The 144,179-nt window shown below is 44.9% G+C and overlaps 2 protein-coding genes across 4 annotated transcripts; one reads left to right on the top strand and one right to left on the bottom strand.

Moving 5' to 3' along the window:
• The first annotated feature begins 47,373 nt into the window (after positions 1 to 47,373).
• NHSL2 (NHS like 2) lies at positions 47,374 to 116,928 on the top strand. Of its 3 annotated transcripts, XM_019428720.2 has the most exons (8): positions 47,374 to 49,049; positions 103,264 to 103,419; positions 106,283 to 106,410; positions 106,714 to 106,909; positions 108,727 to 108,858; positions 110,051 to 112,375; positions 113,869 to 114,001; positions 114,844 to 116,928. In XM_019428720.2, exons 1-8 carry the CDS (start codon positions 49,007 to 49,009, stop codon positions 115,166 to 115,168), a joined length of 3,438 nt encoding a protein of 1,145 aa, XP_019284265.2. In that variant the 5' UTR covers positions 47,374 to 49,006; the 3' UTR covers positions 115,169 to 116,928. The 3 variants fall into 3 exon arrangements, with proteins under 3 accessions (XP_019284265.2, XP_019284267.2, XP_053747461.1); XM_019428722.2 differs by lacking the exons at positions 106,283 to 106,410; positions 106,714 to 106,909 and having other exon boundaries at positions 48,121 to 49,049; XM_053891486.1 differs by lacking the exons at positions 103,264 to 103,419; positions 106,283 to 106,410; positions 106,714 to 106,909 and having other exon boundaries at positions 48,130 to 49,049.
• On the bottom strand, positions 98,355 to 103,144 carry RTL5 (retrotransposon Gag like 5). The gene is made up of 2 exons (XM_019428724.2): positions 99,406 to 103,144; positions 98,355 to 98,952 (listed from the first exon to the last, which is right to left on the bottom strand). Exon 1 carries the CDS (start codon positions 103,128 to 103,130, stop codon positions 101,058 to 101,060), a length of 2,073 nt encoding a protein of 690 aa, XP_019284269.2. The 5' UTR covers positions 103,131 to 103,144; the 3' UTR covers positions 98,355 to 98,952; positions 99,406 to 101,057.
• Positions 116,929 to 144,179: the final 27,251 nt, after the last annotated feature.

Below are 144,179 nucleotides of genomic sequence, written 5' to 3'. Positions count from 1 at the left end.
TTCTTTCAGTACCATTTGTTGAAAGGGCTATCCTTCCTGTATTGAATTACTTTTGCACCTTTGTCAAAATCAGTTGGGTGTATTTTGTGGGTCTGTTTCTGGGTTCTTTATTTTGTGCCATTGGTCTGTATACTGACCTCATAAATGAATTGGGGGAGTGTTCCCTCCTTTTCTATTTTCTGTAAAAAACTGTGTAAAATTGGTGTTAATTTTTCTTTAAATGTTTGGTAGAATTCTCCAATGAAACCACCTTGGCCTGGAGATTTCTTTTTTGGAAGCTTTTCAAATTTTGAATTCAATTTTTTAAATCATAGGACTATTCAGACAATCCATTTCTTGATTGAGCTTTGGTAATTTGTGGTTTTGAAGTATTGGTCCATTTCTTCTAAGCTGTTGAATTTGAGTGTTAAGTTGTTCATAATATTTGCTTATTCTATCTTTAATGGTTTCAGGATCTGTGCTGATATCCCTGTTTTATTCCTTATATTGATGATCTGTGTCTTCTCTCTTTTTCACCTTTGTTTATCTTGCTAGAGGTTTATTAATTTTGTTGATTTTTTTTGAGCCAGCTTTTGTTTCATTGTTTTTGCTCAGTTGCTTTTTCATTTTCAATTTCATTGATTTCTGCTCTTATCTTTATTCTTTCCTTAAATCTTCTTGCTTTGGGTCGATTTTTCTTTTCTACTTTCTTGGGGAAGGAACTTCCAAATTATGGATCTAAGGCCTTTCCCCTTTACTGATATAAGCGTTTAGTGCCATAAATTTCCCTCTAAGTACTGTTTTAGATCCAACAAATTTGGTATGTTGTATTTTAATTTTTACCAAGTTCAGTGTATTTAAATTTTTTCTTTGAGGCGTCCTCTTTGACCCATGATTATTTAGAAGTGTGTTGTTTAATTTCTACATGCTTGGAGATGTTCCTGTTGTCTTTTTAAAATTGATTTTAATTTTGATTCCATTATAGTCAGAGAATGCACTCAATGTGACTTCAAATATTTTTATTTATTTATTCATTAATTCATTCATTCTGTTTTGTTTTGTTTTTGTTTTTGTTTTGAATTAGCAATTAGTAGAAGTTTATTGTGCACACACCAGAAAGACAGTTTGCAAACCAGGAGCATTCAAACCAAAATCATTCATTAAGTTTTGAAAGAGAGACAGAGAGCACAAGCAGAGGATGGGCAAAAGGAGAGGGAGAGATAGAATCTTAAGCAGGCTCCACATCCAGCACAGAGCCCGACATGGGGCTCAATCTCACGACTGTGAGATCATGACCTGATCCGAAATCAAGAGTCAGACACTTAACTGACTGAGCCACCCAGGTTCCCCTCAGATATTTTTAATGTATTGAGGTTTGTTTATATTCTAGGATACACTTCATCTTAATGGGTGTTCCATGAATGCTTGAGAAAAATGTGTACTCTGTTCTTATTGGGTGGAGTGTTTTATGTATGTAAGTTAGATCCTATGAGTTGACTGTGTTGTTGAGTTCTTCTGTGTAGTAGGTCTATCAATTATTGCAAGTGGAATTTGTAAGTCCCCAGTTATAATTGTGGATCCACCTATATCTGCTTTCAGCTCTGGTAGCTTTTGCTTCTTGTATTTTGCAGCTCTATTATTTTTTATATACACATTTAGGATTGCTGACTTCCTGGTGGATGTATCCTTTCATCCTTTCATTTTTCTTTGTAATTTTCTTAATTCTAAAGTCTCCTTTATCTGATATCAATACAGTCTCTGTTGCTTTCTAAAATTAATGTTTGCATGACATATCTTTTATCATCTTCTTCCTTTCAGCCTACGTATATTGTTACATTTGATGTGAGTCTCTTGTGGACAAGATGTAGTTGGGTTATGTTTTTTAGTCCACTCTGGTAATCTGTATCTTTCAGTTTTAATATATAGACCATTTGCATTTACTGTAATTATTGATATGTTAGTGCTTAAGTTTGCCACTTTATTTTTTGTTTTCTGCTTTCCTTTTCCTGTCTTCATGTGGGTTACTTGAACACTTTTCAGAATTCTATTCTGATGTATCTGTAGTGTCTTTGAGTATGTCTCTTTGTATAACTTTGCTGTAGGGAATTATATTATATTATATTATATTATATTATATTATATTATATTATAAACAGTTGCTGGTGTTGTCACTTCACCAGTTCAAGTGAAGTATAGAAATATTACTTCCCTTTATGACTTTTTAATCTACCCCCATTTATAATTGTCTTAAATATTTCTTCTACATATATTTAGAACTACATTAGACAGTATTATAGTTTTTTTCTTCAACCATGAAACATAATCTAGAAAATTTAAGAGAAGAAAACCCTACTGTATTTATTCATATTCCTGCATACCATGTGCTTTCTTCCTTCCTGATGTTCCAAAATTCCTTCTTCAATCATTTCCTATGTTTAGAGAGCTTCCGTTAGCTATTCTCCCAGAGTACGTCTCCTGATGACAAATTCTCTTAGCTTTCCTTCCTCTGAGAATGTCTTGATTTCCCCTTCATTCCTGAAAGATATTTTCATTGGATGTAGGATTCAAAGTTGACAGCACTTTTCTTTCAGTACTTAAAAAATGTGCTACTTTTTTTTCTGGATTCCATGATTTCTGATGAAAAATTTGCTCAGTTGAAATGTTTGTCCACTATGGATAATGGATTGTTTTCTCTGATTACTTTGTCTTTGTATTTAAATTTTCAGAAGTTTTTAAATAACTTTTCTTGGTGTGAATTTCTTTGGGTGTATGCTATTTGGGTTTGCTTACTTTCTTGAATCTGTAGGCTTATGTCTTTTACCAAATTTAGGGAGCTTTCACTTTTATTTCTAGTCTCACTTTATTTCTTGTCTCCTTCTGGGGCTCTGATGATATAAATCTTAGATCTTTTGTTATTGTCCCACAGTTCTCTGATGCTCTGTTCATGTGTTTTCAGTCTATTTTCTCTCTGCTATTCAGAATCTATAATTTCTATGTTCCACCTTCAAGTTCACTGATCCTTTCCTTTGTCATAGTCTTTCTTCTGTTGAGCCTATTCAGTGGGTTTTTGTTATTGTATTTTCAGTTCTATAATTTCTATTGGGTTCTTTTTTATCTTCTATTACTTTGGTTGAGATTTTCTATTTTTATTTTTCAAAAGTATTTGTTAAAGCTTTTTATGATGGTTGCTTTAAAATTCTTATTCATTAATGCCAACATCTGACATATGCCAGAAGACATCGGCATATGTCTTTTATCATTCATGTTGTGATTTTCCTGGTTCTTGATATGATGAGTGATTTTTTGTGTGTATACTGGACCTTTTAGATATTATGTTAGAAGAATCTGGATCATATTTTAATCTTCTATTTTAGCAGAGAATCATTCTGTATAGATTTCATAGGTAGGTCCTGACCTACTTCTGTGGGCTGTGGTTCCAACGACAATTTTGTTTTCAGAGCCCATGCAGTGCTATTCTGGCCTACTTTTCTCATCCTACTGGTGCTTTCCACAGGAACAGAGTGCACTTCTGTAGGACTGATACTACTAGGTGGTGGTGGGAGACACCAGACCTGTGAATAAGGAAAGCTTTTCCAGGACAGATGCCTGTGGAGCTCCTACTTGATTCCTAGTGGTCTAGTGGTGGCAGATGGTGATTCCCCAGGCTTCTTGCTCTTGGTAAACAGTGAGAGATATAAGGCTACAAAGCAGAGAGTGGCTCACCCAGCCAACTCTCTTGGAAACCCAGTGTCAACAGGGGTCCCACTCAACCTCTGCTAGTGCCACCAGTGAAGGAAAGGTCTGCCTAGGCCACTTTCTATCGCTGGGTGGAGGGCTGGGAGATGCCAGACCTGGGTTGCCTCTGCCACTGGGTAAAAGATTGAGAAAGGCTGATCAATCGTTTTAACACAGAATCCAAAGCACCAGGAAGCTCAAAGAATCCCAGTTTTCTTTGGCAGCATAGGACTCATATTTCTAGGTGCAGGGTATGAGAGTGGGGCTTGGGAGCCTGGGATCTAATTGCACTTTTTGTCCTTGGACAAGTCACTTCACCTGAGTCTCAAGTGCCTCCTCTATAAAATGAGGTGAAAGTGGTACTTCCTTCCCCAGGGTTGTATGAATGTCATAAATGATTTATGGTCAGGAGAAACATGATATACCACCAGTCTCATGCCTGTTGCAGCAGATTCTCAACAAAGGAGTGTGTATAAAAGGATGAGGCAGGGGCAGCCTGAGACCCTTTGTTGCCATGAATTTTCAAAATTATAAAGTCTTTAAAACATTTAGCAAAGTAGAGAGAAAAATGTCAAATCTTAACATTTTGCCACCTTTGCTTCAGATCTTTGCTAAGAAATAACTTATCATGATCTAGCTGTGAGTTCTACCCCATCCTAGCCTATAAAAAGCCAGTGTATGTTTCTAATTCCCATGCATGTATTTATACTTTCACCACATATGTATGCATCCATAAACAATACATATTATTTTTGCATGTTTTTAAACTTTATATAATTGGCATCATACTGTGCATACATATTCTTCTGTAGCTTTCTTTTTTAAAAATTTATCCATGATGATACATGAGTTATAATTAATTCATTTTTATTGCTGTATACTATTCCACATAATGGCTGTACCACAATTCAGTTATCCATTCTCCAGTTGTTAGACATTTACATTTCTTCTCATTTTTCACTGTTTATAAACAATGCCACTATGAAATATCTTTTGAACCATTCAAAAAAGCCTACTACTTCGAGTTCAGTCAAGTTCAGTGGCAGGTACACTTCCAATCAATAATCCCCATGTGGTGTCTGTTGGAAATCTCAGAAACATTGGTTAACCACAGTCTGGGCCTTTTAGGTTAGATGGTTGCTGGTTGCATCAGGTCAGCTGGGTGCCATGTGAAGTTGTTGTGGGTATTCAGGACTCAGTCAGAAACCCACCCACCCTCACATTTTGGACTCACCCATGCATCTTCTGCATCCATTCTCAATTCTTCAGTCTCATCTCATCATGGCCCTATTAAAATTCCTCCTGTACCTGTCACTTTCATGCCCTTCAGAGTACAATGCACAGAGTACCATCCCCTTCAGAGTACAATGCACACTCAGTGTCCCTCCCTCTGCCAGTTTTCATGTGTTAGCCTGCAGTCCTATGGTTCCAGGGAAGAGAAAGAACCCTAATGTTTATTGAGCTTCTGCTTTGTACACTAACACCAAGTTAAGTGCTTTTAGATTACCTACCCAACCTTCCAAGCAGTTGTTACCATTCCCGTTACATAGATGAGGAAACTGCAACCCAAAATGGGTTAAGAAAGTGTAGCGTTCATACCTAGGGGCATTGTGGGCACTATAGGAAGGGAGTGGGGGCGGGGCAGAGCTCTGCTGTGCCCATGGGCAGCCTCTGATGGAGGAATTAAGCTTACTACTCTTTGGAGCTTTTGTTGACCATCCTCAAACAGGATTCTTCCTTTTAAGGGATGTGCCCTAATCTTTCCTTGAGAAGGTATCCCAAGGACTCAGAGCTATATAGGAACACAGATCATATCTATGCAGTTCCACATTTTATTGAACATACCCACTAATTCTCACACACTCATACTCTCTTACTAATCCAGACTAACAAAGGGCCCAAACACATATTAACTGACTGCAGCATGTCACTTGGTCTAGAGGTACCTTGTTTACCTCCTCATATCTACTCTGTAATGAAGTATTTTTATTTCCATTTTTTTTGTGGTTTGGATATTGAACCTCAGGGATGTTAAGTCACTTGCCCAGGGTCCCAGAGCTAAGTTGTGCTGAAGGCAGTATTCTAAACCAGAGTGAGGTAGACTGGCCCCTGGACCACTCCAAACCCAAACTGAAGTTCAAGTGTCATTCTCCTTGGTCAGATGGACTCAATTCTTTTAGTCCCTGAGCACCTGGAGTGTGTCAGACTCTACACCAAGCACTCAGTGCCAAATGAGACTGACTTCACATAGCTACCACTTCGGGGAAACTAGGACTACTCAGGTGCCACCCAACTTGCCTCTAGTCCCATAAAGGGACAGTCATTATCTATACTGGGTGGATGCTTCATAACCCCCTTTTTATCTCGCTAGCCAGTCATCATTTATTTAACAAGCATTTGAGTGTTTCCTATGTGTCACACCTGCACTAGGAGCTGGTGATTCAAGGATAAGGTAGACCCATTCCCTGTCCTTGGGGAACACACAGCATAGCAGCAGAAACAGACATATAAACATATCATTATAATCCAATGGGTAAACAATAATGACGGAACCTTGGACTAGATGCCGCGAGAATCTAGAGGAGGAAATCCCCAGCTCTGCTTGCATGAAGCTTCATGGGGATATGAAGTTTTGGTTGGATCTTAAAGGATGGGTAACCATTTTCTAGGTAGGCTGTGGGTAGTGTTCCACACAGAGGGTGGAATAAAGGCAAATGTGGAGGAGTGTTTTGGAAATAATAAGTAGCTGAATGTAAATCAGGGATTTAAACTGAAAAATGCTGACAAGGCCCAAGAAGTTAACATACGTGAGTGAAGCAGGTCATGTACAAACAAAGACAAGCATGGGCATGATAAGTGGCCCCCCATGCCTGAAGCACCACAAGGAGAAGTGGGGACTGTGGAAAATTGGACAGTTTGCACCTTGTCTAAGGGGACAGCTGCTTCTAAGCTTTTGTGTTCATTCTCATCTGGAATTCCTGACCCAGGTTGCCACATTTTCCAGTTTTTTGAGATGCCAGAAATTCAGATTTTGTTTTAATATTAAATAGTGTCACTTTTCAACATTGGTGATTATTTTGCATTTGTAAGCTACACCATCAAAACATGCCTACTCTTTAGTGGCCTCTGATATGACTGTAATGTGAAGGGAGCAGGAAAGAAAAGCCAAGGTCAGATGCCCTGCCCTGCCCTTCCACAAATAGCCCGACTCCTGGGTGATGCAGAAATATATCCACCGGACTTTCAAAACCATCTTTAAAACAGAAGACAGCACAAATAAGATCCAAGAAGTTGGAGAAGAAGAAAATCGGGGCTGGATTTCACATCCCCTCCCTTTTTCCCTTTCTGGGTTGAAATATTTAGTGTCTGGCTTATTTACTCATCTGATTCTGGCCCACAGCTATTGATACTCAGCAGGCTAGGGGTGGGGATGGGATGAAAAACAGGAGTACAAGAAGGACAAGGCGAGGATGGTCTCTCAGAAGCTGCCCACGCAGGATGCTGCTTGCCTTCTCTTTCCCCCTCTCCCTTCAGTTCTGGGCTTCCCTACAAGGCCTGCCAGCTCTGACAGAAACAGCTGCCACAGATCCCAAGTGCTTTCTTTCAGGTAAGAGGGAGTAGACTGGCCCTGGGTGGTGACTGGAGGACTCTGGAGGCCCTGCTGGAGACAAAGGCCTTGGAGGCATCGTGGATGAAGCCACGCCCTCGGCCCCTGTCACGTGCATTCTACTCACCCTTCTGTGATTCCTAATCTCTGTGATTTCAGCAGAAAAACAGCTAGAGTGTGTTCAAATCACACCATCTGGCAGAGCAAGCTAGTCTCTGAAACAAAAGCCTGAAGCTTTGCTTCCAGGGCTCCAAGCTTGTGTGGTGATGCAGTGGCAGGCAGCCCTCACTGCTGCTTCTGTGGGAAGTTGGTGGTTGCAGGTCACCCCCCCAAGAGAGGTCTAGGAGAGGACTGTCACCAGCTGACTTCCCGGCCTCACTGTTTCTCCATGCCCTCACTTTTCCTCTCATCAACTTCCTGAGAGCAGGACTCAACTGCTCTGTTTTCTTTGTGTGTGTGTGTTGGTCCTCACTCCTGACCCCCTTTTCAGGCCAGTAAGGGCCTGAAGTGTTAGGGCCAGTCTGGGGTGGGGTGTCCTGGAGTGGGGAAGGGGGTTAGGGACTGGACCACACCTATTTGTAAGCAGTAATGGTAGGAGTCAGTGGGGAGGACCTAAGTGGCAGAATCTTGGGAAGAGGCTGAAATTCAAAGCTGAGCAGAGTGTCCGACCCAGAAGACAATCCCTGAGCTAATAGAAGGAGCTGCGAGAACATGAAGAGTGAACAGGGAGCCTTGGGCCTAGCTTGAAGGTATGGACCTATTGTGGATCTGGTACACTGTAGGTGCTTCATTGAGTAAGCAAATGGATGAATGGACAAAGCAGCTGCAGACATGTACTTCAGGGCTCTCACAGACCCAGGCCAGATAGCTCCTGTTCAGAACTCTTTGGTTACCCTCTCCACTCATACATCTGTTCTGTGCCAGGCCTGGGATAGGTATGCAGAGTGGTGGGGCAGAGGAGAGAGGAGAGTTGGGATCAGTGTTGCCACTGGGGTGCCCACAGTTGACTTGGAGGAGATGGGCATGCACACGCAACAGAAACACATGTTTCCAGTACTTCTCAACCCCAGCAAACCTAAATACCCCTTTCTAAATGGCCAGTTCACTGTCACTTCATTTACTATCCTAAAATGAATTTTCCAGAAACTGTAACCCTCCTACACACATGAAGACCCCTGAAGACATCATTTGAGGCCTGTGCAAATCCAACCAGGTCACATTTTGTGTGTGAATATCAATCATGTACCAAATGTTGCTAATGGTATTAATATATGCCATTTATTAAGAATGACCTATACTATAAGGTAGTTGGCTATGTATTATTTGTAATCTTTGTGCTAACTTAGTGAAGCAGACAATATTACTGCCTCATTTTACATCTGAGGAAACTGGGCAATGAAAAGTTTCCTTATGAAATTGCCCAAGGTCACCCAGTAAATGGCAAAGCTGGGGTTTTACCTACACACTATGGCCTCAGGCCTATACTCTTTCCGTTAGACTTTGCTCCCTTAGAAATGACTTCTTAAATGCCCCTGTGAACACTTTACTCTGCTTGTTCCTTTTCTCAGAGGCTGGCATGCATCAGACTCCCTGAGGCTCCCTCTTTACCAGTGTGGTCTCTGTCCCTCTTGGGCCACACACAGTTCATTATTTTGATTTGCTCTCCATCTCACCTGGGGCCTGTATCAGCCCTTGTCCTTTCCCACTCCAGGCAAATGGAACTCCAAGTTTTGGGTAAGATCTTTCCTAGAAAGGAGTAGAGATTCTGCAAGTACAAAATAAACTGAGCAAACTGTGAAGAAACCAGGTTAGTCTTACACTTGAAGTTGAGTGCATGTATTTGTTCTGAAAACACTTATTGAGCCCTCCTTTGTATCACACACTCTTTGTGTGGTGACGGGGATACAGCAATGAATGAGGCTGAGCACCTGTCCTTAAGGAGCTACCAGGTTAATTGGGAGGAATGCAGGGAGTCAGTTCCAGAGACGTATGGCCGATACTGTGGTCATGGAAGAGAAATGCTGGAGCTGAGGGGACACAAGTCAATCTTAGCCTCAACAGACTGGAACTCCAAGCAGGGCTTCTGGAACAGTGAGGGAAACTAGTGTAAATCAGGAATCCAAAGAAATGGAAGCAGGTGTTCAGGGCAAACATGGTAGCAATGGAGGACATTGTGCCTTTTTGGATTCTCACATGATTGGGGCTCATCTGACACAACTAGAGACCAGACTTTAGGATGGCAGAGTGAATTCAGATTCCTCCTAGTTTTGGAACTCTTCCCCAGTTGAGTGGAAGAGAAGGTGCTCCTCCCTAAACAAGAACTCAAGCTCCTGTAAGCATGAGCATCAACCAGTATCTCTGTCAGGGTGTCTCTCCCATTCACCCCTTGACATTGTTTGGGCCCCCAAGAACTTTAGAGATTTCACAAGGAGAGTGGCTCTTGGAAATTTCCTAAATGGTGTGACCTTGGCTGTAGAGCATTCTGGAAGCTCCCATGTGGGGTATGGGGCCATCAGGGTCCAAGCTGCCACTGGGCAGAAGGGCCAGGGACAACTAAGACCCAGCAACCTTCCCAGTTTCTAGCACATATTAGGTGCTAAAACCGAAGAACAGTGGGGCGCCTGGGTGGCTCAGTCAGTTGAGAACCTGACTCTGGATTTCGGCTCAGGTCATGATCTCACCATCATGAGATCAAGCCCCATGTCAGGCTCTGTGCTGGGTGTGGAGCTTGCTTGGGATTCTCTCTCTCCCTCTCTCTCTCTCTCTGCCCCTCCCCACTCAAAAAAAAAAAAGAAAAAATTGAAGAATAGTTCAGCTAGAGCATGAGAAGCAGTCTGAGTACACTGTCTAAGGGGCATGGGGAAAACTCAAGGCAAATCTTGTACAGATGGCACTTACCTGGGAAATGCAGGGAGCAGGGTACAATAGTAGTCCTTGGCATTCAGTGGGACTCTAGCTGCCCATCTCACAGGCCTACGAAAGCCAGGGAATCTATGCAGAGATCCAACATTAAGGGAAGGGAGGGGCTGGCAGGAGCCAGAACTGCCAGCTGTCACCCCAGCAGCCAGCTGAGGCTCAGAACTGGGTACTAGGTCTCTTGTGCAGTGGAACTGTTGGAGAGACCAAAGACAGTGGCCCCATGCACAATGGATGGTCAGGAAAACCAGCCCCTCATGGTGAGGTGCAGGGGCAATGAAGGGTGGAAAGCCCCCATGGCCTCTGGGGCCCAGCTCACTCCCAGCCTCAGATGCAATGCCCAGGGCAGCACACGCTATCTGCAGTGTCCTCTCATACCACTTGCTGAGGAGGGAACCCCTAGTGCCCTATCAGGCTGAGTTCATGTGGATTCTAGAGCTAGGCCAGGTTGAGTGGGCAGAATATCTTTGATCATCCTTGCTGACTGAGACAGTCCTGGGATAGGTACCAAGATATAAATAGCTCTCCCTTCACTCAGGGGTTTAAGATGACCATGTGTGTCTGTTTATATTGTGTACAGACCACAATTTGCACTTGTGCAGACCTGGCAAAAATGAAAGTCTGCTAAAAACTGCTTTAGTTTTTTTGATACGACTCAGAACTTACTAATGTTAAAGGCCTGAGTGGGAGCTCTCCCAGTTTTCTTAAGGCCCCTCCATTGGCAGGTATAAGCACCTAAACAGAGCTGCAGATCCCCCCTCCCCAGTTTAGGGAGACAGTTTCACCTTCACAGCCAGTGAAAATCAAGGCTGCCTCATGGAAACAGAGGGGCTCACCCCCATTGGTCCTTGGATGTTGCTAAGCACTTTCATTGGTCCGTTTTCCCTGACTCCCTGGTCCCTGCATTCCTAACCTTTTAAGGTTTGGAGTTTCTTTGCTCCTAGGCCGGCCTACAGCCCCATCTGATAGGTAAAAGACAGAGCCTTTTAGACAACACCAGGTAGCCTATCTTCCTGGAAAAGTATTGAATGGCACTAGACCCTAAAAAGCCATCCCTGACATTCTTACAGCAATAAGGCAACTCCACATCCCTAGAAGAGGGATTTGACCAGGCCAAGTGTTGGAAATGGCCGAAAGCTTGTGCTTCCCAACTGCTACATCTTTAAACAAAGAGAAAAATACTCCTGTGCCTCCTGAAGGCTGAAGTTAGAACAAACTAATCAGAATGATCACGATGCACTTGGCCAATATAAAAGTGAGCTGGCAGTGCTCATTATCCCTAAGGAATCTGGACCATTTCCTCTTCTTCCTGTGGTTACAAATGCAGAAAGCTTATTAAAGTTGAGAGTCTGGTGACACTGATAAATGGGCCATGCCATCTGGATTCTGGCTCCCGAATCCTGGTCTTAAGATTAAGCTCTCTTCTCTGGGGACATTTCAAGGATGGGCACTGCAGAGGATGTTCAGGAGTCACCTTTGTCCTGTGTTTCTGCTTCTCAGTGTCTTTACATTGCTGGCAAAGCCCCTATTGTCGCTCAGAGCAAAATTCAGATGTAACAAATAAATGAGTTCCCCTGTGTCAGGCACTGGGTTAGTTTCCGTTGCACATCTTTTTTTATTTTTCATTTAAGCCCCAAAACAATGTTACAAATTTGGTATTGTTATTATTATTATCATCAGGATTGTACAGATGGGAAGATTGAGGTTCAGAGAGGTTAAGTGACTTCTCCAAAGTCACACAGCTAATAAGAGGCAGCGTGGGAATTAAAACTCCAGGTTTGTTGAAATCAAAATGCAGTGTGATGTGCACACACTGTAGTAGCTATTGTTCACCTTGAAGGTGGGTGAAGTTGAAATGTGGCTGCACCTTTAGTTCCCTCCCCCTTACACACACACACACACACACCCCTCACTTAATCAACTTTTCTCCCATCAACCTGAAACCATATCTAGAAGCCTAGTTGTCCTCATGCTTCCCTCAAGGGGTCTCCACAATTGTGCTTCCCTGACTTGTGTTTGAGTCTTTACTTCTCAGTAGGTGTTGGCAGGCCGAGCAGGGAGAGAAAGGAGCTGGCATTTGTGTTTCTGAGTTTTGCAGAGACATTGCTCAAGTAAACTGTTCCACTGAAGCCATCAACATTGGAGATGATTCACTGTTTTCCCATTCTTGGGACCTCTGAATTTTCACTGGAGACAATGGCAATGGCTATGAAACAAAGTGTTCTAATGGTGGAATTTTAGGCAACAGCCACTGAATGACAGAGGAGACACTTTGGGATCTTTCTCTTGCTCTCCAGATCCTCTTTGCCTATATTGAGCTTAGTCCTGACTGCAAGGTTTTGTTTTTATTTTTTTTAACTCAGTAATTGTTTCCCTAAATTGGGTTCCATGGAGTTCCAAGTGTTTGAGGATGAGAACCATTATTAGATTTCTCCCAACCACTGTGAGGTTCAGGGTGCTGGGCTGGGTATGGAGAAGGTGTGCCTCGAGTCTTCATGCAACATGGCACCTGAGGCCAGTTCCTAGTGCTAACAGCCCTTGGGTTGCCCAGTTAGTTCAGATGAGGAAAACATGTCTAAATAGGACAAAGGGGGCAAGAAGAGAAGTCAAGAGTTTTAAGAGGAAAGCGTTGTTGATTCTGCTGTGCAAAAGAACGCACCCCGAAAGCTCCAGGATCCAGTCTGGCAGCAGCCAGAGCCTTCTTTGTAGGGCCTCCATCCTGAAACAAACTAGTTTCAGAGCTGTCCATCTAAGACCTGGTTGTCCAGACTGGGTCAGTACCATTAATACTTCATTGCCCTTAACTGTGCTCTTCACACATCATGATGATGATGATGATGATGATGATGATGATAGGCAACATTTATTGAGTGCCTACTATATGGCAAACACTAAGCTAAACACTGTATGTGAATTAACTCACTCAATCCTCACAACTCGATAAGGCAGATACTGTTTTCTCCCCACATAGTACAGCTGAGGAAGTGGAGGCACAAAGAGATTAAGTGACTTTCCCTCACTTGGGTTCAAGGAAAGGTAGTTCATAGGGTGGGATGCGATCCAGAGTAGGAGTAGTCAGGGGTTGCCCTGAGAAAGAAACAAAGGATCTGTCCACCTGGGGAGAAAAGCGCACATGAGAAGCAGATGCAGGTAAGTCTGTTGCTGAGAGGGGCAGAGTGACAGAGTTCTCATCTGATGGCCACTACATTCTCAGAATTAGGAGGCTGTATTCTCTTGCTTGCGAAGGAGAGACATGATCACACCGGGGTCTTGGGGAGATTGCTAATGTTCTATCCCTACTGTTTACAATGCAGATATTCTGGCAGAGACAAAAAACTCACTGGGGATGGTGTTTGGGCAGCCTTTCATTTCTCCTTCAGAACGACAGGAGAAATGTCATCAGCATTTCCTTTAGGCAACACCAGAGGGTGCAGCAGCTTGTTTCTGGCCTCTAGCTTCCTGGAATTTACTTGACCTTTGTCAGGAGAATAGAAAACCGTGTACCATCCTGGGGTAGTTGAGATGTTCCTGATAATAGGATGGCGTCCTTGCACATAGAATAATATTCAAAATCCACCCTCGAACTAATTTTTGTCCATTGGCTCAATGGACCTTCCTGCCTGTGGTCCAGGGCAAGGAGGTCTGGCAGGGGCTGCAAAGCAGGGATGGCAGCCAAGATGGTGGCGGTTCCCTCAGCAGGCTGCAGAATGATGGGAGACTATGAAGAACCCGGTTGTCCGGAATGCTGACCTGGGGGTTGGGGCCACTTGCTTTTGGTTCTGCAAGTTGTGCACTGTACCAGAGTGCCCTGTGAGTGGGGACTAAAATCCAGCCCCAGCTCCAATAGCCAAGCCCTACATCCTTGGGCCACCTTTTCCTACCTCTTCCAAAGGCATTGCAGCTCTCCAAAGTGTCCATCCAGTAAGAGGAAGAGCCTTTCTCAAATTTGTGCAAAGGCGCCTCATGAGCTAGCAGTGAGACTCCTCCTCTCTTCCTTATTCTCTCTTGTGTCCATTTGGCTTTCAAAAACACCCTCCCCATACCTGTCCCTACTCATACAGATTTTCAGTTACTTAGGGATGTTTCCTATCCAAGCCTCCTGACTATTTACTCCTCCTGTAGCTTCACTTCTTTATAGCTACATCACCCTTTCTTCTGTGAATGCCTCAGTCCCAGTCCCCAGCTCCTACCATAGGCAGCAGTATGAAGTCACTAGAAACACCGTGAGTGTCTGCTTTAGCACATCTGAAAGCTGGTCACTTGAACAATCAAGATGAAGGAGAGCTGGGCACACTCAGGGCTCCTCTCTTCCACCCCAAGCCATTCACCTCTCCCTTTCACTCGCTCAACACAGAGTTAGTGAGTATCTCCTATATGCCAGACACTGTTCTAGGGGCTAGCGACACAGCAGTGAACAAAAGAGACCCAAATAAATCCCCCTGGAGCTTACATTCTGGTTCTAGTGAGATTACATTCCCTTCAATTTCAGGTCCTTCTCTATTGTTCTGATGCCCTGAAAGCCCTCCTCCTCCACCTCCACTCCTGGCCCTGTGGCGAAGGCTAGACCTGCCACTTTGGCTGTGGCACTTGGACACGCTGCAAGGATGAGCTGTTTGTCATGTGGGGAACATATGTGTAAGTTTCACTCTCCAAGTGCCTTTGCATCCGGGCCTGGAAAAATCTCCAAATCATTGTTCTCCACCTTGGGTCACTTTCGTGCACTGTTTATTTATTGTTTTCTTGACTGAAAGCCAGTGAAGCTGGATACGGGCAAGAGTGGCACTGAGCCCAGGCTCTGTGATGTGGCATTTAGTAGGAACTGTAGGGTCATTTTTCCTGTTATTTTTCTTGATTGTGGCTGTGATGTCCTTCAGTGTGAGTCTGTGGGCTTCTAGTTGCTAGATGTGGTAATGGCCAGCTCTCTCTTTCATCCCTCCTCTTTCCCTTTTTCCTCTTTTTCTTAGAAAAAAAAATTTTTAAAAAGTCAGAGAATATGCAGCAAATGCTCATGTACCCTCCACCCAAAATGAACAAATGTTAACATCTGCCTTATATTTGCCCAAGATTCTTTTTCTCACAAAATAACACATTAGATAGAATACTATTGAAATCCCTCAATATGCTGTCCTCCCCAGTCCCGTCCTTCATTATCTTGACTGTAAGACATAGCCAGACCATGTTTATGTGTCTGTACAAGGTGTACACTATTGGTTTTGGACATTTAAAATCTGTCCTAAGTGGGATTTTAAATAGTCCATGTGAGGTAGCTGTTTGAAATTTGCTTTTTTCATTCAGCACTATATTTTTGGTCTCTATTCCTTTCATACATACAGGTGTAAGCTGTTCATTGTAATGGCTACTTAGTAAACCATCACATGAATAATAAAATCTCTTTTTCTAAATCCTCTGCTGATAGAAACTTAGGTTTCTTTCTTTCTTTCTTTCTTTCTTTCTTTCTTTCTTTCTTTCTTTCTTTCTTGTTTCTTTCTTGTTTCTTTCTTTCACCATTACCAACTATGCTGCAGTGAACATTCTTGTGCATATTTCCCCATGTACATGTAGAAATATTGTATGTACCTAGAAGTCAGATGGCTGGGGTGAGGGGTATGTGTAGATGTCACAAAACTGCTCCTTAAGATGGCTGTGCCAAATTACACTTCCACCAGTAATATAGAAGAGACCCTATTTCCCTACATCATCATCAACGTTTCACACCTTGCCCTCCCTCTCTGTCCTTGCAGTGACCACAAGTCCCAGACACTGTTATGCCACGTGGTCATCTCCTACATTACCCTCCCCCTTGCTTGCTTCTGCATCAGTGCCAGGTCGATCTTAGTTAAGATTTTCTTCTCCATAACATGTTCCTGATCTATTCCTCCAGCTGGAATTGAAGGCCCTCCACAGCATGGGTCCAAGCAACCTTTCCAGCATCACCTCCTACCACCTGATTCTAGCAAAATTTTCTACTTTCAGGCCTCCAACCACACATCCCAATCTGTTACCTGCACACCTTTGGTCGTACTTCCATTCCATACACTTAGCTAGAGTGTTTGTGTCCCCCTTGGAAAACCTCATTTACTCCTCAAAACTTGCCTCAATGACATCCTCTCTGGAAGCCTTCCCAGATACCTCCAGGCAAAGCCCCCTCTTGGTTTCTACTGAACTTGATACAGTATTTATCTCAGCAGCTTGGGAAAAAATCAGACATAAAGCTTCTTTACTGTCTATTTTGGAAAGTAAGTTTGGCCAACATAGATCTTGTTTTCTCTTGTTGCTTAAAATTCCTTCAACAAATTAAAGAAACATGTACTGCATGCCCACTCTGGCTTGGTGGCACTCTCAGTGTGATGGGACAAGGAACAACATGAAAGCGTGTTAACCTCTGAGAAAGTTGGCCCCTTGGGATTCTAAGGCATGCCTGACTGAATGCCCAATTTCCAGTTTTTGTCCCCAGTGCCTGGCACGGGGTAGGGATGACAGCGAGCTTTCTTGTGCGAAAAGTCAAGCACTGAAAGGCTTGGACAATTGTGGGGAGAGAAGCATGTTTCAGTTAGGCCACAGAGATGCTGGGAGGCCTCCAAGCCAACTGTGCTAGGAGTTGTTTGGGTGGCCATAAGACTTCTGGAACAAGGCTAGGGGTCTCAACTGAAGAAGGTGGGCTTGGGGGTGTGAGAAGGGATGGGACAGGTATCTAGCTACTCTCTGATCCTCCCTAACCCTTCCCCTCATGGTCTACCTTCCCCTATGTCACTCTTCCCTTCCTCCAGGAGCACAGGACATTCTCACCTGCTTCTGCAACTTGGGCTGATGGCCCTGGTGGTTTCCAAACTTGTCACTTTCCAGTGTGTGAAAAGGGAAGGCCCCTTCCAGGTTGCAAATGGAAAAGGCAGATATGTGGTGGTCTCCCCATAGCCACCTATCTCTCTGGGCTTTCATTTCACACTGCTCAGATGACAGAGCTGAGAACAGGTTGCCTGTTCACTCCTCCCAGGCCCTCTGCAAACACTTCATTCCTGGGCTGCTAACCAAAAAGGAGAATTTTATTTCTTATTAACACCTGTTGAAGGTGCCACTGTGGTCTGGCCCTCCTGTCCTCTGTAGGAGGAAGCTTGATTTCTATTTGTAAAAGGCAGCAGGGATCTGATGTGAGCCTTTCCTGTGAGGAAACATTTCCTGCCATTGCCCAGTCAGATTGGCACCTTATTTAAACAACCATAACAATATGTCCCAAATTGGGGAAGGGAAGTGTAAAACAATACCCCTCCATGTTGAAAAGAATATAATGGCCAGGATTGAATGTAAGCTCTGCCTCATTTGGATTTGTGTTCAGCAAACTGGGAATTAGGAACCCGTTCCTTAGTCTAATCAGTCACTTCTCCCTATACACCCCATTTCTTCTGAGTTGAGGACCCATCCCCTTTCTTTTTTTTTCTTTTTTCTTTTTACATGTTTATTTATTTTTGAGAGACAGAGCGCGAGCAGGAGAGAGGCAGAGAGAGATGGAGACACAAAATCTGAAGCAGGCTTCAGCACAGAGCCTGACAGAGGGCTCGAACCCACGAACTGTGAGATCATGACCTGAGCTAAAGTCAGAAACTTGACCAACTGAGCCACCCAGGTGCCCCTAGTTTTTTATTTCTAAAGTTTATTTATTTATTTTGAGAGAGAGAGAAAGCAGGAGTGGGGGAGGGACAGAGCGAGAGGGAGAGGGACAGAGAATCCCAAGCAGGCTCCACTGGCCAACGTGAAGCCTGACAAGCATGGAGCCTGATGCAAGGCTAGAACTCACGAACCATGAGATCATGACCTGAGCGGAAGTCAAATGCTTAAACGACTGAGCCACCCAGGAACCCCAGGACCCATCCCCTTTCATCACTGGATTTTTATGAGAACCTCTGACCAGTTTTCCTGTCTCCATTCTCTCCCCCTCCAATCTTCTCAATTCTGGAGATAGAGCCCTCAGTGGCTCTTTATTAGCATTGTCACAATTTCCCAAAACGTGGAACACCTGCCGCTGGCATTAAGTGAAATGAAAGTTTTGTTTTATTCAAGTGCTTATGTATTTATTTTTTCTACATAGTAGAGGACAGTATAACCAGCATATATAATCCATGATTTCACAGAGGTATTGTTGCTTAGGATGAAGCTGAAGTTCAGAATCACAGATTGGCAGAGCTGAAAAGGGCCTTAGAGATTATCTCACTCACTCACGTCTCTTTGCCTTCATTTCCAATTCTTATACCTGCCCAGACTACATCTCTGCCTATTGAACTCTTACTCAACCTTTAAAGCCCATCTCAAAAGCTGCTTCTTTCACAAGTTACATATTATCTCCCCCAGTGGACTGAGAACTCTTTGTTATAAGCTCCTCATTTGGGGGTCCACTCCTCTACTCCCATCTCATGCCCAGCAGATAATAGGTCTCAAGGAATGTTTGTGGGAGAAATGAATAGTCCCGCCACCTACAGAAACACAGTATAGGTATGCTCCCAGGTAAGTCCCTTGAAGGCTGCTTGGGACCAGGGACTCCACCTGAGGACTTGGTCGTCATGAAGAGAGCCTCACAGACTCTTCAGCAAGGCCTCACTGAGTACCTTCTTATGCTGGGCCAGGTCTGCTCTAGGTGCCTGGGATATATCACCATAGCCCTCTTTCCAAGAAGATGCTGCAACACATTCTCTGCCATAGTCCTCTCTCTACGGGAAGCCAGCCAAGCCCTCCTGCCTGCGTATGCCAGTGACAGGTTCCAGTACCATTTCGATAGGTTGTTCTAAATTGATTGCTTTTAAATAAGCTTTAGAAGACCTCCACCCCATCTCCCCACTGCAATAAACAGCACGTTTCAAACTCTTTCTTCCCTGAGCCACTTTTGCAGTTGTCTGAGCTGATCTACATTCTGTGATTCCTAATAGCTTCCCTCTCAGAGAATGACATGTTCTTCTGCACTCCTCTTTTTTTAAGCAGAATTGGTTTTTCTGATTATACAAGTAAAACGTGTATCTTTTTGCTTATTGGTAAAGAGCTTATTACTTACAGCTCTTTATGTAATAAAGTTTTTTTGCCTTTTTTTGCCTTTTTTTTTGCCCTGTGCTGCAAATATCTTTTTAATTTCCTGGCTTTCTATTTTGTCTTTGATTTCTGGTTTATTTGTGCTCTGGGATGTGCTGACATTTTTTTTAATGATGCTGTCAAATATGTTGCCGTTTTTCTTTGTGTTTTTTCATGCTGAGAAAGTCCTCCCTCCTTCCAGATCAGTTGAATACTCATCTATATTCTCCCCTAGTGGTGAGGGGGACATTTACAGACCTTGCCCCATTCTACTTCCGGGCTTCCCTCTTCCAGCATCCTCCTTCGGGTAACACAACCTTTCTTCAGTGGAGGCCAAAGCAATCAATTAGGCTGAGGCTTTAAAAATGCTAATGAGGGCAGCCCTTCCCCTGTCTGTACCCGGCACTCTTTCAGCCCCTTTGAGAAAGCGCAGCTCGGTGTGGATTCCTCCCACCGAGGTTCTATCTCCTGCTTCCGGAGCTCCTTCTTAGCGGGGAGAGGAAGGAAAAGAGAAGTGAAAAGTAACTTCAGGTCCTGGAGGGCTACCTTGCTGTGTCACTCCATCTCCAGTGTATACTTTTTACCTCTCCTCAGCAACTGCATTTTCAATTAGGCCCAAATCCAGAACTTCCGTTAATGGAAAGTCCCTGAGTATCTAAACACCCAGGCCTGAGCGAAGTCACGCGGCCAGCAGCTAGAGCCCCCCAGCAACCGGCAGGCCAGGCTCCAGCGTCTTTGCTGGAGAAAGCCGGGCACAGTTGCCATGGGAACTCGAGCGCTAAATTGCTCTGCGTGTTCAGAAGCCGAAGACCTCAGCTTTGACGCATGTAGTTCAGCAATTGATTGACCTCCAATTAGGTTTTTGTTGTTTTCTGGAGGCATCTTCTCCTTGCGTCTTGCCCATCCATCCCTTCTGAGGATGGCATTGGAGAGAGCCTTGCATTTAGCTCAATTTTTGTAAAATATTATTCATCCTTTGATTTATTCTGAAAAGGATTTAAGGTACCTTATGAAGTTACACCCGATCCTTGAAGAGAGCCTAAATTACATTTATGAGAGAAATATGAGGCAAGGGGCAAGCAAGGGGAACTGGTGACGAAGTCGTGACAGAAAGTGAATGTCAGGATGTCTTTTCTTGATAAACAGCAGTCCCAAAATTTGGCTTTAAGCTTTCATGGCAGATAACAGAAAGGGGAGGCATGATCAGTTATGGCATTCACAGATAAAAGCAAATCAGTTGTTTATTAAAAGCACAGGTGTTCCTAACCTTGAGACTAAAAAATCTGCTTTTCTCTTTTCTTGGAGGCTCTAAATTTCTTATCTTTTCATTCCTATCACCCAGCATATTGAACAAATGGAGACATATTCTAACCTCAGTAGATGGTCTTTTTTCTTCTTTTTCCACCTTTGCTATTATCATTGTTAAAGAAATAATACACATTTTTTGTAGTCACTGGATAAATAGTGGAAATAGCCTAAGTAACTGTGGAATAATACTATGCAGGCCGAAAGAAATGTGGTGGCTCTTTGTGTTAAATAGAAAGTGTACAGTGCCAAAAAAAAAAGAATGTGTCTAATAGTATGCCACCATCTAATTTCTTGTATATGCACAGAACTTCTGGCAGGATGCCCAAGAAGCTGGCTAGGGATCAAGGAGACTCACTTCTCTCTGAATTCTCTTTGTAGTCACTGAATATTTATGTTGTGTGTAAGTGCATTAACTACTCAAATATTTTTAAATGAGTAATACACATACACACAAGAGTGGTTAACAGGTGGGGAAATGAGGAATTTAACTGTACAAAATATAGAAAAGAAAAAAACCTTTGCAGAATTTTTACAACCCGGATCTTACTACTGTTAATCTTTTTTTTTTTTTTTTTTTTTTTTTTTTTTTTTTTTTTTTTTTTTTTTTAAAGCAGACTTTCCCCTGTGTAAATCGGTACAACCTTTCTGCAGGGCACTTTGGAAGTCTGTTTCAAAAGCCTTAAGAATATGCATACCCTTTAACCTGGCAATTCTACTTTTAGAAATGCATGCTGAGGAGATAATCAAAGGAGTGCCCAACAATGCATGTATGAAGATGTACAACCAAATGTTGGTTATGATGTGGAAAGAACGGGAAAAACATTCTAACTGCCCTACAGTAAGGGACTGGTTAGGTGAATCATGGAGCGTCCCTATAGTGGAGCAGTGCACAGCCCCTGGAAATGAAGATCTCTATTTACCAACAGGACTCCCAGACTGCATGAAGCCTCACCAATATACTCTTTCAGCACCCTGTACCTTCTTTCCTTGCAGTTATTATGGTTTAATTATATTTGCTTGTGTGTGCTTACTTAGAATTAACATCTTCCACCCAGTACCCCACACACACTAGACTCTGGCATGTCCATAACGATAAGAACTATGCCTTCTCTACTCCTTATGGTATCCCAAGTACCTTGCAAGGTTCTTGGCACATAATAGACACTCAATAAATACTTTTTGACTAATTTATTGAGTGAATAAATAAATGAAACATCAAGGCAATTTTCCTGCCATCCATCTCAAACATCCCTCAGTCTTCAGATGGGCTGTCAGTGCTACCTGCAAATGCCTTTACTTTTCTCTAGTCTCTATGGCAGCTGCTTCACGTGTTCCCTGGATCCTCATGCCCCAACTGCATATAATTTCCTACTTCTAGGCAATGATCTCATCTTCTACCTCCCAGAAAAAATTGGAGCCAGCAAGTGGGACCTCCTCCCATACCCTCCCTATCTTTTGGAGCCTTATTCTGTGAACTTCAGAAACCGGGAGGCCAGTGGTAACCCAGGCTAGTACATGTTTGGATAGACTGATAGGAGGCAAAGAGCAGGTATCCCACCCACTTCTTTCTCTAGAACTCTCTCCAGCAATCCCCCCTTCTTTTTGCCAGTAGGGCTCTTGAAAGAGTAAACTATTTTCTGCTTCACAATAATGCTGTCCTTATTTGCACTCAAAGTCACAGTTAAATGTACTGCTCTGCACACTATTATCTATCCATGTGAGGTCCTTTAAATTATTTTTTTTGTCTTACTTTATTTTTCCTTTTCATCTTTAATCCCCACTCCCATCCTTTCTCTGGTGGGCTGGAATGTGTCTTGGAAATACAGGTATCTTTGAAAATATATTTATGTATGCTTTTAATTTACATAAATGCTGTTGATTCATAGATGATATTCTATTTCTTCTTTCCCCTCAATACTCTGTTTTTGAGGTCTATTTGTGCTGCTATGTGCACATCTAGTTTATCACTCCTAACAACTGCACACGCCTACCACATTTTACCTCTCTGTTCCTCAAAGACCGGGCATCTTGGTCCCATCCACTCCCCATGACCACAAATAATGTTGCAGTAAACCTTCTCTAACTTGCCCCTACAAACTTGGGCAAGAATTTCTCTAAACCAGCAGTTCTTCAAGTATGGTCCACAGACCTCTAGGAATTACTGAGACCCTTTCAGGCGGTGCGCAAGGTCAGAGCCATTTTCAGGGTAACACTGAGACATCATTTGCCTTTTTCACGAGGTTGATGTTTGCATCCAGGGCAAAACGGTCGGCACCTTTGTGAATAAAAGTGGTGGCACCATCCTGTACTGCTGGTCATTGTATACTTCACCACCACACACTCCCGGGGGGAAAGACCAGTCTTACCTTAAGAATGGCCTTGATAACTCAGTTAAAAAAAGTGTTAATTTTGGGGGCACTTGGGTGGCTCAGTCAGTTAAGTGTCCGACTTCAGCTCAGGTCATGATCTCACAGTCCGTGAGTTCGAGCTCCACATCGGGCTCTGTGCTGACAGCTCAGAACCTGGAGCCTGCTTCGGATTCTGTGTCTTCCTCTGGCCATTCTACCTTTAGAAATGTCTTCCTCTCTCTGTGTCTTCCTCTCTCTCTTCCCCTCCCCTGCTCATGCTCTGTCTCTCTTTGTCTCAAATAAAAATGAAAACATTAAAAAATTTTTAAAGTGTTAATTTTAAATTTTTTTTAACGTTTATTTATTTTTGAGACAGAGAGAGACAGAGCATGAACAGGGGAGGGGCAGAGAGAGAGGGAGACACAGAATCTGAAATGGGCTCCAGGCTCTGAGCTGTCAGCACAGAGCCTGACGCGGGGCTCGAACTCACGGACCGTGAGATCATGACCTGAGCCGAAGTCGGACGCTTAACCGACCGAGCCACCCAGGCGCCCCTAAAGTGTTAATTTTAAAAAATCTTGACCTTTGAATGAAAATTTTATTTAATAATCTGTGCAATGGAACGAGAACACCTAGAGCACTTGTGCTGTGTGCTGAAGACTGAGGGTTTTCTGGAGGAAAGGCACTTGCGTGATTGCTGGAGACCTCCTTTTCCATGGAACATCCATTGTATTTGAAGGAATGACTGACGAACTATGGTTATTCAGACTTGAGAAGTTGGCAGACACTTTCTCAAAAGTGAACGGAGTGATCCCATAGCTTCAAGGAAAATAGCTCACAGTGTTTGTTGCCAAAGATAAAATTTGAACTTTCAAGTGAAAATCCGAATTTCATTTTTAAAATTTTTTTTCTCTTTTAATGTTTATTTATTTTTGAGAGAGAGAGAGAGAGAGAGAGAGCACGAGCGGGTGAGGGGCAGAGAGAGAGAGAGGGAGACACAGAATCTGAAGCAAGCTCCAGGCTCCGAGCTGTCAGCACAGAGCCCAATGCAGGGCTCAAACCCACGGACCACGAGATCGTGACCTGAGCCGAAGTCAGACGCTTAACCAACTGAGCCACCCAGGCACCCTTACGCCCCTTCTCCTGACACTCAGGTCCTTCACAGTCTGCTTTCCACTACCTCATTTCCTACCTCACCATACTAGATCATTCTTTTCCCCCAAACACCAGGTACCCTCATATCTTTATGCTCTTGTTTTAAATGTCCTCTGCCTAGAATGTCCTCTCTCCAACCCTTATTTTACTGGCAAATATTGCTTCCTTCTTTAAGGACTGGCTCAGTAGTGCCCTTTCTTGATGCCCTTCTCTTCCTCCGGCAGAAGGAATTCAACTCCAGTTGCTGGCAACTGGTAATTAGTGGGTGACTGGAGAATAAAACTGAAATTGCATCAAATGAGGGCTGTGTTGAGGTGACAGAATTGGAACTGGTCCTTAAAGGGAATAATCTTAACAGTAGCTAACATTTATTAAGCACTTACTATGCACCAGCCCTTGCCCTATGCACTTTATACACATTCCCATTTCACCCCTCCAGCAACCCCAAATTAGAGTTACCCTCACTTTAATGATGAAGAAACTGATGCCTGGAGAAACACATCAGTGGCTGGTCTTTACTGAATGGCAGCTTGTTGATCTACCGGAGACCATTTTCTTGTCAAAGTGTCAGAGTAGGGGTAGCGTGTAGAATCACTTACAATTGTGTGTCTTGTTTATACAGGAGGGAATGGAGTGCGTTTGACATCAGAAGTGTGAGGCCATGTGGTGAAGTGCAAAGACCAGTGTGAAGTCTAACACCACTCCGTCTAGCTGTGTGACCTGAAGCCTGATCGTTAACTTCTCTGAGCTTCAGTTTCCTAACATGTGAAATGGGGATAATAAAAGCTCCCTTGAAAGTTTGTGGTACAGATGAGCTATGGGGAATACAAAAGAACCTAGCACAGCATTAGGTTCACAGAGGGGCTCCATCAATATTGATTCACTTTACTCCCTCCCCAGTGCCCAGGGAAAGAAGTATACTGTGGCGAAACTCACATTACATTTGGAGTCAGGGGAACTGTGCTCTGACTCTGGCACCACCAAGGCTGTGCAGCCTTCAGCCTGTCCCTTTCCCTCTCTGGGCTATAGTTTCTTGTATTTGTAACACAAGGGAGTTTTGTTTTACAGCAGGTGGATGTTTCCATTTTATTTTCCCAGACACTCAAAAAAGAAAGAGGGGAACAAAACACCAGAAAAGAGCCAGGGGAAAGGGTGAGGTCATGCCAAGCTGGGGTGCTATGTTTTGTGGAAGTTAGCTGTTTCTGGCAACAGGAAATATTTCCTGAAGACACAGGCTTTGGACCCTGGTAACCTGGAAGGGAGCTCAGGGCTCCTCATCAACATACACAAACCCAGCTTCCCCTCCACAGCCCCCCCTTTCTGAGAGCTGCCCCCACAGGCTTGGGCCTCTCTGCTGAGGCAGGCCTTGAGCTGATTCAGGCGCCCAACTGCCTGTTGCCATGGCAACGTTCCAGCGTGCTTTGCATATGACAGGGATGCGAGGCTTTGCTAACAAAGTACTCTGTAAAGGACTTCATGTCTTTGGCAGGCACAATTCTGCCTTCTTTTTCACACGAATAACTTTGGGGGTTGTGAGGGATTTGGCAAGTCACTTCCCCTGTCTTGGCCTGTGCCCCTGGGCTTTCCTTGAAGGCACAAGTTGGCAGCTTTTATTTTTCTATTTCCAAATATACCATCACCACCTCCTCCTGTCCACTCCCCCTCCAAAGGAAAGAATGGTTTTTCCCTTACTTAGAGCTCTGGTGAACTCAGCATGTTTAGGAAAACGGGATGAATGAACTGTTTTAATCACTTACATACCCTTGGCTGATTGCTGGGTCAAATAGTCTTCAATCCCCTTTTCTTTGCTCACGATGCCCAGTGATTTTCAGGATTGGAATAGGAAGACCTGTATGGTCCTAGTGAATGAGTCCCTGGAGCAGGAAACATAATTAGAATTTAAAGTAGAATGGGAAGGAAGCCAGGCAGACCTGGGTGAATCCTGCTTTCGTCACTTACAAGCTGTGTGATCTTGGACAAGTTCTTTAACCTCAGTTGGCCTCAGTTTCCTCACATGTGTAATGGGGATGATAATAGTGGCCTTACAAGGGCATTATTGTAGGGTTATTACAAGGTTTAAATATATATTTTCCTTGCCTGCTCTTGCTGTTTCCATTGCCCTGATCCTGATCTGTCATCTCTTGCCTGGACAAATACAATAGCCTCCAGACCTCCTCATTTCTTCTCAAATCCCCTCCAGTACATTGTTCACGTAGTAGACGTGGTGATCTTTAAAATTTTTAAATGATATCCTATCACTGTGTTGCTTAAAACTCTTTAGTGGTTGGGGCACCTGAGTGGCTCAGTCGGTTGAGCATCCGACTCTTGATTTCGGCTCAGGTCATGGTCCCAGTGTCGTGGGATTAAGCCCCGCATCGGGCTCTGTGCTGTGTGGAGCCTGCTTGGGATTCTCTCTATATATATCCCTCTGCCCCTCTCTCCTGCTCACTCTCTCTCTCTCTCTTTCTAAACTAAATTTTTTTTAAACTCTCTAGTGGTTTTCCATTGCACTTCAAATAAAATTTACCACTTTCCTCCTTACCTCCTCCACCGTAGTCATACTGGCCTTTCCATTTCTCAAAATCATCTCTTCTCATCTCGTGGACTTGGCACTTCCTGTTTTCTCTGCTGGCTCCTTGTCATCTTCAGTTCGTAGCTCAGAGTGACCTTCTCTGACCACTTATCCAAACCTGCTCCCCACACTCATCCCCGTCACTCACTGTCATAGCACCATGTTGATTTCCTTCATAGCACTGCTACCAAGCTAGCCCTACATTGGTTATTTATGCCTTTAGTTATTGTGTATCTCCTCTGACTGGCTTGTAAACTACTTGTGTCTGTCTTGTCCATCTCTCTATCTCCCGGTGCCCAGCATAAGACCTAGATACAACGGACTCAGTGAAATCTATTGAGTGAGTAAATGACTAAGGCATGCAGAGCCCTAGAAGCCAGGCCTGAGAGGCAGTAGAGCACAACACATGTTTATCCCCTTCTTTTGTCCTTCTTCCATCAGCTAGCTGTAAGATCTATGGCCTCCAAAATGAGTGCCTAATCTATTGGGGTACAGGGTGATAGTGTTAGAATTCCTAATAACATTTATTTTATCACATATTTGTTTATGTTTTATAATTTATAAAATCAATTAGCACAGTATTACATGCATATCGTTTGTTTATACATAAATATGCACATATTGAAGTATAGGGTCAAAAGTACTTGGAGGGGCACCTGGGTGGTTCAGTTGATTAAATGTCTGACTCTTCATTACGTCTCAGGTCATGATCTCATCGTTCATGGGATCAAGCCCCACATCAGGCTCCACGTTCTCAGCACAGCGCCTGCTTGGGATTTTCTCTCTCCCTCTCTCTCTGTCCCTCCACTTCCCCTCAAAATAAATAAATAAATAAACTTTATTTAAAAAATACTTGGAGACCACAACCAACAGGAAGCACGGTGGCAAGCCCTTGGCAGTCTATGGACTACAGATGGGTTAGGCTGGACCAGTATAGAAGTTTCCCAGATTGAAGGATGAATGCCTTGGGGGCCTGGGGGGATGTAGCACACATGCTCCAGTTCTCTGACACTCCCTGTGGCTTTCCCCCGCCCAGCCTACTTCCCAAAGTTCCCCACCCTTCCCTACCTTTGGAGGCATGTTCATTTCCAACCCTGGCTAGGGTTTCCTTTGAAAGTCTCTTAGAGACACTTCCACTCTGAAATTTGGTGTTAGTCTATCCCCAGGGGCAACTATATAAGAAAAACCGAGGCCTGAGAGCCCCCTGAAGGCAGCAGCTGGGGTCTCTCATTCTTGTGTCCTCTGTGACCAGAACAACACCTAGAACAGAATGGGTGTTCAAATTACTTGAGAATAGCCTTGTTGACTAATATCAATGCATAGAACAACTCTTCGAGTGTCTGAGCTGAGAGGACCCTCAAGGAGCAATTAGGTACATATATTTTACTGCCCAGGTGGAATCTAAATGGGGCTCAGAAAGGCCCAGAGCCTGCCCAAGGTCATGAAGCATCCAGCCAGCATTCTGTCCCCTGTGCTGGCCTCTCTGCTTATCTTCTGGGATGTATGCTTGTTTATGATCCAAGTCTTGGCTGGTTCTACCCTCTTGGCCTCGGCCTGCTACTCATCAGCACAGGCTCTCAGAAGGCACTCTGGCTTTCTTACTGGGACAGGGGCCAAAGAAGAAAACATGCCTCAAATCACAATTCTGTAACCTACTGCCTTCCCTAAACCTACTTTCTGTACACCTGCACCCCCTTCCCTTGGATGTCAGTGGCATCACCACCCTTCTCATGGGTCCTTGGGACCAAAGTACAAAATGTGCAACTCACCTTGAGTGAAGCTCAGGCTTTATTTTTTAAATAAACTTTTTATGGGAAATTAACACACACACACACACACACCCCCAAAAAAGCACAAATCAAAAAGTGCACACATTAGTGAATGATCACAAAGTGAACACACCCATGTACCCATTACCCATGTCAAGAAGTTGAGCCCGACCAGAACTACCAAAGCCCTCCTTCCTCAAAGCAACTTTTTGTCATTGTTGCAGATCTCCTCACGATAGCCTGTGAGCAAAGGATAAGTAATTCAATCCACTTTACAGATAGCAAATTATTTTTCTTAAATTCATTTAATTCAGCTTTGAATACAGAAGGAAGTACACTAGTTATTATAAGGAGAGTCTAGTATTAATTAGAATAAATATATGACTTTTAAACTTAAAAAGATCATCTGTGTATATCTGAAATTCCCTGTCTTACCACTACTTCGTGTACCATTAGCAAGATGTGTACCATACTTTGGGGAACGTTGTATTGTACTGTGGGAATAAACACAAGGAGAAGTTGGTTGACATTTGGGAAGACCATAAAATGCTTGAAACAGGACAGGAGGAATAGGCAATGGTCCTGGAAGTCATGAAAAGGATGTGGCCATGGGGATGTAAGTGTGCCCCTGGCTGCAAAGCTAAGAGAAGGCTTCATGGAGAAGGAGGCTGGGTCTTGAGAGATGAGTATGACTTTTAACAAGCAGAGATGGAGGTGGGAAGAAAAGTATTCCAAGCAGGGTCACCTGGGTGGCTCAGTCAGTTGAGTGTCTGACTACTAATAATAATTATTATTTGGCTCAGGTCATGATCTCACAGTTCGTGGGTTCAGGCCCCACGTCAGGCTCTGTGCTGACAGCTCAGAGCCTGGAGCCTACTTTGGATTCTGTGTCTCCCTCTGTCTCTGCCCCTGCCCTGCTCATGCCCTGTCTCTCTCTCTCTCAAAAATAAACAAAAACATTAAAAAATTTTATAAAAAGAAAATTCCAAGCAGATGGAATAGAAGACAGCACATTGGAGGGCTTGGAAGAGAAGTTGATGTTCCAAGCCTGAGGGAGCTGTGGCTGATGTGAAGGTGGAAAGTGTCCCCAGGACAGGGCACTGAGTGAACTGCCAAGGACTGGCTTCTGGTAGGCTAGGGCCCTCTGGAGTCAGAGTCAGGGCTGTGTATTTGAATTCACTTCTCCTTATGGAACTTGTACCTGGAGCTTCCCCATACCAGGACAGAGTGTGTGCAGATCATGGAAGACAGGGCCAGCAGGGTGAAGAAGAGCCAGACTTGGAGTCAGCCTAACTTGGGCTGTAGTCCTGACCATGTCACTCACTGGCACCACCTTCTTCCCTAATCTCGATTTTCTCATCTAGGGAATGAGGACCAATAACCTGCCCCTCACAGGTGGTTGTGAGAAGAGAAAGCATGAGTAAAGTGACCAACTGGCTCTCTTCCCAGCTCTTGGGCTCTATCCGGGGGAAAGTCTGGAGATGGTACCACCTGCCTCGTTCCCTTTCCACCCCCTCCTCCAGCCCTGAGTACAGCTGGACGTGGCTGATGAGGTGACAACAATGAGCCTTAAACTCTTTCACTTTGGAGAAATGGAGCCCATAGTTGCTGATTTCTGGCCTCAGACTTCTCTGTCCCCTCCTCTGGTGTGTCTAAAAGACACCAAGTCAGGTGAGGAGCCTGGTCCTCTCTCCTTGATAGACATGGCTGCTTCTGGCCTGGCTCAGCCTGCACATGTGCCAGAAAGAAGCCCTTTCCCCACCCCCTAAAGTCCACATGAAGACACCACAGGGAGTCTAGCCCCCTCCTAAAGCCACTGCAACCACCCCCCACCTGCCCTGCAACCTGCACAGTGCTCAGCACAAAGGAGCTGAGTTCCTAGCACCTTTCCATGGGCAGTGATCTTGCATCAGTATACCCATTAGAACAGGTGCCACCCGCACCACACACAACCTGGTTGTCCACCCTGGTAAGTAAGAAGGGATGAGAATATTTTGAAAAGTCTCTCGAGTTGCTGGGAGCAGGAGGACCAAGTTTTAGAGGAGTTGTCAGGGAGCAAAGGAGAGGTAGGAGGAAGGAGAGGAGGGAAGGTCTGTGTGGACAGGGTAGCTTAGCCCATACTGATTTGTCAGCAAACACTGAGGCATCCTCTGTGCCAGGCCCTGCACAGGGCAGACTCAAGGGTCCAAAATCTGACACATCCCTCAAGGAACTCACAAGCTGCCAAGAGCAGAGAAGGTTCATGAGCCCATGGAAGATTTCTAACAATCCCAGGGCAGCTATGTTTAGGGACAAATTGAGTGGCTCAGACAGCCAAGACTAAAGGTACTCAGAGGAAAGAGTGAGCCCTGCAGACTGGAAGTGGATGGGGAGAAGGCTTTAATGAGGTGGTGGGGTTTGAGCTGAAGTTTGAAGAGCTGTATGGTTTGGGAGCAGCACAGAGGAGAGACAGTGAGAAAGGGATGAGAAACACTTTTTAGCAAGTGCCTACTATATGCCTGGTGCCCCTAACAGAAGTCTCTAGTTAGATGTTTCCATCCCCTATCATACAGATGAGGAAAACTGAAGCTGGGGAGGTTAAGAGACTTTGCAAGACCACACAGAGGTAGAAATGGCAGAGTGAGGATTTAAATTCAGATTTCTCTGACTCCAAAGCCTTTCTTGGGCTGCTTTGCCATTAAGTGATAAATCACAAGGACAAGGTAAAGAATAGAATGAGCAATCCCATAGATCGAATGGGCAGATGGGTGGGTTTATTTCAGGACATAAAGAGAAAAGGTGAAGAGGTCACATGGGGCCAGTTCTGGGTATAGGCTAGAGAGCATGACTTTGACACTTGAGACAGCAGATCATTGAGAAGTTCCAAACAATGGAATGATAGGATTTGGTTTACATTTGTAAAGGCTCACTCCGGCTGCTGTGTGAAGAATAAATTATAGGACATAGGGATGCAAACAGGGAGCCCGGTGAAGAGGATGTTCACTGCAGTGTTCCAGGGGGAGAGATAATGGTGGCTGGGACCAAGCTGAGGGAAGTAGAGGTGACACTGAAAAGTGCTTGGATATGAAGGGGCCCCTGAGTGGCTCAGTCAGTTAAGTGTCCAACTCTTGATTTCAGCTCAGGTCATGATCTCATGGTTCATGGGATCGAGCCCTGCATCAGGCTCTGTGCTGACAGTGTGGAGCCTGCTTGGGACTCTCTCTCTCCCTCTCTCTCTGCCCGTCCCCTGCTTGCACTTGCCGTCTCTCTCTCTCAAATAAATTTTTTAAAAAGTGCTTGTATATGAAACAGTTCTGAGGAACAACTTACAGGACTCAGTAAATGGATGGGAAGGAAGGAAGTGTTAAAGATGCCTAAAAATATTTCCCATCCACTTGAGATGATAAAGAGGGATAAGGTGGAGAAAGTACCGAATTTGGAGATAGATAGACAGGGTCCCAAATCCTGTCTACCTCATGTACTAGTTGGGTTCATTTAGCCAGGAAGGAGTGTGTGACCCCCAGCGGCAAAAAGAGCAGAAAGGCCCAGTGAGAAAAGATGTGAAATCATCTCTTACTGGTTGTGGCCCCAGGGACACTGGCGACTGGGTGAGGGAAGCTCTGGGGGGTTGGGAATGAGAAGGGGCTGGGTCTTCACTGGGGCTAACAGAGAAGAGGAGGTGAGAACCTGGGACCCGGGGTGTAGAGTCTCTTTATGAGAAGTTCAGATGAGAAGAGGAGAGAGAAATGATGGGGCAGAGGGGATGCGGAGAGAAAGGAGGTGTTCTCTGTCCACTGTTCTCTTCTGTTGGTTTTTCTCTGGGAGCAACTTTAGGACACATCTAGGCCCAGTGGAAGGAGCCAGTGGGGACCTTGGCCACACTGCCTCCCCTGTCATAGCCTCCATTTAGGTACCTATAAAGTGGATAGAACTAAGATTATCTACCTGACAGGGTTGTGTGAGAAGATCTGCAATGATGGCTAAAAATTGCTTCAAGGAGAGCTTCTGTAGTCCTGCTCAGGCTCAACATCTCGGCCTGGGGAGCAGGTACATGGATGTGTTCCATTTATGATGATTCACTCATTCCTCAGCCCCACCCTCCATCCCCTTACTCTCTAAACACTCCCAAACATGCCTTTTCCTATTTGAGCTTCCTCTGCTGGTCCCTGGGAATATAATCTGGGGTCCCAAATGCACAACCCAGTGGAGTTCAATTCTGGCTTGACTTCCAGTGTGTCCCATGCATTTTAGAACCATCTCAGGATCTCATGGTTCTGTCTCTTCCAGCCTCTCTTCTGTCCATTTTTTTCAACCTTGAACCTACCAAGACTCGTATCTAGGACCCACCACAGGTAGGTAAGAGGGCAGGGACCAAATGTTCCCCAAACCTCACCTTCAGGGGTTTTTCCATGTTCATAAATCTTCAAGATTTTTACCATATTCATACATCCATTTTCCCAAGATGCTTCCCTCTCAGTCTTTTACACTTGCTCTGAGACCTCTGTTTCCCCAACCCTCTTTTCTGGTCTCTGGGTGGTCTCCTTGGAGGCCTCCTGCCACATTCTTCAGTGAGCTGCAAAGCACAAGCAAGGATCATACCATCCTGTGACTTTTCTGTATAATTATCTGTCTCCCAACTAATCTGGGGGAGCCTCTAAGTCAGTGTCTGCCTCCCTCTGTAGCCTCAGTCTGGTGCAGAGGTGAGCCTTAGGTGATGTATGTGGAATTGTTGAAGAAAACTGAGGAGACCCTTGACGGTTGGGGGCCTGGTAGGAGAGGCTCCTATCCTAGCAGGGGTAGTATTCCAAATATTTAACAGTATGCCCTTTCTCTTTGTGGGTCTGGCCAACTCGTCTTCATTTTCTATGACCCAGTCCAAGTGTCCCCTCCTCTGGGAGGGTATCTCCAACTTTTCCACTGAAGAAGTTTCTCTTTGGTGCTCCCACAACATGTGGACCCTTTCCCTGGTGTAGCAGTGATCCCCTTGTACTGTTATGGTCTGTGGATGTGTCGGTCACCCCTCCTAGATGGTGACTTACTATATCCGTGTCCCCGGCACCTAGTACAAGGTGATTGGGTAGGTGAGTGGGTGGATGAATGGATGGATGGATCCCATTTTAGACCTCTTGTCCCAAAGTTAGGAAGCTCTGCTTTCTGGATGGGACAGTGCTCCAAGTCTGCCAGACTGAGGATCTAGCCAGGCCTGCACCCACTGTGCTCTGTGGCCATGACTATGATAGATGGGTCCCCCGGTCTGTGAGCCTGAGTCTGATGACATCAGGTTGGACAGGACCACAAGTCCACTAAGTAAAGTCAGTCAAGGCTGTCTAGCTGTGACACAGTTGATTCCAGGAGCCGTGGCCCTTCCTCACTGCCAGGCTGTTAAGGCTGGAATGAGCTGCTGAGCCAGCACAACCTGCCCTGTGTCACTTATCCCACAGGGCTGCAGCACTTGCAGTGAGCAGCTGCCTGCTTGTGAGGAGGGGGTGGGAGGGAGAAGGAAGAGCAAGAGTGTGCGGGATTTACAGTGGGATTCATGGAAGGAGCCCTCTTATTGGCTGCTGAGGGTCCCAGTTCCAGGTGGTGAATCTCTGGGCTGCCAGCTCAGCCCTCCCCCTGGGAAGGCAAAGCAGGCAAGGGAGGGGAGGGTGGAGCGAGGCTTCAGGTGTGTCTGCAAAGAGGCAGGTACGCCTGTTGGCCACATTGGGTATATGAGAGGCATCTCGCTCTGCTAGCTCCAAGCCTGCAGCCTGGCAGCCTCGTGCTCTGCCAAAATTTCTCCAAGGTCTCCGTCAGGACTAGAGCCCAGGGTCCATTGGCAGCTGTCACTTACAGAACTGGATCCATCCCCCAGTGGAGCAGGGAGCTTTATCACTTAGAATTCCTGGGTAGCACATTCCTCCACTGGTCCCTGTCACACTCCTGGATTGTTATTGGCCCCTCGCTCCTGCAAGCTTCTGCAGACTGAGCGAGGATCGGCAGCAGAAATGACAGCGCTGAGAGCAGAGGCAGCCAGGGACGGTGAGGGCGGGCGAGTCAGGTACTTGAGGGTGCCTGTGCTGGTCCCGTCTGCAGAGGCAGATGAGGCGGGGACTGCGCTCAGGGCTCGCTAGGGTTCTCCTGGAACCTGGGCTGCTCAAGCTGAGTAGAGCACTAAGCAAGGGGGAGGGGGAGGGAGAGAGACAGAGACAGAGACAGAGGAAGTGGGGGAGGAGGGAGGGCGAGAGAGAGGCTGAGAGAAGCTCCTAGCAGGCTCTAGTCCAAGTGAGAGGGTCAGGTCTGGACAATTGTGTGCCAGGGGCACAAGTGGGATTTGGATGAGCCATGTGTGTGAGAAGCAAAGCTGAGGTGATGTAAGCACCTGGGGAGGAGCACAGGCAGAGGAGGAAGAGGAGGAGGGGGAGGAGGAGGAGGAGGAGGAGGCGGCGGCGGCGGCAGCCACGGGGCGGCTGCCAGTCCAGAACAGAATGATGGGCAACTCTCAACACAAGCAACCGAGGAGTAAGAGCCAAAGCAGGATGCATTCAGCAACAGGTACTCTCTTCCCTTCCCTCCCTTTTCTGGGGCTTCTACAGCAAGGGCTCCCCAGCTGCAGCCAAGCGGGGCCCCTGACCCTTGGCGTGACTTGCAGGGGCTGGCAGGGGGCGGGGAGAGAGCCCGAGGGAGATGTGGGTGTACTCCCAGCTCCGCTGCTCCCGCGCCAGCCCGAATTGCATAAGTCAGAGCTCCCTGAGCCGACAAGGGCCAGCCTCTTTGCCAACAACCCCATGTAGCCTCTGGAAGGTGGCTGGAGCGTCAGGGAAGTGAGCAACGTGCCTTGGACTGAAGTTTATTGCTAGGATTGTGCTTTCTGTCTGGATCCAATAGGCAAAGACCTGCAACCATGCATGGCTTATCCTTTATGAGACTCCTTTGTTATTCAAACCTTCATCTCCCCCCCCCCCCCCACCTAGCACTGTACACCTACACCTCTCCTGGCTTTACCTCATATGCTGCATGCACGGAATGATCCAGATGAATCTGTTTCTTGCTGTGTAATGCCCTGCCCCCACCTCCTGCCCCAGCCCCGGAGGAGGAGAGCTTTCCTCATTGCATGGGTGAGAGGAGCATGTGTCAGTCTTGAGCTTGTGGCCTTCCCACCCTGGGCGTGCCCCGTTTCATCCCTGGGCACTCTCCAGACATAGACTTGAGGGTGCTGGCATACTTCCTCCCAACGGCCTCTTCCCGGGTGCCAACAGTATGGAAATCAGGGAGACAGAATCTGGAGACAACTTTTCCTAGCTCGCCTTTCCAAGCAGTGCAAGAGTAATGTGGATGAAACTTCTCTTGCCCATTCACCCCCCTCCCCCCACCAACTGTTTTCCCTCCTGCCTAATCCTTGGCCACTTGGGAAGCACCTTCCACTGCTATCTCAGATCAGGCCACATGCAGTAGGACCAGGGGTACCTTCCCTGCCCTCCTCCTTCCATCTTGACGGTGCCCCCTTTCTCCCTTCTCAGTGCTCCTCCTCACAGAAGAAGCCCATGGTTTTCTCTGTACCCATTCAAAAGGCCCACATCCACCATTCGGGCCAGTGGGAAGGAAAGGAAAGTTATTACCAAGTGTAACTCAAGTTTACAGTAAGAAAGCAGCACACAGATTGGTGTCTTGCCGAAAGCCTACCTTGTTCAGGACCAGAGAGTTGCCTCTGCCTTTTCCTGGGAACTCAGCTGGCCTAGTGGTTAAGGGGAGTCATTCAGGGCCAGCCAGTCCTAAAGGTGGCCCTAGAATGGGGGTCTCACAGGGTGTAGGGGCAAGGGAAACTACAGAAAAGCAACTTGGGATGTGCTGACAGGCAGGGTAACTGCCACTGGGGTCCACCTGTCAGAGCTGGGCCTGATTTGACCTCCTAAGGGGGCTTAATTTGAGCACCTGTGGGGCACTGAGCCAGCAGCAAAGGTTCTGGGCATTGAGTTTTCTTTGGAATCTTCTGGGGACATACTCTTCTAAGGCCACTATTAAGTGAATGGCCCAGCCACCACCTCATAGCATCCTCCTTCTCTGCCACACAACTGGAGGCTCACGGCCCACTGGTGTTAAATGGAGATACTGTGCAGCCCAGTACAGGAGCTTGAGGATAACTTTCCACATAACTGCTGGTGCTACAGCTTGGGACAGTTACTGGCTGCTATTTCATTTCTTAGAAATGGCTCTGTGTCTTCAGTGCCAGCTCCAATCCAGGGTCATCCTGGAAGCAGTAGCTGCTGCACCAGCTTCTGGCAGCATGAGGAGGTAGCCTCGTGAGCACTTCTCCCTCCCTCTCCTATTTTACCTCCTGGCCCTCGCCATTCCCCAGCACTGCACCAGCACACTCACCATCCCTAGGCAGTCCCAGAAGCCTTGGTTGAACACTCAGTCCCACTGAGCTAACTAGAGAAGGAACTGGTTAACCTCTCAGCCCCAGGCTGCCCGTTGACTGGTCAAGGAGAAGAGATAAGCACAGGAAACAGTCAGCTAATGGTCTCAGGGAGGAGGTGAGGCCTGATCACAGGAGGGAGGTCTGTCCTAAGGTCACCAGGAAAAGCTCATAGAGGAAGAAAGCACCTCTTCCATTGCCCACCCTTACATGCAAATGTCCTTTCTTCAGAGCTCTGACTCGGGCCTGCAACTGCTCTTACTCTACACCCTCTCCCCTGGAAGTCAAGACCACACTTGGAGACCACTTCCATGGGCTTAGCCTCCACATCTCTATTCCCAGCTCAAACTAACAGTCAACTGCTCCATCTCCACCCAAATGTCCCACAAGGACCTCACAATCAGCTAAGCACATCTTGCACTGCCCTCCACCAGTGCAAAGAGGCTCCCCTTTCTCTCATCCATTTTCTCTTGGTGATACCACCATCTCTCCAGTAACCCAAACTACAAAGTAGTCACCCTTTGCTCCTTTTTTTCTCTCCCTCACACTTAAAATTTTCATCCATCCATCCATCCATTCATTCCAAAAGTATTTATTGTTGAGTCTTCCTCTGAGACCTGGCAGTCCCTCCTCTTAGCCCACTGTCACTGTGAGTCCAGACCTTTGTTACCTCTGATCTGTTCCAGAACTGGGCTCCCTGCCTCCACCTTTGCCCTTCTCTTGGCCATGCCTAGCACAGCCAGCCACCAGAGTGATCTGCCCCTGAACTCTCTTACTATGAACCCAAGGCTTGCTCATTTGGGGCAGAGAGATCAGGTTTGCCCCCAGTGTGTGCCCTGGTTGTCCCAGGAGGCCCAGGGGATCACTTGTATGTGATATAGACAAAACTTTTTTTTGTTTTTACCTTTCAGAGTTCTGTATATATTTTAATGTGTATCAGAAAAAATATAACTAGCAAATCTAAACCATGGTTTCTCATATATTTTTTATTAGGGCAAGATTAAGTGTTTTAAAGGGAGGAGTCTTATTAAATAAAATAACTAAGTAAATAGTAGTACAGGTGGTGCATGGAAATGGAAAAAAAGTTGAAAATGTGAGACACAATTGCCTGAGGTTTGGGAAGCACCAGTTTCTAAGGGTAAAGTATATGTTCCGTAGCATTTCATGGACACTTTCCATGATTAGACCCACCTACCTCTCCAGCCTTACCTCCTGTCACTTCCTTTCGAATTTGATGATCTAGCCATCTTGAATGATTTGTGGTTTTCCAAATACACCATGCCCATTCAACACTTCCATGCTCTCACAAATGCACTTTCTTTTGCCTGGAACACTCCCACTGCCCCCTCTAACCACCCCCTCCCATCTTCTGTTGGCAATTTCCTATTTATCCTTCAAAAGCCTGACTGGCTGTCTCCTCTTCTCTGAAGGCTTCCCCGACAGATCTCCTTCCTCCATACAAAATTAATTAACAGAATTCATCCTTCCCTCCTCTGTACTAATTTGGTACTGTGTACATATGCTGGTGTGGTCTTTTCAATGTACTTTTCATCTATCTTTTTTTAATTAAGATTTTATTTATTTTTAAGTTTATTTACTTTGAGAGAGAGATAGAACACAAGCAGGGGACGGGGCAGAGAGAAAGAGAGACAGAATCCCAAGCAGGCCTCGTGCTATCAGTGCATAGCCCAATATGGTGCTTGAACCCATGAACCATGAGATCATGACCTGAGCCGAGATCAAGAGTCAGACACTTAACCAATTGAGCCACCTAGGTGCCCCAAGATATTATTGTTTTAAGAGCAGTTTTAGGTTCACAAAATTGAGGATAAGGTATAGAGATTTCCTGTATACCCCCCAGCCCCACACATGCACAACCTCCCCCATGATCAACATCCCCCACCAAAGTGGGACATTTGTTGCAATTGATAAAACCTATACTAACACATCGTTATCGCCGAAAGTTCATAGTTTACATTACAGTTCATTCTTGGTGTTGCATATTCTATGGGTTTGGACAAATGTATGATGGTATGTACCCATCATTATAGTATCGTACAGAGTATTTTTACTGCTCTAAACATCTTCTGTGTTCCACGTACTCATCCCTCCTTTACCCATCCCCAAACCCCAGCAGCCACTGCTCTTTTTACTGTCTTCCATGGTTTTGCTTTTTCCACAATGTCATATAGAGTTGGAATCATATGGTATGTAGCCTTTTCAGATTGGCTTCTTTCAAGCATTGCCATTTTGAGGGGGGAGGGGCAGGGGAAGAGAGAGAATCTCAAGCAGGTTCCATGCCCAGTGCGGAGCCCAATGTGGGGCTCAATCTCACAACCATGAGCTCATGACCTGAGCCAAAATCAAGAATCAGACACTTAACCACTTAACCTGAGACACCCAGGCACCCCTCAAGCATTGCCTCAAGGTTGTTGTTACATGCTTATCTCCTCTAGTAAAATGTGAGCTTTTCGATGAAAAAGGCTAACACTTGTTTACCAAAAGGTGGGAAAGAGCCATTGAGCAGACCTTGGAAGGCTTGAATTCTTTTTTCTTTTCCCTTTTTTATTATATGAAATTTATTGTCAAATTAGTTTCCATACAACACCCAGTGCTCATCCCAAAAGATGCCCTCTTCAGTGCCCATCACCTATCCTCCCCTCCCTCCCACCCCCCATCAACCCTCAGTTTGTTCTCAGTTTTTAAGAGTCTCTTATGCTTTGGCTCTCTCCCACTCTAACCTCTTTTTTTTTTTTCCTTCCCCTCCCCCATGGGTTTCTGTTAAGTTTCTCAGGATCCACATAAGAGTGAAAACATACGGTATCTGTCTTTCTCTGTATGCCTCATTTCACTTACCATAACACTCTCCAGTTCGATCCACGTTGCTACAAAGGGCCATATTTCATTCTTTCTCATTGCCACGTAGTACTCCATTGTGTATATAAACCACAATTTCTTTATCCATTCATCAGTTGATGGACATTTAGGCTTTTTCCACAATTTGGCTATTGTTGAGAGTGCTGCTATAAACATTGGGGTACAAGTGCCCCTATGCATCAGTACTCCTGTATCAGAAGGCTTGAATTCTGATATCTCTTGCCTGTGAACCAGCAGGGTGATCTTAGGCAACTCATTCGCCTCTGCTACCTTCATCCTTCAGCTATAAAAAGCCATGAATTCTTAAAAGACATCCTTAGCGCACACACACACACACACACACACCCTGCCGCCCCCCAAGCGTGGTTGGGAAGATGTAGTATGAGATAGCTAGGAAAACTTTTAGAAAGTTGAACTTGCTTTTCAAATGAAAGAAGTGTGATTATGATTGCAGATGGGGGAACATCATGGGTCTTGCCCTAAGAATGGAACCAGTAGTGAGTCTGGTATGTTCAGGGGACCATGGGGAGCAGCCAGGCTGAGCCACTTCCAGCAACCAATGCAGCTGCAAAGCAGGTAAGAGTGCAGGTGGGGGTAGCACTAGGATGGATGTTCACAGCATGTAGAAGCCATAGGCTGCTTTGACACTGGGAAACCTTGCCTGCCAGGCTCATGAGTTGGAATTAATTTGCCACTACCTTTCATATCCCCTTCCACCTCTTGAGTAAATTGTAGCCCTGTTGCCCTATGAATCTGGAGGGGGTGGGTGGCAATGTATGCTAGTGCCACCTGAAGTACACAGCATGTGCATAGCTGTGCATACATGAACGACCTGTTTGAACATAGAAGGGAAAATGTATGCTAGCACTTTTCATCCACAACTTTACTTAACCCTCCAGGCAGGAATTGTTGATGCCATTTGACAGATGAGAAAACTGAGTCTCAGGAAGAGCGCTGCCCAAAGGTCTGATGACAAGGAAGTTGCAGAGCCAGGAGTGGAGTCCAAGTCTGTCTGACTGTCAGGCTTGTTCCTATCGCACCATGTGATGTGCTTCTCAGCATCTTTGCAACCATGGCAGGAGTTACTAACCTCGGAGACTGGGTGCAGTGAAAGGAGGGGTTCTGTGGCTTTGTTCTGGTAAGGCTAGCAAATCTCTATAGTAACAAGGACTGCAATTCCTAGCCCAGTAGAAGCCCCACCATATGTCTGTGCGATGGCACGTTTGTGTTGTTGGAATAATTGAACTCATTGGAGGCTCTGTGTTGTGTCCAGAAACTGGAGCTGAGGATTCCTGAGCTAGCAAGAAAGTGGGGGCATACTTCAATTTAAGCCTAAACCAGGTGTTGAGAGGGGCTTTAGATGCAGAAAGAACTGGTACTGTGCTGCTTTCTGACCACCCCCAACCCAAGCAGCCATCCCTGTGCTGTGAGCAAGGTGACCTGTGCTTAAAGATGAAAATGAGTCCACTGTTCTCTGTACCTGAACAAAATGAGGAAATAATCTCATTGCATTTGTGAGGCGTTATTGTAGTTGACCTGGCCCTTTCATATTCATAAGCTTATTGAATTCCCACAATCTTTGGAGAGCCTAGGTGGCTCAGTGAGTTAAGCATCCAACTTTGGCTCAGGTCATGATCTTACAGTTCATAGGTTCAAGCCCCATGTTGGGCTCCGTGCTGATAGCTCAGAGCCTGGCATTTGCTTCGGATTCTGTGTCTCCTCTCTCTCTGCCCCTCCTCCACTTGCTTTCTCTCTCTCTCTCTCTCAAAAATAAATAACTTTTAAAAAATTCCCACAATTGGGGCACCTGGGTGGCTCAGTTGGTTGAGCGTCCGACTTCGGCTCAGGTCATGATCTCACAGTTTGTGGGTTCAAGCCCCGCATCAGGCTCTGTGCTGGCTGCTTGCTCAGAGCCTGGAGCCTGCTTCAGATTCTGTCTCCTTCTCTCTCTGCCCCTCCCCTGCTCACACTTTGTCTCACTCTGTTTCTCAAAAATAAATAAATGTAAAAAACATTTTTTTTAATTCCCACAATCTTTGATTTCAGCATGATGGATGCTAAAGTGGGAGAGGCTTATGAGGGATTCAGGTGGCCCCTATCCCCCTTAGGGGCCTTCTTCCCAAAGACATATTTCCTAACCTGACTTAATGAGCCCATTGGAAGGTGGTATGGAAGAAGTTGAAACTCTAGGCCACCAAACAAAGTATTTCCTGGTTTTCCTCACCTCCCACAACTGATAGGAATGTTGGAGGTAGAGGCACGGGCCCTGGGGCTGGAGGTCAATCATGATAGTCACACATTTCCTGGCCTAGAAATGGAAGGAAGCAAAAAGTGGGTATAAAAAAGTTACAATGGCCCACCTAATGTCAAATAACAGGGAAATGGCTAAGTAAATCCAATGCATACCATCTCACTGAAGTATGATAGAGCCGTAAAGAGCTAATTATTGGGTCGGCTGGGAAACATTGTCAATGTTGATAATGAGTATGCCATATAAAAGGCACAATACAAAATTGTATCTATGCTGAGCTTTACATACCCTGTAAAAAGTATGTCTGCACAGGAGCAAGGACTAGAGGGGAATTGTGGAAAAAGCAAAACTTGATTTATTGTGAGTGGCAGGCTTGTTGGTGAATTATTCTTTCCCTTAGATTTCCATTAATGTTGTTATAATGTCATTTATGCAAAGAAAAAATAAAAACCATTAACATATAGAACAATTGCACTGGCAAATCATTCTGTCAAGCTGAGAAACAAAGCATATCATTTCTCTGAGCCAGCAAACACACTTGAAAGACATCAGTGCAAGAGGAAATGCCTCTTTTTATGGGAAGCAGCCACGGGGAATAGGGAAATGTGTGATTTAGTGTGAAAAGCCCCAGGTTTGAATCCAAGCCCTGAGCCTTACTTTGAGTCTTCAGGGGAAGTTATTTCACCCCTTAATGTATCTGTGGTTTCTTCATCTGGAATGTGAGGATACTAATAACAGCTGCCACCACCTCACAAAGCTGTAGTACAGAACAAATGATGTAGGATGTCTCACAGGGCTTTGTGAGGTGGGAAATGCTGCACAGTGTAAAGCCTTATCCTGGTATATATACAAATATTTTGAGACAAAAGCACTAGATACTGTTTGCCACTGTCCCACCTCTGTTGGCAACAAAGCTAGGTTGGCCTGTGCTGCTAGGTGGCTTCTCAGGTGGCATCCACCTTGTCTTCTCTGAGTGCTGGGTGCTGCTGACATTTGATTAAGCAAGTAAAGCTTTCCGGTTTTAGCCATGGTTGGGGAATAATTGGGAAATATCGTGGGCTTGTCTCCTCCTCTAAAATGCTTAAACTTCATGGAGAGAAGATTAGAATAATTGATAAAGAACATGGTCAAGACCCCTTCAGCTGCTCGGATTCTCAGCCACACTTGGCCATGTCCTAGCCGTACGCCTTCAGGCAAGTGACCTAAGCTCTCAGAGTGTCCAGTACTTCCTTGGTCTGGAGGACTTTGTAGTACCTACCTTAGTGTGGCGGTGAGGATGAAATGAGGTGCCGGCATGCAGTGAGTAAGGAGCATGGGTGCGCTGCCTTTATTACTGCTTAGAACTGTCAGAATAGGAAGGATCCCTAGGTATCACCTAATCCAGGGCTTCTCAACGAGTGCTAAGAGGGGTGTGGAGGGAGTCTTGGGGGGCACAGTGTGTATATATTATTATTTTTGTATGTCAGCATTGAAAAATCTTCTGTGAGACAGGGCGCCTGGATGGCTCTCAGCCCGTTAAGCATCCGACTCTTGATCTCAGCTTAGGTCTTGATCTCAGGGTTATGAGTTCAAGCCTCACATTGGGCTCCATGCTGGGCACGGAGCCTACTTAAAAATAATCTGTGGGAAAAACCGACTTTTTGTCTAGCATGGTGCAACCCAGGTGCTTTTTTTTAAATATGAAATTTATTGTCAAATTGGTTTCCATACAACACCCAGTGCTCATCCCAACAGGTGCCCTCCTCAATGCCCATCAACCCTCAGTTTATTTTCAGTTTTTAAGAGTCTCTTATGGTTTGCTTCACTCCCTCTCTAACTTTTTGTCCCCTTCCCCTCCCCCATGGTCTTCTGTTAAGTTTCTCAGGATCCACATAAGAGTGAAAACATATGGTATCTGTATTTCTCTGTATGGCTTATTTCACTTAACATAGCACTCTCCAGTTCCATCCACGTTGCTACAAAGGGCCATATTTCATTCTTTCTCATTGCCACGTAGTATTCCATTGTATATATAAACCACAATTTCTTTATCCATTCATCAGTTGATGGACATTTAGGCTCTTTCCATAATTTGGCTACTGTTGAGAGTGCTGCTATAAACATTGGGGTACAAGTGTCCCTATGCATCAGCACTCCTGTATCCCTTGGCTAAATTCCTAACAGTGCTATTGCTGGGTCATAGGGTAGGTCTATTTTTAATTTTTTGAGGAATTTCCACACTGTTTTCCAGAGCGGCTGCACCAGTTTGCATTCCCACCAAGAGTGCAAGAGGCTTCCCGTTTCTCCACATCCTCTCCAGCATCTATAGTCTTCTTGATTTGTTCATTTTGGCCACTCTGACTGGCGTGAGGTGGTATCTGAGTGTGGTTTTGATTTGTATTTCCCTGATGAGGAGCGACGTTCAGCATCTTTTCATGTGCCTTTTGGCCATCTGGATGTCTTCTTTAGAGAAGTGTCTATTCATGTTTTCTGCCCATTTCTTCACTGGATTATTTGTTTTTCGGGTGTGGAGTTTGGTGAGTTCTTTATAGATTCTGGATACTAGCCCTTTGTCCGATATGTCACTTGCAAATATCTTTCCCCATTCCATTTGTTGCCTTTTAGTTTTGTTGATTGTTTCCTTTGCAGTGCAGAAGCTTCTTATCTTGATGAGGTACCAATAGTTCATCTTTGCTTTTAATTCCCTTGCCTTTGGAGATGTGTCAAGTAAGAAATTGCTGCGGCTGAGGTCAGTGAGGTTTTTTCCTGCTGTCTCCTCTAGGGTTTTGATGGTTTCCTGCCTCACATTCAGGTCATTTATCCATTTTGAGTTTATTTTTGTGAATGGTGTAAGAAAATACAACCCAAGTATTTTAATAAAAGTGAGATACATGTTTGGAAACCACCCGTCTCCCACAAAACTTTCATTGTATAGACCCACAGAAGTAAGGTGATGTGCCCAAGGTTACCCAGCTACAGAGATTAACATTGGCCACAGTCCATCTGCTCTCCCCCTACTGCACTGCAGTCACCGCTGCCCACCACTCTCCAGTCACCACACTGTCCCTATGCCCTCTGGGATTTCCTCATCAGCATGGAGATGCCCTGTGCCACATGGCCATATCCATATGACCATTATCAAGCTGGGAGAAACCAGACAAGGCTCTGACATTGAGAATAGGCAAAAACGATGTTTGAGATAACAAGGAAAGATGTCCCTGGTAGGAGGTCCTGTACACTGACAGGTCAGCTCCACATTACCTCCAGGCAGTACTTCCAAACAATCTGAGCTAATGTGGCCTCCTAAGTGCCCTCTGCATCCCTGTGGAGTAAATGGTCTTTGATGAAACTTTCATCTCTCTCAATAGCAGATTTTCTATTTAAAAAGTCAATCTCCTGTCAAATTCTCCAGGAGCACAGATGGAGGGGTGTGGGAACCTGGGAGCTGGATAAAGCTCTCAATTTCTCCTTGTCATGTGGGTGGAGTGTGTTCTTTGAGTCTGCTTTCTGGTGTTGGGAATGGTGGCATAGAGACACCTCTATGAATTCCTCTTGTGAAGTTTAGACCTGGGGGTCGGGCAGGTGCTGTGTAGGCCCCTTAGGCTTGCCTCAGAGAAGATGTGCCCCTCTCCTGTGCCACATAGGAGACAAAAGACACATACCATCTCTAGCATACTGCTCCTTTGAAATATTCTGACCCATCCAGCATCCTGGGGTCTTGCTCCTGCTTCAGGGACCTGACTTCTGGAATTTCTGGCTTCTGTGACTTAGCTCCTCACACTTCTGCCCTGGCTTTCATTGCTGAACACTGATGCCTCCACCCTCAGCCTTTCCATACTCTTGACTACCTTCATCCCTGCACCATGACTATCTTGCTGGACATGTGCCCCAGCCTTTGGTTCTGTCACCAGCTCCCTCCTACTCTCTGGTTGCTGCAGGGCCTGGCTTGGGGTACAGGAGCTGTCTTCTCAGAATAAAAAGCAAAAGTGGAAAACTTGAGTTCTCTTTTGGTGGCCACAGAGCCCAACCAACACCACTGGTTTTTAGGATGAAGACAGCCTCCATCCCTACCATCGCCAGGCCTCCAACCACCCAAACGTGAGATCTGTGTTATGGAAACTGACACACACCAACCATTTCCCCACCCAGGGACAATAGTTTGCCCTGACTCACACCCAAAGACCTGAAAAACCTGAGTTGAGGGAACAAAAGGCAAATATCAGCCAAGGAGACAAGACTAATTTGTAGATTCTTCCCATCCCAAACACCATGGCTCTGGTCATGCATGATGGTGGCTTCCTACCACAGCAACAGCAAGCAACTCCTGACCAGAGAGGCCCAGATGAGAAGTGACTGCTGAGGTTGATGACACATTCAGCCCTGTGTGAGGTGAGCCAAGGATGGTAACTGATGGGAGATCAAGCTGAGGATAAAACCAGTAACATTTCTGAAGGGATGCCCTCCTGAGCCTCAGGTAGAGGTCCAGCAGGTCTGGGAGGGATAGTAGAAGACACAGGCCAGCCCCAGCATATCTTCTTCCGAGCCAAGCAGCATTCTAAGTGCTTTGCAGATATTAACACATTTGATCCACACAACAACCTTAGAGTATAGGTAATTTTATTAAGCCTCATAAAGGAGATATATAGATTAGAAATGGCAAATTATATAACAAACATATTGATTAGACATTGAGGCTCAGAGGAGTTAAGTAACTTGTCCAAGGGCACACAGGTGAGACTGGGATTTGAGTCCAGGCAGTAGGGCTTCCAGATCTGTCTTCTTAGCCACTATGCTAATCTGTCAACATGAGGGAGCTAAGACAGTCAGGCTACTGTTGCCCTCCACCGGGCTAAGACTGGACTTCAGTCTCTGCTTAGAATTAGTGTGATGGTTAGCAACCTGGAGAGACTGTAAACACTATCAATGCCTGGGATCCATGACAGAAATTCTGGTTCAGTTGGTCTGAGATGAAGTCCAGCCTGTGGGGAATGTGGAGATCAGGGTGAGCAGCAGTTTGGGGGAAGCTCCTTGACTTGAAAACACACAGCATCTCTCCCATCCTGACAAACATCAACCTCCCAGCTCTTCCTCACCCTCTAGCTATGGCCCTATCTCTTTCCTAACTACAACCAGACTTCCTGAGAGGTGTCTCCACTCCCCTTCCATTTCCCTCCTTAACCTGCTGTGGGTAGGCTTCCAGGAAGCCAGCCTTGCAAGGTTACCCTTTTAGTGTTGACACAGTGAACATTCACTGGTTAGGCCTCAGCCTACTTAAATCCTTGAATGTAGTTGGTGACATCAATGGTCCTTGCTTCTAGAAACTAACCTTCTCCCAACTCTGGGGGCACAATGCGTTCTCCTTGTCTGGGAGTTTCACCCATCATTTTATTTTTTAAAAAACTTTTATATTTATTTTTGAGAGAGAGAGGGTGAGGGAAGGGCAGAGAGAGAGGGAGACACAGAATCTGAAGCAGGCTCCAGCCTCCAAGCTGTCAGCACAGAGCCCAATGCAGGGCTTGAACCCACGAACTGTGAGATCATGACCTGAGCCAAAGTTGGACACTTAACTGACTGAGCCACCCAGGCACCCCTCACCAATCTTTTTAGATGGCTTTTTGTACCAAGCCATACACATTTAAATTCTGAAGATGGGGCCTCTAGAGACCCTCAGCCCTGCCCCTGTCCCTTCCTTTAGGGAGTTGAGAGTCTAGTCAGTACCAGAGGTACTCAGTACCCTTAAGGTAACAAGGTGGTTCCCCCAGGAGAAGCCCTAACTCCTTTCCTCAAGCTACTTCCCTGTCTCTCTGCATCTCTGGCAAAAATGAGAAAATGAACAAAGCTCCTGCTAATTCTCTTTCTACCCTGTGAGCAAGAACCCAGGACGGGTTCCCTTCCAAGACAGTTGATTATGAGACAAGGTGTGGTTTGTCTGCCTGTGCTCATTTTGACAGTATGGTCATGGAATCCCTTTGTAATGAGCTTCTGGCACAGGTGAGTTTTTCCTGGATTCTTGTCCTTCTGAACACACAAAAACAACTTTGAACAAGATATGTTTTAAATGTTTTAAAACCAATGATTCTCTCATGCTTTCTGTCCTGGGAAATAGACTTTGCTAGAATCTGCAATATGCTAACAGTGTGGAGGTAGGAGAAGCGGTGAAGAAGGCCAGCAGGGTTCTCCACGTGATGCCATGGAGAGCAAGGTTGGACTCTGAATCTCACTATTCTCTGGTTGTTGGACCCTGGCAAAGCCTCTTTCCCTCTCTGAGCCTTAGCTTTCTCCCCTCTTATTGGGATTCATCATCATTAGCTCCTGTGCCAGTAGTGAGGATGTTGGGAGATGACCTCTACGTGCTGTAGGCATGATCCTCTGCCAGAGTAGGCACTCGCTAAAAGTTGGGGAAACTGAATTGAATTGCATTCAACCATGGTGCACAAGCTTGTTCTGGGCCAGAGAGAAAGTGTGTGTGTGCGAGAGAGACCTGCAAAAAACAAGGCCTATCTCTGTGCAAGTCTCTCCTCTGGGAAGGAAGGGGCCCACACAGTGACAATAGACCAGGGGCGCTGACTCAGACAGCCAGTTCCTGCTCATTTCCTCTCACTGCAGGACAGCGGCTGGGCCGAACAGGAGGTCAGCCTTCTGTGGGGCTCTGACTCGGGCCTTTGGCTGGGAACCTTCCCTAGAGAAAGACAAGACCAACTCACAGACAGCTCCCCTCACCCGTCTGCTGTGGCGGGGCCCTCTGGACCAGTGTGGCTGTGGGTAGGCACTGGGGGCAGAAGGAAGTGGGAAAGTGGAGAAAGGAACCTTGCTTGTTGAATCCAGCCTTTCTTTCCCTGGGCTGTGTAGCCCAGGAACAACTTCGCAGGCAACAGACCATGTAACTGATGGGGCCAAACTGATCCAGCTAGGGTGCAGGGAAACGGGGTTCAGAAAGAGTCCCTGGGTACCCACTGAGGAGCCTGGGGACACGGCTCTGATCAGCGTGGAGCCTTTTGGCTTCCTGCCCCCAGCGTGGACCCACAACACACTTCTCCCTTGCATGAGGATTTGCTGGATGTGGAGTCTTGGTTATCCATACCACTAGGATGGAGAGAGCCGAGTCTGTCACCCTCTTCTGGAGCCGGGGAGGTGAGTCGTCTTGGGGAGGAGGGTCGCATGCTCAGCGGAGGGGAGAAGGGAAGGAATTGGGGCCCGTTGTTGAGGAGGAGGGGCTTCCTGCACTCAGAGCTATCCTGAGGCAGGCTGGGCCATCTTGGAGTAATGTGGGTTCCCTTAGTACTACCAGTATGCAAGGAGGGGCAGGATGAATTCAAATTTGGGTGGCTCTGGAGGAGGAGAGGGTGGATGTGATCACATCCCAACCCTGATAAAGGAATAATAACAGTGACCGACAAGTCATTAGTGTGTATATAAGAAGTACTGTATCCCTTATTTTCTATAAATCGACTAACATACTTTCTGCTCATTTGGATGGTGGCAAATGCCATCTCAGTCAATCTTGGGGCTTTATCCACTTCCTGGACTCCTGCTGAAATGCTGATTTTTTTTTTTTTTCAATACCAAAGCATGGGGGCAGGGAGGAGCAGGAAAGGGATGCTTCTCACTGGTCATCTGTTCACACATGCTACTAGCAAAGGACCGAGTGCCTTCTAATTTCAGTTCCAGCCAGATCTCCTGGAGGTAGGGTGGAATACAGTTCAGAGTCCTGAGGCACACCAGTTCTCCTCTCTGGCTTGGGTGAAGAGGATGAGCTGGGACAAGGGAGGTGACACTGCAGTTGTCTGCCCTTGAAAATTGTACTGGAAGCTATAGACGGCTGCAGAGGTAGCTGGCAGGACACACTGTGAGTCCCTGTTGTGTCTCTGGGATTCTAGTTGGTCCTTTGTGGCAGGAATATACTCAAGAAGAGTTTGTGAGCTAAGGTAGTTTGACAGGCACAACAATAGGACTGAGAACAAAATACTGTGAGAACCACATGCTGTTTGGCATGGAGAAGAATCACAAGACAGTGGTCTTTGGTCTTCAGGCCTTTGAAGGGATGTCACAGGGTGAAGAGAGTAGATGGGTCAAAGGGGGCTCAGGTGGCACAGCTGAAGCCTGGGGATAAAGAAGGATTTTCAAACAGATTCTCCATGGGCTGTCTTGAAAAGGAGTGAGGGGTCTGGGTGTCTTTGGACAGGTTGCCTTTCTATTTTTAATGTTTATTTATTTGGGGGGATGGAGGGGCAGAGAGAGGGAGAGAGAGAATCCCAAGCAGTCCCCAAGCCATCAGCATGAGCCCAATGTGGGGGTCTCAAACTCACGAACCTGAGTCGAAATCAAGAGTCGGATGCTTAACCGACTGAGCTACCCAGGCAAGGTTGCCTTTCTCACAGTCATCAGGCCAGCCCTTGGGAAGACAAGGGCAAGTGAGAACTGGCTTTCCTCTTCTGCAGCAGAGGGGCGGGGAGGGGGCGGGGGGGGGGGGGGGAGGGGGGAAGCTCCGCCCTGCCCCCCCCCCATGCAGGCCAGGCCCCACCCTGCAGTGGACTCTCTTCCCCCAACCTCTACAGCTACCTCCCTGGCACCCTGACTCTCTCCCTCCCACTGGGCTCCCTGCTTCCACTCTTGCCCCCCTCCAGCCAATGTCCACTCTGCAATCAGAGCACAACTTTACAGAACAGACCCGGCTGCTCAAAATCCTCCCATGGCTGCCCACTGTCCATTGGTGAAAGTCAAGATAGATGTATTTCTCTTCTTTTTTGCTTCCTTGCTACTCTCTAAAAACAGAGCAGAGATAAGATCGTTTCTCACTCCCCAACACAGATCTGACATGTCATAAATTTATACCCTAGACAACTGGAAAAGGCTATATTTAACCTTCTGCCTTGTAGCTTTTAATGGAGGGACTTGCTTCAGGCACTGCCTTCTAACACCGCAGGAGACCAGAACCTTTTCTTTGTTCTCTGCAGGCCAAAGACAGCCTCTGCCTTCAGCTGGGTGATGCAGGCTGCTTGGCCAGCCACCCGCCCCAGAACACCCACCACTCCCCCTCTCCAGGTGAAGGAGGTTCCCATCCCAACCCCTGGAGGGTGCCCCCTCAGCTTTCATATCTGCAAATATTTGAAAGACTCCTTATGAACCCCATAGCTGGAGAAGTGGAATAGCCGGTGAGCACAAGAATATAACAGAGGACAAGGCCAAGATGTGTGAGCAGGGCTAGGGGAGAGAGCCAGGAGAGAAGCAAATGTACTTTCAGGGCTCTAGTTGTGGCTGTAGGAGAGGGAGAGGAAGGTATGCTAAGTAATGTGTCAGTCCCTGTAAGCAAAGCTTTGCACGTCTTGCCTCATGTGATCCTCACACCAAACCTAGGAGGTAGGTACTATTATTGCCCACATCATACTTCACTGAGGAGACTGGGGGTCAGATCAGTTCAGTGACTCACCCAACATCATACACAACTTGAAAGCAACAGAACTGGAGCTCCGGGGGGCGGCGGCGGTGGAGGGGGGGTGGCGCCTGTGTGGCTCAGTCGGTTAAGCGTCCAACTTGGGCTCAGGTCATGATCTCACAGTTCATGGGTTTGAGCCCCATATTGGACTCTGTGCTGACAGTGCAAAGCCTGCTTCGGAGTCCCTCTCTCCCTTGCTCTCTGCCCCACCCCACTCATACTTGCTCGCGCTCTCGCTCTCTCAAAGTAAATAAATAAACTTAAAAAAAAAAGAAAGAAAGAAAGCGACAGAACCAAGATTGAGTCCAGGCCTGTCAAACTCCAAAGCCCAGTTGCTTTACACAGTCCCAAGATCTCCCTGGCTGAGTTGGCCCTGCCTTTTGGAGCAATTCTGATGTGCTAATCTCCATGACTTCCTTGACTGTCTTTTACAAATGCTTGAGACCCCTGCAGGCTCTTTCCATATTGCCCACCACCCAGGCACCCAGGCCCACCTCAAGCTCTGCCCTTAGCTGTGGAGCCCAACCCCACGGATGATGTTTTTCGATGGTTCCCCTGAGCTCTGTCCTGATGGGCCAACTTCTTCCCACCTCTGCTTCCATACACTGTTCTCTTCTGCCTTGCAGATAGCAGCTACTGGACAGTCACCTTAAACAATGAGCCATACTATCCTTTTCACTGTGTCTTCACCTGGACACCAGGCTCCTGCCGCTCTCTCAGCCTCACCCTCACCGCTTTGTCCTCCACAGTGTGGGGAATGAGAGTCACCACAGGCACTGGTTTGGAAACCTTCACTGGGCCAAAAAAGGGGCAGCTACAGCAAAATGACTGCCCCAGAGCTAATGGACAAAGCAATAGAATGGTAATAACAACCACATTTGTAGGGCACTTTATTGTTTACCAACTGGTTCCACAGTCAGCAGAGTAGTAGGGAAGGGAACTCCAAGGTGATCTTAATGGAACACAGCACAGCTTTATGGAACATTGAATTACATGGGGAGAAAATGATTCTTTCTCCCTTCTCTTTATGGCTTTCTGATTACATCAAAGAGAAGGTCTCAGTGTGGTGCTATTCTTCAGCCTCTGTAATGCTTGCTAATCTTCTTTTGGAACAGAGCTAGAGTGGGCCTCAGGCTCAAAGACACTGAGAAACAATGATATCTACATAAGATTTAATTACTCAGTTGTGTTTCCATTGTGTTTATTTTTACAGCTACTTTCTCTTTGTGGCAAGTGAAACTCCTTTTGTTTTGGTTTTCGGTTGCCAAATAAAATTTCTTTTAATATAAACTTATCTAAGCAAAAAACGTTATTTCGAGAAGAAAGATTAAATGAATAGGAAATAGAACCAGTGGTGCCCAGATATGGCAAAGCTCACCCAAGTGGTACCTAAATGGCTGAAGCCTGGGCAACATTGGAATTGTCGGCATTGAGTTGACACGGGAATGCCATGGCATTTGATCAGGACTAAGTTCCTTGGCATGGCCTATAAGGCCCTGCATAGTCTACTCCTACTAGTGCCCTAGACTTCATTGTCCTTTACTCTCCTCCCTCCCCCACACTATACTCTTCCATGCCTGCTAGCCTTTGAGCATGCTGTGCCCTCTGCAATATCTCTCGCACATGTCTTGTGTACCCATCTCACACAAATTTATTCTTCAAGACTCAGTTTAAATGGCACCTCCTCAGGGCACCTGGGTGGCTTAGTTGGTTGAGCATCTGACTCTTGATTTCAGCTCGGGTCATGATCTCACAGGTCATGAGATTAAGCCCCGCATCAGGCTCTGGGCTGACAGTGCACAGCCAGCTTGGGATTCTCTCTCCCTCTCTCTACCCACCCCCAAAACCCCCACTTGCATGTGCACACTCTCTCTCTCAAAAATAAATACACTTAAAAAAAATAAATGGTACCTCCTTTAGGAACCTGTCCTTCAGCTAAGCACTAGGTTCATTTATTTCTCTATTATAATGTCTCTCCCATGGCTATAATTATTTGCTTATAGGCCAATATCTTCTACCATATTGATTCCAAATGCATTTTATAAGAAAAACTTACAGAGAGAGAAAGAGAAAGGGTAGGAGAGGGAATAAAAATGTAACTCTGAGTGAGGCCCATGCACAGTGATTGGGCCCTGGGGACTGTCACAGCTCCTGGAATCACTTGGAATTGAGGCTTTCCAGATGCCAGATCAGAGCTTACACAGGCCACAAAGCCTATCTGGGGACTGCTGCTGGGGGGCTGTTGCAGGTCACCTGTATTGGGGTGCCTTTGGGATCAACACCTAGGATCTAAAGGAAGGAGGTAGTACTGATTCAAGGGGGAAGTTGGCTGTGACACTGTTTTAATGAAAACCTCAGCTGACCCTACAAGAAATTCTGGAAGTGGGTTGGCCCTTCAGAGTTGTTCTGAGTCAGGGTGAGGGGACCAGGTATAAATACCGTGGCACATGCACCAGTCATTAGACACGGGCTGCCTCCAGGGAGGGAGCGTGGCCTTGAGCAAAGCAACCCCTTCCTCTTGGGAGGTGGCTGGGCAAGGCCCAAAAAGGACTGTCAGCCAGCAGCACTTGGTCCTGGGGGTACCTGGAGGGGCATCACCGTGTCTACCACAGGAGCATCGTCAGCATCCCTGCCCTGAGGCTTCAGTGCTGGGGAGGCATGGAGAAGAGAACAGTGACTTGGAGGGCAGAGTGTGGCTGTCAAGAGTTAGTGACTGGAAGAGCCTGGTAAACATTTGTCAAAAGAATAAATGGCTGAGTAGGATGTTCTAAGCACTGTGTTTAGAGGTGAGGAGGACACAGAGATGAACAAGTCACAGGGAACTTCTGGTATAATTGGCATAACAGATACGTAAAGGCACTATTCCAAAACAAGGTGGTAAGTGCTACAATGTGTACTAAACCACTTTGTTCTTCCTTCTCTTGGAGGCCTTACCATAGGAACCTTCTTGCAACCCTCTAAGGCCAGAATTACTGTCCTCACTCTGCACATGTGAAAACTGAGATCCAGGGATTTTTCTTTAGAGGTCATTGCCGGTCCGAGCCCCCAAGCCAGGCTGGTGCCCTGAACAGTCAGGCTTCATAGCTCATGCCCTCTCCCCTACACTGCCCAGCCCTCTCAAAGCCATGTGCAGCCCTTTGCACTTTGCAAAGTGCTTACCACATCTGTTTCATCTTGTCATAGCCCTGTGAGGGAGTACAATTAGGGTGTCAGAAGAAAATAGCTTTTTACCTTTATTTTCTTAACCCACCTGGTATGCTTTCAGAAATAGATATATTCTGATCATATTTATAACAGTGACATTCTTTTTTATCCTGGATTTCTTTTTTCCTACACATTCTCAACCACCTGTGAAAATCTCTCATTACACTCATCTGTTCTTCCATATCTTGCCTCAAAAGTGAGAAAATTGTGATCAAAATCCAGTTCCTTCTGAGCTGTGAGAGGGGAAATGTTTTTTTTCCTCTTTTCATTTCAGCCTCATTCAAAAAGGCAAAACTTTATTGATTCGAAACATTAAAATATATGAAGCCAAGAATATCTCTGATTTTATGTGTGATTAATAATCCAGGAGAGATTGGGGAGGCGGGGTTATATAGGCTGAACAACAGGCCACTTAGAGACAATTAAAAATCTCCTTTGAGGAGCTGGGTCTTGAGTGGGGCAGCTGCTTCTTGCCCCACCCTGTACCCTCTCCCCACTTTTGTGCCCACCTTCCTCCTCAAACTCCAGGCCCAGTCTCTTCCTTCTCTTTATTCCCGCCTAAAAGATTTCCCGTCAAATGTCAGTGTTGGCACGTTTTGAGGCTGTACAAAAAGAATTCTAGCAAATCTCCCAACGAGTTCCATTGCGGTCTGTCTAGTCCCAGAGGTCACCCAGAGCAAAGCTTTTCTCTAGAGTTTCCCTGGCAGAAACTATCACACTGTAGAAAACCAACAATTGCTCTGTGTTCCAGAGGAGCAAAGTCTCCATATGTTCCCTGCTAGAATAAAGATGTACACACCCTCTGTCCATGCTTAGCATGACTTCATTTGCTAACACTAACACAGGACTATAATTCAAATTTCCTCTCTCTTTATAACTACCAAAATACCATGCTGCCCTCATGGATTAAACAAGGGAATCCTCATTTCTACTCATTTCCTTGACTCCCCTGTAGAGAGCTTGCAATAAGCAATGGGGGCCAAAGTGGGGTGCAGGGGTCAGCTTTATGCTTTAAAGATTAGCAAGGTAAATAAGTTGCCTTTATTAAGGTGTAATGTTCAAAGAGTTAAAACCATGACTGTAATTGAAATATAGAGTGATCACATATCAAAGATTCATTTAACTCACTGCTGAGGGAGCCAGCATTGTGGTAAAGCAGATTTTTAAAAAGATAACAAGAGTTTGGCAGTTTCTCAAGAGGTTAAACATAGAATTGTCACATGACCCAGCAATTCCACTTCTAGGTGTAGATCCAAAAGAATTGAAAACAAGGACCCAAACAGATACTTGTACATGAATGTTCATAGCAGCATTGTTCACGATAGCCAAAAGACCAAAACAACCCAAGTGTCCATCCATGGATGAATGAATAAACAAAATGTGGTATATCCATAAAATAGAATATTATTCAGCCATGAAAGGGAGTGAAGTTCTAATCCATGCAACACTATGGATAAACCTTGAAGACATTATGCTAAGTGAAATAAACCAGACACAAAAGAACAAATACTGCATGATTCCACTACTATGAAATATCTAGAATAGGCAAATTCTACAGAAAGTAGGAAGTTACCAAGGGCTAGGAGGACAGGAGGAAGGGAAAATTAGTGCTTCATGTTTCTATTTGGGGTAATGACAAATTTTGGAAATGGATACAGTGTGGATATAGTTAATACCACTGAATTGTACACTTAAAATGGCTAAAATGGTGAGTTTTATGTTATGTCTATCTTACCACAATAAAAAATAGTTTGAAAAAAGACATGAGAGACCAAAAGAGGTGAGAGACTTTGAAAGAATGATGGAATAATATCAAAAAGTTAGATACAAAACTGGGTATGTCTAGAGGATAATAAAACTGTAACCTTTAGTGCTATCTTTCCTACTGGACAGAAATAACTTTCATTTCTACCAGACAAGAATCATTCACAACTTGCCAATGTTCTACAAGTTAACTTTTAATTTTACAGAGTGAACCTTAATCAATAATGAATAGTTGGGGCATCTGGGTGGCTCAGTCAGTTGAGCATCCAACTCTTGATTGAGCCCCGCATTGGGCTCTGCGCTGACAGTTTGGAGCCTGCTTGAAATTCTCTCTCCCTCTCTCTCTGTCCCCCCACCCCGCTTATATTCTCTCTCTCTCTCTGTCTCCATCTCTGTCTCTGTCTGTCTGTCTCTCTCTCTCTCTCTCTGTCAATAAATAAATAAATAAACTTTTTAAAAAATAGTGAATAGTCAAGCAACCTCACTGACGATACTCTCATATGTTCTTGAAAGAGTGCTCAGCAATCTATTTTGCCTTGCTGTCAAGTTTTAGATCATTTTTTAACACCTCAAATAATACATGACAAACCACACTCCCATGTGAGTCTCCATGAAAGAACCTTAACTTTAACTTCTCATGTGGCATTTACATCTTGGTGGCATCTTCTGTGTGGCAGCAAGCAAGTGTAGTCCTGGGTCACTTGTCAGTCCCACATTAGTCCGTAATTGCACATCACCGCCAGACCAATCCTTCAAAGCACTACTTTCATTGTGTTCCTCCCACACACAGAATTGAAATGACTCCTGATCTAGCCCACACTTCTCAGACTGGCTCACAAAAGCCTCTGGAATCTAGCCTGGATAGAGATTTGCAAAGGAGACTTCTCATCACACTCAGCCCCACCAGGTTGTTCTGTCCCAACTCCTTGCTGTGACTCAGACCTTTGTTCAAGCACATACTCCATCTTTTTGTACCTGGCCCATCTCTTATTCTATTGGGCCTATGGCAGTTTCCCAAATTTCAATCATCCATGTACCACTGTCACAAATGCTGTTTACTGTCTGTACTATTTCCTATTTTAAAAAAATATACTCTTTCAAAAAAGGTTTTACTTGCCCAAAGCTGCAGGTTTGATGTGCTATTTAATTTTAAAAAATTTTTAAATGTTTTTATTTATTTTTGAGACACAGAGAGACAGAGCATGAGCAGGGGAGGGGCAGAGAGAGAGGGAGACACAGAATCTGAAGCAGGCTCCAGGCTCTGAGCTGTCAGCACAGAGCCCGACGTGGGGCTTGAACTCACAGACTGTAAGATCATGACCTGAGCTGAAGTCGGACACTCAACTGAGTGTCCACCCAGGTGCCTCCTTTTTTAATTTTTTTAATGTTTATTCATTTTTGAGAGAGAGAGAGCATGAGTGGAGTTGATGCAGAGAGTGAGGGAGACACAGAATCCAAAGCAGGCTCCAGGTTCTGAGTTGTCAGCACAGAGCCCGACACAGGGCTCGAACTCACGGACCAAACCGCGAGATCATAACCTGAGCCAAAGTCAGACATCCAACCGACTTAGCCACCCAGGTGCCCCTGATGTGCTATTTAAAGAAAAACTTTTATTGGGCTCCTAAGTGGCTCAGTTGGTTAAGCATCTGACTCTTTGTTTTTAAGTTCATTTATTTATTTTGAGAGAGAGAGATCTTGAGCAGGGGAGGGGCAGAGAGAGAGGGGGCAGAGAGAATCCCAAGCAGGCTTCACAGCCTGACACGGGGCTCGACCTCACAAACCATGAAACCATGACCTAAGCTAAAACCAAAGTCGGACGCTCAATCAACTGAGCCAGGCATCCCTAAGCATCTGACTTTTGATCTCAGCTCAGGTCTCAATCTCCAGGTCATGAGTTCAGGCCCCATGTTGTGCTCTGTGCTGGGCATGAAGCCTACTTTTAAAAAAAATTAAAGAAAAAAAGTTTATCTGTGTATCACCTGAAATCACAATTATTTCCTGCTTGATTTTGTCCTAATTGGTATGTTTGGCCTTACTTGAAGACTGTAAGCTCCTTGAAGACAGGTACCATGGCTTTGGCATCTCTGGCATGCACCACTGACCTAAGCAGTTGACATGTCCCCACCACGTACCCTTTGCTTGATTCAGTGTCCCATCTTCTTTGGTAAGCTTCTCATCAAAACACTGATGGCTTTCCTTTTGTCCCTTTAGTGTGCACAGAAACATTGAAAATGTACTCCCAGTCCTCCAGGGACTTATACTCTGATTGGGGGAACAAAAGCAGGCATTCTTGGTGAGGCAGGCAAACCTAACTCCCTTTAGGCCACTTTCTACGTATGTTACCTTGGACAAGAAGCCTCCCTACCCCTTAGTTTCCTCACCAATGAAATGACAATAATAATGATAGTACCTGCTTTGCCTACCTCATAAAACAGAGAGGAGGCTCCATTGAAACGATAGTTGTGGGGGCGCCTGGGTGGCTCAGTCGGTTAAGCGACCGACTTCGGCTCAGGTCATGATCTCGCGGTCAGTGAGTTCAAGCCCCGCGTCGGGCTCTGTGCTGACAGCTCAGAGCCTGGAGCCTGTTTCAGATTCTGTGTCTCCCTCTCTCTGACCCTCCCCTGTTCATGCTCTGTCTCTCTCTGTCTCAAAAATAAATAAACGTTAAAAAAATTTTTTAAAAAAGAAACGATAGTTGTGTGTTTTCTAAACAAGAAAATGATATCCACATTTTAGCCAAATGATTCCATGAATATTAAATAATACAAGATGGCCAAATAAAGAATGTCACAAGGCAGTTTCCCAAGCTCCAAATTAGTCCCTGTGGCACTCACTAACGGGTGGCAGGATTCCAGAAAGCTTGCTTGAGATGGGTCATGAAGCATAATTGGAAGTTCTGTAAAGGCTGGGAGTGAGAAGGGGTGGCCTATCTAGATGTGGAGCATGAGGGAAGCCAACTGAATAAGGGAAGAAAGATGGGTACCTGCTTGGAGCTGGTGAGGAGGCTAACTGAGCTGCACAGAAGGAAGTGTGAAATGGCAGTGGGGAAATGCAAGGCACACCCAGAAAGTGGAGGCCGCCAGTGCTTGGCTCAGGCTGGCTGAGAGAAGTCACTGGCTCTTGAATGGAAGAGCATGTGAGGAAACCAAGCTTTAAGGGCAGATTCCTCTAAGATCGCACTTCTTGTCTTCCTCATAATTTATTTATCATTTATATGTTTGTCTTGCAAAATAAAATACAGACTCATTATACCAAAAAAAATCAAAAGTAAGCCAACAAGTATTTAGAGTCAAAAATGAAAGTCCACCTCTAACTCGCCCCTCCCCATCCCCAGCCAATTCCGGTGTCCTTCAAGGACTTCACCTGTTATCAGCATGTTGTGACTCATTCCAGATCTTTTTCTATTAATACGCCTACTTTGTGTGTGTGTGTCTATGTGTGTATATATACATATCTTTTTACATAAATGAGATTCTATTATACATTTTGTACAGAGCTTTGATGGTTTTTCTTTTTAACTTAATCTGCCCATGGACATCTTTCTATGGCAGGATATCTCCTTTTGAAAGGCTGTATAGCATTCCTTAGTAAGAATATACCATGATTTAGTTAATCAATCCCCTATTGATGAGGACTTCTGCAATTAATTTTGCTCTTTCTTGTTTACTTTTATGTCTTTAAAGTAATAAATGCATGTAGCAAGGGATATGAAATAGTATAAGAGAGTGTTTAGTGAAAAAAGTAATTCTCCTGCCTGTCCCTAACTCCCCACCCCACTTTAACAGCTCCCCCCTCTCAAGAGGCATCCACAGTTACCAGTTTCCTGTGTGTCTTTCCAGAAATCATCTGTGCGTATGCAAGTGTGTGTGTGTGTGTGTGTGTGTGTGTGTGTGTGTGAAAGTATGTGCATGTATGTGGAGACGGAGGGAGAGGCAGAGAAAGAGAGAACATTTCATATAAGCACATATAGTATCTACATGATTCTTCCTTTTTATGTTTATTCATTTATTTTTGAGAGAGAGAGGGGGGACAAGTGGGGGAGGGCCAGAGACAGAGGGAGAGAGAGAGAGACTCCCAAGCGGGCTCCATGCCATCAGCACAGAGCCTGATGTGGGACTCAATCCCACTAACCGTGAGATCATGATCTGAGCCAAAATCGAGTCGACACTTGACTGAGACACCCAGGTGCCCCTCTACATGATTCTTCTTAATGGCTGCAGAGTATTGTGTGTGGCCAAGATGCAATATATCTAACCTACCTTCTATTGAAAGGGGTTATTGCCTGTAGGTAGTCATTACATGTAGTACTACAGTGCATATCTTTGTTCATGTATCTTCTTGTGCACTCTATCTCTAGTGTGAATTCTTAGAAGTGGCACTGATGGGTAAAAAGGAATGTGCATTTAAACTTTTGACAGATAAAGCCAGATTGCCCTCCAAGGAAGTTGTTCCACTTGACCCTCCTACTAACCATGTATGAGAGTGCCTGCTGCTCCATACGCTCTCTCCCTATCATGGTATGTAATAAAGTCTTTCATCCGACTGGGGAACAAGATGGAAACTTGAGGTGGTTGTGTGGGAATGTAGTTAAGGAAGGCAGAGATTGCCCAGTTGTTCCCCACAAGTATGGTTGAGACTCTCATAACAGCCCGATAGTGGATGTAACTTCACAAACATTGTGTCCCCAAGACCTTAGGTATCTAGTGGCACCCAGGAATTACTCATGATCCACAAACCCACAGAGTGCAGGTCCTCTACTGCCAAGGAGTTTCTTTTGTTTCTTGCCATCCTCTTCCAGCTTCACACAGAACCTCTTCTGGACCTCCTTATGTGCATCACCATCCAGGACTGGGAAGCCTGGATGGTATTTTGCTGGAGACTGGGCCTCCAATGAAATATATTTTCACTCATTGTCCCCACATTCACATGCACACACCAAGAGGATCAAATATAGAAATAAAGACCCAGGGTCAGAAGTGCAAGCCCAGGCCTTGTGATGAGCAGCTCCTGTGTGGTCTGGGTTCCAAGAAACTGTAGGTTAGTTGGCCTTTTTCCAGTTGCAAGAACAAGGAGGTGGTTAAGTTTCCTTGGGTGGCAGGGCATGAGAGTAAGGATTCATAAGTAAGTGAAAGACAGGAAATCATCTCTGGAAGCCACTAACTTTCACAACTGATGCCTCAGGAATGCTGGACAAGACAAGCAAATTGTCTGCCAATTCTTTTTTTAAGGTTTATTTATTTTTGATAGAGAAGGAGGGAGGGAGGGAGTGCATGCGTGGTAGCAGGGGAGGGGCAGAGAAAGGGAGACAGAGGATCCAAAGCCATCCAAAGCGGGCTCTGTGCTGACAGCAGAGAGCCCGATGTGGGGGTTGAACTCACAAGCTGTGAGATCATGACCTGAGCCAAGGCCAGATGCTTAACCGACTGAACCAACCAGGCGCCCCATGTCTGCCACTTCTACCACTCAACTTCTCTCTGTCACAACCTCCCCTGATGTCCCTATGGCCTTCCTTGGCCCACTCGCCATGGCTTCTGCCTACTGCTATCTCCCTACATATCTCCTGGCTTCTGGGCCACAGCACTGCATGTGCTCCTCCATATGTAATATGTCACATCACGTTCCCCAGGAAAGGACTCTCATTGGGTCAGTTGGTTACTCTGAAGTCTGGAACATCCCTGTAAGTCTGGGCCCTCACTACAGAACATTCATAGGCCACTAGGCATTCTCAGACCCAGCCGAAGATGGCTACCATTGACTCAGGCACAGGCCCCCTAGTCCATTCAGTTGTGATCAAAAGCACAGTGCCTGGCACAGAATAGTCACTCAACATAAGATTTATTGAATGAGTAAGTAGTAATCCAGAATCAAGGAGTCACTTCTGTTCACTTTGCTCGCAAGGGGGCTGTGGGTAAGGCAGACACACAGAGCCCTGTAGGAGTCCTTTCTAATATATTAGGCTAAAACCAATTTTAGCAAATTAATTACCTGGGTTTATGATATACTTCTGTCTCTAAATGTAGAGGGGCAACATGTATGGAGAAGAGTGCAGGCTTTATCAACAGACAGACCTAAGTTCAAATGCTGATGGTCACTAACTATGCAGCTTTGGACAGGTTTCTTGTCCTCTCCATGTCCTTACCAGTAAAACAGGTTTTTTAATATCTACCTTGTGGTATTGTTGGGAAAACTAGTGTAGACAGAGAATGGAAAGTGCCCACTACAGTGCCTAGTTACATAAAGGTGTTCGAGAGGTAGTAACTCTTGTGATTATTAAAGTCATTTTTTCTTTAAGTTAAACCTTCTGGCTTTATCCACTAAGCTCCCAGTAAATGAGAGCATGCTTGCATTTCTAGAGATGAATCTGAATTTCTCAAGTCAAATGCCACCAGTTACCTCAAACACTTCCTGCTATTGATGTTCATTACCAAAGGGGAAAAAGCCTTTTCTTTCTTTTCTTTCTGCTGATCATTTAGCTTTAAGACAAGGCAAGCCATCTCATTGGTTTGCCAACATTCCTTTCAAATACTTACAAATTCTGTCTCTCTCTGATAGTTACCCAACCTGAGTTCTAATTTCTTCCCTGGACTATTTCCCTATTTTTATTGGAATCAATTGCTAGAAAAAGCACCTTCCCTGCAGATGTGGGACTCTGGCCAGGACCCCATGTGGCAGTAGTGAGGGTATCTCTGTCTAACACACAGGAGGTTACAAGTCACCTCCCAGGGAAGGGTCTGCTTAACACTGCTTCCTTCCAGAGTCTATGGTATTCTCTAGGGTGGGTGTTCCACAGGTTATTCATCTCTCTGTTGATAGGTGTTGAGATTTAGTTGTCAAAATTTGTTCCTTCACTCAACAAATAAGTGTCCACTACCAGCCAGGCCTGAGGCCAGGCCTAGGGATACAGAGGTGAGCAAAAAAGACAAGGTTTCCAGCTTTACCCTATTACTAACAGTGTAGCAATGAGTATTCTTGTTTCATATGTCTGTGTGTACGTGTATAACTATTCCCCTAGTAAAGCTTTATGAAAGTGCAGTCACTGAGCAAATGGTGTATGAACAGTTACTTTGGATAAATACCAGAATACGACCCTTGAAAAGGCTTAAAAATTTACACTTCCACCTTTTATCTCGACGACTATATTCCTAGGTACATATCCTAGAGAAACTCTCATACAGGTGAACAATGGCACGTATATCATGAATGTTCAGAGCACTAAAGGTGAGAAACAGCAGGAGAATAAATAAACAAAATTATTGTACATCCGAACAATGGAATACTACGCAGCATGAAAATGCCTGAACCAGAGCTACCTGTATCTATGTGAATATTTCTCAGAAACCCAATGGTGAGCAAAGAAAGCACACCACAGAAGGATATGTACAGTTCTATAGAATTTATACAAAGTTTAAGAATATGCAAAATAGTTCCATATATTGTATATTTTTATGAGCATATACATAGTGCATTTAAAACATGCATGGGAGGGGTGCCTGGATGGCTCAGTCAGTTGAGCATCTGACTTTGGCTCAGGTCATGATCTCTCAGTTTGTGAGTTCGAGCCCTGCGTCGGGCTCTATGCTGACAGCTCAGAGCCTGGAGCCTGCTTCGGATTCTGTGTCTCCCTCTCTCTTTGCCCCTCTCTAGCTCATGCTCTATCTCTCTGTCTCTCAAAAATAAATAAACATTACAAAATTTAAAAAAACATGCATGAGAATCATAGATACCTGATTCAGGAGGATGGCTATCTCTTTGGGGAAAGAGAATGTGGCTGAGGAGTACACAAGGGGCCTCAACTGAACCTGTAATATTTTATTTCTTTAAGAAAAACATTCTGGGGCAAGTGTAGGGAAATGTTTTCATGCCTAATACTTTTCTGTATGCTTGAAATAGTCCTCCATCAAAAAAAAGAAGAAAAGAAAAGCAGTGCAGAGGTTCCTGCTGCTCTTTTTTTGCAGATGAGGAAACTGAGGCTCAAACGGGTTTGCAGCCCAGCCCCTCTTGGAGCCCACCCTTTTGTCCAGGGGCACCCAGTACATTGGAGAGACCTATCACCTCTGTGGGAAGAGACCTTGCATCCTGATTCACTGAGAAGCCCCTTCTTTCCCAGATTCCAGTACAAATCCTTGGATTCATGATTCTTGGCTTCCAGGCCCAAGAAGATGACCACTTAATTTTTGCTACTGTCACCCTAATGCTAGTGCCTGCCTGGCTGTCTGGGGATTCTGGGTATACTTGAACCAAGTTTGATGAGTGCATGGGGCAAATGTCAGATCTAGTTCTGATTTGGCAACAGCCTTTATCATGAACCCACCATTGCAACACAAAGCAGCAGCATTACAAAGCTTTTTCTGGAACCACGATGTCTCTGGCCAGCATTGCCTTGATTAAGTGACACAATGGGACCATCAGGCCTTATCAGCAGCTCTTGGTCTAAAACAGAAACTAGGAGGGGTAGGAAGGGCTGTCCTCAGTGCTTGGGCCTGTTGCCCGGGCCCCTGTTGCCATGGTCCCCAAGCACTTTTGCTTATTATTATTTCTTTCAATCATTTATGGCAGCCATTAGTAAGCAGGATGGAGGAACTCTTTGAGGCAGACCAGGAAGAAAGTGGTTAACAGAAAAGATAAGAGAGACTAGGGAAGTCATTAAAGAAACAAGAAGTGTGGGTGGAAAGGATTTGGTGCCCTTTCTACCAAACAGGAGGCCCAGAAAACAGGTTTGTTTGTTTTTTTTTTAAAGAATCTTCTTGAGATGTCATAGACTGAGGGGGCTGGGTAAGAATTAGCTAAGAAGTACCCATTATGTACCTGCCATATGTTACAAGTACAGTAACTCTGTCCTGGATTTTCCAGAAAAGTCCTAGTTTCAAGTATTTGGTTGTGTTTGTTAGACTAAGATTCCTGCTTTGAGATTCAGAAAATAAGGTCACTGTGGTTATAGTAGGTAGCTCTAGAAGTCATCCAGGAAAGGGTGCCTTAGAATTCACTCTGCCCTCACTAGTTGGCAGGGAACCCCCACAGGGCCTGCCCCCCAGGTCCCAAAGGCTTAAGCAAACTGGCCCCTTAATTAAACAGCCAAGAAACATCCAAGTGCCTCTGGATTCTGTGCCCCTCAACACCCCTGTAGCTCTCCAGGGATGGTGTATCAAAATATCCATAGGTTTTGACCCTCACTGACTGGAGTTTCAACATGCTGTGCATTAAGTCTGTCAACTTGGGCAATGCTCTGAGCCTCAATTTCCTCATGTGTAAATTGAGAACAATAATACTCATGATACAGGGTTATTCCAAGCATCCAATGAAGGATTTATCTTTAAAGCTCCTACAAATATTAGTTGTTAAAATTCATTCCTTTGGGGCGCCTGGGTGGATCAGTTGGTTGAGCGTCCAACTCTTGATATTGGCTCAGGTCATGGTCTCAAGGTCATGGGATCGAGCCCTATCTTGAGCTCTGTGCTGAATGTGGAGCCTGTTTGGATTCTCTCTCTCCCTCTCTCTCTCAAAATAAGTAAATACACATTTTAAAAAAATAAATAAAATAAAATAAAATAAAATTCATCCCTTCATTCAACAAATAGGTGTCCACTACATGCCAGGCATTAGGCCAGGCCTGGGGATTCAGAGGTAAGCAAAACAGTCAAGGTTCCTGCTAGCATGTAGCGTTCAGCCCAGGGGGCTGAGCAAACATTAGCCAAAGAATCACCAATCCAAGATTCACACAGAGGAGAGAAGAGGTAGAGTTGCTCTTTTTATAAAGTTGACTCTGGCTGTTGTATAGAGTGAGAGACTGGCAGATGGAGCTGGAGACCCTTTAGGGGGCTTCTGCCTGAGATGGTAACCTGGCCTAGAGTGATGGGAGTGCTGGTGAGAAATGGTCAGATTCTGGATCTATTTTGGAGGCAGAAGCAATGGAACTTGATGACAGACTGATGTTTGGGAGCAAGGAGGAAGCAAGTATCTTAGCTAATTGTGTGCCCAGGGTTTAGGCCCCTGGAGCCATAAAGACAGTTCCAAGGCTGCTGAAGGATGCTGTGTGGAGGCTCTGCCCTTACTGAGCAGTGCAACTGAGAAACACAAACATTGAAATTCTTCAATCTAGGTGATCTCCTCAGTATATGTTCTTTAAGCTGTATTCACTTCAAACCTTTGGCTCAGTATTTCTTGTTCTGAGAGGCTAGAAAAGAGACGGAAAGCAGATGGGGAGACGGGAAGGGACAAAGACAAGGCTGGATTTTGTAACAATCTTTGACCACACTTTATAGTTTTCAAAGGAATTGCACACCAAGAATTTGTTGTCCTATTTTGCAAATTCAGGACCAGAGCCATGTCCTGACTCCCATTCCAGTGTTTCGGCTACTTACTGCATTGCCAGATCCTTCACATTTTGAGGGGGGTAGCAGTAAGTGTCTCCATGGAAAAGAAGTTCTAATAGACATTCCAGGCCCTTATTTATTGAAGTGATTTATTCCATTTTCATTGAGAACGATGGTTAAAAGAAAATTTGGTACTTTCCCACACTACTTGTCCCCTACACACATCAACAGGGCTTTCATTTCTCCAACCTAACAGGCCCACCCTTCAGAAGGTATTGACAATCAAGTGAGATCTCTTGTCTTTTTTCCTCTCTCAATTAAACTCTAAGGACTGAGGTTCCCATCTGCCTTGGAGTAAACAAATCTTTTGTTATATCTGTTTCCCAGAAGCTGGAGAGCTTTTTTCCTCTCTCCAACCTCTATAGTTCTCTTTTCAAACACTTGACCCTCTTAGTGATTTTTAACTGCAGATGGCAAATTAAATTGGTTTCTCAAACTTGGATCTAACCTTCTCTCCAAAACCCACTGTATGACCCTGCCTCCATCCATCCCTGAACGAGGAAAGAAAAAAATCACATGCACATTTTCCTAAATGATTACTTTTCTCTTTCTCAGCAGTCTTACCTTAACACGAATGCAGCAGAATTGCTAGGGAGAAATGGTAGGGCATATTTCCACCTGGTAGGTTTTTCTCTCTGTAGTGGATAATGGTGTCTGTGGTTGGGTATCATCTAGCATGGCATTCTTCCACTGTGGGAAGACAGAGGTAGCAGGAGATGCCAAAGCCTCAGAAGTACAGAAGTACAGAAGTAGAATGGCTCTCCATTCACAGATTTTTGTGGCCTTTGCAGATGACAGAAAAGAGAAAGTGAAGATGGGACTGAGAAAGAAGAAGGTGAGAGGGGTGTTTGCAAGTAGAAGTAAAAGTATGAGAAGAATAATAGAAGCTCTGATATTTTATGGAAAACTATTCATACTTTTAGGGGTGCCTGGGTGGCTTAGTCAGTTAAGTGTCTGACTTCAGCTCAGGTCATGATCTTACAGTTGGAGAGTTTGAGCCCCACATTGGGCTCTCTGCTGTCGGCATGGAGCCTGCTTTAGATCCTCTGCCCCCTCTGTCTCCTCTGTCCTCCTCTTTCCTTCCTTCTCTCTGCCCTTCCTCTGCTCATTTTTTCTGTCTCAAAATAAATAAATAAACTTTAAAAAAGAATAGAAAACTATTCATACTTTTATACTATTATATAAACAATTATAATAAACTATATTCTAATATATAAAATATAAGTAAAACAGTGCCTGGCTGGCTCAGTCGGTGGAGCATGCAACTCTTGATCTCAGGGTTGTGGTTTCGAATCCCACACTGGGCAGAGAGATTACTTAAAAGTAAAATCTTTAGGGGCATCTGGGTGGCTTAGTCAGTTAAGCATCCAGCTCTTGGTTTCACCTTAGGTCATGATCTCACAGTTTGTGAATTTGGGCCCCATGTGCTGTCAGCACGGAGGCTGCTTGAGATTTTCTGTCTCCCTCTCTCTCTCTGCCCCTTCCCCAGTTGTGCTGCCTCTGTCTCTCTCAAAATAAATAAATAAACTTAAAAAAAACATTAAAAATAAAATATTAAAATAAAATAAATATAATAAAGTTTTATTTTTGTAAAAATAACACATTTGTTGTTAAAACTTCAAATAGTACTGAAGGATTTAAAGTGGAAAGTACAGGCCAGACTCCTTTCCTTTCCTTCTCAAAGCCCTCCTCCTAAGAGGCCATCAATGGTAATAGTTACTTGTATGTATGCAGACTTGCTCTGTGCATATATAAAGACATGTGTGCTTTCTTTTTAAATTTTATTTATTTATTTTATTTTAAGTAGGCTCCACACCCAATGTGGGGCTTGATCTCACGACCCTGAGATCAAGAGTCACATGCTCTACTAACTGAGCCAGCCAGGCACCCCATGTGTGCTTTCTGTATGCACAAATGAGATCATACTGTACATGCTGGCCATTCCTTGTTCCTTTTTTTCCTTAAACTTAACAATAACACTCTGAAGTTTTCCACTTCTGCTCATAGAGATCTACTTCATTCTTCGTAATGGCTACATGGCATCCCATTGTATGGGTGCCCTGTAGTATATGAAACCTGTCCCCTGTTGGTGGACTTTTAAGTGAAATAGAAAGTCCAGCACAACACTATCCAATAGAAATAGAAATAGAATGTGAACCACAAATGTGAGCCACCAATGAGATATTGAATTTTCTAGCAGTAGCCACATTCGCCCATATGGTTTTGAAATGCCACCTTTATTATACATTACACATGTATAGGACACTTACATTATACATTTAGAAATGGCCATATATACATGAATTTGGGAGTATTTTATTTCTTTCCCCAATTTGCCAATTTTGACACCAGTATCCCCCACTGCCAGTAGTCACATGTAAAAAGTCAAAAGAAAGAGATGAAATTAATTTTAATAACATATTGCATTTAATCCAATATACCAAAAATTCTGTTTCGACATGAAGTCAATATTAAAAATTATCAATGAGACATGTTACATTTCTTTGTTTCATATTAAGTATTGAAAATCTGGCGTGCATTTTTTTAAGTGTTTGTTTCTTGTTGCGAGAGAGAGAGCAGGGGAGGTCCAGAAAGAGAGGGAGACAGATGATCTGAAGCAGGCTCCACGCTGACAGCACAGAGCCCAATGCAGGGACTTGAACTCATTAACCTTAAGCTGAAGTCAGACGATTAACCGACTGAACCACCCAGGTGCTGCTAGTATATGCTTTATGCTTAGAGCACATTTCAATTCAGACTAGCCAATTTCCACGTGACTGGTGGCTACTGTACTGGACAGTGGAGGTCTAGCAGGCAGAAGTCCAAAAGTGTCACCACCTCTGTGGTGGCTGGGGATGGACAAAAGCTGAGGACAAAAACCTCAACTTCATTACTCAGGGCAACTCCTAGGGCCTCTTAGGGCCTTGGTGTGTGGACCCCTGTAAATTCACTTCACACTGGCCTGGTACGTGGCAGAATAGCCGACACAAGTACAAAAGGCCCTACTGCTCTACCCATCATAGGCTTCAGCTCTGCTGGCCACAGAGATAAGGAAAGGGCCCTGAGTGCTTAGGAGGTGATTATCTGGAGCCTGTTGCAGGTTCCCCTTTCTCTGCCTCCAGTGGTGCCTCTGTTCACAGCTTCTCAGTGTGCTCAAGACCCAATGCCCCATTTCCTTTTTTCAAAAGCACAGTGGTGTGGCAATGACACTCTGAGGAAAGCCCTGGTGCTGGGGTTGGGGAGGGTGTGGTGGGAGGAACCCACATCGTGGCTTACTCAACTGTGAGATCTTAACCAGTGGCCCCAGAGCTGCCATGGTCTCTGGTGGCAGTGGTGGCAGCATGGCAGTGCAGCCTAGAGCATGGAATGCTGAGCATGGGCACAACTGCATACTACGAGGGGGTTCACTTCGGGGTTTGAGTGAGGTTGGGGGTTAGCACCTGAATGGGTGCTGGCAGCGTGGGAGGAGGCAGGTGGCTGGAGAGCACTAGGAACAGGGAAGCCATCTCTGGCCTGGCCTGAGCCAGGGCAGGTTTGGGAAGCATTTGGACTCCACAGCAGTCTTGAGGGCTCACCCTAGGTTGGCAGGAAGCTGAGAAATGTGATTATCCCCTGAAGGGCAGCATGCTGTCCCTGGGCAAAGGTGGTGGCCCCATGCCCACCATCTGACTGATTTCCAAACTAGCCCTACCCCAGCCTACCATTCTCCTACCCATGAACCCAAGAACCAAACCCATGGCAGTGGGCTGGACCAAAGGCTCAGAGTGGACTCAGGTCCACTGGGAAGGAGCTCCTCTTTACCGGCCCACCCCCAGTTTCCCTTTGGTTGTGTAGGGGTGGAGCACCAACATTTCTCTTTCATTCCTACCACTGCCTCCTCCAGGCCTGTGGCCTGGAAACCCTTAGCAGTTATCAGACTCCTGAAACACCAGGCAAAACCCAGCTGCTTTCTGCCTGGTTGTGTAAGCTGGAGCCTCCCAGTGAGTGGAGCCTGGGCCAGAGGCAAAGGACTAGAAAGACAGAGCAGCTTTACAGCAAATCAACATCCCATATGCATATGGTGGCCTCACCCCAGCTTCTACTGCTCTACCCCTTTCCCCCAGCTGGCCAAAAGGTGAAAGCACTCTGATTAGGACTGTTCCTTGAATGTTGTTAGCTCAGCACTCAGTGCAGAGCCTGACACATATGTGGGATCTACCCAAAAGAGTTCTCTTGGATGGATGGATGGATGGATGGATGGATGGGCAGGCAGATGAGAGGATGGGTGGATGAATGGATTGGCATGTTCTATATATTGTCTTTGCTGTACCATGTACTCCCAGTGCTCCAAAACTCAAATTTGTTATATCATCACTTCAGTGCCTTCTTATTCCAGGCTCCTAGACTCCCACTAATCTCCACTAAGAAAAGGTGATGAGTATAACCAGCTGGGGGATTCCTGAGCATAGGCTGGGAGAGTGGTCTCACAGCCTTGCCTCTCCTCACATTATGGCTTTTAGGGTCTTCTGGGCTGAATCCATGGATCAAGAGCATGGCAGTTGGGTTCAAGTCTCAGAGTCCTGCTATTTCCTATCTATGTCATTTCACCTGTCCAAGATTTAGTACTCTGTTCTGTAAGCTGCAGCTAAAAATGTCATCTGGGATTGTAGTAAGGAATAAATGCAAAAAAAAAAAAGTATTAGGTTAAACACTATGAAGTTGCCCTGAAACAACTGAATATCAGCAATTTTATATGGTTCAACCTAATACATAAAGTGCTTTATAAAGTATGAAGCACTATAGTAAGTAGTCCTATATAAGTATTCATTATTTTTAAGAGATATAATTTGAAAGTCAGAATATTATTTTAGCAATAAGTGACTAATCCCTTTCATCAAAATACAGGTCAAACTAACAGAAGCAGCTGGTTCTCCACCAGTCACAGCTGCAGGCATTTCCTGGAGCAGTTTGGCCTGGGGAATGGGGACCAGGTATTTTTAAGAGACTAGACTGGTTCGTGGAAAGCAAAGGAGGTGAGGAGCAGGATGACTTGTGGCAGCTCCTACCTGGAAATGATTTGCCCACAAGAGCACAGTAGGAGTTGGCACCTTCTCCTGACCTGCATGGGAGTGCCCACTCTCCAGCTCAAGTTCTAAGGCAGAGATGGCCTGGGGTAAGTCTTCCTTCCCATGGACAGAGCCACCAGGCACTTGGAGGAAACTGAAAACAGCTGCCTGTCACCTTTTTTCTTCCTAGTGGCAGCTGTTAAGCCCAACTCCTCTTGACCCAGAAAAGATTCATATCTGACAAAGCTCCAATTTGGAACTGATAGCCACAGTGGCCCAGAGGAGGGGGGACCCCTCTCACCATCCTATATATCTGCTACTCAACCCCAGCCCTAGTTGCACAGGTCACTGGGACTGCAGGCCAGAGAGGGATGGGAGGAGTCAAAAGAAATGGCCATTGGGGCACCTGGGTGGCGCAGTCGGTTAAGCGTCCGACTTCAGCCAGGTCACGATCTCGCGGTCCGTGAGTTCGAGCCCCGCGTCAGGCTCTGGGCTGATGGCTCGGAGCCTGGAGCCTGTTTCTGATTCTGTGTCTCCCTCTCTCTCTGCCCCTCCCCCGTTCATGCTCTGTCTCTCTCTGTCCCAAAAATAAATAAAAACGTTGAAAAAAAAAAAAAAAAAAAGAAATGGCCATTGATGGGCCATGCCTTGGATAGTGGCATCCCAGGCCAACAAAGAATGGTGAAACACTAAGTAAACATTTATAGAGTCCCTACTCGGTGTTTCCTACTGAGGGCATGATTGCCATTTTGTGCGAGACAATTCTTCATTGTATAAGACTGTCCCACACATTGCAGGATGTTTAGCAGCAAGGTAAGAGTAGGGTGCATCCTGTCAGCTTGAGAGCTGAATGAGTCCTGGCTGTTAAGGCTCCATAACTATGTGTTGGCTTGACAGCCATGAGCTACCCCATGAGTCTGGTGCCTGGGTAATCCTGGATGGGCCAGTAGACTCATGTATAGTTACGTGGACAGGGTCTGGGACCTGAGAAAAGAAAAGCCAGGGAAGACATCCCCCAGGAGCTGACCAAATGGGGTTTCTGCCCCTGGTGGGCAGTGAGCCACTCTGCTCAGGGCCCCAAGCCCTGGCCAGCCTGGACCAGAGAGTCCACATGGAGAGTGGGGCCAACTCAGCCCAGTGCCCAAGTGTCACTTTCCCAGTGTCAACCAGGATGCCTGAAAGTTGTTCAGGGAAAGGCAAATCTCCAAATTGAGCTATAGTGTAGGCTCCCCATAGCACAAAGATGCTTGACTAGGAATCTGTGTACTTGGATAGGGAAAAAATGACAACTATATCTTCGTTAATTTCACCTTTCCTTCCATTATGAATGCAGGCAGCACACCACAGTAGTATTACCAGTACCTGTGACTTTGTTTCCAATTGGAATCACAGAAAGTTTTGTATTTAATTACCATTGCTGCAGATATCTTAAAGTGTCATTACACTCATGACTACTTCAAAAGTATGGTAGTTACTGGACCCACCACTAGATCATGTTACTTATGTGCTAATAATGAAACATATATTACAGTATTATCAATTTTAAAACATATATTAATAACTGTCTTTAAGTACAATTGACTTTCTTTGTAACCGTATGTGTCTTATTTTATGCTTACAAAAACTTTCCAAGAAGGGGTCCATAGGTCTCCTCAGACTCCCAAAGGATTCCAAGCTATAAATATGTTAAGAACTCTTGGATTAGAGTTGGCACGAAATCAGTCTGATTGGGGTCAACAGGGAAGGCCTGGAATGCAAAAAGAGGCAGCATGGACTTGTGCTCATAGGCATGAAGGGAATGCGAAAGGTTTCTAAGCAGGAGGCTGCCCAAGTGATGCTGAGGTTTCCAGCCAGGGATTCTAGAGGTGGCAGTGGCATTAATAGAAATAGAGAAATCAGGAGGAAAGGCTGATTAGGGTAGTGGGAGAGGGTTCTTCTTTAAACATATTAAAAGGGGGCATCTGGGTGGCTCAGTCGGTTGAACATCTGACTCTTGATTTCTGCTCAGGTCATGATCTCACCGTTCATGGGTTCAATCCCCGTATTGGGCTCTGCCCTGGCAGCCTGCTTGGGATTCTGTGTGTGTCTCTCTCTGCCCCTCTCCCACTTGCACACTCCATTTCTCTCTCAAAATAAATAAACTTTAAAAAAAATAATAAACATTAAAATTAAGACTAAAAAAAGATGGACATCCAGGTGAAGTTGTCCACCCGCCTCTGGAAAATGCAAGAGGGCAGACTGGGAGAGTGGCCATGGCAACAGGAAAAACGTGGGGGTTATCTTTCAAGATGATCTTGGAAGCATTTGGAGTGATTGCGGTCACCAAGGGAGAAAGGGCAGTGAGAGAAGAGAGGCCAAGGCAAGGGGCTGCCATAGGCTGACTTCTCCAGGAAACAGAATCTGAGACAGAGATTTGCATGCAGGTTTGTTGGGGACTGCCTTCTAGAACAGCACCTATGAGGGAGTAATGGAAGCAGGGTTGGTCAAAGTCAAGAGTTGAACTGAAATACACTTGCAGTGAAGACTTCAACAGATGCCACGGGGAGCTCTGAGTTGGGATGGTCTTTAAGATGGCTCCATCTGGGTCTAGGCAGCTGGGCCTTTCTCCTCCCAACATTCTCCACCCTCCCCATCTATTGACTAGTCTTTGGATGCAAGCTGCCCTCCAGGGAAGGGGTATTACCTTGGAGGGGACCCAACTGTGAGCCATTAGCCAACACCTCTGGCAGCTGGGGGAATGAGTGCCTTGGTCCTGAATAGGGGTGTCAGGCAGCTCAAAGTCTGTTGTTCCAGCCCTGCAGAAAGTACAACTGGCTGCCCCCTGTTGCAGGCCTCTGAGAAAACCCACAGCCTGTTATAGGAGTCCCAGGGACAGGGAGTCAGGGCCTAAAAGGAATTTGAGTCCTTGATGCCTGAAATTCAGAGTTCTCAGTATCTCCTCCACTATTTTCCATTTGGGACTAAGCTGGGTGGGATAGGGTGCAGGTGGGGGGTTGGAGGGAGCTGAGCCATTGCCATCCTCTGCAGTTTGTTTTTAAGAGGTTAGCAAACTAAGCAAACCAAACACTACAGAAACAGGTTCTGTGGCCTCTCCATCCCTTCCTTCCTTCGGGGGGCGACCCACATCTCAAAGAAGGGATGTCACCACAATTGAGTTTGGAGCACTGCTCACAGGGCCTGCAGGCTCCCCAGGAAATGATACTGATAGAGCTGCCAAGTAAAAGGAGGTTGGGCTTCATTTTGAAAGAGAGAAATGTAAAAATTTGACTTTTTATTTTGACTTTCATGTCCTTATACCAAAAAAGCAAACAAAATAAAGCTACTGAACTGATCAGGCATAAACCCACCCCAAACTGTGAAATTGAGTGAAGCTGTAGGAAACTTGAACCTTGAAAAATTCCTTCCTTCCTTCGTTTATTCCACAAAAAAATAACAAGCTCTGGGTTTGCAAAAATGATAGGCCAAAAAGACCAAGTGTGGCCTGAAGGCCAGTTGTTGTTGTTATTTTTCTAAATAGTTTTTAAAAATAATTTAAGTTAGTTGCCAATTCACTTTAAAAAAAAATCTGAAGGTCTGACCACAATGGACACGGCAGCTAATATTGAGGAGTGCTGCCCCCTTGTGGGTGGGCATGGGCTCCCCAGTTCACCTCAGGCTTCATTCAGCCTGCCTCTCCTTAGTCTGGGCCTTGTCATGTCAGGGTTCATGAGGGCAAGACTCAGCGAAGCTGTATGCTGGGGCTGAGTTGATGGACGATGTTATGGCTCTACTTACAGGACTGCCTCCTCTGCCTTTCACTACTCACCATCAAGTATGGGACTTGGACCCCCCCCCCCCCCCCGCCCAAGCAAGACATTGCAGACCCATGTGTACCAACAGACAAAAAAGACAGAGCTGTGAGGCCTTGGGAGAAGGATCAACAAATATGGTCAAGAGAAGTTGGGAAAAGTACAGAGATTCTAGGAGGGCAGAGAGACTTCTCTTGGGTGGAAGAAGGCAGGGGTGGAGGAAGAGACATGTCAGCGCAAAGGAATAATAGGGGCCAAAGAATGGTGCTTCTAAAGGAAATGAGTGACATATGTGAAGCAGAGAGGGGTGGAGGCCAGATTGAAGAGGACTTTTCAGCCAAGCTGAGGAAGTATCATTTTATCCTAGAGGTTTTGAGGCAGAGGCATGAGCTGATTTGACTTGTATGACTACATGATGACTCTGGTGGCCCTGTGGAGAGCAAGATCTGAGGCAGGAAAGGCAGGCAGGAGGTTCTCAAAACTGTTTAGGTGAGAAATAATGGGGCTTTGATTTTGGGAGGTGCCAGTGAGTGGAGGAAGGGATGGATTCAAGAGGTATGCAGGAGGTCATATTGACAGGTCCTGTGATTCTTCACAATGGGTGGGAACAGCTGCACACCATGACACACTGGTGAGCTCTGTGATCCTGGTCACAGAAGTAGCTGCCCTTTGTTCAGGGTTCTGTGACATTTGCACTTGCCCATCCATTAGCACACTCTAATCTCCCAAAGACAGCCAACCTACTGTCTGTCCACAAGGCAACTGGCTACTTTGGGGGTTTGGGGGAGCTCTCATAATTATTTTTTTCTCCCCAAATTTAATTAATTAATGTATTTGCTTTTAAAGTGTATTTATTTTGAAGGAGGGAGAGAGAGAGAGGGAGGGAGAGAGAGAATCCCAAGAAGGCTCTGTGCTGTCAGTGCTGAGCCTTACGTGGGGCTCAAACTCACAAACCCAAACTCATGAACTGTGAGATCATGACCTGAGTTGAAATCAAGAGTCAGACACTTAACCAACTGAGCCACCCAAGAGCCCCATTCCAATATTTTATTTAAATTCAAGTTAACATACAGTGTAGTATTGTTTTCAGGAGAATTTAGTGATTCATCACTTACATACAACCCCCAGTGCTCATCACAAGTGCCCTCCTTAATATCCATCACCCATTTAACCCATCCCCCCACCCACCTCCCCTCCAGCAACCCTCAGTTTGTTTTGTATAGTTAAGATTCTCTTATGGTTTGCCTCCTTTTCTGTTTAATCTTGTTTTATTTTTTCTTCCCATCCCCTATGTTCATCTGTTTTGCTTCTTAAATTCCACATATAAGTGAAATCATTTATTTGTTGTTCTCTGACTTACTTCACTCAGCATAATACACCCTAGTTCCATCCACATCATTGCAAATGGCAAGATTCTTTATGATGGGTGAATAATACGCCATTGTATATATATACCACATCTTCTTTCTCCATTCATCAATCAATGGACATTTTGGCTCTTTCCATATTTTAGCTATTGTTGATAATGCTGCTATCAACATTGGGGTGCATGTGCCCTTTCAAATCAGTATTTTTATATCCTTTGGGTAAATACTTAGTAGTGCAATTGCTGGGTTGTAGGGTAGTTCTCTTTTTAACTTTTTGAGGAACCTCCATACTGTTTTCCTGAGTGGCTGCTCCACCAACAGTGCAAGAGGGTTCCCCTTTCTCCACATCCTTGCCAACATCTGTTTTTTTCCTGAGTTGTTATTTTTAGCAATTCTTGATAGATGTGAGGTGGTATCTCATTGTGGTTTTGGTTTGTATTTCCCTGATGATGAGTGATGTTGAGCATTTGTTCATGTGTCTGTTGGCCATCTGGATGTCTTCTTTGGAGAAACGTCTGTTCATGTCTTCTGCCCATTTCTTAACTGGATTGTTTGTTCTGGGGGTGTTGAGTTTGATAAGTTCTTTATAGATTTTGGATACTAGCCCTTTATCCAATATGCCATTTGCAAATTATCTTCTCCCATTCTGTAGGTTAAGGCAATTGGCTTCTTGAGAAGCTCCCTAGCTTCCCTCCTGACACCCTGGCACAGTACAACCATCCTGAATTTAGCTATAAGTACAGCAAGGCTTCAGGCAGTACTCACTATGTGCCAGGCAGAGGGCTTTTCCCACAAAGTCACTCACTGGATTGTCAAATTTTCTTGGGAAATAGACACCACATTTACACCTTTTTATAAATGAGGACACTGAGGCTCATCAAGGCAACATGACTTTCCCAGGGTCACACCGGGATTTGACTTCTGATTTATGCTGGCTCCCCTACAATACATTGCTCCACAGTGTGCATTCAAACAGGATCTTAATTGAGAATGTCTAGGGCTCTATCCTTCCATGTACTCTTTCAGATGGCTGACTTGGGCTTCCCCAGGAAGAACTGAAGCCATTCAGGTGGACTCTCTGCTGGGGTTAACTACCCAGGTCGCCCCACTTCTTCATTCTTATTTGTTAAAAACCCCACAGAGGGGTACCTGTGTGGTTCAGTGGGTTAGGTGTCTGACTTTGGCTCAGGTCATGATCTCATGGCTTGTGAGTTCGGACCCTGTATCAGGCTCTGTGCTGACTCAGAGCCTGGAGCCTGCTTCAGAATCTGTCTGCCTCTCTCTCTGTCCCCCTCTCAAAAATAAACATTAAAAAATTAAATTAATTAATTAATTAAAACCCCACAGATTTAGAGAAGTACCTCAGAAAGCAAAGCAGAGTTTACCTCAGTGAAAAAGTCATTCCACCCCAGTGGGACATTTAACTGAAACCCACAGGATTGAGTGTTCCCTAGAGGATGCTGGGAACAGAGAGGCAAAATGCCTTCCTCTGGCCCCAGTGTATTACTCCACCAGCTTCTCGCTATTGAGAGTGTGGTCTGAGAACCAGCAGTAACAGCAGCACCTGGAAGCTATATCACAGCACATGCCCCTCTCCTCACCCACTGATTCGAACCTGCATTTTAACAAGATCCCCAGGGGATTCATTGGCACAAAAAGATTGAGAAGCACTGGCTTGGAAGGCAGCCTCTGAGACTGCTCCGGCTCCTCACCAGACTCCCTGAGGCACTCCCAGTGGGTACTCAGTAATGTCTGTTGAATGAGTAGATCTGTTAAGGAATCTAGTCACATCCAGCTGGCTTAGGCGCAGATAGAATCATTTATGAGGCACGTTGCACAGCTCTGCCCCCTCCTGTCACCCACTCCTGCAAGCTGCCCAACGCAGAGGTCCAGCCCTGGGACTCTCTCCTGGCCTATGCTCCCATGAGGGAGGCCCAGGAACAGAGACTTTATATAGGCCTTAGACTTTGGACAGGATGTTGAAGCAGTCATATCCCTTCCTTGTTCCCTCAATCCTCTAACCCCCAAGGAGGAACTTCTGAGATACCCATGCTCTGTTTGTTGTTCACCTCACTGAGGGCATGGCCTCTTCAGCACATGTGGCCACCACAATCTCTGTGCCACTTCTCAAATGGCCCCCTGGAAACCTAAGTCCCTTCCGAGGTGCGGAAGGGGCTGCAGGTGCTGGCTACCAAGCCCTTGCTGAGTGTGGAACCAAAATAAACCCATGTTGATATGGAAACGGGTCGAATTATTTTAAGAAAAAAAATTGCTCCTTCATTAAGTCATGTTGTTATGGCAACCAGAATTAGGAAAGTAACTTGGCCGAGGAGGTTATGTGCAATGTTTGGGGACTGAGAGCTTTCAGAATAGTGGAAAACAATTTGTGAGCTCACTCCTCACCCTTGGCTCTGCCAAGGAGAAGGAGAGGGGGGATAAGGGCCAGCTAAGGATCAGCCCATCCCACCTGGGTGGGCCTGTGCAGAGTGGCTGGGGGTGGCCATCAGGGGACCTGCCTGTGGTGATGCAGACCAAGGTCATGATTGATATGTGGGAAAGGAAGCTAACCAGGAAGAGGACGTCCTGACCAGAGATCTACCACTGAGTATGCAAGTGAGCCTCCCACTCAGCCACAAGAGGAGTGCACCAACTTCTTGGCAGTAGGAGAAGGTGGGAGAATTGAAGAAAAATAACAATAGCTGCTCTTGACTGGCACTGTGTGCCAGGCACTGTGCACAGTTCTTGACACACTCACGTTCAATCCTCAAAGCAGCCCTGCCGGATGTTATTATCTCAATTTTATAAGTAGGGAGACTGAGTCTTATGTCAGTGGGGTGACTTGTCCAAGGTCACACAGTAGATACGGACTTGGGATTGGAATCTTATGCTCTACTTGTGGTCTCTGCTGCAAAGTCAAGGGACCATTAAGCTGCAACACAAAGCCAGGACCTCACTCATGCACTTATTTACTCACTTAATTAAAATTCCTTTACTGAGTGCCTACTCTGTGCCAGGCCCTGAGGAAAGCATGGCCATATTACACTTGCTTTTTGCTTTTTATCCCCCTCTTTTTTTATGAGTGCAAGGACCACACCCTATTCTGATTATCTAGCGACAGTATAAATCATTCATTTCTGCAACATTTTTTCTAGTTTTATTGAGGAATAATTGACATACCACACTATGTAAGTTATTTGTTTTGTGGGTGTTTTGTTTTTATTTTAGAGAGAGAGAGCACAAGTAGGGGAGAGGGACAGAGGGAGAGAGAGAGAGAGAGAAAGAGAGAGAGAGAGAGGGAGAGAATCCCAAGCAGGCTCCACGTGGCACGGAGCCCGATATGGGCTTGATCCCACAACCCTGGGATCATGACCTGAGCCAAAATCAAGAGTCAGATGCTCAACCGACTGAGCCACCCCGACACCCCATTTACTGTATAAGTTTAAGGCATACAACATGATGGTTTGAGTTACATATATTGTGAAATGATTACCACAGTATGTTGAGCTAACATCCATCTTCTCATATACATACAATAAAAAGAAAAGAAAGAAGAAAAGAAGAAAGGGGAAAAATATCTTCTTGTGATGTGAACTCTTAGGATTTACTCTTTACAACTGTCCTCTAGATCACAGAGCAGCGGTAGCCATAGTCACCATGTTGTACGTTCCATACCTAGTACTGACTTGTGTAAATAAGTTTGTGCCTTTTGAGCACCTTCCTCCAATTTCCACCCTCTATCCCCACCTCTGGTAACAACTCTCATCTCTGTTTCTATGAGTTTATTTTTGTTTTTGTTATTAGATTCTACATATAAGTGGTCTTTCTCTGTCTCACATATTTCACTTAGCATAATACACTCAAAGTCCATCCGTTTTGTAACAAAAGGTAGGATTTCATTGGGGTTTTTTTCCTATGGCTGAATAATATTCCATCATGTATGTATCTCACAACTTCCTTACCCATGCATCCACTGATGGGCACTTAGGTTGTTTCCATGTCTCAGCTGCTGTAAATAATGCTGCTATGAACGGGGGGGGGGGTGCAGATATCTCTTTGCTTAAATGTTTTTGTTTCCCTTGGATATATTCCCAGAAGTGGAATTGCTGAATCATATGGTAGTTCTATTTTTAATTTTTTGAGGATCCTCCATACTTGCTTTTTGCCTTCAAGGAGTCCAAGCAGGAGTGGAAGAGAAGCCTTGCAATAAGGTGCACACCAACCCAGGCAAGATGCCCAGCAGCGGGGGAGCCCAAGTGCCCCAGATAGAATGAGCAACAAATCCGCCACTCCTCAGAGGGACTCTGCTCTCCCTTCCAGTTTCTCTCTTCCTTTCAGATATTCTGAAGGGCTACTCAAACTCAGGAAATGCTGGCCTTTGGAGTGGGAAACAGAGAGGTTGAGGGGCTTAAAACAACAACAGAGAAAAGGGGCAAAAGCAGTGGATACTCTAAGAGTAAGGAAGGGAGAGGAAGAAGAGAAACCAGCCTCAGTCAGGTTTTCTGCTTCCTGCCCTACAAATCTGGGAAATGCATCGTGAACCTTGGAAGTTGCAGAGTTTAGGAGGCTGCTGTGAGGTGTCTTGGGCCTACTGGAAAAAGCAGGCTATGTCCCGTGATGCCGGACCATTGTTCCCCAAGTTCTTGGCTTTTCTTTCTTTTTTTCTTTTCTTTTCTTTTCTTTTTATAATTTTTATTTATTTATTGGGAGAGCATGAGTGGGGAGGGGCAGAGAGAGGGGAACAGAGGATCTGAAGGGGGCTCTGCACTGACAGGCTGACAGCAGTGAGCCCAATGTGGGGCTCGAACTCACGAACTGTGAGGTCATGACCCGAGCCGAAGTTGGACGCTTAACCAACTGAGCTACCCAGGGGCCCCTAGGTTTTTCTTAATACATAGCAAAATCTGTTGCTTCTTTTGAAATTGCCGGTTAGTATTAAATAAATAGCCCTGACGTGGACGGAACTGGAGAGTGTTATGCTAAGTGAAATAAGCCATACAGACAAAGACAGATACCATATGTTTTTACTCTTATGTGGATCCTGAGAAACTTAACAGGAACCCATGGGGGAGGGGAAGGAAAAAAAAAAGAGAGAGAGGTTAGAGTGGGAGAGAGCCAAAGCATAAGAGACTCTTAAAAAATGAGAACAAACTGAGGGCTGATGGGGGGTGGGTGATGGGTATTGAAGAGGGCATCTTTTGGGATGAGCACTGGGTGTTGTATGGAAACCAAGTTGACAATAAATTTCATATATTTAAAAAAAATAAAAATAAAAAAATAAATAGCGCTGAAGCCCTTTGCCCTCTTTTTAATCTAGACCCGAATAGGCTACTGTTGTGAGATTATTGCCACCCTGTTGTATGCCAGTTTGCTTGTGTTAGGCAGCTGTCAGCATGGCTGAGGCCTAGCTGAATAAGAAGGGCCTAATAAAGAGAACTCACCGACCTGAAAGATCACCAACCCAGGACCCAGCAGGGTGCACCCTCACCCCAGCACACTCACCAAGGAGCACAAATGGGATCCAGTCCATCTGCACTCAGGAGACCCAGTGAGGACTCTCCACGCTTCATACACATATCAGGTCTTGTGCAGTTTTGAGTAAGGGAGTAAAATTTGCTGTCACTTGAACATCTCCATTCCCATTTAATCAACAGTGTAAGGTAGATGCTATTTTTTCCACTTTCTAGAAGATTAAAAAAAAAAAACAGAGGCTCTCAGCGGGTTAGTGACATGCCCATCCATGGCCACAGAGGTCAGTCAATTATGTAACTCTGATTTCGGCTCAGATCATGATCTCATGGTTTGTGAATTCGAACGCTACATCGGCTCTGCCCTGGCAGTGCAGAGCTTGCTTGGGATTCTCTCTCTTCTCCCTCTCTGCCCCTACCCAACTCGTGCTCTCTCTCACTCTCTCTCTCTCTCTCTCTCAAAATAAATAAATAAACTTAGAAAAGAAAAGAAAAGAAAAGAAAAGAAAAGAAAAGAAAAGAAAAGAAAGGAAAAGAAAGGAAAAGAAAAGAAAAGAACCACAGACTTTCTCAACCCTCACTGCTTTCTGGGCCAGAAGTAGCACCCAGAAAACAGCCATATGACTCTGTCGACTGCCTTGGCAGTCCAAGCACTATTTATATTGAGTCCAGTGTTAGCAATCCCACTGCCCACTGGAATCACTGAGGTTATGTGATTAAAAAATCATATCTGGAACAAACAGAGGGCTACTGGAGGGGTTGTGGGAGGGGGAATGGGCTAAATGGGTAAGGGCATTAAGGAATCTACTCCTGAAATCATTGTTGCACTATATGCTAACTAACTTGGTGTAAATCAAAAAAATAAATTAAATTAAAATTAAAAAAAGAAGTGACAAAAGTCATATCTGTTTCTTCAGGCTGGGCTGAGAAATTAACTGTCAGAGAGAACAGAATTTAAGAGTAGGGCTATTGCTTATTAGCTGTGTGGCCTGGACAGTTTCCAGGGCACTCAATCTCATTTTTAAGATGAACGTTTGTTGTAGGAATTAGAGATAATGTATGTACAGGGCTTACCTAATGCGTGACCTATATAGTATGGATTCAGTAAAAGGTTTTAAAGAGAGGGCCAGAGGCTAGATCGTGGTCAAGACTTTGCATTTTAGTGTAGTGTGATGAGAAGCAATGGAGGGATATGCTGGGGAGCAATGGGATATGATATGCTTTTTTCTTTAACAGCAGCTTTATTGAGATATAATTGCTGTACAATTCACCCATTTAAAGCATACAGTTCAATGGTTCTTAGTATATTCCCAGATATGTGCAACCATCACCACTATCTAATTTCAGAACATTTGCATTATCCTTCCCAACCCACAGCCACTGGTAACCACTAATCTACTCTCTGTCTCTATGGATTTGCTTATTCTGGACATATCATATCAATAGAATCATACAATGTGTGATATTATATATTTTGTGTCTGGGTTCTTTTCACTGAGTATAATGTTTTCAAGGTTCATCCATGTTGCAGGATGTAGCAGAGCTTCATTCTTTTTTACTGCCAAATGATGTTCCATTGTGCACATATACCACATTTTGTTTATCCATTCATCCATTGATGGACACTTGGGTTGTTTCCATATTTTGGCTATTATGCCTAATATATTGCTGTAAGCATTCATGTACGAGTTTTTGTGTGGACAAAGGTTTTCAGTTTTCAGTTTTCTTGGGTCATGTAGTAACTCTATGTTTCATTAGTGGAGGAGATGCAGCCTGTTTTTCACAGTGGCTACATCATTTGACATTCCCTCCAGCAGAGTATGAGGGTTGCAATTACTCCACATCTGATTCTAGCCATCCTAGTTGGGTGAAATGTGGGATCTCATTGTGTTTTTGGCTTGCATTTCCCAGGTGACTAAAGATGTTAAGCATTTGGGGTGCCTGAGTGGCTCAGTTGGTTAAGCATCCAACTCTTGATTTCGGTTCAGGTGGAGGTCTCATGGGTTCATGAGATTGAGGACCTTGTCACCTTGAGCTCTACACTGACAGTGCAGAGCCTGCTTGAGATTCTCTCTTTCTCTCTCTCTGCCTCTCCCCTCCCACTCTTTCTTTCTCAAAATAAATAAACATTAAAAAAAGATGTCAAGCATCTTTTCACGTGTTCATTGGCGATTTGCATATGTTCATTGAAGAAATGTCTATTCAGATCTTTCACCCATTTTTTAAATTGGGTTTTCCTTTTATTATTGAGTTGTAAAACCTCTTTACATATTCTAGATACAAGTTCCTTATCAGGTGTATGATGGGCAAATATTTTCTCCAATTCTGTGGGTTTTCTTTTCACTTTGTTTATGGTGTCATTTGGAGCACAAAAGTTTTCAATTTAGGGGCACCTAGGTGGTTCAGTCAGTTAAGCAACTGACTCTTGGTTTCAGCTCAGGTCATGGTCTTACTGTTCATGAGTTTGAGCCCTGCATCAGGCTCTGTGCTGATGGTGTAGAGCCTGCTTAGGATTCTCTCTCTCCTTCTCTCTCTGCCCCTCCCATGCTTAAGCTCTCTCTCTCTCTCTCAAAATAAATATTTTTTAAAAAGTTTTTAATTAAATGAAGCCCAGTTTATCTATTTCTTCTGTTGCTCGTGCCTCTGGTGTCATATCTGAGAATCTGTTGCCTCATCCCTGACTTTTGAGAATGATTCCTCTGGCCAATGTTCTGGGAATGGATGGGAGGCAGGGCTGCGAAGTACTGAGCCAGAGGAAGCAATGACAGTGGCAGTAATGGGTGCTCTGTGCACAGCTTGCTGAGTCCACCAAGTACCAAATGCAGAACTTCAGCCTCCTGATTGAGGGCTGGCCTCTGAACTGCAAAGTAGCCCAGACACAGGCACAAACACTGACATGCTGTCCTTGTTTTCTTGCTTTTCTTTTATGAAAATCCCACTTCCTGCTTTTCTCCTGGTTTGAACCTGGTGAGGCAACTCAGATACCTGGAAAGACAGGCTCAGGGCCAGGTCAGGAGGTGATCTGGATGGTCTTGGGTGGCTGGGGAGGAGTCCCTATCACACTTACTCAGTGTGGGACCTGAGAAAAAGCTCTTTCTCTTTCTAGGCCTCAGCTCTATTATTTGAGGGGGTTGGATTAGTGTCCTTGGTTGCCTACAGGTTTCTGAGTGTTCACTTCCCCATTCTCAGAGAGTAACTTAATGTGCCTGGCAGAAAATATTTATTGTGGGACTGAGAAAGAGTTTAAGCAAACCACAAAGCAATATTACAATATGATCCCACATTCGTTTGGCATAGGAGAGTTTTTGGAAAGATACATCCAAGGTAGCAGCACTGCTTGTCTCTGATGTGTAGGATTGTGTGTTATTTTCTTCTTTCAGTTTGTCTGTATGTTCTGGTTTTTCACTGTGATATACATTTTTTGCTTTTGTAATAAGAAACAGAAAGCATAAGAGAAAGAAATTAAAGTTGACTGTGTAAAGTTTATTTATTTATTTTGAGAGAGACAGAAACAGCACAAGTGGGGCAGGAACAGAGGAAGCAGGAGAGGATCCCAGGTGGGCTTCATGGTGTCAGTGCAGAGCCCGACACAGGGCTGGAACCCACAAACCATGAGATCATGACCCAAGCTGAAACCAAGAGCTGGACACCTAACCGACTGAGTCACCCATGCACCCCAAGTTGACTTTTGTTTTTTTAAAGAGAGAGGTTGCCTGGAAGTCATCAGCAAGAAAAAGGAATGGGAAAGATAGAAGCCCACCACATCTGTGCCAGAGATGATGGGAATGTGAAGCAATGCACCTTCTAAACTGCAGAGCGCCCTCTCTGCCAGGGGAGGTTGGGTGTCCCAGAAAGTGGACTCTGAGACGGACATTAGTATGCAGGAAGGTTATTAGGGAGGCTCTTGGGATCAACAACTGTGGAAAGTGGGTAAGGAAGCAAGATCGTACAGAGGGGATACTGTAAATTGTACCGCAGTCCTGACCAAGGCTTCAGTCAGTCTAAGCAAGAGGCTCTGGTGCTGAGACATTCCCTCAGAGTTGTCCTAGGTTGGGATGAAGGAGGCACCCCAGGAAGGAGGTGTGACATTGGACAAGGCAATCACCAAAGAGGGCTAACAGCACAACGGTGTCTTAAGGCAGCTGTGCCAACACTTAGGAGAGTAAGTTGTCAGAGGTATGAGGTATGATCTGGGTGGCCACTCACAGCATCCACTATAAGGGAACTGCCTGGAAGGGTGACTTCCATGAAGGACAAGGTTATAGGCAGATACTAGGGGGATTTTGCAAGAGGAAAACCTCATTTCTGAACTCAGAGGCCTGGCTCCCTCCATCATTCTGAGCTCTGATCTCCATTCCTGAGTTGTCTCCTTAGGCAGTGACCTTTGTGGGCCATAGATGGGCCAGCCTCTAGTTTAGATGTTTCCTAGGACCCAAAACATTGCTCCAGGCTTTGTCTCTTAGGATCCTTTTATTGTTCTGGAATGCAGAGAGGGTGGAAATATTATCTGTCCCATTTTATCAATAAGGAAACCTGGGGCGGGGGCGCCCGGGTGGTTCAGTCAGTTAAGCATCTGACTCCTGATTTCAGCTCAGGTCACGGGCTCAGGGTTCGTGAGATTGAGCTCTGTGTCAGGCTCTGCATCGGAGTCTGCTTGGGATTTTCTCTCTCTCTGCCTCTTCCCGCTCATTCTCTCTCTCTCTCTCTCTCTCTCTCTCTCTCTCTCTCTCTCTCTCTGTCTCTTTCTCTGTCTCTGTCTCTCTCGCAAAATAAATAAACTTTAAAAAATTTTTTTAGTAAGGAAACCTGGGTTCAGAGAGGAGATATAGCTCGGTTGAGATGAGGCAGTCTCAGAGCAAGCTCTGTTCAACTCCAGGTCGTTTTGTCCTGGTGCCACAGCTGCCCAAACTTTCAAGTGGTTTGTTTCATGGTCAAGTGGACAAATCTCTTCCTCCTCATTAATGCTAGACCAGTTTGTTCCCCACGCCCACCAATCAATTTTCAAATGAACCAGTCTCAATCCTGCAAATCACGAAGTGAAATTTGATTTAGTTGATACCACACTAAATGGCCCTGACTCTCCTGGAAAGCTGCTCTCTTTGTAGAACGCAGAATGTTCTTGCACCAAGGACAGGCCTGAGCCTCCCCCATTTGGGGTACCTGTGAGGCTGTAGGCCATTTGGCTGAGTTACTCTTATTAACCTGTGAGATCAATTGGCTGCAGGCACCAGGCAAGTGACAACACAGGCATTAATTCAGCGGTGGCCGAGGCAGCCTGACAGCTAGGTACTGATTTATCAGTCCTTTTAATGAATGGGATTGCATTTAGCTAATTTGTCTGAGACTGGCAGGAATGAGACCTTTCTCAGGCACCCTTCCTGTAATGTGCTGCCTCTTCATGGCTGCCCTGCCAGTGCAGAGGGAAGGGTGAGGGAAGGAGAAGAGGAGGCAGATGGCAAGTGGATGCCCCCTTCCTGGTCACTTTAAGGACTGGTTTGGGGGTCCAGGTATTTCTAACCTGTGTGCTGCTGTTGGGAGGCAGTGCAGTATAGGGGCAGCAGTTCCCAGATGTGATCCTCACACCAGCAGCGGTGGCAGCATCACTTGGGAATTTGTGAGAAATGAGGAATCTTGGATTCTATCCCACATCTACTTGATTAGAAAGAAACTCTGGGAGCAGGGCCCCAGAGTCTCCGGGGAATTCTGATGCTTCACTAAAGTTTGAGACCCACTGGAGGAGTTACAGGCACAAACTCCAGTACCAGGCCACCTGGGTTACTAGCTGTATGACTTTGGACAAACCACCTAACCTCTCAGTGTGTCAGTTTTTGGTATGTTAGATGAGGGAAATAATAGCACTGGCCTTTTAGGGTTGCTGTGAGGATTAAATTTGCAACGTGCTTAGAGCAACGTCCAGGACATGGTAAGGGCCATATATATTATAGGAAATAATGGAGCCAAGGACTTCTGTCTTCTCCCTTAGAATGACAGTGATTCTAAGTAAAATACTGGATCATAAAGTTCCTATGATGTTATAAGTAAAAAAAAAAAAACACGGTGCAAAATTGTATCTTTCCTGTGATTGTTCGTATACAAAAATATGTATGTAGATGGACAAGGTAAAATTATGGATGATTTCTTTCTCTAATCACAAACTTGTGAAATGTGGCTAAATAGGATACATTTTTGGAATCAAAATGTTAAATATATTCAATTGCACAAAAGAAATGTACTGGATCAGAGATAACCATGGGCAGAATTGAAGTAAACACTACTCTAGAGGACTCAAGATACAGGACTGCCATACCAGGTCTCCATCTCCACTCAGGGACAGGAGGGCACTTGTGAGCTCATCAGGTTACATCAGAGCAAAGCACAAAGTGTCTCCGGGTTAGAAGGGATGAGATGCGAGCCAGAGTCTGGTCCAACTGAGGAATCTCAAGCAAGGATGGTTGGCTCCAGAGAGGATACTGGGAATTGGGCATGAGGGCTGGGCAATGGACTCATCCTCAGGAAAGGAGAAAGTGTCCAGCTGAGAACCAGCAGGGTCTTGGAAGCTGGGAGACCTTGCTGACTGCTGTGGACAAGTCTCCACATTTGTTGGGAGCTTCAACTAGATCTCCATCTGTAAAGGAGTGAAATACAGCTAGCCAGCAGGGTCTATATCTCCATCTTGCCACCTACATATCTCTCTGTACCAGAAGACTTCTGATTGGGCTATAAAATCGTGGCTTAGGTCCAGGATAGCTGACTTCAAGATCAAGATCCAGGTCAGATTATTGGGGTGGGTGTGTGGTAAGCTTGAAGCTCCATCCATTTGTGCTGCTCTCAGGACCAATTTCCTCTTTTAAACTATGGCACCTAGAACAAAGACACGTCAGTAAGGGTTTGCTGAGATCTAGTATGGTGCCTTTCTCTACAGAGTGTTTCTATGCACCCCAGGAAATAGTTTACTTTTCAATGAATGCATTCCCTATTGATACATGTTCACTATGGAATATTCTAAGATGCACTAGAATTTCTGCAGTGTATCACACAGCTACCCTGATCTCATATTGTAGACTTTGTTTTGAGGTTTGAGTATGATATTGTGGTACATTTCTCACTTACCAAGCTTCTTTTCTGTAATGAGCTTTATTGAGACATAATTCGTGCACATACCATACAACCCATCCACTTAAAATGTACAATTCCATGGGTTTTGGTATATGTAAGGAATTGTGTAGCCATTACCACAATTTTAAAACACTGAGGGTTGATGGGGGGTGGGAGGGAGGGGAAAGTGGGTGATGGGCATTGAGGAGGGCACCTGTTGGGATGAGCACTGGGTGTTGTATGGAAACCAATTTGACAATAAATTTCATTTTTAAAAAAGGAAAAGCATGAAAAAAAATAAATCATTGCCTACTTTGGGTTTCAGAGATTTACACCTATATTTCCTTTTAAGTTTTATAGTTTTAGGGGCGCCTGGGTGGCTCAGTCGGTTAAGGGGCCGACTTCGGCTCAGGTCATAATCTCGCGGTCCCTGAGTTCGAGCCCCACGTCGGGCTCTGTGCTGACAGCTCAGAGCCTGGAGCCTGTTTCGGGTTCTGTGTCTCCCCCTCTCTGACCCTCCCCCGTTCACGCTCTGTCTCTCTCTGTCTCAAAAATAAATAAACGTTAAAAGAAAGTTTTATAGTTTTAGCTATCACATATAAGTCTTTGATCCATTTTGAGTTTAATTTTGTATGAATGTGAGAATAAATTTCAACTTCATTCTTTTGCATGTGGAAATCCAGTTGTCCCAGCACCACTTTTTGAAAAGACTGTTCTTTCTTCATTGAATGAACTTGAAACTTTTGTCAAAAGCCAATTGGCCACAGATGTGTGAGTTTATTTCTGAACTCTCAATTGTATTTCACTGATCTATATGTCCATCCTTATGCTAGCAGCACACTATTTTGATTACGGTAGCTTTGTATAAAGTTTTGAAATCAGGAAGTGTGAGGTTTCTCCAGGTTCTTTTTCAAGATTGTTTTGGCCATTCTGGGCCCCTTGAATTTCCATATAAATTTTAGAATCAGCTTGTCCATTTCTACAAAGAGTTGAGTTGAGCTTCTGATAGGGATTGCGTTGAATCTGTAGATCATTTGGAGGAGTATGGCCGTCTTAACAGTATTAAGTATTTTGATCCATGAACATAGGATGTCTTTCCATTTGTTTCAATCTTCTTTAATTTTTTTCAACATGTTTTGTAAGTTTTCAGTGTACAAGGCTTGTACCACTTTTGTTTAATTTATTTGTGTTTCATTCTTTTGATTATACTATAAATTGAATTGGTTTATTTCAGATTGTTCATTGCAAGTGTATAGCAATAAAAATTTTTATATTGACTTCATATCCTGAACACTTGAACTTAGTTATTAATTCTAATAGTCTTTCAGTAGATTCTTCAGGATTTCTATATACAAGATCATGTCATCTTCACATATAGTTAGTTTACTTCTTCCTTTCTAATCTTTCCAATGCCTTTTACTTTTTCTTATCAAATTGCTCTGGCTATAACCTCCAGTAGAAGTGGTGAGGGTGGATACTCTTGCCTTGTTCCTGATCTTGGGAAAAGCTTCTAGTGTTTCACCATTGAGATGTTACTGTGGGTTTTTCATAGATGCCTTTTGTCAGTTTGAGGAAGTTCCTTTATATTACTAGTTTGTTGAGTGTTTGGGGATTTGTTGTTGTTTGTTTGTTTGTTTTTTATCATGAAGAGGTGTTGGATTTTGTCAGATACCTTTTCTCTATCAGGGTAATTATGTCTCTGTTTTTTATTGTATTGATATGTGTATTTCATCAACTGATTTTCACGTTACAAGTTTGCATTCCTGGGATGAATCCTACTTGACCATGGTGTATGATCCTCTTTATATATTGCTGGATTTGGTTTGCTAGTATTTTGTTGAAGAATTTTGTGTCTGTATTTATAAGAGATATGGGTCTATAGTTTTCATTTCCTGTGTTTTTGTCTAGTTTTTGGTATCAGGGTAATACTCACCTGATAGAATGAGTTGAGAAGTGTTATACTGTGAAAGAGTTTGTGAAGAATTGACATTAATTCTTAAATTAACTTAAGAATTAATTTAAAAATTAATTAATTTTTAAATACTTATTTAAAAAATTTTTAAGTTTTTAAATAATTATTTTAAAAATGATTTTAAAAATTAAAAAAATTTAAATGTTTGGTATAATTCACCAAAGAAGCCATATACATCTGGGCTTTTCTTTGTGGGTAGTTTTGATTACTAACTCAGTCTCTTTACTTATTATAGGTTTATTTGGAGTTCCTATTTCTTCTTCAGTCGTTTTTAATAGTTGGTGTCTTTCTAGAAATTTATGCATTTCATCTAAGTTCATAATGTGTTTGTACAATTGTTCATAGTTATTCTTTATAATCCTTTGTTTCCAGTTTGATTATAATGTCCCCTCTCTCATTTCTCATTTTAGTAACTGGGATCTTCTCTTCTTTATTCTTGGTCAATCTAGCTAACCAAAGTTCTTTTGTATTTTCATTTGGTCCTCAGTCTCCTTCTGCCTATGTTTGGGAGACTTGGCCAATCTAAGAACATACATATATTTCTTTTATAGTAAATAAAATTAAGTCTTCTTCACATTCCAGCATATGGAGCTCTCACCCTGCCTCCTGCCCCCAAATCATACTGTTCTGTTCCCTTGACCAACTGAGGTAGATTTATTCTGAACCAGCTTCTTTATTAGCCAATAGCTATAGTTCATAAAGCTATCGCAATTGTACCCTCTCACTTTGGAAAATGAGATGCAGCCTTTTTAGCACATGGACATCAGCCAAGTGTTGCTCATTTCTGGGTAAATATCAGGGCCCAGGGAAGAGCAGAAGGCAGCAGACCCTGGCCAGCTGGGACCTCCAAGCAAGGCATTGTGAGTAGGCTTGGGGTCTGGTTTTTGTGAACAGTGCTCTCTTTGAGTCTTGAATGGGAATAGAGGCAAGTTAGAAAAGCAGAGGCCTACTGCCGTTTTGACCATTTGTCTCCTTGGCCATGGCGCCCAGGACTGTGCTGCCCTGGTTGGCAGGGAATCAGCTGACAGGTGGCAAATTCAGGAAGTCAGGAAAAAAGCATTTGGTATTTTGAGAAAGTGTCAATTCTGACTATTGTTCTGGGATTCATGGCACAGTTAGTAATATTTCCCCTTCCCTCTGTGAGCCCTAAAGCCTGGCTGGGATGCTAGGGTAGAAGAAGAATCCATTAGCTCAGAAAATGTCTTAGAGCCAATAAAATATCCACTTAAGGATTATTTCCAGACTAATGAGAAATCTGTGTGTGCAAGCAGGTCCAAATTTTAAAATGGAGTAAAACCCACCAAGATTTCACTGGTTAAGGAAGTAGCAAGAAATCAACTCTTAGGGATGGGTGTGTGGTGAGTTTAAAACTCAAACCAAGTGTGACAGCCTCAGCCCCACCCTGGGCTGCTGACTCAGGACCAAGAGGAAGAGGGAGCTGCCGGACTTCATGATTTCTGTAAACAGTTCTTGAAAGAGAAACCACACACTTGTCCTTCTGCCAGCCCCCAGCTTCTCGTCACATCTGACAGTGCAGCCATTGTCTTTTCTCTGACACCCAAGGGCAGGGCTCCTTAACTTGAGCTCCATGAACCTTTGAAGGTATATGTGGAGAGAATTTAGGGGATCTATGAACTTGAATGGGAAAATTATTTTATCTTTTTTCCACTAATCTCTAACAGAAATTTAGCATTTCCTCAAGTTCATAATGTAGGCAACAAGCCAAAATAGTATTAGCAGTATCTGTTACTTTATCCCTAATAGAAATCACAAATATTTTCATATCACATCACAGTTATATTTCAAAAAAGTTACTTATGCTCATCATCACTTCAAAACTTCTACCTACAGATTTACCACTAAATCTTGTGATTTAATGCATTATTAAAGTAGTAATATAACTAGATCATAATTTCTTTAAAATATTTTAAAACTATTTCAATATGATTGTTTTCCTCTGTAATTCTATGGATTTTATTTTATGCACCTGAAAACATTATTCTGAGAGGGGGTCCAGTGGCTTCACCAAACTTCTAGAAGGATCTATGACCTAAGAGAGATTAAGACCCTGACCTGGATCTTGGTGCTCTCCTGATCCACTGGCCTCACTTCTGATCTACAGACCTTCCTTTATATTACTTGGAGGGCTCGAAAGCACTTGCATGCTAGTGCTGCGACACTGAGCAAGTTAAAGTTTCCATGCCATTTCTTAACCTGCAACATGGGGACTAATAACACTACCTACCTCATATGGTTGTTGTAATCATTCAATGAGTTAATAAATGTAAAGCACTTAGTGCCCAGCAAATAGTAAGTGCTAATAACTAGTAGATATTTTTATTGTTGTTGGTTCATATCAATTATTTTGCTAATATACACTATTATTATCTCCAATTTTAGAAGAAGGAAATGGGGCTTAAAGAGGTGAAATAACCAACCCAAGAGTATCCAACAAGGAAGTGGCAGAGCCAGGGTTCAAAGCCAGGTCTGTGTGATTCTCAAGCCCACTGGATGTTACCTTGTGCCCCACAACTGAGAGGGAGCGATGGCTCCCCAAAGAGATGGAGGCCATCAACAGGGTGCTCAGTTGGGAATGAACAACCAGCTCTGCAAACTCTTGCTTTCTCTTGCCCAACTTTTTCCTACTGTCCACACCCCCAACTTGACTGGGAAGTGTGGGGGCGCAGTGCTTGCATACAGTGAACCCTCTGCCAGATCTTAGGAGGCTAGTAGTCCTTCCAAAGGCCACGTGCAAAGGGGACAAGTGCATGTTTTCACACTGAACAGCAAGCAGCCTTGCAGCAACAAACTCGTTTGGAGTCATGAACCAGCCTCTGCTCCCAGGTGGAACTTGAGCTTCACAGAGCAGTGGGGTCGGAAGCAGGGAAGGAAGTGAGGGCTCAGAAAGGCAAGAGTTTGTCTGTGGGGTGAAGGCAGTTTCGTGGAGGAAGTGATCTTTGAGCTGATAAGATTGCCAGTTGGGCCAGAAGTGACTTATGACTTCTTAAGGCAGAGGGTAGAGGGTATGCAAAGGCCCAGAGGCATGAAAGGGCCTGGTAGATAAGGAAAGAAGGGAGTAACTTGGGATGTCTGGAGTTTGGACTGAATGGAAGAGGGAAGAATGATGGCATGGGTAGACGAGATGGCACAGGTAGTTTATGACCAGATAGTGAAGAATGCCAGAATCAGATCCGCAGGTCTTCCAATAGAGGAAGGAGAGCTCTTGGAAGGTTTTTGAATAGGGGCAATGGGACCAGATTTGTGTGTTCAAAGGACCACACCGACCCCCAAGCTCTCAGGAAGGTGGATTGATTAGAAGGGGTAGAGACAAGAAACTGGTTAGACCAGCAGCAAGGCTATTTGGTAGCCCAGGTGAGAGATGAGGAGAAGCTGGACTGTGGGGGAGAAGTCTGGAGCTTGTGGAATTCTCTCTGTTTTTTGTCTCCATGTAAGTGGTAGGGAAGAGGTAGGACGGCAATTGCTGGGGGCACTTGCCCTCCTCATGTTTCTACATGGGTCTCATGAAGCAGGGCTTCCTCAGGCCAGAGCATAATTGCCATGAATTCACATTCTAGCCCTTTCCATTTATTAACAGCCCACAGCAAGAGCAAAATCAAAAGCCAGGGTCCTACTTTCTGGCACCCCTCTCCCAGGGGAGTTGCTGGGGGGAGGGGCCCCAGCTACTCTCCTATGTGAGGCAGGCAGGAAGAGAAGAGGGGACATAAGGAGCAGGCCAGAGCCTGCCCTGTCAAAGGAAATATCCATCCTCCTAAGCATTTCAAGAGACTGTTTTCTTCCAAGTAGGTCCCACTGTTACCACAGCAACTGAGAACCCTGGCTTTGTGTTTCTGTGTCTGTTGAGTCCCTGGGGAGAAGGGGCCTTCAGAGCTTTCCCTAGGCTGGTCAGGATGCAGGAAGTGCTAGCCAGAGGTGGAGCCTCCCAACACCATTTAGTGGGTAATCTCTTGCCTTGTTAATGCCTGTCCTTAACCCCCCAGGGAGAGGCCAAGGTTCCATTTGAGTCAGTTCTGGCTTAGGTTCCAATGAACCTGGTTTCTCAGGTCCAGACTTCTGCATCCATCCTTTGGCACATCTCTTTCAGGAGGGTGCAATCTGAGCAGGTATCCAGGAGGGGTGAGCTCACAACCAACCCTGGCACATGCTGGGGGACAGTTGCACAAATATTCCTTCATCACTTACTACGTGCTAATACAGGATCTCCAGGCTTGTTTTTGCTCCAGGGGAGCTCTATGGGAAGGCTCAAAACCTAACTGACCATTAAATGTCACCCAGGATAGTCCCCAAGGCTTTTTTCTGCATTAGGTTAGGCATTAGAATTGCCTAGGGAGCTTTTCAAAAATAGAAATTCCTGGAGATTCTGATTCTACCAGTATGGGCAAGTGAGGGTGGAGGTTAAGATGGCCAACTGCTGAATTTCATAGTTGAACTCAAGCAAGTGACCTTGAGCTACTAGGTCCCTACAGAATGAATAATGGGAACTGTGGGGCCCACTTCACAGGCAGCAAGATGCTCTCTGCCTTCCTCCATACCTTGGGGACAGGGTTTTTATGACTCTTACAATCTTTGCTGCCCTTCTATTGCCCCCACTTTTTGCTTCCTTTTTCCTTTCTTTTATGCCAATATTTCCTTACTCTTGGTATGCAAAAGGGCTTCTGTGAGGTGCAACCTGGCTACCTTCCATTGGGCAGCCAGGACCCCAGGTGGGGGTCTGCCCATCTCCTGGATCCCATACTCTGTTGTAGCAGCCCAGGAAGGCATTCTCATTTCTGGCATCCTCATAAATCTGCTGAGTCATCCTGAGCCCCCATCAACTCAAGTTCTCTGATTTTTTCCCACAAATTTCTCCTAAGCCACATCTCTCCCACTCAGGCTTCTGTGGTTGTTTTTCTGAACCTGACTACAAGATCTCACATGTGCACCTTGTAAAGGCCATTTCAGCACACACTTCCAGGTTAGGGAAATTTGGAGGGGGAGCTCCTGATTCCATTATGGAAGGGATCCTCTAGTCCTCCAAACTTCATGCCATCTGCAGATGCCCTTGGCAGGCCGCCTTGACATTTACATCCAGCAGCCCATTTATTCCACTCATTTCTTCATTCATGTACCAAACTAGGTTTGAGATCCTACTGTTTACCCAGCCTTGTGCTGGGCACCAGGAACCCAACAGTGACCAGCAGATGTGGAAGCTGTGGTCTGAATAGGAATGGGACTCAGGTACAGTCCCAAATCAAGTCAGTGTCAGGGCTGGACTGCAATCCAGGGCTCTTTCCCCTATACTCACAAGGCCTTTGGCTGCTGGGTTGGGGCAAGGCTCACCCTCCTCTTATTTTCCTCCACCTGCTCTGATGGGGCATGACACAACCTGGGCTCACCTATCCCTACCTGTGATGGCATGAGAAACTCTAGGGGGTGCTAGAGACCTTGTCTGACCCCCTGAAGCAGAAACGGAAGCCCCAGTGCTCACTGATGCGGCCCACAGCACCACAGCTCTGTCCCTCCCCCAGAAGGGGCAGTCAGCCACACACACATACTCATCACCTTAAACTCAGCACCTTACTCTTCAGGTCCTTCCCTGCAGGGCAGAGCGGCCACCTGGCTGGTTCTCCCAGAGCCTCCAGAGACAGTGCACCTGATGCACATATCTGCTTGCTTTGGCAAGGACCCAGAATTCAGCCAGGTTGAGACTTGAGCTCATTGAGGGAATTTCTTGGGATCAGCATAGGGTATTAGAGTTGAGAGAGTATGAGTTTGGGAGTCACAAATACCCAAGTCCCACATGGAACCTAGTGTCTCTGAAATTCAGGTCGTTCAGCTCTAAAAGGAAACACATTACCTGCTGCGCTGACTTGTTGTGGGAATGGAATGAGGTGTTGGTGAAAGTTGGTCAGAAACATGCTGGTTTCCTCTCTCCTCCTTTCCTCCCTCCCTCCCCACTTCCCTCTTCCTTCCTTCCTTCCTTCCTTCCCCCCAACCTCTTAAAGGGGCAAAGCAAATGTGCTTTGTTTCTCATTGTGCTCCTGTAAGCTTGGGGGAGGTTGGGCAGGACAGGGTGGGTGCGCAGACCTAGGAGATAGTAAGGGCAGTGAGTGGAGGCAGAAAGGGGCAGTGTCCCAGGAGCTAACTCCTGGGCAGTCGTGGAACTGTGGAAAAGCTACTTGCCAGCTGTAAACCTTGGGCCAGTGACTTCTCCTCTCTAAGCCTTTGTTCAATCATCTGTAAGATGAGGATAAGATGAAATGAGATAAAGATGTGAAGTGCCCAGCAAAGTACTTGTACCTAGTAGGGGGCTCAGTAAACATTCCCACCCACTGTCCCAGGGGGAGAAATTCCAATTCATAGCTGGGAAACATTACCAAATCCAAGAATGGGATTCAGTTTCTTCTGACCCTACAGTCTGTGAGGAGCAGTGAAATCTTGCTGGAAGCGGTTCTGTGTGAACCGCTCTGGGCATGTGTATTTAAAAATATTCAGCCACCAGCTCACTGGTGTCCCATAGCACCACCTAGTGCCACAAAATGGAAGGGCCTTCCCACCTCACCAGCGCCACCCCACCCCTGGGCCTCCCCCGCTCTGGTCAGTGTGTGTGTGTGTGTGTGTGTGTGTGTGTGTGTTGGGGGCCAGGAGGGGTGCCGTTATAGGATGATAGGACTGGGCCACTCATACCTTTATATCCCAGTAAGTAGAGAACTAATGCTATTTTTCAAGATGGCTAATCCTTTTATCTCCCTCCCAACAACTGCCATCCACAAATGCGTACGACTCTAGGTAGGTCCCTTGAGCCTCACTGGGCCTTAGTTTCCTCATCTAAGGGTCACAGGGCTTCAGGCTAGGGTTGATTCAGGCAAGGTGCCTGTGTCTGATGCCTATTGAGTACTCATCTATGTTTGCTCAATAATGCAGAGAGACACAATCTTTACACACCCTTTATATTTTTATTGAGGAGAAAGCTTTAGCATACAGAATGATTTCTTATCTTCACAACACAGTAATGCAACAATAACACAATAACAATAACACATTTGTTTCAAGTGGGTTTCCTCCCGAGTCTCTGGGAATCCTTGGGCTGCCTTCATACCCCCCCGCCGCATGCATTTCCCCACCCCCACCCCCACCCCTCTTTCAACCCAAGAAAGCACCCAAAGCCCATAGTTCCTCTTACAGCTCTTGTGGCTGTTACATCACAACAAATATTGAAGATCTGGGGAAAGGGGGAGAGAAAGAGGGTCAAGGGGAAGCCCAAGCCCCCTGCCACCAGAGGGTCAGAAACCAGCTCACTGCTCATCCGCTATTTTCCCGGCAGAGACTACAAGGCTCAGGGTGAGAAGCACCATGGGAACAGGCAGGGCCTGTGCTGAGGGGTCCCTGGAGGTTGGGGTGCAAGGCACCTGTCCTTTGCACTTCTCACTCAGGGACATGGGCAGCAGGGCCAGCGTGTCGACTGTCAGCAAACAGGGTCCACAGCCTAGAAGAATAGCAGTTCCCCTTCTGGAACTCTCTCCTGAGGAAATAGCTGAAAAACAGACAAAATTTTCTTTACAAGGTTGTTGACTCCCATACTGGTGGGAATGGAGAAAACCAGGCAACTGAAATGTCCAACGAATCAGGAGAATGCTTAAATAAATTATTCAGTATGCATGACTGCATCGGTGGCAGCCATTTTAAATCCTGCTGATCAAGAGCTTACAGGATGATCTCAGCTTTGAAGAGACAGAGTGAGAACACGCTAGAAAGAAAGGCAACAAAGTGTTAATAGTACTTGCATCTGTGTGGTCAGGTCCTGAATGTTTGGGGGTGTTTGTCCTTATAGTTTTGTCTATTTTCCATATTTTTCTATAATGATTATCTATTATTTTTCTCCTTGGAGAAGGAGGGAGCCTTTTTAAGAGGTAGCAACAGGTTATAGGAACCCGGCTCCACTGATCCCCAGGCTAAGAAGTGGGTTATAAACAAAAGGGCTTCTTACCTCCCAGTGATGAATAGAGACCTCACCAGAAACCAGCCGGAGGACTGGGTTTCTCTTGTGACTCCTCTTCCTCCAGCTCCTTCCTCTTGCCTCCAGGCTCAAAATCCTAAGGCTGGGCTGAGGTTATCTGTCAGACTCCGGTGAGGAACAGAGGCAGAGTTCACTATGTTTTCTTCCCTCTGGCCACAGACACTGTGGCTACATATGCCCAGCTGCCAGACACTAGGCAGGAGGCTCAGTGTTGGGGGCAGTTCAGGCCAGCAGCAGGTCTGGCTGGCATTCTGTGGCCAGAGTGACATAGTATGTACTTTTTCACTGCAGAAGCAGTGTCCTCTAGACCCAAGACAAGCAGCAAGACCTTTTATGAGGGCACCTAGGTTGGTACCCAGAAGTCCCAGGGATTACTAGGAGGCAGTCACACTCTTAAGCCTCATTGTCTAATGGAGGTCCAGCACCAGGCCATGGCTGCCCCCCCCCCATATAAGAAACATGAGGACATCCCAGATTAAGGCTGCAGTGCGTGCAGTCTCTGTAAACAGAACCTTCCTCTCTCCTCTCAGAACTAAGGAATAATTTAGGTCGAAATTAAAGAGCAGTCCTTGGGCCCTCTCTCTTTTAGCAGTCCAGAAAAGAAAGGCCAATTAGGCCTCCTCTGGAATCTCAAGGAAGGCAAGTCTCCTGCAAAGACCTTTGGCTGGGGACCGCAGTCCAAGGCCTGGTCAGGGAAAGAGACCACTGTCCCTAAGGAAAGAGTCATTCCTTACAATGTCAAACTGACTTGCTGCTGCTTCCTCCTTCTCCTCCTCCCTGTCCTCCACCTTTTAGGCAATGTCAAGAAAAGGGTTAGAGCCTGTAACATCGGACTCTAATGGCTGGGGATGCCCGGGAAGGCAGTGTGGTAAGAGGAGAGGGTCCCAGATTTGGCGAGCTGGTCCAAGGGCCCTGCCACAGTAGTCTGTGTGGAGGAGGAACAAGCTTGCTGTCAGTCAAGAACAAATCTCAGCCAAGTTGTCCATCCGATGTGTGGCTTTGTGTGCGCACACTGGGCTAGATGTAGAGTTCTCTTCGGGGCCCTTCTGCTGGAGGTGTGGCTTGAAGCAAGTGTCGGTTTCTAGGTACATCTCTTGATACCATCCTGCTCTCCGTTGATTATATCTAGTAAGTGGCCTCGGCGGCTTTAGGAGTTCAGTGTAGCCTGTCCTTTTGCTCATTGGTGTGGGGGCAGATCAGTGAGGCATTGGGTGAAGTCCTGGTGATCCAGTCAGAGGATAAAACCATAGAACGCAGGGTGAATAAACGCAGGAGAGGTGAGGGTTAGGAACAACTAGAGGGGAAGTACAAGAGGGTGACCAGTTAGTTCTTTTATGGGAACAGGCCCAGAAACCTTCTAACTTGTGGCAAGCCTGAGCAGAGTGCACACCAAGAGGACAGCTATCGCTGATCCCTTCTTTCCCAGGTGGCCTTGGTTGGATGCGCGGCACTCGCTGGTCAGGGCTGCAAGATGATCCGGTGTTCTAGAAGTCTTCTTCGGGCTCTGCAGGTCTGGAACTCCCTCAAGTACTGGTCAGCAAAAGGGGCAGGTGTGGCAGCGATAGCAGGGGCAGGGGACGCAGTAGAAGGGTGTGTTCTGCTTGGCCAGCTCGCCCCAGCACTCACACGCGAATTCGGCCACGTGCCGCCCGGTGGCCCCCCTGTCTTGGAGTGAGGCGGAATAGCACCGGGGGACGTCTTCGAATCTGGCGTTGCCCCAAGCGACCTGCGCGGCGAATCAGTGGCGGCGAACTGTAGAACGGTGAATTAGTACCCGGAAGGCCCTCCAGAAGCGGGACTCGGTTCTGGTTCCTCCGCCTGCTAGGCTGTATGATGGGAGGCGATGCATCCAGGAAATTTTCATGATAGTAGCCAGTAGTCTGGGATGAAGCGTGGGCAACGGTCGGCTCCATCTCCATCAGCTCGTCGAGGTCATCATCTTGGGTCTCATCCTCTGACTCTTGCTCCTGTTCTGGCTCTTGCTCTGTCTCCTGCTCTGGCTCCTGGCCCCCATCTGCACCTGCCTCCCCACCCTTATTCTCATCTTCATCCTCGCTCCTCTTGAATATGTTCACCTCCACACCCACATCCACCTCCTCGTCCTCATCGTCCTCTTCCTCCACTTCCTGTTTCTGCTTCATCTCCTCCAGCTGCTTCTTCCTCATCTCTTCCTCCTTCTTCCTCTTCTCCTCCTCCTCCTTCGCCTCCTGCTGAATACCTCTCACGTGCCTTCGCTGTTCCCTGTCGTAAAGCTTGCGCCTGCGTGCCTGTTCATCTTCGTCACTGTAGTACTCTTCTTCATCACTGTCGTCGATATTAGGGTCCTTAGCAAAAGGGAAGAAGATGTTGCGAACCCCAGGGAGAGGGATTGGCTTGGGGACACGCACTTTTCTTTCTATCTCCACACATTCGAGAATCAGCTCATCCAGGTCGGCCATTTCGGTTGACCATAAGAGCTCCTTGCGGAAGAATTCTGACAGGCCTTTAAGGAATTGGTTTTGAAGGCGGCAGTCATCCCAAGACAAGAATTGGGCCAGGAACTGAAAAGCATCCGCATAGCTGCCTAGAGTACAATCCCCCTGCTTGAGCTTGCGGATGGCCTTTTTAGCCACACTCGGGGGGATGGGCCCGCAGAATTCCTTACGGATCTCATCCAGGAAGCGTGGGAAGTTGGCACGCAGGGGGCTTCCTTCCCGGGTGACTGAGATGGCCCAGTCCTTGGCTTCACCAGTGAAAAAGGAGATCAGAAAGGCCACCCGCTCGGCGCCCCCGGGGAAATGATCCTCATGGTCAGCTATGAAGGTCTCTAGCCGCATCAGGAATTCGGCCAGATAGACCGGGTCGCCCGAGAAGGGCTCTAACTCAGGCCGCTCCAGCGGCGGCAAAGGAGGCTGTGCCGGCTGCTCCTTCGATGGGGGCGGGGGCAGCGCCGGCGGGGGCGGGATGGGCAGCGGGGGAGGGTCGACAGGCGCGTCGGAGGTACCGCAATCCTGGATCACGCTAATCAGCAGTTCGTCCGAGGCATACTCGGACTCCGCGCGAGGGGGAGGCCAGCACAAGAAAGGCAGCTCTCCCTCGGGAACTGCGTCGATCTCGCTGAGCGGGAACTCAAAGTTCTCCTCGGCAAGGACGGGCACCACCGGCACTGGCCAGCGGATGTAGCTCGAGACGTTGCCCCGCAAAGAATTAACCTCGGCTAGGGCTCTTCCGAGCTGAAGGCCTAAGTTGGCATTCTCCCCGCGAAGGGCATTTAATTCTTCTCGCAGGGCCACGTTCGCCATGCGCAGGCTGTTTAGATTTCCTGCGGCCTCGGACATTAGGATTAGCTCCGGGGCCCTGAGTCTGAGGGCGGGGGCGAGGGTGGGGGTGGGGAGCTGGAGGCCGCGAGGGGAGGCTGAAATGCGGCGGCGGGGTGCGGGGGGAGGGGACCGAAGTGCCGCGGCGGGGCGCGGGAGAGGCCGAGCCACACCCACTGGGGCGAGCACGGAGGGCGGGCGCTCCGGGCTGAGTGCCCAGTGGCTCGGCCCGGGGCGTTTTACCTCGTCCCAGGGATCGGAGAGGGCGGGCGGCGGCGGTAGCTGGGAAGACGCGGGCGGCAGGCGGCGGCGGCACGGGCAGAGGCCGGTGGAGCGGGAGGGAGCTGCCTGCGGCAGGATCTGTCGAGGAAAAATCTTGCGGCTGGCGAGTCCCCGCATTTTAAGCGCAGCCTCGCTCCGCCCCCCCACCCCCGACAGGGCGGGTCTTGGGGAACCGCGGGCGCCCACTGGCCACCGCGCGCCGCCCCCCCCGCCCTCGGCTGCGCCTCTCACTGACTCTCTCCTTCCCTAGCTGCAGCTAACTCGGGTCGGGAAAATGCGACAGCGACTGCCCACTCGAGGTCGTCATGGCGACAGCCAGTGAACGTGTTCCTCTCCTCGGGCAGGCCCCCGAGTGTAGAGGAGCTGCTTCGAGAGGCGCAGCTCAATCTCCAGAGCCTGTTGCAAGGTACTGAGAGGGAGGGGGGCTGCGGCCGGAGCCCACAGGCGAGATGCGCAGCGGCTGGAGGGAGGCGAAGAAGAAAGAGGACAGGGACCAGCTAGAGAAAAAGAACAGTTTAAAACCCACTGAAAAACAAAACATAAATTTCCCATCTCTTTACCTTCCAGACTAATGATTTCTACAGCTGTTTACTCGTACCCACCCCCCGCCCCTTTATTTTGCAGTTCAGGAGTACATGGGGGGGCGGGGGGGGGGGGAGACAGAGGCAGAAGCAGGGCAATGGTCAAGCCATTTACCAAGAGAGCTGGGTGAGAGACTCCCCTGCCTTGCCACATCACCTATGTCTTTGGAATTCTCGCACCCAAAGACAATGGAGGCATCTGCAGGGTCTCCCTCTCAGGACCTCGCTCACTCTGCTCTTGTCTTAACCTTGTCCGTGTGGCTCCTGGGTAGCTAGCTACTGCCTCATCAAAGGAAGCCCAGTACACAGCACCCAGATCTCTCCTCGTCCCCAAATCCCAGCCTGGCATCTTTGGAGTATACAGATGAGTACCCTGTACACCAAGCTGGGTCCACATGACCCAGAAAAACAGCCGAGTTGTAGTACCAGAGCAGTCAGATTGCATGCACCAGGTAGAGTGAGAAAACACAGACTTTGAAATCAGACAGACCTAGAATCACATTTGAATCCCATGCCTAACCAGCTGTGAGACACTATGCAGATTACCCAACCTCCCTGAGTTTCAGATCAATCCGTCGTCTTTCAAATCAGATTCCAATTACCCACATGACAAAGTTTTGTGAGAAGTAAAAATGGTATGTAACCTGCTTGGCAAGAGTATCTTGCAGCTGAAGAGACCCTGATAAGATGCACCGTCAACTCCCAGTACGTGTCCTGCGGAACGCAGGGCATGGCTGGGAACGATACTAAAGTTACCATAAAAGAAAAGACTGTACAGTCCATGATAAGACTTTGCAATATGAAAACCATACTCGTTTATCAGAGGGATTTAGCTAATGTGAGTGGCAAAAGGATTAAACCTCAGTGCTATGCGAGAGGCTACTGGGGCATTACAGTCTCTGGATGGAGGTTACAAGGGACATGCGTATGTCAAAATTCACTGAGCTGCGCACTTAAGATTTGCGTTCCTTACTGTAGGTAAGTTCTATCTCCATGAAATAATACAAATAAAACCTCAGTTGTAATCGCAAGCTCCATGCCTATGCCGGGCACTCGCTGTCCCACTTGGGCTTTTTTCCAAGCCTAGAAGCCCTTCCTCGCTCTCCCAACCCCCAATCCTCACACTTTATTCAAAGCTCTCTTCTTGCCTCACCCAAAAACCCCTTTAACGCTCTACACTTTGCATCCTTCCCTGCATGAGCACTCGTGTCAGCTGCCTTACGCCATCCAGCTCAAGAGGTCTTGTATAGTTCTGAGCTGCTTTTTCTGTCATTTGTCCCTTCATTTACTCATTCATCTACTAGTCCTGGGTGTAGAGTTTGTCCACATAACCAGACTGACTGTCTCAACATAAAGAATGTTATCTCTTCATACCCTTGCCTTTCTAGAAGCACGTGGCACAGAGCTGGGTCTCCAGGAGGGGCTCAGTAGACATTTGTTGAGTGAATGTTACGTGTGTAAAGAAGCCTTATCAGCTCTCATTTATCCACACCAACAAAGGTTAACTTGTAAGGGGACTAGAAAACAGTAGCTGGGCCACCCAACTGGACTACCCAAACCCCCACCTCCCTGCCAGGGCAGCAGTGACCTTAGAGAAGCAAGGTTCTGAGGGACACCATGAGCCTTGTGTTCAGATAAGAGAGGAGCTATCATGCAGAAAAAGAGTCCATGTGCTTTATGTTGCCACCATGGGCAGAATTAGGATGGGTGGGTAGAAATATAGAGGGAGGTATATTCTACCTCAAGATAAGGAAGAGCTTTCCTGACACGCCTGACAGCCCCAACTGTTCTTGGATGGAATGAGCTGCCTTGGGAGGAAGGCTGCCATCCCTTCTCTGCAGGAGCATGTGGAGGCTGAAGAAGCAACTGGAAGGTCTGCTTAGGAGGAACTCTGAGCCCACAGTGGGGTGTTGGACCAGAGAACTTTTGAGGCCCCTCCTGAGTCCAAGCTTCTGGGAGTCTTAAAGTCTGTTCAAATGTGCATAGAGCCCCACCTGTTGTTTCTTTGCTCTCACGTTCCTCCTTTACTCATCGAATTCATCACTTAAATGAAGCCCATCCAAATCCTTTGCATCCTTCTTACTCGCTGACAATGCCCCTTGACTTCTCCTGCCTTCTATGTCACTACCTCTGCTTTCCCTCTGCTTCAGCTAAGCCCCTCTTGACCTGACACCACCCACAGTGGGACCAAGGTGCAGGGAACCAGGCCCTTGGAGGCTCAAATAAGAGTTCTTGACATCCAAGGGAGCACTCCACATTGGACTTTCCAATGCAGATGTCTTCGTGATTCATGCAGGTCCTTTCCCTGGTAGGGCTGCAGAAAACCTGAAGAGGTGCAGGGTTTCAGAGAGGGGACCCTGCAGCCTAAAATGGCAAAAGGTGTCTGCTTCCTGGACCTCTCCTCTAGGTTGAGCACCTAAGGTGGGGGCCATCAAGACACAGGCTTGGTCTCAGAACTGGCACAACTCAATTTCATTGACTCTCTTTTCTCCTTGGCGCTCACAGTCCTGGGAAGTAGGACTTTTTCCATTTCTGAATCCAGAGGCTCAGAAGCCGGAAAATATCCTAGAGAAACAATGCAAGTCAGGCCTGGCAGCTAGAGCAGGAGCCCCAGCTCTCATGGTCCCTTCCCAGCCCAGTGCTTGGCCATGGCCCCCTAGAGTGTGTATCCACTGTGCTATTTTTCAGAAGAATATGAGGAACAGTACTCGGAGGCCAGACTCCTGGGGCAGACCTTCCGCTCTGCTGATGAGGCCCCTGAGCCCACCCTTAGCCCAAGGCCCCAGGCTGGCAGGCGTCTGGAGTTTGTATTGATGGTGAGTTGCCTCTTCCCCCACCTGTGAGAGCCAGCATACAGAGCTCTCTCTGCACTCATTGACAGGGGTCCTCAAGCAGTTTACGTTACCCATCAGAAGCTGCCACTCACCTCTGCCCACCAGCAGAGCTATCCGGAGGCCCTGCTGAGATGGGCTGTACACAGCAGGTGTCTGGCCTGGTAGCCTGTCCACACTTTCCTGCCTCCTAGATGAAGCCTCCGACCACTCTACCTAGACAGCCATCCCATGGCATGGCTCATCTCGTCGGGAGCACACCCTTCCCATCACCTTCTTTCCCAACAGCCTACAAAACGGCAGCTGAGCGAGGATGAGACTACCACCCAGGGTGTGAGGGCCCCTGAGGCCTCCCTGAGCCTGTCTACCACAACCGACAAGCAAGCTGCCTGGAATAGCCCCTTCCCTCTGCCCATCCTAGAGGAGAAACGGTGGCCTCAACCTTGCTCCACGCACTCTGACATTGTGCCCATCAATATCTCTGGTAGAGTTGCTTAGTATCGCTTCCATTTGCTTCCCTCCATGCCAACTACAGACCATCCTCTCCAAATGCACTGGGTGCCAGGGGAGGGAGCGAGACTTTCTTTGCTACTGGCTCACCCTGCACTGTCAAGGTCATGGCTCTCGCCGAGGAACGGAGGCATGCAGAAGAGGGGGCTCTGGCTGCTCTTTCTTCACTCTCTACTGGCACTGCCATACTAACTGAGCCCATCTGGTAGCAAACAAATCTGTCTTAACAGAAAACCCTAAAACCTTGTGAACTTGTGTGCTCTTTGGTTACATCTATGGAAATTTCAAGTTTGTGAGTTCAGTTTGGTTTGGGGAAAGAAAACTTCTTGTGCCAGAAGCCAGATTTGTAGTGCACAGATAGGAGCCAGAGTGGAAGTGCAAGGTCAGTAGTGCTGGTGGTAAAAGGGAGGATCATACCCGGGACACAGAGCAAGGGCCTTGTGATACTTTCAGTAGACATCCGGTCTTCTAGTGAGGTGGGCCTCTTCAACCCACGTGGCAAGTGTTGGAAAATGGAAGTAATAGAAAGAGACCAAGGCAAATGAGGCTCAGCTGGCTGTGACTTTGGGGACATGTGGCACCCTATACCATGCCCATCATTAATTCATGCTCCACACTCCACCAGCTGTAAGTGGAAGAGGAGGAGGGTCAGTCATTTCAGAAGGAGGTAGGGCCAGTGACTGGATGAAATGAAGACCTCCTGACTTAAAGGGACCAGAGGCACCCTGTGAGCCAGCACTAGCCAGTGGTATGCTGGGAAAATCTGATAAAGACAATGAGGACAGGTCTGGCCACATGTGGCAACGTTCCCTAGATATGGGGCCATTCAGAGCCCCTGGCATCCTCTCAGGAAATTAGGGGCAGGAAATAGAGGTTAGAGCCTAGGGAGACGTACCAAGAGGAGTGCGGGCTGAGAAGAGAGACTCACAGAGTAAAGGTGGGCGCTTTGTTTTTAAACTTCCACCTTACTCTCAATGAGGCCAGCCCTGATTTTGCCTGCAGAGCAACTTGGTGGGGGCAGTGGGGAGTGGGGACACATGTAGCCATGGGGCTGAGAGGGGAGGGTTTGGTTAGCCAGCTGCTGAGGGAGAGGCAGTGGGGGGAGCAGCGGGTGTCACCCCACCCCTGCCCCAGCAATTCCCCTGGAGCAAAGACTGTCCCAGTGTTTTAAGAGAAATAGATATCAATCACTATCCAGAGATGAATGTTGATAAAATGTGATCAGATGACTGGAGGACAGGCTATCAGGCTGCTTCCTGGATGCTGGGGGGCAGCAGGGTAGCCTCTTGGAGGCACTGTCCTTACTGGCCCATACAAAGACTTTCTTTGAGAAAAGATTACAATCAAGCAACATCTAGTCTCAACCTGTCTCTCTACACCAGTGATTCTCACCCCAGGCTGTACCTCTGAATAATCAATCACCTGGGGGGTTCAAGAAAATGCTTCTACTTGGGCCCTACAGCCAGAGATTTAAGTGTTCTTGATGGGGTTCAGGTATTAGAGTTTCAGAAGCTGCTCAGTTGATTTTCACACATAGTCACGGTTGAAAACCATGGCCCTCAGCCACCTAAGACTCACCAATGACCCTGGGTACGACCCTACGGAAGCCAACATGTACGCCTTGGGGCTGTGGGTATCCAGAGCCAGATTGGGAGGGAGGAGGATGAAGGGCCACCTGCCTGGACTCTATTCATGCTCATTGCTCCTGCCATCATCCCTTCTCTCCACCTCAGACCACTGTACTGTAAACAGAAACCAGGATGCACCCAAGTGTCTTTATTTTGGCTACAGGGCAGCAGTTTGATAAACATGCAAGTTTGCGACACTCGTTGTTTAACACAGAGACAGCCGTGAACCCCAAATCCACCCTGAGGCGGAGGCGGACCATTATTGGATTCTCTAACTTTTCCCAGCGAGACCAAGGTGACCCCACCACAGCTGATGCCCCAGAACCTTCCCCTTGTTCATTGCCACCAGTCCTGCCACCCAGGGATAATTCAGAGTGTGGGGTGGTGGGGGTGGGGAGGGAGGGCGGTTGGATGACTTAAAAGAAGCCAATGTGGTAATTAAGGACAACCAAGGGCCTTTCGTCAAGGTCATCAACTGAATATGGAGCACAGGTCTCCCAGGCTAATAAGTTCACTATGTTATTGTTTCCCATTCTAAATGGAATATAGCCAAAGGTGTCAGATTTAGGCAAATAGATAAAGGAGGGAATCATCACTAAAAGCACCATCCTAACAGAGCCACTACTGCTGCTAAACGGAAGCCATCCAAAAAGCACAGACCAGAGAGATGGATGTGAGTCCTGGCCTCTCCACTTATTAACCATGAGGACTTGGCCAACTTACATAACCTCTCTGAGCCTCAGCACCTTTATCTGGAAGTTGGGGCTAATAATACCAACCTGTGAGAATTGTCATGCATATTAGAGTTATTACATATATTCATTCACCTACCATGTGCCTGGTACATAGTAGGTGTTCAACAAATGGTGGCTGCTGTTATAAATTATTATACTAGTAGTAGTAGTAACAATTGTTGTTTATGAGAAAAATCTTTGGGGATTTTGGACATCTGAATAGTTTCCTCACATGTGTAGGTCATCTGAAGTCTCTCATGTTGCAAAGCTGAAAAGTGACAGGTGCCAAAAATGTAACCAGACTCTGAACTTTCCAGCTGTGGCATACTCCAGATTCATTGCTGGGGCTGAAAGTCACACAGCGCTGTCCTTTATCAGTTCAAAAGCCTCTGCTCTAATCTCAGGAGAGGTGAGCACTGAGGTCTGTGATGGTTCATGAGCCTGGGGTGAAAGCTTGGGGAAAACCCGAGGTAGTCCCACCTGCCGCTTCAGCTCTAAAAGGAATAATCAAAGCTGGCAAGTCTTTGGCAGCCTCCTGGACAATTCAAGGGCAGGCACCCTGTGACTCACTGTGTGGTGATGGGCAAGGACCCAACTTCCCCAGCATCCTCATTTATGGAAAGGAAGAACCAAGGCATCCTGACCAAGCTGTTGGCAAATGCTTCTTGGCAAAAAACTTGGTGCTCCTGTCTCAAGACAGCTGCTGGGGGATCCCTGGCTGCATCGCTAACTTTCTGTGTTTACCTTCTCCAGGTCACAGCAACAGCCCAGCAGGCAGTGTGGCCTGCTCCACCACCTCAGACATCAGGCTCAGTCATTCGGTCCCAGAAGGTGTCCATGGAAGAGTTGCAGTTGGTCAGGAAGTTCATTTCCCAAATCTCCCCTCACCAGTACTGAGGAGTCCTTTGAGTGATCCAGAAGAAACTCTCCAGGTGCGTGGTGGCGCACACCCTCCTAGCATGGAGAGCATAGGAATGGTGTATAGCATCCCCAGTTCTTGCAATGGACCAACTGAATCGACATTCTCTGCTTCCTGGAAGGGAGATACTTTTACCTACATGACTCCAAGTGCCACCAGTCAGAGTACTCAAGTCAGTGAAAATGGAAAAAATCCTTCCTCTGGGAATGTTTGGGTGTCTCTGCACACACTGCCACCTCTAGTTCCTAAGGAGGCTGCTACCCTCTTTGTTACTTGTGATAACCCAGCAGGATGCAGTGGGTCAGTTGGCTACTCTGAGCACCCTGCTCAACGAAGGCAGGCAGTGGAACGACCCTCCAAGATTGGCCTTCTCACTAGTGTCACCTCAAGGATGGAGACAGGCCCAGGTGGGGCCAGCAGGTTCCGGGAGCGGTCACTGTCTGTGCCCACAGACTCAGGCACCGCAGAGGTGGACTATGATGAGGAACAGAAGGCTGGTGAAGCCTGTGCCCTGCCTCATGCCAGTACAAGTTCTGAGGGCAGTAACAGTACTGACAACATTGCCTCCCTTCGTGCCCAACAGGAGACCCAGCACAGAAGACAGAGATCCAAGAGTATCTCGCTCAGGAAGGCCAAAAAGAAGCCTTCCCCACCAATGCGCAGTGTCTCACTGGTCAAAGATGAGCCAGTCCTCTTGCCAGAAGGTGGGTCAGCCCTACCCAAGGACCAGAGGCCCAGGAGCCTTTGCCTCTCCTTGGAACACCAAGGACATCACTCATCCCAGCAGGATGCTCAGGGTCACCCAGCTGTGCCAACCTTCAAAGATCCGGAAGGCACACAATTCTCCCACCACTGGTATCTTACTGACTGGAAGTCTGGTGACACCTACCAATCCTTGTCCAGCTCCAGCACTGCCACGGGCACCACAGTCATTGAGTGCACCCAAGTTCAGGGCAGCTCAGAGTCTCTTGCCTCCCCTTCAACGTCCAGAGCCACAACACCTTCCCAGCTCTCCATCGAGGTGGAGGCCAGGGAAGTATCCTCCCCAGGAAGGCCTGCTGGGCTGATGTCACCCTCCAGTGGATACTCCAGCCAGTCAGAGACACCAACACCCACCGTCTCCATGTCCTTGACCCTGGGCCACTTGCCCCCTCCAAGTGGCAGTGTCCGGGTGCGTCCAGTGGTACCTGAGAGGAAGTCATCACTACCCCCGACATCACCAATGGAGAAAATGTCCAAGTCACGGCTGTCGTTTGACCTACCACTGACCTCGTCAACCAACCTGGATCTGTCTGGGATGAGTATCTCCATCCGAAGCAAAACCAAGGTGAGCCGGCATCACTCAGATACAAATTTTGGGGTCAAGCTGTCCCAGAAAACGAGCCCCAACCAGCCAGTTATGCCCATGGTTACTCAGTCTGACTTACGTTCCATTCGCCTGAGGTCAGTCAGCAAGTCTGAGCCAGAAGATGACATCGAGAGCCCTGACTATACTGAGGAAGCAGGAGCAGAAGTCTTCACCTTGCCAGAGAGAAAGATAAAACCTCCCATAGCTGAGAAGCCCCCCGTGGCCCGAAGGCCTCCAAGCTTGGTCCACAAGCCACCATCTGTCCTTGAGGAGTACCCGCTAACTTCGCCTACCTTGGCTGTGACCCCCAAGAGCTCCATTCAACACACGAGGCCACTCCCTCCAGATGTCTACACAGTGGTACGGAAACCAAAGTCCTCCAGCCCTGAGGGCAGAAGCCCAGGGGAGTCAACAGCAGCCTCAACTCTTGTTTTCACACCTTTTGCTAGTTCCTCTGGTGCTTTCTTCTCAGGAACACAGCAACCTCCCCAGGGAAGTATGGAGGATGGAGGCCCCAAAGTGAGAGCCCTGCCTGAAAGAATTAGCCTCCAGAGCCAGGAAGAAGCAGAGAAAAAGAAAGGCAAGATACCACCCCCTGTCCCAAAAAAGCCCAGTGTGCTGTACCTGCCTCTCACATCACCCACAGCTCAAGTGGAGGTGTATGGAACCGAACCAAGGCTGTCTCTCAGCCCCATCATCACCCTTCAGGAAGAAGCCAGCTGTCCCCCCACCAGTGACCAACTGCAGTCACCTGGTACAAGGATGACTTCAACACCGGAGGCTGAAGGTGAAAGGGAGGCAAGTCCTCTAGGTTAGTAAACTCCTGCTGGCTTTTCTTTTGAATCCCAGGAAAGATGAGGGTAAGGATGGAGTGCCAGAGACAGAAGCAAATGCCCCCAAATAATGATCCTGAGTCCAGGATAACCAGGTCAGTAGGAGGCATCTCTTGAGGGTTTGGGTTATTCTAAACAGGCCTCACTGCCCTTGGGATTAGGAATGACCCAGGGGTGGATCTCCGAGATCCAGCTTGGGCCAATCTCACCTGGAACCCCTGATACTAACATACTAAAATCAAACTAGTTCTTAGCACCCTAGGACCTTAGTAGCCTATCTACCTAGTCAGGCACACATCCCCTGCCCTAGGAACTATCTCTCTACCTCCCGGTATAGCACTTTTCGCTAGCCACATGGATTTTAGTTTCATGCATGGGACTCAGTACCCTCCCAGGCTGAGTTCAAATGCTATGGAAGGCTTGCAAGCTTCTGAAACAATGGAATATGTTTCTAGCAGCAGCCTTTCTTAGTGCTTTCTGGAAGAAAGGGAGCTCACTTTCTTGGATGCTTTGAGGCTAGCTCTTCCTGGAACAATAAGACTAAACTAGATAATGTTCCTCATAATTTTTCGGGTCTTTTTTGCATGTCTCTTTTTTTGTTTTAATTGTGGCAAAAATACACATAACATAAAATTTATCATCCTAATCATTTTTAATGTACAGTTCAGCGGTGCTCAATACATTCACAGGGCAGTACAACTATGACCTCCCACCATCCACCTCCAGAGCTCTCTTCATCTTGCAAAACTGAAGTCTGTATCCATTGAACAAGAACTCACCATTGTCCCCTCACCCCCATATGCTGGCAACCACTCTTCTATTTTCTGTCTCTATGAATTTGACTCCTCCAGGGACCTCATGTAAGTGGAATCATACAGCATTGGTCTTTTGGTGACTATCTTATTTCACTTAACCTATTGTCCTCCAGATCCATCCATGTTTCTCATCCTTTTTTTGTACCTTTAACACCAAACATCAAAATCTTATGACCTTCCTTAGGCCAAATTTGGACTTCCAACATAAGTTAAATCATAGTGGCTAAAACAAGCAAACAAATCACAGCCACAGGTAATTTTTAGAAGATGCATCATCAAACTCCACAGGCTCCCTCTGAGACTCAGATAGGTCCCACTCCCACCTACTGGTTGAGTCATTGCTTTAGATGAGTCTCTGCTTTTTGATTTTTAAAAATACTGCATTCAAAACAAGAGAATGCTCAGGCAACCTGTTGTATAATGGAAAAGGTGTGAGAACACAGGGACCCATGCTGATCTTCACCACTCACTCCACCTTGGCCAAAACACTAACCTTCTGAACATTGTGTTCCTCTGCAAAACAGAGACATTAAGAGTCTCTGCCCTGCAGCCCTCCCAGAGTTGCTTTGAACATCAAATGAAATACCACAGGAGAATGTGCTTTGTCCTAACTATTGTGGTCGAAGTATTTAATTCCTTCTGGTTCTTATGCCTAGGGAGTTCTACGGAAGCAAGCACTGAAGAAAAAAGTGTAATCAGTGATAAAACAGCCGAATGGATTGCTGAAGAGGACGATGATGTGTTTGTGGCTTCACGCACAACTGAAGATTTGTTTACTGTGATACACAGGTGTAGACCAATTTTCTTAATTCCTATTGTAATTGTCTACCCTTTCTTATACCAAAAGAAAATCTGCTACCTCTAAGCAGCCATTAGAATTGCAACTGGAGCCTAAGTTCAGATACCCACATATGTGAATGCAGCCCTCAGCCTTGCATATGCAATTCACTGACATCTTTGGGTGAAGTGGAGGAGGGGCAGGGAAGGGAAGACCAGGTGCCGGAGTGAGAGGCCCCTCGTCTCCTAGCAACCGCAGGCCTATTGTGGCTCCATCTGCTCTCTCACAGCTCTGTCTACAGACGGAGACATTTAACCCTTCACAGAATTCCTTGTACCAAAAACATCTTATCAAGAAGTGAAATGGGGCAACAAGCCAAGCATCAAAGCAGGAACTTAGGCAAAGTGGGACCGGACCGGGCACCGGTTGTTAGACAGGGTTTCAAAGCAAGGACTTGGTGATGAGAAAAAAATAGAAAGAGCCCAGTCATTAGAGCTGGAGCACCAGTTCAGAACAGGATCAGCTCTCAGACTGTCTTGATCCAGAGTCACTGAGCTACTGGCCTAGACTCCTTAAATGTTTCCTTGGTCCCAGAACCTAGGCAGAACTGAGCCTGCAGGCACAGGCCAAGCGACTCCAGCTGGGGGCATTGAAAGGGGTATAGAGAGAGGAAGCCAGACAAGGGACTCTGAGGACTTAGCAGAGAGAGAGAGAAAGCTGGTAAGTACAACTGCTTGCAAGGCTGCTGCATGGTAGCCCCCACATCATGCCACTGGCATTCATGAAATTATACGAAGCATTTAGGAAATATCTGCCAGGTGAATTCACTTAAAACAAACTTTTTCTTATTTAGGTCCAAAAGAAAGCTGCTTGGCTGGAAAGAGCCTGGTGAGGCCTTTGCTGGCGGCAGCAGACCAAGCTCCCATTCACCAATAAAGAACACAGCTGATTCTCCAATCAGTGAGTCAGCTGCTTCCGCGGGGTCAAGCGGCAGTGCCAACCTAGATGCTGGCAGAAACGATGATTTCAAGGCCTTGCTACAGAAGAAGGGAAGCAAGACAACTCCAAGGTCCCGCCCCTCAGCAGCCGAACTGCTGAAGACCACTAACCCACTGGCTCGGAGAATTATTGCACAATTTTCAAAAGACTGTGAAACTACCAATGACCCCAGTACCTAAGTCCCGAGTTCAGTTAACAGGGTTTAGTTACTAAACTTGAGTAGACAAAGGGGAAGAGAAAGGGTTTTAAAAAGTAATCATGGACATAACAGAAGACCCTACATTTCTTTTACATTAACTCACACTCTGGACAGCAGGAGACAGGTCACTTTATCTAGAACTAAATCATCAGGCACTTTAATCATCTTCAGACCTTTTACATTTTCATACTTACAATTTTGCCATTACCCAACTACCGATTTTCTCCTTATCTTCCCCCAGTGTTGTGCCCTGAGAAGAAATTCTCAGATGCAAGGGCACATGTACCATCTATTCAATCAATGGCCAGGCTGCTCCATCCCTGACTCCTGTCACTGAGGGGCACAGTGTGAGAGTGGATTGGGGACTGCCAAAACTGGGGATCATAGGGTGCCATTGCTGATTATTCACTTTCCTGGCAAGGCCTTGATGGCCCTGTGTGGAGAAACAAAAAGACTTGGTGCCTCTCCATCCACACTTAAACTCCCCCCACCAGAGAGGTTTGTGGCTGTGCACTTATTTCAGCATGGGGTTGATTGGATGGCTTTTGTCATTCAAAATATGAATGTGAGTCTGTCTTGAAATTCATGCCTTTTTCAGTTTGATTGTCTATGCGGAGATCAGGGTGACGACTTTCAATAAACATGTAGATGACACCCCCCCCCCGCCCCCGCCAACTAGGAAAAGTCAGGACTGGGTTGCTTTGGATGAATCAAGTTCAGCCAACAAATGAGGCAGCCATTTGTTCACTCAGATCTATCCAAGGTAACTTGCACATTGTGTCTTGAAATTCAAGTGTCTGTCAACAATGATAGCTAGAATCAGTGCCCAGCTCATGCTGCATTCTAAGAACTCTCGTTTCATTTGCATATAACCTTCATTACAGGAAGTAATTAGCTGAAGGAACAGCATTATCAAAGGCTCAAGGAGGAGAGAAAGTAAGTGTAACTTGTCCACCTCCATTCAGTTTAGATTGTGGTTTGTGGTTCCTTTTGTTTTTGTTTAAAGGAAGTCTTACTCTGTTCCCAAACCAAGAATGTATGGACTAAAAAGAATATATCCAAAACCTAAAAGGCAGCCTTGCAAGTGGCTGTGGCCCATAACACATACACACAAAGGGCTACTTTTTGCCATTTATGTTCCACTGTGTGACTGACTTTACATTAACTATGTTGGGGGAGAGTGTAGGAACTCGGGGGAAATGAGATGCTGACGGAGCCCCCAGAGCAATCATTGTGACTGCTCCCCACACAAGCTTATAGGCACTAACTATTCTTGTCAGTTCAATTTTCTAAGCAGAGCAAGAGAAGTAATTCATTTGATTTTCATGTGTCTGGTTTTGGGGAGGCTGGGGGAGAAAAACAGTCAACGCATTGAACAAAAACTGGCTGACCAATAATGGAGGGTTAATGGTCTACATTCTCGAGAAGGGAAAAGAAAAGTCAAATGAAATTGTAGCCTGATTCCTGGACCCCTTCCTCCTTCACTGCCACCCCCCCAACCCAACAGATTCATTGGCCAACATCCTGGATGATGCAGAAACTGCCCCAGAGACAAGCAGAACTTGATTTTGATAGGTCACATCGCTCACCAATGAGAAGCAAGCTCTTAGCTCCACTGCCCACACTCCTGCAGACAGAGCAGCTGAAAAACTACACTGACTGCTGAGAAGACTTGGGCCTCTCATTCACAGGTCTTAAGCCTACGCCCTTGGTTGGTACAGGTCTGAATTCTAGACTTCTTTTTTTTTTTTTTTTTTTTTAATTTTTTTTTTCAACGTTTATTTATTTTTGGGACAGAGAGAGACAGAGCATGAACGGGGGAGGGACAGAGAGAGAGGGAGACACAGAATCGGAAACAGGCTCCAGGCTCTGAGCCATCAGCCCAGAGCCTGACGCGGGGCTCGAACTCACGGACCGTGAGATCGTGACCTGGCTGAAGTCGGACGCTTAACCGACTGTGCCACCCAGGCGCCCCTGAATTCTAGACTTCTAAGTGCAGGCCAGGCTCATCAACTTCTTTGCAATCAGCACTGCCCCCTGACTTAGAGGCCACTTAAAATAATAAACAGTGAGAACCCAGTTGCTTTTGAAAGCGTTCAAACTATTTGATTTGAAGGTCCAGATCAAATTTCAGGGGTTTTGCCTGAAATAAAATAGATTCATTCCTGGCCTGAATTTATATCTGAATGCCACGCTTGTCTGCCCCAGACTCAGAATTCCAAAAGACAGAAAGATTTTTTCCTCTGCAGGGAAATGAAGGGGTGTCATGCTTTGGCCTAACAAAAGTGAAAGGCTGCCAGGGCCTTCTCATTGGGAACCACTTTGAACAGCTGAGGTCTGAAGCCAAATAAGAGACTCATATAGTACAGGATGTGTTACTTCTACTGGTTTTTCTGGAAGCTTCTTGTTTGCTACTTCTAGTGGGTTTCACCTTTCTATCCCTGGGTGGTTTTCCCAAAAGATTCTAAAGCTGAATGCCCAGACACTTTTATGTTTTGCTGTTACCTTGAGTCTTGCTTTCCTCTACAATAGTCTGTATACCTGGAATTTTTGTAACATCTTCTGCATCATTACTATGGCCTTCAAATACCCAGTGGTGTTTCCATTAGCACAAGAGGATTTGGGGCAGAGATTTTATGGTCAGAGGTCACATTGAGGGCAAGAAATATTCCTTTAATATTTTGCAACAGGTGGACCTAATCCCAGGCAAACAACCAAACTGTAGAATTTGTTAGTCACTGATGACTATGACACCAAACATCTTTCCTACTCCTAACCCTCAACCTCTCTCATCCCCATGATTATAACACCAACTCTCCCACCGAGGCACAGAGCACAATGTTTGCTGCCCTCTGTACCGACTCTGTTAAGACCAGAGAAGAGAGGCTGACAGCCCCTCCATGTAGGCTTTCAGAGACCTAGTACTGCCACGGTCACTAGTGCAAATAATAACGATCACAATTTTTGAGCATGGAATACAGAAGGGGTTCAAATAAAATGAAGTTTGCCACAGGAGGTCAGCTTCCAATTCAAGTTGTTTCTATCCTTTTGTTTGCTCTGATTCCAACCGATAGCCACAGGTAGCTCTGCTGGACTAACCTCAGTGTAGTCATGAGTAGAGGGAGTCATCCCCAGGAGAGGTCAATGGGTAGCAAAGAGTGATTTACTCTTGGTGGGTATTCATTACGTATTTGTGGTTCAAATGTCAAGAGTAGACAGCAAGCCATTCTTGGTAAAGCAGGAAGCCTCGCTAGTATCTCCTCTCCTTTGTCTGCCTCATCTCTCACCTAAGCCTCCCACTTGGCCCCAACTTGTCCCTCAGCCCTGACTCCTGTGAACTGCATCCCTAACCTACAGCTTACCCTTTAAGGAGGCAAGACCACAAACAGTGAAATAGTTCGTGTTAGCCTAATGACCTCAAATAGACCAATTGGTCTGAAGGCATCCCCTTGAATGTGCAAAGACTAGAGAAGATTCTATAAAAGCTTACAACAAGCATTTCACTGGACATCCATTTTAAATCTCTAGACAACACAGATCAGATTGTGATCCTGCAGTACCTATCTGAGCAGATGTGTCCGTGCACCTGCCCTCTTCCTGATAAACTATTCCTTAAAAAATTGAGTTTGTGGCCAGTGCTCTTGTTCCTCACCAGTGCAGCCTTCCATCATCACCAAGTCTGTAACACAATAGTAGGCTTTCACTTTAATCTGATTTTCCAGGGCCAGGACTAGAGTGAGGTGAACGAAGCGCCCACTCTCAGGGCCGCACAAGTGCTTTACCCTCGTCTCAGCCCTGCACTTTGCACTCTATGAATATCAGTTTATCTTCTTCCTGTAAGTGTGGTTCCTCTGATAAATCCCTGTTGTTGCACCAAATGTTTTATTGCCATTTCTTTTTTCCATTGCTATAAGCCTTTGTATGCCTATACATCTAAGAATAGACAATATTATCAGAAAACATGGTTGATTTCTAAGCAACCTGCTCCAAGTGGCAAGTTAGCACCCATTTTCAGTAGGGATGCAGACAGAGACAGCCCTTCAGCACAATAGTGAATGAGCTGGAGGTCTGCCATTGGGATGAATCTTCATTCTCCTCTTTCTGCTCCATTTTCCCCAGACCTTGCTTCCCAGCCCCAACTCTCCTGAGTGCCTCCTAGTTTGTTCTCTTTACTAAGAAAAACATGCTCTCAGGAAAGGGATAAAGTCCTTTACTGTAACATCATAAGGCTTAACGCTACCTTTTTTGAGGGTCGCTTGCATTATAACAGGGGAAAAGCCTTAAGCCAAAGGAATTGAAGTTCTGCCTGTAGAATTCTAGGCCTCGATTAGCTGCAAAGTGTATTTTTCACCACCGAAAGGCCAAATTCCCTGAAAGCTAACTCCAGAACATAGAAAATACCTTAATCTCCTGGAATTATTGTATTAAATTGCTGGTGGTTGACTAAATAGTCCTGATACCCCATGCTGTTCTATTGGACAAGGGACCAAGGGACCACATCTACCAAGAGACTCTCAGAAATGGCTACTGAAAGCCACTGAGAAGGCCGAGATCATATTGTACATTAACATTTTTACACAAATGGAATTAATACTAGTCATTTTAGTAAAAGAACACAAGGACTTAGAGTTTGTGAAAATGTGTCCTGTTTGTGAAAGGTGAAACTGTCTGATCAATGTCTGATCCATATTGGTCTCTTGGTGGTGGTGGTGGTAATTATTAAACTTGCTAGAGGTACAACTTTACTAAACACAAGCCTCTGCTTCCCCTGCCCTTATTTATGTTTTGTGCTATCACTTCAGCTTGGTGTGAGAAAGACCAGATCTATACCAGAGCATCCAGTCCCTCCAAAGCCTTTGCTCGTATTTTAGCTATAAGTCACCAAGGTATTAGGGATTTAAAATGACAAGAGTGGGAAGAGCTGCCTTAGTCAAAGAGCAGCAAAAATGAAAATTTAAACAATGACATGGAATAAAGTTTTAGAATATTCTGACACATATTTATATAGGAATATGGCAGTAAACAGTTATAGCCAAATATTTGAGGTGCTTTTCATAAGTTTAGCAAAAATTAATTTGCATAAGTAATGGATTGTGTGAAATAGGAATATACATTTGTTCAGTAAAAGCCCAAAATCAAGGCCAGTGGTTCTCAAAGTGTCATCCCAGAAACAGCAGCAGCAGCAGCCCTGGAGTGTGTGTGTGTGTGTGTGTGTGTGTGTGTGTGTGTGTGTATTCCAGTGATGTTACTTCTCCAAGCCCCTGAATCACTATAGCCACAACTGTTCAAATGATTTCAAACTTTCCCACCATTTCTGCTGTCATCACAGTGATTGGTCTCTGGCCAAGTGATGTATATGGTCGTGTTGGTCAGGTATACATTTGTTTCGTGTTAAGAAATTACCAGATTGAATCAACTACTCGCTTAACCTGCAAAACTCTTGATTTGACTTAACCAGCATGTCTGGCCCGTTTTGGATTTAATTTTTTTGAATTCACAAATAGGAAAAAAGGAAAAAAGTGTTATGTTTGGTATTGCCAACCCTTAAATACCTATCTTCACCAAGGTGGCTGTTCTCTAGGAGGGCTCTGATTTTAATATTTTGCCTACATAGTAGAATTTGATATCAACAAATACACCAACAAAATCTGAACTGGAACAACCAATTAACCCCCCTCAGCTTCTTTTCAATGCCAGGCTTTATAGAAACTTATTCCTTTTGTGGTGTTCCGCTTTTTTTTAATGTCCAATTTTACCAAATGTTATGCATGCAAATGCAGCATTGTGCTCACTATATAAGTCACCCCAAACTCATTTTCTCCTCCATATGTGTGGTGGTAAAGAAATATCAATATGTATGTTCTTACCTCTCCTGATTAAATCTGTAAATTACAAATCTTTTCATTAATTTTTAAATGAGATATATTTACTCTGGCTAGTAGTTACAATTTTATTCTTTTTATGATATTTCATTGCTACTCTTTTCTACTGACTCCAAAACTTACTTTGGGGAATATTTTTTATTTCTAGGTTGTTGTATTTATCTTATTTCTATATTTATCTGTAGCCATGGAATGTTAGAAGTGAAAGGGACCAACCTCTCATTTTACACATGAGGCCCAGAAAGGTCAAATAACTTACATAAGGTCACACACACAGTAGCAGGACCTGGCCTCAGTTCCAGATCTCCTGCCTCTGGGGCCAGTGTTTTTTTTCATTTAAAGGGCTGCATTTATAGAAGACCCACAGCTGGCTTCTACATTTATGACACATGGATTTCCCAGGTATTTCAACAAACTAATATATTTTCTTTAAGGGAAACTGCTCAAGATTTCTTTAGTTGAATCCAAGGACAAATCTGATTTTCAATTTAGAAACATTCATTTCCCCTCAAAATTCAGTATATGTTCCCTACTTTGTATATATTTTCCCTAAAAGAAGTTTGAAAAATGAATTTTTATAGATCAAATTCCACTTTTTAGTAGAGAAGCTTCTTTTCTAAAGGAATCGTCTGGTGACTTCTTTTGAAAAACAAAGAATCCTCTTCTCAATGTCACTCAATGTCTACTTTATTTTTAGTCTCAACTTTTGTAATTGGTGTTTATTTAAAGTAGGACAAACCGATATAGGCTTTCCTAGAATCTACTTTATCCTTCCCTTCTTAAACTTTATGAGATATCAGACTGTTACATGCTCATGAGATATTTAGTTGTATTCTAGAAGCTTCACCTAGCTTGATGTTATGTCGATCCCTGGTCTCAAACTTGATCTCCATCTTATCAAAAAAATAACAAAATTCCCTAATCAGTACTGTGCTCTGCATGCATTCTCTTTTCTGGAACATTCTTTGCCTAGTGTGACTCTTCTCTTTAGCTATTCTTGGGCTTCCTTCCATGGTCCGTGCATACCTTATTATTCTGTGGAATTGAAGGCAGTGTCCCTTTAGGGTTGTGCTAGTTACATGGAGTGGTAGTTCCAGTTATTTCCATTGTTCCCTTGTTTCCACTGGACCTCCTCTGGTTTCTATGTTCAGGAATGCTCATAGATTGATGGGATCTAGACCAGGGGTTGACAAACTTTTTTTGTAAAGGGCCAGATAGTAACTATTTTAGGTTTGGGGGGGGCACATGTGGTCTCTGTAGCATATTCTTCTTCGCTGTTGTTTCTTTGTCTTACAATACTTTAAGAATGTAGATACCATTCCTAGCTCTTGGGCCATATAAAGCCCCAGGCTGGATTTGACCTGCTTGTCATAGTTTACTGACCCCTGGTCCAATGTTCTGTAACAGGCATTTCTGTGACGGGCCCCATGTGATAACTGGGTTGTATACTGGGTGATATGGCTCACTGCCCTCCTATCTACTTCACTGTCAGACCAGTCTGCACAGAAGTGGGTGCAGAGGGGCTGCATATACCAACCCATTATTCTTTGATAGGGTGCTCATCACTGACTCTCTCTCTCACTCACTACCTTGGTGTAGAAACCCTCATTCTTTTCTCCAGACCTCCTGTCCTGGTTATCCAATGTGCCTCTTATTCCTTGAGTTTGAGGTAAACTGAGCGGGAAGAATGGATTTCTGAGTTTTCTTATTTCTTTTGTCCCTATATTGGTCTCCCGAACTTTGGCTGGGGACCCCGGCCCTGGGCCATCTGGCCTGACCTGCCCTATATTGCCGTTACAAGTTTAGGGCTGTCTCTGGAAAGTCTGTTGGCCCAGGCCATGAGATGCCAGTTTGGTCTGCAATTTCCTAGGGAAATCACCAGCACTCTTGATTCCCATAGTTGGTTTTGAAACCCAGAATGTCCATGTGTCCATTTTCTATAATGTAATTTGGATCTGTTCTAGACTTATCCCCAGCAAGAAAACCAATGAGGTATAGAAGGTATTCTGTGTCCACAGTGTTTTCCTGTCTAAACCCCCTGCCTCCTTGGCCCCCCAGGCCCCAGGATGGACTCCCTGGGATGCTCTGTGCAGCACCACAACCAGCAAGCATTCAGCATACCACCGCCTCCTGTTTTCTGAACCTTTAAAAGGATACCTAGGGGTACCTGGCTGGCTCAGTCAGTAGAGCATACAACTCTTGATCTCAAGGTTTGAGTTCAAGCACCATGTTGGGCTAGACCTCACCTAAAAAAAAAAAGAATTCCTTAAATCTTCCTCACAACCCTACATCTTGCTGCCATCTCTACCTCTCATGCTACCTGGAAGTCTAAAGCTCAGATTCACATTTCACATTTTTCTCATGTAAGCATTGAGAGATATGAGTGAAGAAGGTGTGTGCCTGTGTGTGTGAGCCTGGTTTCTCCAATGGAACTGTGAAGGCCTCATTGACTACTGTATCTGTCTCTCTTTTCTCTCTCTCCCTTTCTCCCTCTCTCCTTCTCTCTCTCTCCCTCTCCCCTCCTCTCTCTCTCACACACACATATGCACGCACACACACACACCCACTCCATCTAGTGTTTCATCAGTTCTCTGGTCCAGATATAGGTCTGATGGGGCTGGTCAAGAAGGGGATGAGGCATCATCCTGAGGAATTTCCCTTTTCTTGTCTTTTGAAACTTTCTCTCTACTGGTTTTTGCTGGCTTCCCTCAGGAAGCCATTTGAAGAAACTGCGACGATTGTGAACAAGCTGACATATAAAGAGCAAGGACTTTAATTTGATATGAACTCAGTCACTCAGACATACCTCCCAGGCTGCAGTTTTTCCTATCTAAGCAAATTGCTTCTTAGGACCTTTAAGCTTCCTTTCTGTCATTTGAGCCCAGGGATCTACCCACATATTGAAAACTAAATCTTAAAAAGTCAGAGGCATGAGTAACTTTCATGATTTTCCTATTTGAAAATATCTATGAAACAGTTTCTTTCTGCCTTTGCTTGAAAATTTCCAGACTTAGGAAGGGAACCAGGTTTATGCCTTGGACTCTAAGGCAACAAAAGACCTACACTTGCAAAAAGCAAAATGAGGAAGGAGGACTGGCTAGTCCTACTATGCATAGTCAGGAGACAGACTTTTTTGTTTCATTAGCACTTACCAATCAGTGCTTACTGAGTGCCGACAATGTACTTAAGAAAAAATAAGGGAGACAGGAATTTACAGACCAATATCCTCAACTAGAAGGCAGAGATAAGGCAATTCCCCCAGTGATAAGAAAGTGTCCCTGGATAAAAATTTCAAGAAGCAGCAGAAATTAGGAGAGATCATAATCCCAGGCTTTTTAGAATTCCAACACAAAATGGAAGGAAGCCCTCTGTGGGGTGATATTACAAAGGGTTTTTCTTGTCTTTATTTTCTTTCTTCTTTTTTTATTCAAGCATTCCATACTGGCTTGCTACCAGCAATTGAACTGTATTCTTTATATAGCTAGAGCTGTTTGTGTCTTCTCGAAATAAACTCTTTCTGTTAAAACCATTTTCTGTTTCACCCTCTGGTTTTCATTGTAGCAGTGACGCCTTTATTCAGACACTAAGCCCAGTTCTGAGCATGTGTTACCAGCCATGCAAGTGTGGGGCCCACATACATGGGGTTTGATTCTCACAAACCCTTAGGAGCCCAAAGCCTATATGCAGGACACAGTGTCTTGCAGAAACCTGGCCCACAGAATGGTGAACCTAAGGGACATGGTCAGGTAATTCATGTTCAAGGACTTTGTCTCAGGGATTTGAGCATGACTGCTTATTGGAAGCAACAAGGGGCCGCAGAGGAGGCGGGGCTCTGGTGAAGTGGGCAGCAGTTGCCAGGCTCCTGAGAGGAGGAGGTTGCTGTAGCAACTGTGCTCAGGGCATGCACTCCCTCTTTGTTCTCTGGCTCAATGAAGCCATCCAGCAGGGCAGACCAGAGTGAGTCTGGGCTGGGGGCAAAAAAACAAACAAACAAAAAAAAAACACAGACCAGATGTGGCCCATATCACTTCCATCCCTCAAAAAGGGTCTGATCCCACCATGCAGGTAGTGATAACTATATTTAAGGGTCAACTCTCATCCAAAAGGAGTTTCGTTCTCTATTCCCAACTGGCCCAAGCATGTAAGGCTGAGGCCCTTGCAGCCAGCATCCTTGTCTTCCCAGGCCCTACATTAGCTCATGTCCTCTGATAATACCAGGTTGTTCTTCCAAAAAGACACAACAGAAATGGAAAAACCTAGAAAACTCACAAGGGAAGGGAGAGGGGCCAAGGCGACTCTCATACAATAGCAGGTGTTAAGATTTAAGATAAAGGTCAGATAAAGGCTGGCTCAAGGTGGACCTCATGGCAAGCAGTACCTCAGTAGGACCTTGTGGTGCAGAGTTTAATGGTCACTCTGGCAGGGTCACAGCCTCCTTGGTCTACCATACCACAAGTTGGAGAAGCTTTTAGGGACTGACCCACACTGATGAGACCCACAAAAGACATGTCAAAGGCAGGGTCTGGTATATTAATTAACCAAAGAGAGAATATGCCTTTAAAACACAGGTCATAGGGGCACTCAGCTGGCTCAGTCACTGAAGCATGCAACTCTTGATCTCGGGATTGTTGAGTTCAAGCCCCAGGTTGAGTGTAGAGATTACTTAAAAATTAAAATACAATCTTGAAAAAATACAAAAACCAAAGCATAGGTCATACACAGGATGCCTGCAGGCTGAATTGAGCTCATACACACTGTGTGGAGTACAAACACTGTCTGGAGTTGTTTTTCAATTTTTAAAAATTTAGGTGGGCACAATCTCTGCAGTTAACTAGTTCCTCATCTGTCCCTGTTATATTAAACCCAAACAGCTTCATTCATGTATATTACCTGCTATGCCCCTGAAGGTATTTGAGCCTGTGAACCCTGCATCAAGGTGAAGTTGTGGGTTGAGTTCCCCCAGGAAGCACTCTGGGATGGAGTTTGGTGAGCAAGATGTTTATTAGGGAATGCCCTAGGGAGCAACATCTGTAGGAGAGAAGAGAAGGAAATAGGTTTCTCTTGTATCGCTTTATTCCTTGTTTGATTTGTTTCTGTAGGGGCCCAATAGGCTGTAGGAAGCCTATCATCCTATTTCACTATTTCACATAAAAAGGGAGCCTCATACCACACTAAGAAAGAAGTTCCAGTTGGATAAAAACCTAAATATGAACAGCAAAAATATGAAGCTTTTGGAAGATAATATAGGAGAATATCCTCATGAACTCACAGTACAGAAGGATTTCTTTTTTTTAATGTTTATTTATTTTTGAGAGAGAGAGAGAGCAAATGAAGGAGGGACAGAGAGAGAATCCCAAACAAGCTCCACACTGTCAGTGCAGCGCCCAATGCAGGGCTTGATCCCACAAACTGTGAGATCATGACCTGAGCAGAGACCAAGAGTCTGGATGCTTAACCAACTGAGCCACCCAGGCACCCCAAGAAGGATTTCTTAAACAAAACACAAAACCACTAACCATAAAGGACAAGTGATAAAATTCAACTGCTTTAAAACTAGGAAAACGAGTGAAAACGCAAGCCACAAAAAAGGAAAAGATACTTGCAACACATATAACCAACAAAAGAACTAGTATTCAGAATACACAAAGAACTCCTACAATGTAATAATAAAAAACAGAGAATTCAATAAAAAATGGGGAAAAGACTTATATGGACTCATGATAATAGAAGAAATCCAAATATCCAATAAGCATAGCAAAGTGCTTAGTCTAATCTATCAGCAGAGAAATGAGAAATGAGGGAGGATGAATTACAACGGGGTAGGGAGAAACTTGTGGGCATGATGGCCATGTTCATTATCGCAATGGTTCTGGTTTCACAGATGTTAACTCATCAAATTGTCACTCTAAGTATGTGGAATCTGTTGTACATCAATTATACCTCAATAAAGCTGTAACACACACACACACGCACACACACAATGATATACCATTTCACATCCACCAGACTTGCAAAATATTTTTAAGTCTGGCAGTAACTAGTGTTGAGGAAGACGTGAAGGAACAGAAACTCTGACACACTGTGGTGGGCATCACTTTGGTTGGTTGGTTCAACCACTTTGGAAAACAGTTTGTCTTTCCCTATTAAAGTTGAAGATACACATCCCCCAGGACCCAGCAATTCCACTCCTAGCAATACAACCCAGAGAAATGTGTAGATCTTTCCCAAAAGAAATACAGAAGATTCATAGTACATTGCACATAGCAGCTCAAACTGGAAACAACCGAACAGTCCATCAAGAGGAGAACAAGCAGACTGCAGGATTCTATACAGCAAAGGCAATTAAATTACAGCACATGTAACAACATTATGGAGCACAGAAATATGAAGTTGAGCAAAAGAAGCAAGATGCATAGGAACACATACAGGATGGTTCCATTTATATAAAGTGCAAAACAAGCAAAACTAAACTCTTAGGGATGCATAGGTAGATGATAAAACTATAAAGAAAACAAGGAAATTGTTATCATAAATGTTAAGAGAGTGGCTCCTTAGAATTGAATGGGTCAGGGGTGCCTGGGTGGCTCAGTCGGTTGAGCATCTGACTCTAGATTTCAACTCAGGTCATGATCCCAGAGTCATGGGATGGAGCCATACAACCGGCTGGCTCTGTGCTGATCATGGAGCCCTGCTTAAGATTCTTTCTCTCTCCCTCTGCCCCTCCCCTGCTTGTTCCCCTCAAATTGAAAAAAAAAAAGTAGAAGGGTCCATTGTAATTGATGAAGACACAGGGGAGGATTCTGGGATATGAGAAAAGTTCTATTTCTGGAACTGGGCGTGGTCATACTGGTGTGCACTTGTAAACATTTTTACAAGTGTACAAAGTGTATATTTGTTTTAAGTACTTTTCTTAATGTATGTATGTTGTATTTTACAGTAAGAACATTTTGTAAGACCCAGGATACAATTGTGAGTTATGCCAAATTTACAGGAAGGGCTGAAAGAAAAGGAGTCTAGGAAAAAGACAGCAGGCAGCAAACCAGGAGGAGAGAAGCAGCTCCCAGATTTCCAAAACGGAGTGAACAACAAGCACCAAGTCTTATCCACCCCTGCTCTGCAGAACACATCAGAGTGGGGCTCAGAGCCACCAGCCTGTGTCCTCGCAGCCCTAACAGGAATATGATCGCATAAGAGAAAAATGAGCGAAGGCATAAACAGATGAGAATAAATACTATTAGAAGGCAAACATATGGGGAAATGTCTACTCTTCCTTAATGAGTGAAGACATACAAAATTTTAAAAACTGAATGGCCATTTTTTGCCTATTATAGTAGCTAAAATTGAGGGGAGGTGGAACAAATTACAATATGTCAGGCTGAAAGAGTACCAAATTGATGCATGATTACTGGCTGCTAACACTATGAATAAATACCATCCCTTTAAAATAAAATCTGGCAATATGCATCAGGAAATTTTACATGATCATGCCATTTTACTCAGTACTCTTGCTTCGGGGAATCTATGCTAGGAAAATTATGCAAAGGAAGGAAAAGGATATATGAATGAGTCTGGAAGTGACTCAAGTATCCCTCAACAAGTAAACCATTGAATAGCAACCTTAAGTGCCACTAAGTAAAAATCATAATTATGATAATGGGGAAGGAAGGAAACTAGCATTTATTGAGTGACACTTTTTTGACCTGTATTATAATAAGTATATTACTTTATCTAGTTTGATGCAACCACCTCCAAAGTCTTTTATTGTTACTTCCATTTACATATGGAGAAACTGTAGCTCAGAGAAGCTCAGAGAAGCAAGTTGACTCATCAAAGCTAACACAGTTGTGAGTGGCAGAACAAAGATTTGAGTAAACATCCATCTGAATAATAAACCTCTGTTATTTTTACTCCATTACACTACAATATGAAAAAAAAAAATACTTCTCCTGGCATTTCCTGAAGTATTTTCCCCCAAACACACAGGTTATGACTAATAGGGTTTTTAATATCATATTTAAAAGTTTATTTTTTTAAGTTTATTTATTTTGAGGTGGGGGGAGGGAGGAGAGAGACAGACAGACAGATCCTAAGCAGGCTCCTTGCTGTCAGTGCAGAGCTGGACATGCGTCTTGAACTCACGAACTGTGAGATCATGACCTGAGCCGAAACCAAGAGTTGGACACTCAACCGAATGAGCCACCCAGATGCCCCTACAAGGTTTCTTTACCCTTAGACTTCTCAGGCATTTAATTACACTTTCATCTATTCAACAAGTATTTACTGGGTATGTCAGACACTTAGGTGTTGGGGATGCAGCAATGAACCAGAGAGACAAGAACCCTGACCTCATGAACCTTATATTCCAGTCAGTAGAGGCAAAATGCAAATAAATACCCCAAATCACCTCAGACTGCAGCAGAATTAACAGGGCAACATGATAGATGGGAACTGGGATGTTGGGGGGGGTGGGGGCGGCTAGCTTAGATGGGTTGATTACAGAAGGTTCCTCTGAGATGACTTTTGAACTGAGACCTCAATGGGCCTGAAGGGAGAGTCTTCTGGGCAGGGGGACAGCAAATTCAAAGACCCCAAGGAGGGAGAGAGTTTGCTGTTTTCAAGAAACAGAAAGAACCACAGCATGGCTGGGAGATAGTGAGTGAAGCATAGTGACCATGGTAAGGAGTTTGGATTCTATTGTAAGAGCAAAGGAAAGCCATTGGAGGGTTTCTGGAGGATCAGTGACATGCTTTGATTTTTTAAAAGTCATTCTGGAGGGCACCTGAGTGGTTCAGTCAGTTACACATCCAACTCTTGATTTCAGTTCAGGACATAATCTCATGGTTCATAAGATGAAGCCCCTCATCTGGCTTTGTGCTGACAGCACAGAGCCTGCTTGGAATTCTCTCTCTCCCTCTCTTTCTGTCCCTTCCCTGTTCTCTCTCTCTCCTCCCTCCCTCCCTCTCAATAAATAAATAAATAAACTTAAAAATTAAAATAAAAAAATTCTGGCTGCTCTGTGGCAAATAGATTAAAGTAAGAATGAAGGTAGGAGACCAATGAGGAGACTACTGCATCAAGCTAGGCAGAGAGGACAGTGGCTTGGGCTAGGGTGGTGACCACAGATATGGAGAGAAGCAGAGGTATTTGGGTTTATATCATGAATATTGAGCCAACTGGACTGGCTGGTGAATTGGAATTGGGTGACAAGTGAAAGGAGGAATCCAGAATGATCCCTAGGTTTTGGGCTTCAACAGTTGAGTGGATGATGGTGTCATTTATTAGGATGGTGAAAATTTGAGAAAGAGAGGGGTTAGGAGGGCCAAATGAATGAGTGGTTATGCTTGAAATATTTTAAATTTGAGCTGCCTATTGGGCATACAAGTGGTGATGCCAGGTGGATTGACAGTCCAGGGCAGTAGTCAGGGCTGGAGAGAAATTTGGGAGTCCTTGGAACATTAATGGTTTAAAGCCTTGAAACTGGATGAGTTTCCCTAAGGGGAAAAAGTAAATAGAGAAGAGAAGAGGACCTAGGATGAGCCCTGGGGCTGTCCAATATTTAGGCATCCAGTAGAGAAGGAACAACCAAGATAGAAAATTGAGTTGTAAACTGCCAATATAAGGGCTCTCAAGTGTGGTATTCCCAAGCCTTCTTTTCTTGATCATGGAACCTGTTTGTCATGGGGCAGCTTGTGCTCAGCAAAACACTGAGGGAAATGCTGGCTTATGCTATAGCAAGTGGAAGGGCATAGAAAATGGTATGCCAATTATGATTGCAACTGTGCACAGCCATGTACAGAACATGCCTGGCACATGTTGAATAAATTAATGAATGACGAATAATACACATATAGACAAAAACCACAACACAAGCACTACCAGGGAGTAAACAAAAATGATAGTAGAGTAGTTGTTAGTACTGAAATATGACTGGAGACAGTTTTTCCAATTTTTCGGCAGTGTTTTGTTGACTATTTTTTTCCTAATTGTGTTTCGCCAATTCTGTGCATCCATCTGTCTCTGCTGCATTCAGGGATACTATTCCCAGACACCCTGTAGAAGTCCACTCTGCCTGTTTGCTCTTGCTCGTTTTGAAATCCCCGACACCTTTCCTGGACTGTTTAATTTTAATTCCATTCAGTTGTATCAACAAATATTTACAGAATCATCTTCAGCTTACAGAGGTGACATATATAAGGCCCTGCTTTCACATTGCTCACAATCTAAAGGGAGATGGATTTGTAAACCTTACTCAAAATCCACTTCTCCTCTAGTCCCCTCTAGTCTTCTTCAGTCTATCTGTGAACTTTGTTTATGCTTTCATGCTTCCAAATCAGTTCCATCTAGCTTCCAGCTGTGGCCCTACCCCTGCCCCTACACCTATCCCATTTAAAATACCTAATTAATATAAATAAGCCCCAATGGCAAATATTTGGAATAAAAGATTACAGGGGAGTTTCCACCACAAACGTGATTTCTTTGAGTTCCTGCATAAACCGTCTTTACGGACATTTGTTCATTATTGGTTTTTGTTTGTTTGTTTGTTTGTTTGTTTAAAATGTTTATTTATTTTGAGAGAGAGAGAGAGAGAGAGAGAGAGAGCACCAGCATGGGTAGAGGCAGAGAGAGGAGAGAGAGAGAATCCCAAGCACAGAGCTCAACAGAGGGCTCAATCCCACATACCATGAGATTATGACCTGAGCTAATATCAAGAGTCAGATGCTTAACTGACTGAACCACCCAGGCACCGCTGTTCATTGTTGTTAAACAAGTCTCTGTGTGTATGACTGTTGCTTCTCTTTGTTTTTGGAATAGCTCCTAAGGATTTTCATAGATTTTGCTAGGAGAAGGTACCTTACACTGTAAAACACCCCACCATCCACCAGGATGTCATCTCATAGAGTTTTGATTATGTTAATTGATACATTTTGCAAAAAAAGAAAAAATACTGGCTCATGCAAACATAATTGCTTATGTTTGTTGAGAGGTACTATGTGTCAAGCATTGTTCTAAATGCTTTATTCAAATTAATTGGTTAATCTTCCCAACACTCTGTTCTACACAGGAGATCAAGAAATGTTAAGTAACTTACCTGTGATATTACAGCTGTTAGGTGATAAAACTGGGATTCATACCCAGACAGTTGGGCTCCAGAGCTACCCTTACTATACTTGCTACAAACTTACATATACAGATACATCACACATCACGTTTTGTGTTGTTTTAAGTCAATTAACATTGATTACTACCTGGTTCACACTAACCTCTTAAAGCAAACCTAGCATACTTTCACATCATTAAGTTAGAAAGGCAAACACTTTGAGACACTAAAATGACCCACTAGACCATGTGAACTTAATATTCTTTCTGGAGAAAGCATTTTGTTGAGGTTACAGAGGAGTAACAGACTTAACATTGCTAAAAACAGCTACTATCTTGAAACGTTTTAGGTGTAATACTAATCTCAAAGGAAATAAGTCCCCCAAAGGTATGTAATTAATTTACTTTGCTTAAGAAATGTCGTTTCAGTGGAGCAAAGACTACCACATTGGAAACTTGCCATGGCACTGTTCCCTATAGAGCCAATTTAGTATTAGGCCAGAGGCCTTGGATGGAATCCAAAGGAGGTTTATTTCTGAAGTAATGAGATACCCTTGCTAGATGGCAACATCACTTCTTGAGGCAGTCTTATGGCCTGGATACAGAGAAAAAGTTTTATAGGAAGATCTTGCTATACTGTTAGCTAACTGAATGATCAGAGTAGCTCTTTTAAGAATAACAAGTTGGTGGAGAAATAGGCACCCTTAATCATGGTCAGTGGGAACATTGGCTGATCTCTCTTTGGAAAAAAGTTTGACAATTACTATGCAAAATTCAAAATTCTTTGTCCAGGCTGTTTCATATGTGGGAATCTATCCTACATATATCTCACATCTGTGTAAAATATACCTTTAAGATGTGTACTGAAGCACTGTTTGTCACAACAAGAGACCAGAAATAATCTCTAAGTGTAAATCAATTGGAAACCAGTTAGATAAATCATGGTACTTCCATCTAATGAAATTTGATGGAGCCATTAAATAAGAGAAAATATTCATACAGTGTAATACTACCAGCAACTTAAAAATAAACTGCTGCTACTCACAAAAGAAGTCAAATACAGAGGAATGTCTACTATATGCCTCCATCTATATGAAGTTCAGAACTTTCCTTTCTGGCCAAGATGAAGTAACAAGGACCAGATTTATTTTCCTGTCTGAAATAACAACAACAACAAAATAGAATATATGAAACTTTGAATTATGATTTTCAACACACTGGACATCAGTAAATGAAAAAAGCAAATTTCAGTGATCCCTGAGAGACCAGAAACAAACTAGGTGAGCCCTACAATTGTCCTGGCTTACTACTGTGTGAGAGTCTCCAGGCGATGGTTCAAGGAGGGGGAACCGAGTTTGAGCCCAGTGGACTTTCTGAGTTGAGTAAATGGGGCTGAGAGTCCAGGAAGACCAAAGCAGCTAGAGTTAGCTTAGCAGGACAGTATTCCAGAGAGGAGGGCACTTCACAGAAAGAGAGACCCTCAGAGATCTGCAGAGAGTATTCAAGTATTCAGATGAGTACTGATGAGTTTGAAGGAAACTGCCTGAAAGGAACAGGGGCAATTGCTGGAGCTACATAGGACCATAAGTAGCTCATGTTCCTACCAAATAAGAGCTGAAAAACTCCTAACTAATGGGGAATTCATTAGCATCTTCAGAAGGCTATTGCCTCAGTAGTGGGGCCAAATTAGATCTAGACCGAAGGCTATTCTGAGCCTTGCTTAACAAAGCTTTTAAAATGAGCCTCAAAGGAATTGTTTCCAAGTAACTTAATTGCATCCCAGAAAAAAAACTCAAGAAACCTTAAAGGAATATAAAAATCTAGCACACACAAACATAAATTCACAATGTCTATTATCCAATCAAATAATAAACATTGTGTAAGGCAGAATTACAAAATGGCTCCCCCAAGACCTCCTGACCTAATCCCAAGAACTGTGAAATATGGTCTAATAGTATACCCATGATTACCTTAAGTTTGATGACAAAAGCTATTTGGGGGATGTAATTAAGAATACTAATCAGTTGAGGCGCCTGGGTGGCTCAGTTGGTTAAGCGTCCAACTTTGGCTCAGGTCATGATCTGTGGTTTGTGGGTTTGAGCCCTGCGTTGGTCTCTGTGCTGACAGCTCAGAGCCTGGAGCCTGCTTCAGATTCTGTGTCTCCCTCTCGCTCTTCCCCTCCCCCATTCATGCTATGTGTCTCTCTTTCTCAAAAAAAAATAAACATTAAAAATTTTTTTAAAAAGTAAAAATAAATAATAAAAAAAGAATACTAATCAGTTGACTTCGAATTAATCAAAAGATGCTGGTGGGTCTAATCTAATCACTGAAATCTTAAAAGGGGAGTGTTTTCTCTGGATGGTAGTGGAGGATAAAGTTAGAAAGATTCCACATGTGAGAAGGATTCAACAACACCATTACTAACTTGAAAATGGAGAGAGCCAAGGGTAAAGGGATAAAAGTGGCCCTGAGAAACTGAGAGTGGCCTGAGGCTGTCAGCCAACAAGAAAACAGGGACCTCAGTCCTACAGGTACAAGGAAATCACCTGAATGAGTTTGGAAGCAGACTCTTTTCCAAAGGCTCCAGATAAGAGTCTAGACCAGCTGACTCCTTGTTTTTCAGTCTTGTGAGACCCTAAGAAGAGAATCCAGCCAAGCCTACCCACACTTCTGACCTATACAACTGTGAGATTATAAATAAGTGTTGTTGTTTGAAAGTGCTAAGTTTGTAGTAATTTGTAGTTAAAAAAAACTAATAAAGTCATGTAAAGATGTAAAACAATACAACCCCTAAAAGAAGAAAAATCAATCAATATAAACAGAATCAGATGATATATTTAGTAGACAGGGATGTTAAAACTGATATTAAAATATCTTTCATATATTCAAGAAGATAGAGGAAAGAATAGCATAATAAGAAGAGAAATGAATAATATTTTTAAATACCCAGATTAAATTTCCTATAAATAACTGAGATGAAAAATATTCTAGGTGAAACTAACAGAGGATGTGATACTGCAGAAGGCATGATCGGTGAACTTGAAAGCAGATAAAGTAAACTTCAGAGCAAAAACAATATTAGCAAGTACAAAGAGGGAAATTACATAACGATAAAAGGGTTACAGAAATGATGTCAGCAAATTGGCTACCTAGGCAATTCCAAATGCCCATCTTTCCACAGAAACCTCAAAAAGCAAGAATAAACTGTTAGAACCAACTTTGTCAGAACTCTGGAAAATGGTCAGTTTTACAGTGACTAAGCAAATGCTGAATCAAGAAAGAGGAAACTTGAAATAGTTAGGGAAACTTTGTGGCTTTGTACTTGCCCCACTCCTTCCCTGGCTGGGTGTTGGTGCTGAAGATGACTACCTAACCTGTGTGTCCCTGGTCCCTGGTTTCAGAGGGAGCAGAGAAGATTTCATTTGAAAATCATTTTGTTCTAAGCTCTCTGGGGACTACCTAAAGGACTGATTGAAAATGCTTGTTTCTATTTTACTTACCTCAGAACTTGCTCAGGGAGGAAGGGTGGCAAGCATTGCCTGAAAATTTGTAAGGTAAAAGAAAAGCCTGAAGCTTTCTGGGGCAAAAGATTATAGTTGAGACATACAACAGATCACCTAAAGCCTGGGTGAGTTTCTTTGGGACATCGGGACATTCAAAAGCACTTATATGTACTGGAGAACTTAGAAAGCCACATGCATGCCCAGAACAGAATGCATGCTCAGAAAAGATCTGAAAACACTCTAATGTTTCATCTCTGGGTTATCTCAAATCTCAGTGCAAGCAGCAAGTGAAGGCTAAAGCAGAGCTGTAAATGGTCTGGCTAAATATTGAAAGAGTGACCCCACACAGAGCCAATCCACAAATACTGGGAAAGGAGTGGTTTGTTAATTGTATGTTTTCATTCTTGATGGTCAAGGAAACCTATGTTAAAATACTAGCTGTACACAAGCTGAAAGAACAGAGAATTCAGGGCCCCACTAGAAGGAATACTGTCTTTACAAAAACAGTTTGGAAAAGTGGCTAAATGAATGTATGACTGCAGCCTTCAACAGTCAAGAACAGCAAACCATGAGGAAGGACAAGAATCTGATTTCCAGAGTTGCCACACTATAATATTCGAACGTCCAATTTCAATCCAAAAAACACAGGCATAGAAAGAAATAGGAAAGTATGGCCCACTCACATGAAAAGAATAAATTGGCAAAGATTGTGCCTGAGGATATCCAAGCATGGGACTTAATAGACAAAGACTTTGAAACAACTTTCTTAAATATGTTCAAAGAGCTTAAGGACAGCTGGGCACCTGGGTGGCTCAGTCGGTTAAGTTTCCAACTTCAGCTCAAGTCATGATCTCACACTCTGTGAGTTCAAGCCCCACATCGGGCTCTGTGCTGACAGCTTAGAGCCTGGAGCTTACTTTGGATTCTGTGTCTCCCTCTCTCTCTGCACCCCCCAACTCATGCTCTGTCTCTCAAAAATGAAAAGATGTTAAAAAAATTTTTTTAAGAGCTTAAGGAGCACTATCAACAATAGCCAAAGTATGGAAAGAGCCCAAATGTCCATTGATGGATGAATGGATAAAGAAGATGTGGTATATATATACAATGGAATATTACTCTGCAATCAAAAAGAATGAAATCTTGCCATTTGCAACTACATGGATGGAACTAGAGGGTATTATGCTAAGCGAAATTAGTCAGAGAAAGACAAATATCATATGACTTCACTCATATGACGATTTTAAGACACAGAACAGATGAACATAAGGGAAGGGAAGCAAAAATAATATAAAAACAGGGAAGGGGACAAAATATAAGAGACTCTTAAATATGGAGAACAAACAGAGGGTTACTGTAGGGGTTATGGGAGGGGGGATGGGCTAAATGGGTAAGGGAAATTAAGGAATCTACTCCTGAAATCATTGTTGCATTATATGCTAACTAATTTAGATGTAAATTAAATAAATTAAATAAAAATTTAAAAAAAAGAGCTTAAGGAAACCATGAACAAAGAACTAAAGGAAGCCAGGAAAATTTCGTATGAGCAACATATGAATATCAATAAAGAAAGCAAAAAATTATAAAAAGGAACAAATAGAATTCTAGAGCTGAAAAGTACAGGAACTGAAATGAAAAATTTACTAAAGGGGATTAACGGCAGATCTGAGCAGGCAGAAAAAAGAATCAGCAAATTTGAAGATAAGGCAATTAAAATTACTCAATTTGGGGAGCCAGAAAAAAAAAGAATGAAGAAATATGAACAGAGCATAAAGGAAGCAGACCAACATATACCTATAATGGAGCTCCTTCTGTAGCTGCAGAAGGAGAAAAGAGAAAGGTGCAGAAAGAATATATGAAGACATAATGGCCCCAGACTACCCAAATTTGATGAAAGACATGAATCTACAAGAAGTTAAACAAAAATAGGATACATTTTAGAAGATTCACACCAAAACACATTATAAACAAACTATCAAAAGACAAAGAAAGCATCTTTTTTTAAATTTTTTTAAACATTTATTTATTTTTGAGAGACAGAGACAGAGCACAGGTGGGGGAGGGGCAGAGAGAGAGGGAGACACAGAATCTGAAGCAGGCTCCAGGCTCTGAGCTGTCAGCACAGAGCCCAAGTGGGGCTTGAACCCACAAACCATGAGATCATGACCTGAGCCGAAGTCAGACACTTAACCGACTGAGCTAACCAGGCACCCTGACAAAGAAAGAATCTTGAAAGCAACAAAAAAGAAATGACTCAGCATGTACAAGGGAATCCTCAATAAGACTTACAGCTGATTTCTCACCAGAAATCATAAAGGCCAAGAGACAGTGGGATGACATATTTAAAGTTCTGAAAGAAATTTACTGTCAACCAAGAATTCTATATTTAACAAAACTGTCCTTCCAAAATGAAGGACAAATTACAACATTCCCAAATAAACAAAATCTGGAAGAATTCATTATCTGTCGAAATGAAAGGACATTAAACACAAATATAAAGCTATATGAAGAAATAAAGGTCCCCAATGAAGATAACTACCTAGGTAAATATAGAAACGAGTATTGTTGTATTTCTGGTAACTCCAATTTTTTTTTATTTCCTACATAATTTAAAATACAAATGCACAAAAAATAATTATAAATCTATGTTATTGGTCACACAATGTAAAAAAAAACATAATTTGTTACAACAACAACATAAAAGGAGGGGCTGAGCTGTATAAGAGATTTTTTGTATGCTATTAAAGCTAAATTGGTATCAATTCATACTAGATCATTATAAACTTAGCATGTTAATTATAATCACTACAGTAACCACTAAGAAAATATCTAAATGTGTAAACAAAAGAAAATGAAATCAAAACAGTACACTACAAAAATAATAAAAGGATCAAATTACCGAGAATACATAGCACTTCTAAGTGTGTATATGCCAAACAATAGAGCTGCAGTATATATGAAGCAAGAATTGATAGAATTGGAGGGAGTAATAGACAAAGCCACAATTATATTGAGGATTTCAACAACCCTCACTCAACAATTGATAGAAGAAATAGATGAAAAATCAGGAAGAGTATAGAAGTAATTAACAACACCAATGACCAACAGGACCCAATCTACACTTCTAGATCACTCCACCTAACAATGGCAGAATATATCATATTCTTTTCAACTATCCACAGAACATTCACCAAGAGAGACCATATAACCCTGGGCCACTAAAAAAAAAAAAAATCAACAAATTTAAAAGAGCTAAAATAATATAGCAGGCCTTCTCTTACCACAATGATATCAAGTTAGAAGTCAATAACAGAAAAATGGCAAGAAAATTGCCAAACATTTGGATACTAAGCAACATACCTCTAAATAATCCATGGTTCAAAAAGGAAGTCTCAAGGGAAGTAGAAAATGAACATTGAACTGACTGAAAAAAATATATACAAAATCAAAACATGTAGATCACAGCTATAGCAGTTCTGAGAGGGAAATTTATGTAACTAAATGCTTTCATTAGAAAAGAGGCAAGGTCTCAAATCCATTCCATAATCTAAACTCTCCCCTCAAGAACTAAAAAACAAAATAAAAATAAAACAAAAACAAAAACACACCAGCAAAACAGACCCAAAGCAAACAGAAAAAAAAGAAATAATAAAAGATAAGAAATTAATGAAATGAAATTGAAAACAAATTTGAAGACAAAAAATTTGAAAACAAAAAAACAATAGAGAATCAATGAAACAAAAATATTGTTGCTTGAAAAGATGAATAAAATTAACAAACTTCGAGCAAGACTAGAAAAAAAAGAGAAGACAAAACTAACCAGTATCAGGAAAGAAACAGAGACAAACCTTGTGGACATCTCTACACACATAAATTTGACACTTAGATGAAATGAACCAATTCCTCTGAAGAAAGCTGAATTTGTAATTTAAAATTCCTCCAAAAGAAATATTCAGATCTGGTGGTTTCCTTGGAGAGTTCCACCAAATGTCCAAAGAAGAATGAATACCAATTCTATACAATCTCTTCCAGAAAATAGAAGAGAGAAAACTTCCTAGCTCATTTTATGTGGGCTTGATACCAGAACCAGACAAAGACAGTACAAAAAGAAAACTACAGATCAATATCCCCCATGAATATAAATGTAAAATCCACAGCAAAATATCAACAAATAAAATTCAGTAATATATAAAAAGAATTACACACCATGACCAAATAGGTTTTATTCCAAGAGTTCAAATCTGGTTCAGTTTGAAAATCATCCAATGTAATCCATCATGTTAACAGACTAAAAGAAGAAAAATCACTTGATTATATCAAGGCATGCAAAAAAGGCATCTGACAAAATTCAACACTTACTCATTTTTTTTTTGTTTTTGAGGGGTTTTTTGGTACCATTTTTAAGTACTATTTTATTTAAGATATTGCATTTTCTAGTTAAAAATACAGTGCTTATAAAGTGCAATGTTGTATTTCCTTTTCCTGTGCACATATTCCATATTCAAGTATCAAGAATCCCCAGTGTATTTACTATAGCAGCTCAACTTTAAAACTGCCGTGGAATTTGCTACAAATTTGGGTCCTTCAAATGTTTTGTGTGGAAACTTATTCATTTTTTTTTAACCCTCAGAAAACTAGGAATAGAGGAGAACTTCCTCAAAATAAAATAAAATAAAAGGAAAGAAAGAAAGAAAGAAAGAAAGAAAGAAAGAAAGAAAGGGAAAGAGAACTTACTCCAGTTAGTAAAGAACATCTGTAAAAAACCCTAACACTAACATACTAAATGGTGAAAGACTGGATGTGTTCCTCCATAAGATCAGGAACAAGGCAAGCATGTCCAGTCACCACTTAGTCAACATAGTACTGGAAGTCCTAGCCAGTGTGATAAAACAAGAAAATGAAATAAAAGGCATATAGATTGGAAATGAATAAATAAAATGATCCCTATTGAGAGATGGCATGACAGCCTCTTTAAAAAATTTATTTTATTTTATTTTTTTAGAGAGAGAGAGTGTGAGCAGTGGAGGGGCAGAGGGAGAAAGAGAGAGATTCGCAAGCAGCCTCCATGCTCAGCATGGAGCCTAATGCAGGGCTCAATCCCATGACCCTGGGATCATGACCTGAGCTGAAACCAAGAGTCAGACATTCAACCAACTGAGCCACCCAGGCACCCCAGTATGATGGTCTATATAGCAAATCACAAGAAATCTATAAAACAAACAATAACAACAAAACAAACAAAAAACCCCAACCTCCTAGAACTAATAAAGGAGTTCAGCAAGGCTGTAGGATACCAGATCAACATACAAAATCCAATTGCATTTCTAAATACTAGAAATGTACATGTGAAAACCAAAATTAAAATTATAATATCATCCACAATCACTCAAAGAAAATACATAGATAAAAACCTAAGAAAATATATATAAGAATGGTAGGCTGAAACTATTAAATGCTGATGAAAGAAATCAAAGATTTAACTACAGGGAGAGATGTACTGTGCTCCTGAATTGGAAGACTCAACACAGTAAGGGTGTCGGTTCTCCCCAAAACGTTTTGCAGGTTTTACACCATTCTTATCAAAATCTTAGCAACATTTTTTTTTCTTGATACAGACAAGATTATTCTAAAATGTATATGGAAGCTACAAAGAACTAGAGTGGCTAAAACAATTTTGAAAAAGAATAAAGTGGGAGGAATTACTCTACACAATTTTAAGACATAGTATGTAGCTACACAAATCGAGACTGCATGATAGGGGTGCCTGGGTGGCTCAGACGGTTGAACGTCTGACTCTTGATTTCAGCTCAGGTCACAATCCCAGGATGGTGGGATCAAGCCCCACATCGGATTGAGCTGGGCATGGAGCCTGCTTAGGATTTTCTCTCTGTCTCTGTCTCTGCCCCTCTCCTCCCCATCCCTCTCCCCCGCTCATGCACTTTCTCTCTCAAATAAAATCTTTAAAAAAGACTGCATGATATTGTGTGATATTGGGGAGGGATAGACACATAGATTGATGGAATAGAATAGAGAATCCAGAACAAATTCATACAAGTACAGACAACTGAATCTTAACAGAAGTGCAAAAGCAATAATGAAAGATAGCTTTCTCAATGAATGATGCTGGAGCAATTGGGCATCTATAGGCCCAAAAAAAGGACTTTGATCTAAAGCTCACACTTTGCACAAAAATTAACTCAAATGGATCATAGATTTAAGTGTAAAACATAAAACCATAAAACTTTTAGAAATGAAATAGGAGAAAATCTTTGGGACCTAGGGCTTGATAAATAGTTCTTAGTCATAACATAAATCCATAAAAGAAAATATATTAAGGACTTTTGCTCTAGAAAAAAACCTCTTAAGAAGAGGAAAAGACAAGCTCAGAGACAGGGAGAAAATATTTGCAAACCACATATCTTACAAAGGACTCATATTTAGAATACATAAAGAGCTCCTGAAACTCAACAGTAAAAAAACCCAATGAGAAACTGAAGAGAATATACAGACAGAAAATTAACACATGAAAAGATGCTTAACATCATTAGCCATTAGGTAATGTATATTAAACCACAATGATGTATCAGTACACACCTATCCAAATGGCTAAAATTAAAAAAAAGCTGTGATAACACAAAATGCTGGTGAGTAGGCAAAGAAATGGGATCGCCCAAACATTGCTGGTAGGAATGTGCAATGGTGCAGCCACTCTGAAAAAGGGTATGGCAGTCTCTTGCAAAACTAAACATGCTTACCATACATCTCAGCAATAACACTCTTGCGAATTATCCTAGAGAAATGAAAACCTGTATTCACATAGAAACCTGTACACAAACGTTTATATAGCCACTGTATTGGTAACAACCCCCAAATGGAAACAACCCAAATGTTTTTCAATGAGTGAATGGGTAAACAAACTGGTGCATCTATGATTATTACTGAAAATCATACAAATATTAGAGATAAGCAGAGAATGCTTTGGGAGTGCAGAGGAGTGCCTTGCTCACCCTGGAAGAAGTAGAGAAGAGGGTAAGGGAAGACTTCCAGGAGGAAGTAGCACTGGAGCTTGGTCTTGAAAGGTAAATATAAGTTAACTAGATAAAAAATGGGAGAAGAGCACTCCAGGTAGACAGAACAGCATGTTCAAAGGCATGGAGTCTTAAGAGAGCACCATACATTTGAGGGCATGCAAATGGTAACTCGATGTGATTAAAGCCCTGTGAGGACTAGCAAGAGATGAGGTTGCAGATGTCAGCAGAAAGGCCCTTGGGTCTCCAGGCTAAGGACCCTCTCAGACTGCAGGGAGCCACTGAAGGAATGAGTGTCATATCTGGGTTTCTGAGGGCTCTCTGTGAGACGCTGGGGAGGGTAGCTTGGAGAAGGGTGAGACTGACAGCTAAGAGACCACATGTGGAGGCTTTTCCAATGGTCCAGAGAATGTTCAAAATCCTGTGGCAGGGGCAAAGAGGGCACGGGACAAGGGCAAGAGATGCTTGGTGAATCTCAGCAAAGTGCTCATTGTTCACTGTACAATGATGAGGAGCAGAGGAGATGAGCTGTTTAGAAGGCAGAATTCATTAGAAATGGAGACCACTTCCTGAGGATGAGGACAAAGAAGACCTCTTCCCCACTGTCCCCCCTCTGCCTTGTCCACAATACTCTGTCCACTGCCCTCCCCCTACACCATGTTCCTTCTTGCCTCTGTGCTTCTGGGCTTGGGAGGTCCAGTAGGCAGAGGTGATCACCTTCCAGATTACTCAGAATGAACACATTAATGCATAAACCAGAGGCAAATTGATTTCTGTAAGGTGGGGGCATAACTTGGCCCTGGCACCTCTTGGGCAGAGTGCCCCCTTGTAAGGGTTCAGGTGCCTGGGAAGCTGACTTGAATATACACTCAAAACAAAGGGAACTGGGTGTTCTTGGATTTCACATAGGGGATGGCAAAGCGTAGGGCAGTGTCATCATGCAGAACGTACCAGCTTGGAAGTCAGATTTGAGTTCAGAGGCCAACCCTGCCACAGTCCCTAGATGTGCAAACTTGAACATGCTTCTTAATTCCTCTGAGCCTGTTTCTTCAGGTCTAAAATGGCAATGGTGATATTCTGCAAAACAAAGACTGTTGTGAAAATAGGGGTGCCTGGCTGGCTCAGTCAGTAGAGCAATGTGGCCCTTGGTCTTGGGGTTGTGAGTTCAAGCCCCACATTGGGTGTAAAATCTTAGGGTGATGCCTGGGTGGTTCAGTCAGTTAAGCGTCCAACTCTTGATTTCCAGTCAGGTCATGATGTCACAGTTCACGAGCTTGAGCCCCCCATTGGGCTCCACAGTGTCATTGTGGAGTCTGCTTGGTATTCTCTCTCTCCTGATCTCCCTGTCCCTCCCTCCCAAGATAAACTTAAAAAAAATAAAAAATAAAAATAAATAAAATCTTATGGGTGTCTGGGTGGCTCAGTCTGTTAAGCATCTGACTCTTGATTTCAGTTCAGGTTGTGATCTCACAGTTTGTGGGGTA

The sequence above is a fragment of the Panthera pardus genome, unplaced genomic scaffold (assembly GCF_024362965.1).
Source record: "Panthera pardus isolate Hobbes unplaced genomic scaffold, ASM2436296v1 HiC_scaffold_27, whole genome shotgun sequence".
NCBI classification, from domain to species: domain Eukaryota; kingdom Metazoa; phylum Chordata; class Mammalia; order Carnivora; family Felidae; genus Panthera; species Panthera pardus.
The sequence above is the reverse complement of the archived record's forward strand: the minus strand, read 5'-3'. Positions and strand labels throughout refer to the sequence as shown.

What these genes read in the sequence shown, in the direction of transcription:
- RTL5 (XM_019428724.2), bottom strand. Translation starts at nt 103,130, where the DNA reads ATGCGGGGACTCGCCAGCCGCAAGATTTTTCCTCGACAGATCCTGCCG.
- NHSL2 (XM_019428720.2), top strand. Translation starts at nt 49,007, where the DNA reads ATGGAGAGAGCCGAGTCTGTCACCCTCTTCTGGAGCCGGGGAG. An exon ending in CCTCTTCTGGAGCCGGGGAG is followed by an intron (nt 49,050 to 103,263) that starts GTGAGTCGTCTT and finishes CTCCTTCCCTAG; the next exon opens with CTGCAGCTAACTCGGGTCGG. An exon ending in GTCTGGAGTTTGTATTGATG is followed by an intron (nt 106,411 to 106,713) that starts GTGAGTTGCCTC and finishes CTTTCCCAACAG; the next exon opens with CCTACAAAACGGCAGCTGAG.